At 45.2% G+C, this 121,896-nt stretch overlaps 2 protein-coding genes across 7 annotated transcripts; one reads left to right on the forward strand and one right to left on the reverse strand.

The window, feature by feature from the left end:
- Positions 1-18,061: 18,061 nt before the first annotated feature.
- LOC125011496 (zinc finger protein 521-like) lies at positions 18,062-106,771 on the forward strand. 6 transcript variants are annotated; one of them, XM_047590748.1, is made up of 10 exons: positions 18,062-18,184; positions 18,853-18,893; positions 25,843-25,899; positions 32,710-32,910; positions 57,881-61,389; positions 61,511-61,595; positions 61,911-61,943; positions 89,575-89,706; positions 95,051-95,166; positions 105,667-106,771. In XM_047590748.1, the coding sequence occupies exons 2-10, from the start codon at positions 18,854-18,856 to the stop codon at positions 105,694-105,696; spliced, it is 4,203 nt and encodes a 1,400-aa protein (XP_047446704.1). In that variant the 5' UTR covers positions 18,062-18,184; position 18,853; the 3' UTR covers positions 105,697-106,771. The 6 variants fall into 6 exon arrangements, with proteins under 6 accessions (XP_047446704.1, XP_047446705.1, XP_047446710.1 ...); XM_047590749.1 differs by having other exon boundaries at positions 25,846-25,899; XM_047590754.1 differs by lacking the exon at positions 25,843-25,899.
- A 9,113-nt stretch (positions 106,772-115,884) lies between these two features.
- On the reverse strand, positions 115,885-120,258 carry LOC125011104 (histamine H3 receptor-like). Its single transcript, XM_047590129.1, has 3 exons — positions 119,913-120,258; positions 119,242-119,408; positions 115,885-116,972 (listed from the first exon to the last, which is right to left on the reverse strand). Exons 1-3 carry the CDS (start codon positions 120,157-120,159, stop codon positions 116,220-116,222), a joined length of 1,167 nt encoding a protein of 388 aa, XP_047446085.1. The 5' UTR covers positions 120,160-120,258; the 3' UTR covers positions 115,885-116,219.
- Positions 120,259-121,896: the final 1,638 nt, after the last annotated feature.

The following is a 121,896-nucleotide window of genomic DNA, read 5'->3' on the forward strand; positions in this document are numbered from 1 at the left end:
TTTCTTTCTTTTGCCAGTTGAATGAATTAACATAACACAAAAAAGGAAATTATAGGAGGTGGGTCATAATTTGTAGCTGCGCGTATTTGACAAATGTCTTTATATTTTATTCAGTCCATATGCATTGTTTTTCCTTTTTTAGTAATTAATATGGATATTGGCCAAGAGCAAAGATAAAGATCCATTTTCTAATATTTTGTCCTTGGATTGTGCACTCAGGGAATTCACTCCCCTTCTTCTCTTTCGTTTCCCTGGCTAAGGCATGGGGAATTGGTGGGATGAGAGGCTATTCCCTAAATAGCCCATGGCAAGAGGTATCCTGATTAGCATGCTGCCTGCTCTCTGGCAGCAGTCCTCCAGGCCACCAGCGCTATCACTTATGTGCTGTTTGTATTTGTAGTTGATAGTGTGTGCTGTTATAATTGGAATGAGCTCAGGAACCTCGTTTGCTTTTGATCCGCTGCCAGCCACTCAGAGTGCTACTGGGCCACAGCTCTCACCTCAACACTCCCAGTGGATTATGGGAAACTGCAACGCTTATGTTCTAAAAAGCGCCTGACAGCATCTCACTCAAGGTCGAACAATACAATGGTAAGTGTGAGGAGCAGGACAAAATAATGTGGAGGGAAAAGTTGAGCAGATATTTGATGTAAAACTGGGTAGTGAGCCAGGGACTGTCAAAATTCAATGGAATTTCAGACGTGCGAAAGCGATACCTATAATGTAAGATTGTCTGCAATAATTTCAAGAATAAATCTGTATGAACAGCAAGTTGAACAAATGTTGGGCAGGATGAGTCTGTGTGATCAAACACACAAGCGCAACACAAGGCGTTTGCACAGGACAGGAGGCAAGTGAACTTGTCATATTTGGAAAAACTCCGTACTAATGCCATTATGACCATTGAGGTTTCTGTGTTGGCTGATTTGGCGACACCTGTGGTCATTGGCGGCAACAGCAAGTGCAATTCAAACGCAGCGGCTAAAACCTGCAGAGCATGCTACTTTTTAACCTGTAGCTTACCTTTCTGAGATGACTGGTCACATTACATTACTTGATACGTTCATATCATCCACTTTTTTCCCTCACCGCCAAAAAGAAAATATCCCTACTACACTGTTTAGATGTCTAATACGAATACATAGTCCACTAATAGTTCTGCAGCCATTCGCTCATTAGCAATCTTCTTCTTCAAAAGGTCAGGATGTAAGAAAGAGACTACATGTCCCAGAAACCTTTGCTTTATTGTTTTTGTTCGTTTCCTGTAGAACAAATCAACGAATCAATGTATTTGGTTGAGTAATGGTAACTCTCTCAAATCAGACGCGACTTTGCGGGTGGGACTCAAGTTGAAGCGAGTGAGAGCGGAGTTTTCGACTTTTCCCGAGTGGACTCACCTGTGGACTTACCTGTGTCCTGTTGGAAAGGTGTTGTAACGTCGCGTTGAAGCATTTTGCTGACTTAGATACTTTGACGCATTAGCCCAAGTGCTATTTTGTCATATTACCTTAGACCCCTCTTATCCTCCAGTCACGTGACGCTCGTTTGTTTATAGTTTCGAAAAGTAGACAAGTGTTTAATGGGCTTTTGAATGGGAACGTCTTGGCTAGGACAGTTGGAGGAATTGTTTAGTTGAACTTTAGCTCAACTTCACTGACGTTGATTGGAAATCTGGATTAGCATCACCTGTAAGGACCGACTCAGCGTGCTGGACCTGCGTGGTTGCGTGAGTAATTAAGAAAATACACTGAACTATTCCGAAGGAGTTATTTTCTTATGTGCACCGTCTTATGGGCCCCAACGGTACACTCCAACCCCTTGGTTGATTTATTTGAATTATTTATTTTTAATTATTTCCTTATATAATTTTAGACATTTTCCCCGTGTTACTTTGTTTCAATCCGGTATTAAATATGGAAATTAAAATTTCAGTTAATTTTTATACAGTTGAAGTACTTAAACTTGAAGTATTTGAAGTATTCAGTTTTAAGACACTTATTTATTTATTTTTCGGTATTTAAAGAAATTAACTTGATTTCTGTATTTATTTCACTGTTGAGACGTAAACCCATATTTTTTTTTATTTTATTTTGCAGTTGTTTGTGTGGTTGATCTAAATATTTTAATTTGTTACTGGGTCAGGTTTAAATACCTGAGGTAAATTGTTTGATTTTTTTTTCATTGTTGATATTTATAGGATTTGTTTGCACCAACAAAATATGTAGTGTTGAAGAAATTCCAAATGAAAAACACTAGTTAATATATATATATATATATATATTATAATATTCCTTTTAACTGTGGATTTATATATTTATTATATTAAGTTTACTCAAAAGTATGATTTACTCTACTAGGTCATCAACAGTTAAAACTCAGGATTCTGTTCAGTAATACAAGAAAATAGTTGAAATATTAACCTGCTACATTTTAACCAGCCCTTAGTTGGTGACAGATGTTCACATCAGCATCATATTTGAACATATCCAAAAACGTCTTAGTAGTCAAATGGAAAACGATTTAAAGTAGACATATTTCATATTTCTCAGATTTCTGACCATGAATGTGTGTTTCTTCTTCTGTGCATGGATGTCTGATGCAGTCCTGCAAACTGTTGACTAGTTGGTTTGTGTTGCAACCAAACCCGAGGCATATGCACGACATTGCGGGTAAGGCCTAATTTGGGATATCTAAACAGAAGTTGGTCTTTACATGACATGGTTTCAATTAGGACTACAGTCACACACAGGATAGAGAGTATTGCTTTGAAGTCTGTGGATTCGATATTTGTAATCTGAATCAAAATATGCAAAGGAAGGTTTAATTCACTACTTTCATTGGTGTCAGCCTTAGAGATAAACACACCTACCAGGCGTAACATTATGACCACTGACGGGAGAAGTGAATAACATAAAAGCATCTTGTGACAATACAATGTTCTGCTGGGAAACTTTTGGATTCATGTGTGGAGGTTACTTAGGCAAGTGCCACCCTCAGACGCCCTACTGACACAGACACACAAAAATGGTTTTGGAACAACTAAAAAGAACATGAAAAACAGCACTAAGTGTCGACCTGGACTCCAAAGTGAGCAACAGTGAGCAAGAATGCCGAGGCCCTGAAACTGAAGTAGCTAAATGGAGCTCAGCCATTACCAATGTTGTTATTCATACTTGTGTTTTTCTGTCACATTTTAATTGTCTCCAGAGAGAATTGCAACGAATCCTAAAAGTGTCCTTTTCCGGATAACCTATCATGCAGCACTAATAACGCATGTCCGCCTTCCTTTCCGCAGTATCACTCATCTGGATGTCTTCAAGCCCTGTAATGTCAGTTGTGTAGACGGCTCACCGCTGATTAATGCTTGTGGTTTACTTCCTTTCCCTCAATGACATTTCTGCAGTTTGATCTGCTGCCTCAGCACTTTTTCCAGAGTGGACCAACTCCAGGGACTTATAGGAGTTTGATGCTCCCTCGCTGCCAAATGCCAGCAGGCCGATGAAAAAAGATATGTGAAACTCCTAAGCTCAATATTTAATCAAGCGCTGGGTTACATTTGCTGTTTGATTAGGTAAGAGAATTCCACCTCCCAGAGTCTTTGATTGCTTTGAAAATATTTGGCCGGAAAAATTAATACTCCTTTTTGAACTGCTCTCAGCACCAACATCACAGCGCCGGTAACTGTTCATAATTGTCACGGTTGCATGGTGCCGACTGACTAGTTTTCTTTATCCTCAGTTTCTTCTTTTGTTTCATTTATTTATTATTATCGACATTAGTACTAATCTTGTTCTTGAGTCGTTGATGTCGTCCTACACAGGATCTTCATTACCGTCCATGTTTTTTGACCGCGGGTCCGTCTTGTCGCATCGTATTCACGCAGGACTGCGGAGATTCACCTGAGAATAACCCTGATGAGCTCGTTCCAGGAGGGCATTACCACCGGTTAAGTACAAACACCTGCTAAAATATTGGCAATTAGGACATAATTAGCTGCTAATGTATTTCTAATCCGAAGCGGGCCATAGATTTGTCTTTTTTTGCGCAGACTCCCTTTTTTTTAATGTTCTGCGTTGTTATTGTTTTCCTCAGGTATTTGTATCCCGAGAACATTGACTAAGTGCCCTAGTTCATCATATGCAAATGGCTTATTAATTACACATGCATTATGCCTGTATTCAGAAGACATCAAAGGGCCTGCGAGTCTTCAGATGGTCCCCCTCTGTACCGCACTCAGGTTACAAATGCCTGCGTGTGCACTTTCCTGCATGCCTTTTCGGGCCAAACAACTACATCCTCAATTAAAAATTTGCACAGGAACCTCTCTCCTCCTCGCCTCCTAACATTTGAGAAATACCTCCGGTGGTGTGCGGTTGCTCGGTGTAGTCGCGCATTGCAAATAATCGTTTGAGCCTAGATTACGGAGCATTATTAGAGAGCAGGGTAAGAAAGCTAACTCAATATTTGCTTTAAACAAAGCGGCAACCTAACCTCCCGTATTTGCACAGAATATTTCAGCTGATGAGCCCTTTGCTCTCCGCGATAACGACGTTCTGGTATAAGTGTCTCAGCCCGAGCTTCAGACGTTTTCCGTCCGGTGTGTCTGCATGTTTGTTCTGTCTATTCCTCCCTGGTGAGTTCCCTGTTAACGACCCATACAGCAGGTGTCAGAGTGTGATTTATACAACCTATAATGCCTCGCATTGATTAGCAATAGGACTCTAATGGGATGCCAGCTCTCAAACTCAGGTAGAGGAGAGAACAAAACAAAATAAACAAACAAAAAAAAAAATCACTGCGCACCACACCTTCGTCATTATGCATCCTATTACTGCGTGAATACGCGGCTCAACCTGTCCAATGAGATGCGATGAAGAGGGAGTTGCTGTGTGCAATCACTGTAACCCTGGGCAGTGCTCTGTTATCAGTCTCTTGTGGGCTCTGACTGGGTGCTACTAGCATAATTAGCACAGCACTCACTTTGATGATAAAATGAGTAATGGAGCATTCCTTCCCTCCCCTGCCTCCATGATTTTACCATCATTTATTGATCCAATTAGAATAATTCAGCTGTTAATTGTGTATTTTTTTTTTTAGGCTGCCGTCGCTGTTAGAGAAAGGAGGTTTGATTTTTTAACGGCGTCTGAGCTCATCCAATGTTTAATTTAAAGGTGCGTTCCTGCACCTGTCTCATGTTTAAATCTGGAGGCTTAAAGCTAAAAATGGATATTTTCTAAAGTGCGTCTGCAGCCGACGCATCGTATTCCACCCACCCAAGACTGCCCGATAAATAAATAAATAAATAAATGCACTGAAGACGCTGTAATACTGCGCACAAGTGAACTGAAACTGAAGCCCAGCACTTTGTTCTTCACCTTATAGGAATGTACATCAAAGCCACCAGGTGGGGCTGATACATTCACAAGTGAATCCCACTTTGGGTGTTTTTGTGGAGGATCACAGTGGAAAATGCTTAAGTGAGGCATTATTCTATGGCCTTTTGTGTTTGTTTGTGTTTTTGGTTGTTTTTTTGTTTTTTTTTTAGTATGGCACCTCCAAAAACATCATTTCTCATTAGGAGACCAAACTGTGTGCGGTTGTCCTCATTACTAAAAAGGTAGAGCTCTACCCCCAAAGGTAACTTCATCAACACCAGAGACAAATCTATCTTAGGTGCTCTATTTATATTTCTGACTCACTGCCACAAAGATTTATTCTGCAACTCCTGTCAATCCATCTCTCTAATGGGCAATGGCATCCTTTTTAGTTTAGATCGCCGCTGTGTGTTTATGTGTGCGCACACGCGCACGTGCACATCCTTTTGCGCCACTTTTTTTTTTGTCAGACATGCAGACAAAAATAAGCGCCTCGAAGTTACAGAGCCCGTCTCATCTCTAAAGAGAGTCATCTTTAGATAGAGAGCTCAGATGTCATGTAATTAAGATGATTAAAAAAAAAAAGCCCATTTGCACTTCTATGGGTTATTAATGTGGACTAATGATGCTCAGATCAACTATGAGATATTTGCTAGTGATGGGGTTAATCTCCTCATTCTCGCAAAAAGCCATAAAGATAAACATCTTCACGCAGAAATGGACTCGTTGCCGTCCCCAGAGAGTCGGATCCCAACTTCACAGGAAAAGTTTGAAGGACCAGAAATTAAACTGCTGGGAGGACTTGCATGGTCGTCGTTGCAGGATCTTGAAACAAAGCAAAGCGGCTTAAACAATATTCGTAAAATGAATAATTGTGCTGCATATTGCGTTCTTTGTGGGTTGCTTTCTACATCACTTTATGTGCCGTGTGTGCCGCAAAATAATGCACGAAATGGCAAATTCGCAGCGTGCCATTTGAAATCATTAGAAACACTGTCGAACAGTTAAATATATAGCATGAAAATAATAAATTAAACACATTTAAAAAACATTGAATATGTAATACATAGTAGAAATGCCATTTCACTTCACCAGAGCTGCAAAAATTGCTTTTATAAATGAGATTAAATTACTTTTTAGGAAATCAAATAATCTGCATTAGTTAATAGGGACTTTATAGTCTCATTAAAACTGAAAGTTTTCAGCCAAGAAGTGAAAATAAGTTGTTTTTCTGCCGGTAAGTGTCACTGTTATGGATTCAAATTTGTAATCACTTCTGAGTTTCTGAAATGTTTCACAAGGAGGACCCTTCACCTGAGTGTATGGGTGGTAGAGACCCGTCTAATACATCAAATGTGTAAGTGTCATGCCTTCTGATGGCTTTATCGTAAATGCTCTGATCATTACATTGTCATTAGCTGGCAGACTCGGTTGCACCTCGTTAATGCGCGCAAACAATCCGAGGAGCAGCAGATAATGTTGTGTGGTGGTGGTGGTGTTTAATGAGGGTCCGCATTTGCATACTGGCCTCCACCCCCACTTGCATTCCCACCCCACTCTCATTTATAAAAATAAATCACATTAGAACATCACCAGCTAATAAAGTCGACTCCGGCCCACATCCCACGTCCCAGTGATAGCCAAGTCTCAGTGCAGGAAATACACAAAGCAGTCTCTCAGGATTAGAGAAAACCCATTATAGAAAATTCTCATATGGCACTGGAACATTCTTCATATTAACACTGCGCCGCTCAAGTAAATTATGCCAGTTGTTGTGCATGATACAATCAAACAATCTATCACGAATCTCCTCTGGAAGTTGGAGCCAACGTTGAAAGTCGGCCTATCAAACTAATGCCGCCACTTAGAGAAGTCAGGTTTAATTACATATCCCATCACTGAAAATAGAAATAAAACAGGAGTGCATTTGATTTTGAAGTAGTTTGTAATCTTGATTGCGCATAATTGTACAGGATACCACCTGAGGCGAGCCAGTTTCACTGCCATTTCTGCATTATTGAAATGCTTTGATTTCGTGAAGAAAAAGATTGCGCTTTGATTATGAGACGAACGCGGCTAATGGCGACGCTTTCATTTTGAAGTCAAACGGCTAAACACGTTTAATATGCCTTTCGTCATTTCCCGATGTGGTGATTGCGTGAGTGATGGCACGTCGGAACGTCGCTGCCCGAACTGGAGAGGTCAGGATCCGCGCCCTCGTCAGGGTACTTTGTCTCGCGTCGGTGTGCCTGTTCAAGTGTGCGCGCGTTTGCGCCCCCCCCAAGTCATGCCCACTAAATAAACAGTGTGTTTCTTGATGCCTAACGGTGTGCACGGCCCATGCACAGCTGATGTCAATCCACCCAGGACTACCAGTGGCCCCACTTTGCTCACTTACTTACTCTTTGGCTCTCTCCATCCTTCCTTCATGCTCAAATTGACACTTGGTGCAGAGGCAGGCAGACAGGGGGCCTCTCCGCCCTGCGCCTCCAGAGATGTGGCCCAGCTGTCAGCCGTCTAATCCAGTCCAACCTCCCCCTGAGTCAGGCAGGAACTCCAGGCTGCTCCCCCTCATCCTCACGCCTAGAGGCACAGCAAACAACTCAGCCTTCTTCAACGCTAGGCGCAGCAGGCCAGGAGGGGAGCACTTTGCTAGTCAAATCAGTCCCGACTATTCTTCATAAATCAAGCGCAACCGTGTGACGGCGCACTCGGAAAGCCTCTTTAGCGCGCAGGGAAAGGGAAAGACAACAGGTTTTTGACGTTGGTTGCCGTCGTGTCGTACGGCGAGTCACTCGAATTAATTTAAAAGAGTCATTAGTTTGCCGCCTTTGAGCACAAGACACTAAAGACCTGTGGATTATTTTTATTTCCAGCTCTCATCGTCTAAACAAAAAAAAAATCCATCTTCATATCATTTTTTTTTTCTACAGTTGGCGTTGTTACTATGGAAACAACTGCACAGACGAAATGTCATATTGGCAAATTTAGATACTACCCAATGCAGCGTAGCGTTTTAGATGTATATCGTAATTTCATTTGCCACCCTATGAATGTTAAAAAAAAATAAAAAATATTTTTGTGTGGTTTGTGAGTTGTGGGCATGTGTGTTTTCAGGAGTATGTCTGTACCTTTCGCGTGGCTCCCCACGGCATTCCCAATATCAGTATTCTTGTAGATGTGTTTGATGTGTTTGAAGCCACGTAGCATACCTTGGAACATGACAGTAAACATGGCAGAGGCTCTCCCTCAGTGGAGCAGTGATGCACGTCACCCCTTCAGAAGTGTGTGACGGGTGTACAAACCAAACCCACCGGGCCACGCCGCCTCCTGGGATTCCCTCTTACTATGCTCCGCGCTGACTGGCTGCATGTTGCTCCATGTTACGCCGCTCAGAATAATTCTAACCTGCAAAACAAAAGAGCAAACAACAAAAAACAAAAAAACAAATAGAGAGAAATGCAAAACACGGACTCGTGACAAGTTATGGAGCCCATTTAACTGGTTATCTGACCCGGCAGCTGCAGATGCCATGATATATCGTGGTTCTAATGTTTTCCCTGTGTTTCAACCCTGGAAAATCACTAGTGTATGTTTCCTGCATGCATCCCTGGGGAAATTAAGAGGCGCACTATGTATCTCGGGAGGATTCCCCCAAGAATGAGAATAAAGCAGGCGGCATGAAAGAGTAGTGTTGGTGTGAGGGAGTTATTGGTCTGGCAAAGGAATTGCCAACACATCAAAATAGCATGGGTGTTGAACAAAACAGAAACTTGCACCATTTACACCTGCCAGAGAGAGACGAGGAGAGAGCTATTCTGACACGGGGAAATTTCCATAGGCACATACGCGCCGCTTGATGTGAAGTGCAAGAGTTGAAGCTTCACGTCAGGCTGAATTTCGTAAAGCGACGTGTACAACGTGTTCACATGACAGGGATGCTTTGAATGTTAGTTTTGGGCTTATAAGATAAGTCATTTGTATACAGTAGATGTTCTGTTACTGCCACGCAGGCAAAGCTTTGAAATAGGATCCTATGTTGCGGGACAAATAAAAAAAATTCTATCAAGCTTAGTCATAATGTATTCATAGTATTTTAAACATTCACTTACATTACATTACAGTTTTACATTACAGTACATTAAAGTCTTAATCAATTTAACTTTTAGACATTAGATTTTAAGTATTCACACGGTGGGTTGATGTATATATTCTATTCTATATCACAAATTACATGTCTCTACATATCTAGTTCTTCTCAATAAAAATGTTTAGTGTCCCCTCTCAGAGTGAATTTTTTTTTAATTTCATGATGACTTTAATTCCTTGTTGCCTGCTCAGTTTGCCAGCAGCCACCAATAAGTCTCAGCCAAACCAAAATCTCTGCAATGTATGTTGCATGCTATTAATAAATTCAGCGTACGCGTAATTGAGTCACTATCTCTGCTTGAGGTAAAACAACGGCGACTGCGTCCCACTGATTAAAGTATTATATTATTCATATTTTTGCATTATCGAGAACTTGTGGTGTTCACATTTTCTGGAAAACATTTTATGTTACATTACTGCTACCATAATATATTTTGCCACAGCTTCACATTATTTGGTGGAAGTAGTCACAGGAAATGGAGTATAGTTTGTATACTTTGTGTTTTTTTTTTTTTTTTTAACCAGTGGCTCAGTTTGACATATTACAAACTGCAATGGAACCAGTGCGAACAACCACAGTTGTCTGTTAGATGAAGAGCTGCAGCACACCTCCAGCTTCTTTCACCGTGCCCTGCAACAAGCCCTATGCAGCGTATAAGCAGATCACGTTCGCTCATAACGGTGAAAATAAGTCTGACTGACTTATTAAAACAACTATAGTTTGCTTCGCTGCCCCCATAATTCTGTTGCCACCAGTAACAAATGTGAGTGTCACAAAATCTGCCAAGAGTTAAACGCTATAGATTGACACCTTAAAGTTCCCAATGGTGCTGCAATGAAGTGTTGTTGGCGCAGGGTATTTACGTAAGCTCGGGGGCTCCCAAAGCTTACGTAAATAAGTGGCGTTAACAAAGGCCCGCACGGTACGAGCAGCGGTGAAGGAAAAACACAGGCGGTGTGAGGGACTTCAAAATTTAAACAAAGCTTTTCACTGGGCACAGAATGAGTGCCATCACCCCCAGTGCTAGATTAGTCATCAACATTTCCTAAGAAATGACAAATGGAATACACACAAAAACAACCTGTCGTGACGGATACCGCCACTTGAGTGACACAAAGCGGGAAATGATTAGATTTTGGTGAAACATTAACTGTTGTAATGTAATGTAGCTATAAAAAAACAACTAAACATACGTATTTAAGACTCAAAAGTCAAGGATTTTAGAAACGGTTTTGCTTCATATTATCAATTTCGTGCTATGAACACATTTTCAAAATCCGATTATTACATGTTAGCCTAGAGTTTTTTTTTTTTACTGTTTTAAAAAAACACATCTTTTTTGTCTGTTTACAAGATGAGATTAAAAGAAGGAAAAGTAAAAGCAAGAAAGGGAGCGCACAGGGAAGGGGATGGAGAGGAGGTGTTGGAGGAGGGCAGTTCATTGAGGGCAGGATGACAGTAAAGAACAGATGAGATGGAGCGGCTGAGGAGTGTTTTGTAGGTGGGATGTTGTAGGAGGGATGGTGGAGGGGAGCAGTGGAGGAGGGGATGGGGGTGGGGGAGTGGGGGGGGGAGGAAACTAGGCCAGTGTCCAGACTCAGAGCACCAAAGGCCCCGTGTCCCTGGATGCCCCGTGTCAGCCCTCTGACAGGAGAGATGGGACTTTACACAGAGTTTTTCACCACCAGTCTCCTCTGAAGAATACCCCTCCTCCTTGACACGCTCACCAGTCAGAGTTTGAGGAGAGAAATGCACTCGTTACAATAAGGAGGGCACATGGCATGGGACCTGAGGCTTTGAGTGCCGCCTACTCCACTCTCTCAGTAGAATTGGGATCTTTCCTGCAAGTACAGCGCATCCTTAAAGTTGATGTGCAGTAAATAGAATTTTTGAGGCAAGCTCACACTTGCTGAGGTGCGTGACCCATACAGCGTGTTTCTCTGCTCGCTGGCCATACAAACAACCTTACCGAGCATGAGCACACGGCCCTCCATAGCCACGTCTGAATATTCATCCGCAACCCCAAACTCGGCTCTATTCCACTCACTCCTACCCCACGGATAAAGCAGACTTATTGTCAGACTTAATCAGGTGGTCTGTTACCTTGGTAATTAAAGCCTTGTTAGAGATATAAAACCTTGAGACTCAAATGGAGAGTCCCTGGCGAGTCGAACCACTGAGCAAATCCTTAAACCAAACAACCTTCCAGTGGGAACGCTTCTTCTCTGAGGATAGATGTTTAATTATCTCTGCTTATTTGGGGGGGAAAGGAAGGAAAAACTGTTTCACTCCCTCTTGTTTGTCTTAAAAGCTCATGAGTATTTATTGGAATTAATTTAAGTGGCAATCAGTGTTTGAATGTCACAATGCACTGTATTGACCCAGGATGGCAAACACCAAGAACCATAATGATACAGACTGCATTGTTGTAGCAAAAAATGCACCAATATCCGAAATTGAATTGTTAATTTAAAGCGTTTTGTCTTATTTTAGGGATATTAAACAGATGTAGTGTGCCCCTAATTTAATTTAATGAATTAATCTTTAAAATATTGCTGCTAAATGTGATCCATTTATCATTAATTCCCAGTTGACACAAAACACCTATTTCTTTGTTAATGCTCCTAAAGTAGGCCAACTTTTTCCCTAATGAATGTTATTTAAAAAAAAAAAGAAAGAAAAAAGGTACATATTTGAGCAATATGAAGCGATAATTCATCATTATTTAATGATCTCCCTCAGACAGTACATCACGCGCAGCGCAGTCAGCGACAACAGCTGTGCAGGATGTTGATGGTCTAGTCTGAGAGACTCCACGTCTCTGCAAGTTCAGTCCCACGTAGCCCCCTGAAGCCGTCCTCCGCCGTCCGCCCCTCGCTTTCCCTTTTCCGTTCTGACGGGCTGCTTCTGCTCCTCTTTTCTGCCTCCCTTTCATTCCACCTTTGCGACTGTTTCTCCTCACCTCCCTGACTTACTCTCGTGAACGGGCCTGGCATGCATCCCACTGTCTAATGAAGGTATACGCGTGTGTGTGGGCGGTGTTGAGGGAGGGAGGTGAGGCCGTCTCTGGGATGCACTAATCAGCTCAAAGCCAAGGCCCGGGAAGAGAGGCTCTGGACAGGTGAGTCAAACCACTTGCTACACCCCACTGGCTGAGCTTTAGCGCGAGGGTCACGTCGGCTCCATCCTTTATGCCCCTTCCATCCTGGTGTCCCCGATCCCACGGCCTCCATCCTCCGGCTGCAGGTACCTTCCTCGGGGCCTCTGTGGGAGGAAACGGTGAGCAGCTGCTCTACCAAGGGAGCCTCTTGTACACACCTTCTGCCAGTCCCGTGTGTGTTAACCTTTCCTTTTAATTAACACTGTCCCGACTCCCAACTCCTGCCACCACGGTCCAGAGAGAGGTTGCCGCAACTGTCAGGGAAGCAAGGGAGCCATCGGGGAGCGGGAAAGGTGGTGGGCGGGTGGGAGTGGTGAAGGTGAGATGGGGTGAGAAAGGAGGAGGTGGGATGAATAATGCGTGCACGGCCTGGGAGTGAGGGTTCTTCTAATCCTTCGGAGCCTTCCTTATCCACATGCCTTCACACAGCTCCGACGCAGCAGTCACTCCGCGCGGCTGCCTATTTTCCAGGGACGGTCCTGAATTAAATTGGACATGCCGATGAGAAGATAGCTGCTCTTAATTTCCACTACAGCTCATTAGGCTGCACGAGAGTCAAAAGCCCTTCATTCGTGCTCCAGTCATTGACTATACAATTGTGGGCAAAAAAAAAACAAAACAAGCCTTGCCGAGTTACAAATGAGCCGTGCGCACACACATGTCAAAAAGCTTTTGTTTAATCCTCAGTATTAGCAAAAGTTGTAACCGTGTTCTAAAGCCCCGCTACATGATATACATGTATTTCTAATCTACTCTTAATACATAACATGCTTCAGTAAATGTTTAAATTCAGTGAACCTGTTAACCAAACTCCGATGCCACGCCTCTGCCGCGTCTGGCGCAGATTGCGCGAAATGTTCCGTATCATAAGAGGCTCGGTAGCACGGTTACATGCTGCATCTTGGTTAACTACCAGCACCCTGAGAGGTGAGCAGGCTTGATCTAATCTTTAAAGTGAAGATCTCCTAATGAGAGTGTGGTAATGAGCAAGAAAAAAGAAATTCACTCTCATTTCTGTTTAAAAAAAAAAAAAGAAGAAGTGTTGAAAGGTTTGCTATCTTTTCCTTTCATCTTGTGTGACAGTGCCAAGTGGAAAATGTCCATCTTTCACCGGGAGATTTTTATGTTCGTCTTGGCTCACGGTAATGTCCCCCGGGGATCCTCTTTCTTGGCATGTTCGTAGTGGTCACCATTTGCCGGAGATGGGCTGTGGAGGTCAAAGCCATTTGAGAAGGACATAAAACCCCTAGAATGATTTTTGATCACTCCGTGAAACCATCCCATTGTGATTAAATGATATTCTTAAAGCCAATAACGCATTGTGGTGAAGGTTATTGTCGGAGAAGTAATTTTAAGGTGGCGTGAGGGAATAAAGCTACGATCCGTAGGTTTACATTCTGGACCTCGAAGTCATTCCGCCACTCGATGAGTGTGGAGGCCAGAGCTTGTGCAGGAATTTTATACGGCTGATGAAATGTGCTCCACGCGCCGTCGCAGGTGATAATATTGTCGCTAAAGCCACGGCAACATCCTGCAGCTCGGGCCGCGATGTCGCGAGTGAGGGAGAGCAACATCTTGCGACCTCAGTTTTATGATGGAGTAAGGAAGGGGGAAACTGCCAGGACCTTCTTCTCATGAAGACCCAGAGCAAGGGCACTGTCTCCCCAGCCCCATAGATCAGCCAGCCCTGAATGTCAAACCGCACAGCAGCCGCTGCGGTGCCAGGAGTCCCCCTCACGCTCCCTCTCTGGCCCGTGATCTGCTGTCTGGTGACACCACTGTGCTAATGACCTGGTTTGGGATTTGCTCCATGGGGCTCCTTGGCTTGGGAAGATGGAAGTTGTGGATATCCAGCTGGAAGGTCACTGTTGACGGTGACCAGTCACTCCACATTTCCTCTATTTTGTTGACATCCTTCAGTCTGCAAGTACGCCACTGATCCTTCACATACTTTTCTGACTGAAAGTTTTTGTAATTGCATACACTACTTTTTTGGTAGAGAATGACACAGTGCCTATGTGAACTGCATAAATGCGATGATGTTTTTGCTCCGGTGTTTAATTTGCACGATGATTTGGATAACAGCGAAGCTGGAAAGCAGCACTCACACCTTACTTGCCAAGTCTGGAGCCTTGTGATTGTTGAGCTCTCTGTGTAGTTTTTAGTTCTTTTTGTTAATCAGTTTAGTGTGAGATAATGCCTCGGCGCTCAGAGAGGGCAACATTTTCAGTCACTCACCATCTTGGACTCTTTATTTTATTTATTTTTTTCCCTCAGCCTCAGGAGTTTGGCTTGTTGGCGCAGAGTGTGAAGTCCGCGGGGAGGGCTCCTCTGGTGTTGGGGGCACTGCCTCGACCTCACTCATGCCTCGTGTGGGTGGCATCCAACTAGGGAGACACACAATGGAGAGCAAGACGGAAGATGGTGATGCTTCTGGTGGACTCTCCCAGGACGCAGCCTTATTCTCAGGGTCATGCATTCCAGCAATCTCTGTAATTATAAGCAAGGAAGAAGAAGAAAAAAAAAGGAAAAAAAGTTGAGTCTTCTGCCTTTCTCAAAATGAACGTGCCCCACTCCTCAAGGGAAACATTCACATCTCTGAGTTCTAGTAGCTGGATGGGTTTTAATGAGGCAAGTCAAGTATGTGCGCGCGCGTGTGTGCGCGGCGCACATGCGTGTCTGTGTATCTGCCCTCTTCTAACGAGCGTAATTGACCGACTGTGCTTTTAAGCCTCCGTTTTTCACCATTTGCGAGAGCATTCTGCTAAATAGCCTTCAGTGATTATTATTTCTACAGGAGACACTTCATCGGGATTAAAACTTTCTCAGAGTTTTAAACTTCACTTGAACTTTTTTTTCGTTTATTTATTTTTTTTTTTTTGACAAAGCGCTGTTAGAACCAAATGGACAGAGGGCGTGCAAGGCCACAGGTCACGACGAGCCGCCGAAGGATCCCACCACCCGAGGCCCGCGGATTCCGCTGGGGAGCGGCTCGCCCCGCTGAGAGGCAGAGTGAAATCTCTGATGCCGCGGCACACACGGTCATGCTGTGGCGTCTCAATGTCTAACTAAAATCTATGGGTGGTGGGGGGGATATAAAAAAAAAAAAAAAAAAAAGCCCACGTAACTGCTCAGTTTTGCTACAAATAGTGTGGTAAGAAGGTGGAAGCAGACTGCGCCTTTGTGCGTTCGATAGTGCAATCAGGGAAGCGGGAATGACCAAATATGAAAATCCTGCGTAGGCTGTAGATAAATAAATGGTTTGTCCAGGAATGTGTGCTAAATCCAAGATGTTCAGCGTTCTGTGTTTGGCAAACATATTTGTACTTATCATAATGCCATTCTCTTTTCTTTCCCCCTCAGAGGTAAGACCTTAAACTATTTTGCTGATTTTTATTCGCTCCCCAAAATTGTATACGTGATTCTCCTTTCCATATTTATAAGGTGATCCCTGAGGGGAAAACCGTGTCAGACAGTTTTGGAGCATTAGGAGCAACGTCCCTCACATGAGGATTCCTTTACAACTTCTAAGCAGGAGTGCACTGTAACTTAGAGACTTAAAGTGTGCGAGCTCTGAGTCGAGTCAAGCCTTGCTTTGTCACTAATGAAAGTAGCAAAGAGCCCTGGAGGACTGAAGAGCACTGTTTGTTTGTGTTTGAGAGAGTATTCAAGGGGTACGGGGGGGTGGGTTCGGGGGTGCGCAAGGTGGTAAAACTTTGGGAGAGCCGCCTGACAGTGCGCCGAGACACCGAGGGGGAAACTTTGGAGCATTGTTAAGATTGAAGTCTTAAGGCAGCTGAGACCTCTTGACAGATTCCAAGCACCTACAAATAGATGTTTTTATACGTGTGTGTTTACCTGCTTTACTGTAGTTTTGCGAGGGCTTTGAATTTACCAAAGCGCATCGCGTCAATCTGTGTCATGCCTGGTTTTATTGATCTTTTGTGAACATTTTGTGGCAGCGTGTGGGTGGGGCGCTATCTGGGAAAAAAAGAAAAGAGAAGGGGGAAAAAAAAAAGGTGCGGGTACAATTACAGAATGAGTAAACCGGAGGAAAGCCTTGACACCATATGTAGGTCATAGCATGTTTAAGTCTCACATCTACCACTGATTAGGGACAAAAAGAAAGATGCAAAAAAAAAAAACAAGGGCTCTTTGAGTGTCAGCTAATGGAAGCAGCCCCTCTTTTCCTGTGGCTCCGAATTTTACATCGCATTTACATTACTTTGTGCTCGGTGATTACCTCAGATGTCTGTAACATTATAGTACCTCATTATGAACTCCAAAGGAGGAAAAAAAAAAAGGTGCCCCTATAGAATAAGAGCGGCCTTATTATGTACTCACATCATTAACTTTTATAGCTAACTTTTATAGTGTATTTTCTTTTACAAAGTTGGATTTGGCCACAGTAAAGGCTATCAGAAGGTTGCTGCTAATTTCCCTCTCCCTACACCAGCCCGTGTGTGAGGGAGTTGCCCTATCGACTGCTTCTCTCCATCCCTGCGAGTCTCTGCGGCGAGAAAAAGCCCCGCTTTCCCCTCGCATTCGGCTCTGTGAATCAGACAAAATGGAAAATGCATGTGAAGTAGGGGGGGAGAAGCTGTTGCGTGACTGTGATTTTTTTTTTAGACGGGAGGGGGTCCTGGTAGAGGCTACCTCCAGCCCTGCGAAGGGGGGAAGAGAGCGGAGTGAGAAGCCCACCGCGGGACTCCTTTCTGGATCTCATTTTCACATGGCAGGGGTAGTATATGGGGCCTGGGTGTCCACACGCAGGTGATGGTGTATTTTATAGAAAAGAAAGAGAGAAAGAAAAAAGAAAGAAAGAGGTAATATGACCTGCCAATTAACTACTGCAATTAACTTCACATATTCCCACCTTAAATTGATCTGTTTAATGTGTTTTTCACTGCAGAAACTACACCTGACATGAAATTATAAAGCAAGAAGGCAAAAAAAAGAAACGTAGTTGCAAAAAAAATAGAATTTATAATGTCATTTTAATCTGAAAAAAGAGCATTCCTCTTTTTAAACCGCGTTCAAACATCGAAGCACTCGCCATCCCACATTTCTACGCGTGGCACTGCATGTCATATATGTCAACAGCCGCACGGTAAAAAATGTCTTTCTGCTTAACCATTTCCACCAGAAGGGGGACCAGTCCGTCTGCCGTAGACTGAGAGTGGCCGACGGCGAGCTGAGGCAGAGGAGACGCCAGGGTGAGCAAGCCGACTTTGGGTTTAGAGTTCGACTCCGGATCCGGGGACCAGCAGATCCAGCAATCCGCATCTTGCCATGATCCCTAGGATTTTAATCATGCCTCTCTGTCTGTGTGTGAGTGCAGGCAGGCTGACAATGATTTCCTCAGTGATTACGTACAGAGCGAGTCCCTGCGGGGTAGGGGCCCCCTCTGGAGCCATCCTGATGGCTTTGGGGGCCTTGCTTCCATTTTCCATTATTATGTGGACTACCGGAGCGACAGCGCAGTCCAAGACCTTGCAGGTTTGTGATGAGGAGGGAGCTTCCATCTTCTCTCTGCTTCTTCATCCTCTTTTAAGAGCAATTTAGACGTAGACTTAGATCAGATTCCGAACCTAATTCATGATTAGCTGACTGGAGTGAGAAAAGGAAGAGTCTGCAATAGTTTGGATGCTGTTAGGTGGATATGAAGTGAAAAGTGTAATTACCATTTTTCCTCCTTTTTTTTTTGGTTTTGTTACATTTTTTTTGCACTCTCTCAGGAGGCGTTTGGCTGATGTCTTTCTCACGCGGATGCATTTGAGATGAGAAGCGAAAAGCAAATATTCCGCTTTTTATTTCTGAGCGAACATCATGCCTACACGCGTGTGTGTTTTCCCGGAGAATGGACGCGCATGACGGGATCACTATATTCTCGCACTTTTCCCGATACCCAGCTCAACTAAATAGAGTCGCCTATACCGATCGGGCTAATTGGATTTTATAACATCCACCTACTCATCACAAAATAACAGCTCTGAACTCGTGTTCAGACCGCGCGGCCAGGGCTAAGTTGCATATGTCTCTGTAATGGTAAAAAGGCATCCGCGATCTTGCCCAGTGAGATTTAGAGAGACTATACCTTTAGACTATCCCGTCCTACACAAATTGTCAGACAGAAACTGAGCAACTTCAGCGTTTTTTTTCTATAGGATGTCGCGCCGCAAGCAAGCTAAACCAAGATCACTGAAAGGTAAGTGATAAGCCTGTGTTTGATGGCCCTCAAAACATTTGCTTTTAAGGAGATGACAGGTCTAGACGAGCGCGGAGTGAACGCTCGTGTAATGTAACTGTCTTCCCCCCCTTTTATTTTTACGCATTTCGAAGTGTTCTTCCTGTTATGTTGCGCATGGACTGCATATGCGTCTACTTGGGCATCGGGGGGAGGAAGAAAAAAAAGAGAGAGAAGCTGATCGGCTTCAGTCCTGACTGCATTGTAATGATAGTTAAAGTGCAAGGGCAGGGCATGGATAATTTAGCGAGCAACAGTGCAGCGCGACGCTGGCAAACATCTGGATGTGTTAAAAGACGCTCCTGGTCGGAACTTAAGCCGTCTGATGGAATGGGGCGCAGAGTCACGTGACCCTCCCCAGTCTGAGAAACTAAAGGAGGAAACATTTTATATGTTGAGGAAAGGGAGGGCTGTGATGTGTCTGTGTGTGCATGTTTAGACATTCGAGGAAAAATGTTCAACACTAATTGGATTTTCACTAAAAAAAAAAAAAAAAAAAAAGTTGTAAACATCTGGATTCATCAGGCAGCTTTAAAAACAAATGTACACGTTTCTGCTTGATTAAAAAAAATCCCTGAGCACTATACCCACATGCACATTTGATAACTTGTATTATTTTTCGGACACTTTTTCCTCCTTTTTGAACAGTTGGATCGGTGGAAATTTGATCCACCGTTTGTCGCTGAGTGTGTGTGAGAAAGGGGGAGGGAGAGAGAAACAGAGACAGAAAGAGAGAGCCACATGCATGCACACACACTCACTGTCTCTCCCTCTCTCTCTCTCTCTCTCTCTCTCTCTCACACACACACACACACACACACACACATAGATATTTGCACATTACTTTTCTCCGTAGCATTTTAGCGGGGGGAGCTGCTGGGCTTTGGAGGTTGAGCTCCAGTTCATCTGGCAGGCATTGTATTTTGCTCAGCAAATAATTGTCCACAATTTCACATTCCCAGCTTGTGGTCTGTGGACCCCTTTCTCTCTCCCCTCTCGTTCTCGGAAGTCTTCATCTCAAAGGAAGATTACATGGTCTGCGGTAGTACATTCATGCAGCCACCATTTTAAATCAATACCCAGGAGAGGGTGGAAATGTGAGTGCATGCACATCTTAAAATTGTCACATTCTGTTTCCAGACTTGCGCTGCTGCTCTATTCACAGTAAACAGCTCTATACATAGATTTCCTATTTCCTCAGCCAAGATTGGCATTGACTGTTTTTCTTTTTTTTTTCTTGTTAGTTGGTGTGACATTTGCTATTCTCAAAAGACATATCACTTATATATAATTGTCTCCTGCCAGCATGCCTACATGCTACAAGTGTGTGTGTGTGTGTGAGCGCGCGCGTGTGTGTATTCGCGTTCAGAAGAACATCTGTTAAGGTTCGAGTTTGTCTATGTGTGCGACGGAGACGGATACAGAGTGAGCAAATCTTCATGCAAATTAAGTCAGAGTGATGACATTGTTTGTTTTGCGATTGCCACTAAAATTTAAATCAGAAAAAAAAAAAAAAAACGTGGCGCACGAAACACCGTGACTTTTATGTCTTCATTCCGACTGCTCAAGCGGAGCACAAATGCAGATACGTCATAGTTATTTCCCTGTTTTGGATCAGACCCAAGCAAGGCCAGGCAGATGTTATTTATTGTTCTTTGTCTATCTCTTTCCTCGGGGACAGAGATACACTTATACAGATGTCCATAATAACTTTGCTTGTCATTTTTTAAAACGGCTGCTTGACACCGCATTCCTCCCCTTTGTTTGTAAAAGGCAGGAATAGTCTTTTTATTTCTAGACTTTTTTTTATGTTTCGGAAAAGTGGCTAAATTTATGTCTATACATATATTTATTTTTTTTTTGCCCGTGTCTTCACACGTATGACATGAGCCTCCCTGTCCTGTTCGTTTCCACGAGCGTAATGGGCTTCCGAGTTCAAGTTTTACTTTCGGGTCGTCTTCTGCCGACTTGAGGCAGCTCGTGGTCAATGTAGACGGTCCATTTTTTTCTGCTTAGAAGGAACACTTTGTTCTGTGGAGGAGAGAATAAAGAGGAGAGGTGCCGATGGAGGGAAGGTGGAACGGGCGTCATGCGCGGGGTTTGAGGGGCTGGTGTGGCTAGCATGGACGTGGAGTGCATGCAGAGGAGATGAGAAAATAATGCTGTGACAGTTGGCACTCTTTTTTTTTTTCCTCCCCTTGTGTACCCCCCCACAACGCACACCCACTTCCTCAGTATTGTCTGCTTGTGGGAGTCAGAGGTTATGTTTTTGGTCCCATCGAGGAAAAGGGCAACATTACAAGTCCCGTTTCAATTAAGTCTGAGAGACAGATCCGGCTACGTTATTGCTTGGGGGAATAAATGGCACAGGACGAGACCATACATCATTCGCTTATATGCAAACACTTCACCCCAGCCACTGACATTTACTCAATCCCGAGCCTTCCACATTTCTCAACTGTAGGCACATTGTAATTTTGTTTTGATGTGCAGAGGCTTTGGGTCAGCACATTGCTTCAGTCAGTGAGTGGTGAGCAGCGAAGGAAGGAGGATCTCGCTCCAGATCCTGCGCGACGACTGCCACGTTGCCTGTCCTACAGTACTTCCTGAATAACGTTAGGCTGGGTTGATGTATTCATTTGGAGCACAAATGCCACTCTCAGATCTCGGCACTGACGTGTTCATTGGTCGAGGAGGAAGTTTCCGGGGCTGTCATTTGCATAGATTTTCTGCGCCATTTACTTTAAGCGCAGCGATTGTCATTAAATCAGAGCTGTGACACGTACACCTTAAATATTTGATGTTCCCGAGGAGCTGAAATTTGTCGCCACATGAGTGAACTCTTTTTATATACATAAAAGAAAATCTAATTTTACAGTTTGCGAGACAACACGGAATCTTTAGAGGAAAAATGAATGTTAAAATGTTAAACATTCTGCTCAGACTTAAACAAATCCAACTTTTAAATTTCGTATTTCCCTTTATGTCAGGTTTGTGGATAATTTACCGTTCAACAGATTTCAACAGATACCTATTTGCCTAATCAGAACTTTACCTCCGCCATGTGTGCGACGCATAACCACTCCCCTTTTCACTCCTCGCAAGCACAAAGCTATGTATCAGTGTGCGTTGGCAGCTTTAAGCTCTTAGTGTTTCACTCAGAAAAATGACTCGAAAACCCATTCGGCTGTGTGTTTTTAAATCAAAGCTACGCTGAGAATGTTTTATGTTAATGCCGTAAATGTCTTCCTTGTCGTTTAATCCATGAAAGCGCAGAAACAAACTATACCCCGCTCCATATTTTTTTTCCCCCCTCCCCTGTAAAAATGCCCGTGTTAACAGTTGCGTCACTCTTAGTTTATAGAAAGCTGCAGTATTCCAGCCTGTTCACAATTAATGATCTGTGGCATAACACCCATTAACACTTTTCTAACGTGACACAAAAATATGGTTAGTATTATCATTAAGGAAATTATGATGGAGCCATGGAAAAAAAATCCCATTAGCACGGCTGTCAGTGCTCTTGACATGCGGCTCAGCGTGTTGGACTGGGTGTCGCGGGAGCTGGCCGATATCTCTTCTTATTCCATGGCATGTGTCTCTCTTGTTGTCGTGGATTGTCTGGCACATGGGGAAGGAGTTCTGATTCGGAGACAATGACTGATTTCCAGTGCAGCTGCAAGCGCAACGATACGTCGCCGGGCTCCCTTTTTCCTCGTTTGCCTTTCTTTTGAAAGGCGTTAATAATTTTCTCGCAGTAATTCCATCATGAGATTATTGATTTGTGACGTTTCGCTTTGCTGCTAGCGGTGGCACATATATATATAAAAAAATTTTTTCTTTAGAATATGATTTGCTTGCACTACAAGGCAACGTACGAAGGATTACAAATATTATGCAACACGATTAACATGCTCCTCTATTGCAAATTATTTATGACACCAATCACCAGTTCAAATAATGCTCATTAAGAAAGTTATTCATGTGCAGTGTGTGTCCTCCTCCCTCCCTTCCCAGCCCTAATTGAGGAGAGTTGACCTCTTGACCCGAGCTAAATTGAGTTGTAGTCCCTGTGGCGAGCGTCTCCTTCCCGGTCAGTCAGGGCGGATTACACAGCCATTGTGTTCGGCGCTGTATCGTCCAAGCTGGCTGTAACCAAGCAGATGAGTCACGCATATCCAGGAACACACACTCAGGGCTTTTTTTTTTTTTTTTTATGTCTGAGGAGGGCTGCGAGACGGTCTCACACACACACACACACACACACACGAGCAGACGTGCGCAGATATGTGGCGTATAAAAGGCTTTCGAGCATTTAAACGCTCGCGTCTGCGCGCACTCTCTTCACCCGGTCACCTCACACAGCAGGGATTCATTTGATGGATTAGGAAAGCTGCTCGTCATCTCGGGCTTATATAAGTCGCGAGCGCACGTGAGCATCAGTCTGGTTTTTAAATTAACTCGAGCTCTGTGTTATTTTACGCGTTACTCCGTGTTTTGTTTTTTCGCTCCCTCGCCTGCAGAAAATGAATTCATTCTTAAAAAGCCAACGTCCCACCTTTGGGAGTGTCACTCACAATTTAACGACAGTTGCTTCATTTTTTTCTTTTTTTTTTTACTATTTGTTTATTTGATTTTCTTGCGTGTGGCCAGTGTGTTAATTAGCGGGCCTTTAATGCTCTGCCACTTGTTGCGGGATTATGTTTTTCCTGCTCCGCGTTCTGAAAATCAAAAGAGCCGTGCCGAAATGGTCCCACGTGTGTTCGGTATTGTATCAACAAAACCTAACAGCATGATTACAGTTTGTCACCAACTGAGTGATACACTGTACCTTGTCAAACATTAATTAACTGATAGCAGTGATGCATTTGCGACGGGGTGGGCTGAGTTCTATTCAGCTGGAGTCATTATGCGGTGATCACGAGCTTTGGAGTATATTAATTAAAATGGTACGGCTATTTATATTTGTACTGTTGATCAAATGTCCAGCTGCTACGAAACATCAGAGGAGTTTGCCCTTACTTGACAGCGTACCCTCTATGATTGCTCCTAGCCAGCCATTAATTATCTAGCAGACAGGTGCAAATGAGAAAAAGAATTTGCGCCGTGATGGAAGTTGTTTACTTTAAATGACAAAACTTTTAATAAGTTCACAGTGGTGACAAATCATCGCAAACTGCCGCAATGTTTAAGTTCTCATGGCATTGTGAAATAGAATTTTCTGCCTGAACTCCCTCATCTCACCAACAGGGACGGTAATCAAAACAAAAACTCCGGCTCCCACCACCAATCTCTGATGGAACCATGGGGGATTTATTAGGACCCCCTATCTCTAGCCCATTTAAATGATCCTGGATGCAAGGCGCTCAACAGCGCTAGAGAAACTCATTAAACTCTCAGGGCGTCAGTCACTGAGGCCTCCTTTAACAGGACAAGGTTTCTGTGTTGACTGATACATTCCTCCATGGCGGCTCTGAGGGGAAATACCTCCATGGTGTCCATCACTTTTAATTGATTTAGCTAATTAATTGCCGGACCCATGACATTTGTTTACCATATTTTCCGCCGACATCAAAATGACTCTTAGGGAAATATTTCGGATTAGAGACTTGTGATGTATTCAGCTTAATATTTACGTGTCTCCACAAGGTCGGCCGGGTAAAATCCTCTAATAGGAGTTCACCTTGAATTTCCGTTTTTCGGCCGGACGGCGCGGTCGCTTCCATTTGGCGTCTTCGTGAGAAACAGCCCCGACACTTTCCTCTTCATTTTTCACCGAGGCCTGACACCCTGCTTGACACTGACTCGCGCTCCCCGGAGAAAAAGGCTTCTGCCACCATAGGATACTGCCTTAATTATGCAAAGTACAGGATATTTTGTGCGATTTTAAAAGTGCGCCAGTTTCTGCTTTGGCAGTCATTGCCACACTCCCCTACTGGGAGGTCCTGTCAGACTCCCCCTTCCTCTTTGCCCAGGAAAATGAAAGGCTAGAAAGAAAAGCCATAATGGAGAATGCATTTCAACTGCAGGGGTGGAACACAGAGGCGTAAGAAGTCCTCAGTGAGGCCCTCATTTTACATGGAACAGGTGGGAGACTCTTTTGTTCTCTTCCCGCTGTTAAAATCCATTTCATTTCTTGTACTTGACATGCCACGAGGAAGTCTCACCACTTCCAAAAAGGCTCCAATGTAAAAGCTTCCTACCTTTTACTAAACACAAGTCATGTTTTTCCAGACTGGTGCAGTTGTCAAAAAGTCAAAAGCGGTTTAGTTGCCATGCGCCTAATGAGCAGATCTGAGTGCTGATCAAGCCGTCTCTATTTTGTCACCCGCCCTGTTAAAGAGCAAAAGCACTTTGCAGCTGCTTTGGCAGTTTTGACACATAGTGTGAATAACTATATCCTTTTTAGTGCATATTTTGCATTTATTTTTGGATCAATGTCAGCTTTAGAACAATCTATATTTATTCGACAAATCTTCCCTTTGATACTCGTTGAATTTAGTTAACCGACCTTCTTCCTAATGCAGTCATCAAGGTGTTTTTTCTTTTTTTCTTTTTTCTTTTTTTTTTCAACTTGGTCACTGTTGATGTTGGGAGGAAGTTTCACGGGAGACGTTCATAATTCATCGTGTCATTACCCAGTCCAATATGTTATTTACGTGGGTGGCTGTTTGCGTTGTTGCCAAACCTCATACATATGAAAGGCTTGCGTGGATTCCCAAACCACAGGTTGAGCTGTTGAAAGCCGCTGAAATCTCTTAGAGTTTCCATATAGAAAATCTCAGTAGTAAATAATAAAAAATAATAATAAAAAAAAGAAGGAAATCTCAACGCGTCCGATTTGTTTTTCACTGTTAACTGTTTCTTTCCCTCTATTCCTCCCTTTTCTCTTTTTTTTTTTTTCTGGCAGTAGAAGACAATGTGACAGAGGACCAGCACAGTCCTGGGCAGACTGCCATTGCAAGCGGTAATGCTCCATTTCATATTTCATCATTTTCGGCTGGAAAGTGGATCATGTGTCTGTGTGTGCGTGCGTGTGTTTGTCTGTCTGTCTGTCTGTCTGTCTCTCTCTAAAATCTTTGTCGGGACCGGGGTGATATAAAGTATCCAGCTTTCAGATTTTTTTTTTTCTTCATACTGTAAATTGCACGGTTGCATGTGTGTGTGTGTGTGCGCGCGTGTTCACGAGAGCGAGAGGCAGCGCGGTGCACTGCTCTTTTTTCTTTGTTTGCGTGCATGCGTGCAGGTGTTGCTTATGGCCGTCCTTGTGTTTCTGTGTGTTCTCGCCATTTTTTTTTTTTTTTTTTTTCTTTTCCACGGTCTTTGTTTCCCAGCCCTCTGTATGATGTAGAATAGAGCTACGCAGATGAATGTGTCCTGTCTCCACGCGTGCCATTCACAGTGGCCCTCCAGGAACAGAGCGGTAATTCAGGTCAGGCTAGCAGAGAGCCCCCTATGAATGAAGCCTGCTCCTGATGCACCACACTGTATATTTTCATTTCATTTGTCTCTGGTAAAGGTTAAGTCTCAGGTGTGGTTATTTTAAACCCGATATGGATGGTTTTGCCCAGCAGGCTGGGGACCCTGGGTACACCTAGGCTGCCACATTAGTCCAGCATTTACCCATAGCTTTTTGAGTGCTCCTGTGTGAAGTCGCAGGAGCTGCATGCGCCGCCGCTACACATTCCGCCTTTCCTCACCTGCCTATTAGGGTTGTGTTATTATTTTCCACGTTTAGGATCCTTGCAAACCGATGCTTTAGTGTTGAGCTGCATCCGAAAGTAGATTTGAAATTCCTGAGCGGTACCACATTTAGACAGAAGGAGGTCAGTGTCTGAGATATCTTGCCTCAGACGATTCTCAGTCGCCGCTCCCGTGTTTCTGATTGACCCTTCGGCCTTGATCAGAAACGCCAGTGAACTTTTCGTTAGCGGAGCAAAAACTCATCTGCCGCTGTGTTAATGTGTATCGATGGGTATTGGTGGGTGGCGCTGTGAAAAGAAACTGCCTCCTTAGCCTCTCTAACCCCAGCTCAAGGGATGAAGGACTGGGCATAAGAGGCAGACTTGCCTCGGAGACCTCCTGTCATCCAGAGCCAAAGCAGAGCTAATGAGTGTGCCTGATTACAACGACCCCCTCAGACACACGAATCTCTCCTCTCCCCATCCCCTCCGCCACCTCCATCTCCAGAGTGAGGGGAGACAGCCGCCACATGATCGATGTCTGCCTGTGGAGAAATCAGGAGGGCGCACAAATTAATTTCTCACTTTCCTCATTTGACTTCGTCTGACTGATTTATTTTTTAACCCCCTCTCAGGATGCCGCCTGACGGATGGTCAGCGAGCGAGAGGCTTGTTTGTGGGGCTGAACTTTTAGGGACGCGCGGAGGTTTCTCGCGCCAGTTTGCCTCCGACGACTTCCTCGTCCGATTCTTCCTTGGTGGTTAAATCGCTCCGCAAACAAGCCCCCTTCCAACGTCAAACTGAGAGGCGGTGGGGAAAAAAAAAAAAAACTTACCTGATTTTCATGCGTTCGCCGCGTTGACGGACAGCGCCACAATAGCCATTAGACTTCTGACAAGCTAAGGGCTTAATCAGACATGGTGTCAAGATCTGCCTCACAAGTAGACCCCCAGTTGTGCTCTTCTGTGACTCTGCAAGCGTTCCGCAGACCCCGCATCCTGTTTCGCATTCATGTTTGATACGTAGCAGAGGCAAAGGAGAAATGCTAACAAAAGAGGCCCTCTAAAAGATAGACAGTATTATGCATAGTATAGAGGGGCAGGAACAGTGTGATATCTGAGATTTAATGAGGCAGTGTGCTTTTTTACCCAGAGAGTCTGGAGCAGGCTTAAGATCTGCAGCTTGGCTTTACCACTGCGCTGCCTGTGTGTAATTATAACCACATGCTCAATGCTTTTTCTTCTCTTTTATATATACATCACTTTTTTTTTCTTTCTTTCTTTCTTTTTTCGCTCTCGGCTATGTCAGATCGAGGCTCTTTTTTTTTCTTTTTTCTTTTTTTTGGGAGGAGGAGTGTGTCAGCTCTGTCAGATCGGAGTGGACTGAGGCAAATAGAAGAGTTACAGAGATCTGAAGGGGTGTCTGGGTGGCTAGGTGCTGTAGTGGAGAGCGGTGTAGCGGCAGTGGGGTTGGTGGTGGTGGTGGTGCGGCGGCGGCGTCTGAGACTCAACTCGGCTCTGGCTGAGGTTGAGGCTGCCCGCGGATCAATGTACTGCAGGGCTCACTACAGCAGGAAGAGGAAAAGGACTCTTTCACTCCACCACTTCAGAAAATCATATTCTCTATTATTCATTTCCTTTGATGTTTTACTGCACTAATGGCATAGCAAGGCGCTCCGTTCAATATTATCACTCCCTGTGAGAGAGCGAGTAAGACGGGGAGAGAAAGAGCATTTGGTGTGTTCAAATGTTGTTTCTCATTCAGACGCTTTGATTTCCATTCTTCTCTGCACGCTTTTGTTTTTTTTTTTTTGTTTTTTTTTTGGTGCAGAGATTTTAATGGTGGGTGATGCCATCTGTACACCTGTGATTATATGTGCTGTTGCCTTCATGTTGTGCTCTCTGCATTGTCTCATTGTTTGTTCTTACTCCTCCTGTAATTGTTTGGCACCTCTTTCCCTTTCGCTCCCTTTCTCTGCTACTCTTATCTTTATCTCAGCATGCGTCATAAAATTTTCATAAATACACCACATGTTTATTTGCAGTATATAACAAGGTGGGAGACGTCTCTCCGTCAGAGCGTCACTTTGAGCCCGTGAAAGTGTTAAGCGGGCTTAAGAGAAAATGGCTTTTGACGAACACCCCTGCTAATCTACTTGGGAAAAAATTTCGAACGCGTCGGCTTGTTAAGCAGTAATTATGAATCCGGAGGCAGATAGATTGCACGCACCGACCATACGAATACACAGCCCCCTCCGCCGCCGCCTCCGCCGCCACTGCCACCCATGTAAATTCCTGACGATCGTTAACAATCTGGCAAGTGTCAAGCTCGCAGCCTCGTCGTTGGATCATGACATTCTTTAATGATGGGGGATCAGTGGATGTGACGGTTTAAGTGGAGAGCCCCAAATCCCATCCACACAGAGGGAGGATACACTCGGAGGCACACGTGGCATTAGAATGTAGTGTGACCTATATATGGTGGGTGCTCTGCAAAAGTTTCAGATTTTTAAATAATGAGGTGCCGGCGAGCGTGTGAAGGTTATTCAATCTTAATGTCCTCCCATTTCTGACAGCCTCCCTCACTCTGATAAAGGAGCGCGCTCACCTTTGATCAGGCCCGCCGACACGTGTCGACAGAAGCTGCTCGCTGGTTAAAATAAATTCTTAATTCGAACTTGGGGGTGGGTGGTTGGAGGGTGGGTTTGCCGGGGAGGGAGGGAGGGAGGGCAAAGGGAGGAGGGGGGTGGGGGGGGCATCATCAGATCAGGATCTCTGGAAAATGATGGGGAAATGAGGAGATGCACTAGTAATGATGTTTTCCGACGCCAAGTTTTCGCAAAGAAAGTTGGAGCTTGACGCCGCGTGTCTGCGGGCGAGTAAGAGCATGGCCCTCAGTGATTTCACACTTTTTTTTTTTTGAATTTGAATTTGACATCCATTGTATGTTGCGCTTCAGAATTTCATTGGCACCCCCAACAACTTTCCCAAGCCTCTTTCCTAAATATTTTATTTAATCTTTTAGTTCAGTATTAAAAAACTCTAGACATGCAGAGTTAACTTTTTAGATTTAAATTTGGGCTTTCCATCTTGGCCATGCTCTTCCCCCTTTGTCATATCTTCTTCCTCACTCCATGCCTGCGCGTTCATGCCCTTCCCTTCTCCCTGTGGTCAGTGCCTCCACCTGTCTCAGTGTGTGGGCCAGACGGTGGGGGGATGAGCGTAGGCTTCCCTGCTAGGGACCGAGGGTCCCCGGTGGGGCTAATGGAGCAGAGAAGAGAATATCAATTAAATGGTTATAAATATTTAAGAGCAGAAATATTCAATAATATAAGGGTGGGGGGTCCTGGAGACTCTTCAACTCACAAGATGAAAGTTGTGGCATGATAAATGTCACTAGGCGCCATAAGAGACCATAAGTGTGTGTATGATGGATGGATTTGGACTCAGACAGATATTACACGGCTCTTAAGATGTCACTATTCGCCGTTCAGATTCCCTCATTTTATTGGTACAGTATTAATGTGCTTTTAATGCCATAAAAATTGAAAATACATCCTTTAAGTAAGATCTTCATTACACACACACACCCCTCCCACCATGAATAATTTCTCAGTCATGGCTATGACCATCTTTACTTGGTGCTGCTCTTATCAGTGGTCAATGTGGCTTCCCTCTTGTCCTTCTATACACTCTACATCTACACTGTCAAACTGATTAGGAAAATTAACACGGATGTTGGGAGCGATAACAAAAAAAAAAAAAAAAATCTCAATATGCTGTGCGTCTTCGCCCAATATTGCAGATGTGATTGTCAGCCATTCCAAGCATGTTGATATTGATCGGCTGTCCAGCCTGTAGAGACTGGTAGGAGAGGATGTCCTGATCTGATGGATTACTGTATGAGGCCCAGAGGCGCAGGAACCTCAGTATTGATGTGGCTCTTTAATCCCATGGTTGGACGTGACCTTGGCCCCCCCCCCCCCCCCCCCAACCAAAACACACACACACGCAGCCAGCATTCCCTCCTCCCAGACCACCGCCGCCCCCCTCCCCAAAACCTGTTACAGTTTACACTTCCAGCGCTGCATCACAGTGGTGCACCGGAGGTCACTCAGCTCGACCGAGCGCGCTGACCCAGCTTGGACTCGCTGGAGTCATAGCTCAAACGTATCACCTTACACAAGAGCGACCCCGACGACGCGGTCATTATTGGGGGTCTACCACATTTGAAGTGATATCAGCGTGTTCTTTGAAAATAAAATCAAACCCTTCCTAAGTAACGCGTTTGTATTTGAGACAAAACATAATGTGCCTTAATGTAGTCATCAGTTGTTTTGTCTGACAAGACCACGCTGTAATATTAGACTAATTAATGATTCATGAAGGCCTTTGGAAAAAAAAAAAAATCAAAGTCTTAACCTCCTCCACAGGCGCTCAGTGAAAGAAAAAGACATGAAGTGTTCACATTTCAGTGCATATTGTGAATTCTGTGTCTCTCTCTGTGTGGATGAATCATAAGTCTATATTGTGTGGCTTTTGGCCTCAGTCAGAAGTGTTTCCCCCAGAGCAAGAAAGGCCTGCATCTGTGAGGATTGGGTTGGGATTTTCATTTTCTTGAAACACCTTCTGTTCTGTTCTGCATGGTCCCACCGGGGACCACAGTGCTGATATTTTTAGAGGGCATGTTCCGAGAGCCTCAGTCGCCAAGAGGGAAGGACAATGGAGGGTGTGATGTTACATCAATACTTGGCGCAAGTGGGGGAAAGAAAAATCCTGGGTGGCCTTGATGAGTTCTGGAACGACTTTCCTCAAGGAATTTTCACAGTTTAAGAGCACCCAAACAGGAGGAGGGCTTAAAATGGCCGCCCCACTTCTATATACACCCAATGTATGTGCGCCCGACACCTGTGCACGTCGGTGCCACACACTCATTCTCCTCGGGCTCTCTTAACAGTGTGCTAGGTGGAAAGGAGAAAAAAAACAAAAAAAACAGGCATTCTCCTAACGTTCCCCTCTGGAGTTTCCAGACAAGCTGAGGAACACTTGCTTCAGTGGGGCTTAAAATGGCTGCCAGTGAAGTGTAAAGCCCCCCCCCCCCTCTTCACAAAGCCTAACCGGGGTAACATGATTGTTTGATTGCAAGTATGGCTTTTTAATCAGCCTTATTGTTAAGTGTAATGGTCACAGCGGGGGTAAAAAGAGGGCTGCAGGCCATGCTGCCTATTTATAAGATGCTCTTCAAAGATGCATTGGCTTTACCGCGCCTCCGAATGAAGTCGTGTGTCGTGTATGCGCGCGGTTTGATTCTCTGTCAGAATATTTTAGCGTCACGTAACTTCAGATTAGACCGGTAATTTGAAAGATGGTTCCTAGTCCCAGTTCAGGGTAGTCAGGCGCCCACCCCTGGCACTGCTGCAGCACAAAGCCAACAAGAGACAAAACTGCAGATGGATTGAAGAATATTGATGTGCGCGACCCGCGGCTGCCTGCGAGCAAGGCTGAATAATTTAGGGAAGTGTGTCGTGACGACAGCCCAACACACACCAATCTCGGGTTTTGTGTGCTGCGCTCCATACATCTACGGTTCTGGTCTAGATGTCTGGATAATATGGCAAGGCCTGTCTCCTTTGATAGATGCTGACTGATGCAATTCAGCGCTCGCTGGCAGAATTTCATATTTCTTTGGTCCAGCCAAAACTGCAATCCAGGATTTATTAACTACACATATTCCCATCAGTCTAGTTTCATATACTGAAGTTTTGCTTGGGTGAAGCAGGGCAAACACAACGTAAAACCATTTCTAATAACAGCGGCGTGTGTGCGATTAGATTTGTGCGTTTGAGAGCGTTGTGCCACCTTTCTCCGCCTGTATATCTCTCACCCTCACCTGCCCAACAGTTCTGTTATGGCATGAGTGGTTGAGTTACAGAGGCCCAAATTGAACCTGCATTTTTATTACAGCTTTTATTATTGTTTTTATTAAATCCAGAGTCTAGAAATCCATTTTATTGTCACCCAGAGGAAGCTGTTGTACCTCACTGTGCGGGTCACCCCTCTGACTATGTGGTGCTGTCATTTCCTGTGGCTCCGCAGATCCAGAGTGTGCCCTCGAGAGGGCGGCGGAGGATGGTGAGACCGGGCGTCTGAGGAAGAGGCTGCTCTCTCCAGAGGAAGGAGAGGAGGGAGAGGAGGAGGACGAGGAGCCTGCACTGCACAGCTGCGACAGCTGCCGGCAGGTGTTCGAGTCGCTGAGCGATCTCACCGAACACAAGATTAATCAATGCCAGCTGACAGGTAAACAACGTTCAGCCCACCGAGCCTCCCCTCCACTCTGCCACTCAGCTCTTCTCCCACTCCCACTTTCGCTCTATGCCTTCACCAGAGAATATGCCACACTATGTGTGTTAGCACGCTGCACCAAGGGGAGCACAACAGCAGACTACCAGTTTTCTTGGTGGATATCCAGCAACACGGGCCTCACACACACACACACACACACACAACACATTATTTATATGTGCGGTACATCAATATCTACAGGCGGGACATACAAATAGACCTCCATGTGTCCTCACATGTATAAATAACAGCGCATGTATTTATAGCAGGAGCTCCACGTCCTTGCTGCTTCGGTGTAACAATTTTAAACACCACTATACTATTTCTAATGTTTCGCTGAGAGTGTGTGTTAGCAACATGCAGCTAGCAGGTCCCACAGTAACCAGACCACCAAGTGGAAACAGATTCTTGCTCCAGGAAAGTCCCTCAGCTGGTCCCAGCGCTAGCTAGCTGCAGTAGTAATACCTAATGGGACCGAAAGAGAAGGATGCCATTGGCAGACTGTGTCATTGACCTGTTGATGGATGAATAGGACTATAAATACCCTGACAAGGTGGCAGACAGAACTAATGATGTGAACTGAAGGTTTCCATGTGCTTCTCCTGGACTTGCTGTCCTCTTTTACACATCCTGGTGGGCCCATATTGAGAAAGACCATCTGACACACATTTCCCAGCGCTCTGGCGCAGACTTAGTCCCTCCTATCTTCACAAAAAAGGAAAAAGAAACTAAAATGCAGAAGCCTCTGTTTATCATATCAAAAGATTTTTTTTTTTTAAAGAGAACACTGGTTTTAGTCCCCATTCTGTTTACATTCAAGCGGAGTTGGATTTCATATTTTGCAACCCACAATCAGCAAGCCACAAATTATAGGTTAGATATCCCATGAGTTCTACAAAGATTTTCCATTAACCATAAGACGATCTCATGAACCAAGACTTTTGTTTGTTTGTGCGGGTGCAGTATTTATGTGTGTGTGCATAAGCACGCACTCTGTGTGGAGCTCCCATTAGTGTTCATTTAAGCAGAAATGCACGCGTGTTCATCATAGGGCTGTCTCGTTCCTTGGGTGTGCTCATGTGTGTCCGAATTAAAAAGTGACAGTCGACCGAAGGTGTGAAAATCAATGCGCTGCTCGCTCCTACGTTACTGTCGTCCAACAAAAGCGTTCACTGGTTTGAGGGAGGCTAAGTGCAAGACCTCCTGCTTCCCTTTTCAATGTAACACCCACTTCTGTCAAGACAAACAGATGTGTTAGCAGTCTGTCTGGGGAAGCTTGAAAATAAAAACACAAAGGGCATTATTTAAGCCTGCTTGAATTACAATTCTCTTTTATTTTATTTTATTTTTTTTTTTTACTAATTTGCTTGTGTAACATGTTGGGATGATGTATAAAAAGTTGTGTATTTGATCCAGGAGTGAGTCTTTAATGTTCGGCCACCTCTCGGCGCAGTCACGCCCGACTCTGCCGTATTATTATTATTTTTTTCTATAATTAAGCCTGTCTCTCATAAATGTCAGTCTTACGGACAAATAACTCTTAATTGCTCAATGATGAAAAAAAAACGTAGTTTGGATAAGAGCCCCCGTGGAAACCAAACAAAAGAATCTAATTGCCATTAGGGCATTGTGATTGTGCAGAAACAGTCTATTAGTATTCAAACACAGTGGGAGAAAAGAAACTTCTAGATGGCATACTAAGTGCTTTGAATGTGTGTGCGTGTTTGCGGATTCTCTGTAATATGGGAGGAGATTTCCTATGTGGCATTATGTAGACATCCATGACCAATTAATCTACCTTACATCAAGTCTCTACTCACAGATGGATCCTTTATTAGAACCATTTTCTAATCAAGCACCAGCACCTGCTAAACTCCCCATTTTTACAATTTCAAATGTTTTATTTTTGGTAAACTAATTGCGGAGCTTGACTGGAACCAATCCACATATGGAGATTTGCTTGCCGACAGAACTCGGCTCCTTCTCCGCCTGCTAACAGCCCATAAACATGTACAGCGCATTACCAGAACCAGACATGCCCGTACACACCCACTACCTCACGTGTTGTTGTTTTTTTTTTTGCTTTCTGTTCTCTGTTACACTTTGAGTCTGTGTTGTACAGTTTCATGAGACAAAAACAGACTAAATAAAGTCTAAACAGATTTTAACTGCATGTCGACCACGCCCGATGGACGGGGAGAATGAGAAAGATGTTACATGTCACCACGATCAATGGCCGCCATTGTCTTCCCCCCGTCTGGCAGAGGTATAACACCTTTCCATGCACTTAAGCCGTGACCACTGCAGTGCGCTAAGGGAGCGCATGGGTATGGATTGCCTCGTGTCCCCGATGCGATCGGTGCTATTGATCGCGCTAATGCTGGACTGCGGAGGAAGGCGAGAGCCTGAGAAAGGGAGCAAGGGAGAAGGAGGGAGATGAGGAGAGCATAAGACAGAGGGAGAGAGAGAGAGAGAGAGAGTGCTGCAGGAATGTGTCCCCAGGGAGCCCGTCTTGGGCTGGGGCAGGGCTTCAGGAATGCTCCCCAGGAGATCCCAGTGAAGGCTAGGGCAGGGCTGGAAGAATGCTCCTCTAGAGAGTTGAGAGTGGAGGCTGGCTGGGGCAGGGCTAGAAGAATGTTCCCCCAGAGCACCCCTTTAACTCTGGGGCAGAAGTGGAGGGGCTCTGTGGGGGGAGAGCGCTCCTCCACCCCCCCCTCCGGCTCCAGGATGGCTGCGGATCAGGTTTCCGTGTGGGGATCAGCATCCTGCCGACAGGGCTTTAGGCTGCCCTGGGGAGGAGACAGGAGACTGGAGGCATAGCTATTCCATAGGCCTTTCCAAAAACACTTCACAAATGCTTTGTCTCACTATCTCGCTGCCTCACTGTATTGTCTGCGCACCCTTGCGTTGTTACTCTTACGGAGAAAGAGAAACGGCGTCTGTAGTTTGACTTTTGTTCTCAGTTGGCACAAGACATGATCATATGCTGGATATGAAATTTCACTGGCAGGCAGGGAAACATGCCTTCGGACCTGCTCGCCAAAGAAATACCTTGCTCCTCAGTTCAATTCCGCTTGTGTTTGCTAGCTAGCCCACACTGTAAATAAAAATAACGCCTCCAGCTCAGTTTAATTCGAAAGATTGCATTTTCAGAGGGCCTTTCACTGTCAATTCTTCAATTCCACGCCTCTAAAGGTATTTGAATAGCCTAGTGCACACATGGGCTGTCAGCCTGGTGGCCATTCTTTCATTACGGGTCCAGCTCCCTTGAGCAACACCTTTTCTTGTGTCCTTCACTAGAGGAGGGGCATGGCTGCTCCCCCCAGAGAGATCCGTGCCCTGCTATTTTAACCCTCTGTGAGATGACCTTTTTAATAAGTGTCTTTCTCTGTTTTCCTGCCGGCCACTGTGCGAGCAAACAGAGCATGTCTTCTGCTTCCCTCAGATAAAGGAATCAATCAGAGAGGGTGCAACAGAGAAAGAGAGAGAGAGGGAGATAACTGGGCCATATATGGATTTATATTATGTAGATTTCCCCTTTCTTCGTCCCCGTAGACGTTGCAAAATGCACTCAGCTTCAATAAAATACATTTCAGATTTATGAGAAAAATACCAATGAAATACTAATACTCAGTGAAAAACAATAATATTCCCCCCACAATGCAGAGGATGCTAATATGATTGAAAAAGTTTAAGCAAATTTCTAATATGAAGTCTGCGATGGGGAGCCCGACACATTTTTTTTTTCTTTTTTTTTGTAAGCCTACTGAAATACATTTTCCTCCTCCTATTCACTAACCACAGCATGTTTGTTTGAAATGTTTGAATTCATTTACATCAAGTCTTTGGGTCAGCAGCATGGAAACATTCAGTAATACCCTCAACTATGAACAGGCTCCTGGCAGTCCATGTTTTGTACTAACTGTTTCCAACAGGCTCCTATTGGATGTGCTGTATTTTTTTTATTTTTTTTTTCCCCCAACTAACTTTGTGTATTGATCCAACAGCTGCTTTGTGGCTGCCAAGAAGAATGTGCCAAACTGCAAAGACTTTATTTGCTTCAAAAGGACTCACATAAGAGGAAAGCGACACGAGCAAGACCTGATTAGCCGAACTCTGAGCCACTGCCGTTCATCAGAAATTCTGCTGTGTTTTTTGCCGGGGTGTCTTGCGACATCCTGGTACAAAGAGCAGCACACTGATTACAAGGCTTTGAAAGGAGGAGAGGCGGTCAGGGGAGAATAGCTACTTCTGGCACAACGCAGTCACTGAAAAGAGACCTCATGCTAGAGTGAGCTCTCACAATTGGGCTCGAGTCTTTCCTGTGTATGTGTTTGTGTGTGGGGGGGACATGTTCTGCGCGAGTGTCTGCGGGAGAAAGGAAAATAGCTATGGAGTGAAAGAGAGGCAGAGAAAGAAAATGAGAGTGAGGTACTTTTAAAGTAGATGTTTGACTCCCCGGCTTAGCATCCCCGTGCGTTTCCTCCTTGTGCAACAGTGCCAATAACGTTAACAGGAGTGTCATTAGGAATTCAAAGCGTATGCCCTCGTGAGGACGCCCTCTTTCTCTCTCCCCCGTGCTTCACACTGCACACATTATGCACTGTATAAAGTATTTATTGGTCTTTGTTAGATGAGGGCTGCAGAAAAACAATCAAAATGAGAATAGAGGAGCTTTTGTATTTGTTTGCTTAGGGCATAAATGACAATGGCTAGCGCTGCAACTCTTTAGTTTCCTCGTATATTCACCCCAACCCTCCCCCCCTCCCCATCTAACGCTCTCCGTCTCTCACGTGTACGCTTGCTCAATCAGTCATCTGCTTAGGCATGCAAATACACACGCATGCACCCTCAGGTATTAGCGAGCACGCAGGCAGGCACGCACGCGCGCGCGCTCCCCTCGCAGCACCTGCGCGCTTGCACTTTGCATTTTCGACAAAACATAATTTCGACGCCCCGGAGGCAAAACTCACGCTGCGACTTCATCCAGCTGACCTCTTTCTTAAGCAGGTAGCCACAATGGCGGGGATGGAATGCCGACAAAGCAGGGACAATCTCGTGTACTCACACACTGAGCGAAAAACATCATATTAACGCCACCGTTGGTATTTACCCCTCCGCTATGTAGCGTCCCTTTGAAACCACTGACATCAGTCGTGTGACAATGGCCGGCCCGTGGAGCAGTTGTCTCGGTTTCTCTTACGCTCTCTTCATCTCTCCTTGGCCCTGGCTCTGCCTGCTCTTTGTTCACTCTCTTCCTTTGCCTGCAAGTCTTTTTCAGCGGCACAAGCAGAAGAATGGCACATTAAATCTTAATAGGACTGCGTCTGGCCGTGTTGAATTGCAGAGCGTGTTAAGCCGGCGCTTTCCTCCCCCTTGGCACACGCTCGTGGAAGTGGAAAACAATTGAATAAAAGAAACCGCTCCCTCTCTCTGTAACACAAGTGACTTCGGTTGCTCTGCTGAAGCTATGAGATTGAACTGACTCCAGCTCGCAAATGACTTAAGTCCATACAGAGGAACTGTAACATAAATGACATTAGTCCTTTTCAAGGTTCATAAGCGTACGTGGAAGGGTTTATCTGACCACCCACAAAGAAGCCGGAGCAATATTCCCTTCCGACCGACAAAATAGTGCTACTTACTGGATATTGTTCAAAATAGCTGTTTGGCTCAGACAAATGAATTAGAGTGAACAAAACTGAGACAACGACATCGAAAGAAAGGGAAAGTTTAGATGGCGAAGGGGGTGGGTAGCAAAAGACAAAGAACTAGAGAGTCAAGGTAGGAGAGAGCCGATCTTAGCAGCAGCGATGTGAGTCCAGGCCTGTTTTGTAAGGCAGTCAGAGGTGGTAATTAGCCAGTGATGAGTTGACTGGTTGTGTGTCCAGTGCTCGGCACTGCTGGGTGGGGCTGTGGGAGGTAGATAAGGCCAGCAGTGGGCTTATCTCTGAGAAGGACAGGCACCAGGCCTGCCAGGCAAATCCACCCACAGACCAGCCGCATTTTATTAACAACATCATTAATGCCAGACAGGTTATGTGCGGTGGCTCGGAAGAGAGACAGGAAAAGTAAAAAACAAATAAAGTCTCAATTCCTGCTTGGCCGGCCAGTCTAAAGTACATAGGCACCGGTTGACGTGTTTTGAAAGCAAGGAGCTTGTGGAGATGTTTACCAGGTAGGCAGCCAACGGAAGGGCACGGAGAGCGAGCTTGGATCTTACCTCTGGGTTTTGCTCGCTCTCCTCTGGGTCTCACAGAATTCAAATGATTTTCTTTTTTCTCTTTCAAACGTGTGACTGCGCACCGGAATAATGATGAAGCAGATACGGAGAAACATAACTAGACACACGGAAAGGGCAAAAAAAAAAAAAAAAAATTGCATTTTAAAAAACTTTACGGACATTCTGCTCTGTGAAGGTTATTTTCTCTTTCTTCTTGGAATCAGCAGAGGTCAGTCAGGTTGGGCAAGGTTGTAGTTGATCTGAGGTGTTTTAATTAAAACAATTCTTACCTTTCTTTTGTTCTCATATATTTCTGATAAAAGTCCAGACCAATAATTATATTCGGTCTGAATAAAATGGTTTGCTGAGCTTCCTGGCTGTCATACCACTGTCACCTCTCTGGCAGAGACAGAGTGTATTACTTTGTGACTATATAAGGTAAAGTTAAAAGAAAAAACATAATGCCGAAGCTAAATGTTCGGAAGGGGACTAAAGTTGGCTACTGCTGCAAGGAGGAGGGGAGTGTCAAAGGTCAGGCAGGTGGGAGGGAGGCGGTGTTGTTCATGTTCAAATTATTACTAACATGCCAGAAAGGTAGAAGCACAGGAACCCAGGGAGTGAGACTCGAGGTGTAAGGAAGCTTTGGCACCTTGGCCCCTGGTAAGGGTGGAGGTTGAGAACTCAGAGGGAGAGGGTTAAGCCACGCCTTTATAGGTAAGTGTGGGAAATAGAACTTAGGTCCTGAACTGAAGTTACAATAACTTAATGAATTTTTGATCATCTGAACCAGGATCCAACAGCGTTTGAGACGAAGAGGGCTTCATCTCATTCACAGACACCTAAAGGAAACATTTACGGCCTTTTTAATGCTGTTCGTCAATACTCCCTAATGAAAAGGTCATAGAATTTTGTCTGTGTGGAAATGTACTGCACATTGATCCCCATAGGGCTTTTTCCTTAGATGGCTTTTGCCAAACTCACCAGTAATGGGAGGAAAGGAAGGCGGGAGATGGAGGGCGGTGGAAAGAGTGACCAGTCCGACAGGTTTATGTCTCCCTGCAGGCTGAGCTCTGTGGAGCGGGCCCACAGGAAGGAGCAGAGCCAGCTGTGACGGCATCCTGCTAGCCACAGTGGTTTAGGAGCTTTGGGGCTACACTATCACCGACTCAACATTTCCCCGTCTCCTCTACCCCTCCCAGGGGTTGTTTTTGTTGGCCAGGGGGTAGTGTTTGGGTGGGGGCTGCAAAGGGTTGCAGTGTGGAACAGCCACTCCTGTACTTCAGGATATGGGGAGTTAAGCCACCCACAAGGCCAGGGATTCTCAAATATCACGTGAAGTAACACATTTGTTCCTTAGTGCTAATTGCCATTTTCAGACTGGAAGGTGGGTTCATAAATTTAGTTTTATGGGCAGGATGGGTGTCGTTTAAGGTCTCTGAGGCCACCAGCTGGACTGTGCTTTGGCAGCGGGAGCAGCGTGTGTCGGTACAGGACGTAATGGTTCCAAAGTAAAACTGTGCTGTCAGGTAATACTGAGACGTCCTCTTAACACCGAGTGCAGTCAACGGTAGTAGGGGGTGCGACGACACTGAGAACGCTAAAGGACATCTAATCTATTCCACCTCCAACCTGTCTGACCGATCAATCATACTGGAGGAGTCAATCGATTTGATCAGAGAGCCTCTCCTCAGAGATGGCCTCCCAACGAGTGGCGGGGACCCTGCGAAGCGGTGCAGTGTGTGCCAGCTTGATACATGCCTCTGTGATAAACCCAAACATTAAAATCCCTGATTAAATAGTAACTCACCACCTGTGGCAACCGTTCTCCAAATGAGCCACTGATTTAAGGCGGCGAGGAACAGCTACTGTCGCTATCACTTCATGGCGTTGGGAGGCTCGTTCTATATGCGACGCGTGTACACTAAAATCAGATCAACAAAAGTCCTGCAAGACTGACTGACAGCCAAGAGAGATCTGGCCGTAGTAAACAGAGTGGTAATCTTTATATTAGAACATTATGTGCCCCCAGTCAAAGCATGATGCATCTTTCTCATCATGAACTTGGTTTGTAGAACATACCCCACAAACAAAGTCAACAGACAAAACCATCTTGTGATTGGATTTTAATCCAATTGCATTATTATTCAGGCCTCCCATTGGCCATTCATTACTCTCACATGGAGCCTGTGTGGGTTGTTATCACCCAATCAGGCTCAAGACTGTATTCTTGAGCGCATGCTTTCGTTTGCATCCTTTAAACCCTGTGAGCCTTTCCTCTCTCTGGGCCCGCCAACGGAATACCTAATTCCAAAGTAAACTGATTGCTCTCTCCAACAAGATTACGCTGTGATGATGTTAGCCAAATGAGACTGCTATTCAGATGCAACCAGGGCAGGCACGGATGCTTACTGCAAGATGACTGATCAGCATGTTAAGAGAAACAAGGTTGTAAAAAAAAAAAAAAAAAAAAAGGAGGAGAAAACGAGGGATAGAAATCGAAAGAGTGCAAGAGAGTCGTGTGCGTGGGGGTAAGCAGAAATGTAATTTGCTTCTCACCTCAGGCGACTGGGCTCTGAGGCCAGTAAATATGCAAACAAGCTGAGCCTGGCCATCAATATGAAGACCCTAGATGATTACTAATCTCCACTGCAGAAGTAGATTGAGCTCTGTTCAGCGATGCCATGCAACATGAGGGGGAAAATACGGAGGTTAGAGTCCAAACTGCGGCTCCGCGTTGGCCCCCAAACGTTATGCGCAATTCAAAGTTGTGGGTATTGCTGACCTTCGTTTTGAGAAGTAATATTCTGTTTATGACGCATACAAATCAGCAATGCCGCCGCAATGAAAGCATATGTTGTTTTAAAACTATACGCCTAATATTTTGAGAAGATCCGCTCGCGATGCACGTGATACAGTGAATAGAAATTCTAGCGCCGCAACTTCTTAGTGAGTTTGAACCTTGATCTCGACTCACCCCGGCCTGTTCATCACAGAGAGTTCCTTGTCTGATACGAGCCCTTAGACGTGCGGCACCGCACTTTACCGGCCCATTGTCATTCCCCATCCGTAATCCGGGATAAAAAAAATAAAAAAGAACCTGTGGGACGTGGGCCAGTCTGGAGTCATTAGGTGTGTGCGTGGCTTACCCAGACAGCCAGATAAACCAGATGCCTCGGGATGGCCAGGGGTCATCTCTCTGTGAGAACACGTTGTTGATGTCCTTGTTTCTCTCTACCTCGTCTTCGCCCGCGTTCCCCCTCTCGCCCTTCTTCATTGTACCTTCTCTTCTTGTTTTCTTTCTTTCTTTCGCCTCTCCCTTGATTGCTCAGCACAGTCATCACAAACACAGAGGTCCGCGTTGGAGCTTAGCAGTCGAAGAACCTGTCAGCTAAAGGCAAGGAGGAAAGACAGACAGGGGAGCTGTCTGTGGCCCTAGGTTGAATGCCTGAGGGTGTACTACGTGTGGAGGATAGTTAGTGCAGAAGGACACACCGCAGTCTGCAGGTGAATCCTTTCATTTTGGGAGACTTAATGCACTGGAATCATCACCTCTAGGGGGAAGTGTTATGACTTTCTGTTACCAAAAGATCCTTGGTATGAAATGAAGCAAACAGAGTGTTATATTATTTAATTTAATGATTTTTTTAAAGCGCAGCAGGAGGGCCACATAAGAGGAATCTATATTCTAAGAATGTCTTCTCAGTCCTAAACATAATTGACTATCCCTTGTATTTTAGAGTGAGTTTCCAGCGTTGAGTTTTACCCTCTGCAGCGAGTGCACAAGGCTTGAGGATGTTTACCTGGCATGGTGCCTGTTGTAGCTGCCCTCCTGTTGAGGAAAAGCAGGTCAGGCCATAGCTTTGTTTGTTTGTTTGTGCATGTGAGCATTTTTTCTTTTTTTTTTTTTTTTTGCGGGTGTGTATTAGATTGTGAATGTGTATATAAATATATATGTGTGTGCGTGTGTGAGAGGAGGGGGAGCGGGGGGAGAAGGGGGGGAGATCATTAGGGTGGAAAGAGTCAGAGAGTGCATTACATTCAGCCAGGGGAAAAAAGCCAGATGTATTTCAAATGTAAGCATTTATTTTTCAGGAGATGGTAAGATGGTGGACAGTGGGTAACTGGACTCGCAATTTCGCCGAACCATCCATCTGCTCAGCCATCAATCTTCCTCTTTTTCCATCCCTCTGTTCATTTACTCATCCGTCCATTTATCCACCCTCGCCTGTGGCCAAAGGGCCATGTCTCTTTGTGGCCCTGATAATCTGGACCAATTTCCTCTGCAATTTATTTCCCAGCCAACCACCCACCTGGTCAAGCAGCATCAGGCTTCTCAAGGTAGAGCCACTCATCCCAGCAAGACCTTTCCCACCAATCACATCCTGTTTTTTTTCCTCCTCGAGCCTCAGATCTTTTGTCTTTTGTGTTTTGAAGTTTCGGTTCGGTGCTGGAGTAACGCAGGAACCTTCCCTCCCGTCCCCGCTATAATCTCGAACGCCGCTCAACATCCGCCGCTTAACGTGCCGACCCTTCACCATCTTTGTTTCCTATCACCGTCTTTCATTTCTACCCATGGCTCCCTCTCTCTCTCTCTCCTACCTCCCCTCTTCCTCTCTCCTACTTTCTCCCTCCCTCCCTCCATCCTGTCATGGCTCCTCAGTATTCTGCTGCTGTCTTGTGTGGAGTGATTTTGCCCAGACACGTCTGGCTCTGGGTAAAGTGCAGTCCCCAGAGAGCGTGCTCCGCAGCCCCCAGGTCGCCAGCACCATGAATACATTATGATCCCCATTTCCATCCTGTTGCCACGGCAGCACTTTTTGAGCCGCAGGGCGATTAAGACGTGTGCTGTCGATACCCTGATAGGAGCAGAAGTTGGATCTGGAAGCTGGCCTTTGATCAGATTTCATCCTGCCGCCTTCCATTGGTGGCTTTAGTGCAGGAAGACAAAGAGGAGGTCTTGCGAGTTTCTTTTCATTGGTTTAACAAGCTCACCTGCTGTACATAAGTATACCATGCCCCCATCCCCGAGCGCTCTTTTTTTTTCTCCCACCTTTCTGCTTTATCTCCGTCTTTCCTGCCTGAAACCATTTCCCTCCCTTATGCTCATTTCCGTTGCTCCTCCCCATCACCGCAGTTCAGCTAAGGCAGCATTATACGCAGTCTCTCTCTGCTCTATGATATTCTGCTATCCTCACAAAGGAAGCAACTCCCTTACCTTTTATTGTTTCCTTTTTTTCTTTGGGGGATGATGTATAAAACATGGTGCCTCAGGTAGAGGATGTTGGGTAGGAAGCCATGTCCCCCTAAATGGCCAGCCGTGTGCATGCGCCTAACACTTCACTGAGCAATCTGTCAACATGTCAGCAACACATGTTTTGTAAAAAGCCTCTGGTGGGAGCCAGGGGAAAAAGGCACTCCTGCCAGACCAGAGAGGAAATGCTTTTTTCTCCTCTATGCAGTGGATTTTCTATTGCTGGTGCTCAGTCCCACGGGCCCCCCACCACCACCCTCTCCTCCCCCACACATACACCCGTTGTCTGCACTTCAGAAATTTGAACTGGGGACCCTCGAGGGGGTTTACTGGGAGGGTGAGGGGAGGCGGGGAGGGAGGGGCTCCCTCTTTTTCAGAGCGTATGAAATTGTGAAGGTATATTGTGGCAGGTCCCCAAGCGGTCTTTTCTAATACCTGAGTTTCTGGCGAAGCTGGAAATTACCAGCGGCTCCCCCGAGGGACGGCTTTATCCACACCAGGAAGGGGAGCAGAACTCAGTGGGGAGGTTACTTAATGCATGGCTGAAATAAAAGAATTTCTGAGAGACAGAGGCTGAAAAGCTAGCTTTTTTTTTTTTCTTTTCCAACCACCCCCCCCCCCCCTGCACCTCCTCTACTCCCATTCCCCTCTCGCTCTCTCTTTTCCTCCCCAGTAGTATAGTTTACTACTCTCTGCCTTCTCTTGAAGGGTTCTAGTTTAATAAACTTTCAGAGGATCCTGCTGGTGCAGACAGCTAGACAAATACCCTTGTGTGTTCTCTTTTGTCGGAGATACAGCTTTTTGTTATGTTCTTGCAAATTTGATTTCTCCCTCTGTCTTTCGTTTTCTCTGCCGCCCTCTGTCTCTCTCCCTTTCTGCATTTGTCTTCATCTCCCTTGTCCTCCTCTTGCTTTCTGTCTCCCTCTCTCATACACACACACACACACACACACATACGCACGCACGCACACACACATATAAGCGCGCACACACAAAGTCAAACTCTGTCTCTTGTGGTTGAGTTTATTGTTTGGTCTGTCTCTTCGTTCTCCCCCTCTGTGCTCCCTTTTGTTTTCTGTATGTTTTGTTGTATTGTGCACAGAGACCGAGATGCAGATAGAATGCAGAGAGTTTGCCCTGGGTGAAGAGTGTGCACAAGCACCCTTGGTATCTTTTTAACAAAACACATTCATCTATTTACTCAAAGACCAAACGTATAAAACTCCGCCTACTGCCGAAGCGCAAGGTATTTTTCATCAAACAGATTTAAAAGTGTAATGTTTTGGGGGCGATTTGTTCGTCCGTCCCAGTAGATATATATATATATATTTTTTTTACTCTCTATATGCCACGGTGCCCTTTTATTTGGCAATCAGCACTTGCATCTAATGTGCACGGATCATTAACCTTGCCACGTTCATAACCTCAGAAAAACAAAATAAAAATCTCGTCCGTGTACGAAATGCCTCGCTCCCTTTTTCGTACTCCATCCGTCTTCCTCCCCCTCTGCTGTTGGTAAATAATTCAACCTTTTCCCTGTAACAAGTGCTGGCCTTAATAGGGAGCAGTACCTGTAGTTGGGATAAACAAGGCAGCCGGCCTCACCAGTGAAACAGAGGGATTTGGGCTTCATGAGGGCAGAGGAATAAGTCGTTTCCTTCTGAAAGGCAGAGTAGACTGGCTGACATTAATTAAACCCTATAGGATAAAGGTTATCTGAGGCCTAGCGAAAGCAGAGACCGTGTATGCGGGATGTTATGTCTGCCGAATCCTAATCAAGACTTCTTATTAAAGCGACACGCGTGAATTCGGCCATGTCTAAAACGCTTGGCATGTTTGTGAAATGATTTTTTTTTTTCGCAAAACGCGGGCGTCTCAGGGAGCTGGTGATGCAAAAGAATGACAACATTTCGTCCAAAGCCACGGAGATATTTGACCTTTCTGCGAGCTTTAAAAAAAGATGAGGAACAATCCAACCGCATTTTCACTGTTCAGCGCATTCCTTAAAATAGACACAGAGGCAACGTTCTAGAGACTTCCATGTTTGGAAAACATTGTGTTGCCCGCCATGTTTTTCGTTGTGGGAGATGTGCCTCCTCACCAAACATCCTACCATGATGCACCTGTGACTGAGTCACCTGACCCAAGCGTCGGCGTGGCACTCAGGTGCCAAGGCTCATGTTTTACAAATTACCCAGGGGGCCGCACGGCACCTCTGTGCCCATATTTCCTCCCTGCTGTATGCGTAGTGCGCGGGATTATATTCTCCAACTCCTCCTTCAGACAATGAACAGGCGCAGACACGACGGTCACCTCGCTCACCCAAGAATGCCAAGGAAAATACAAATTAAGGATGGGAGAAAGCACCGCTCTGACCTCTTGACTCCCTGTGTTTGTGTTGGATGTATGCTAGTTACATCTTGGGTCCTGTTGCCAGACGGTGCATTGGCTCTGTGTCATGTGCGTTACCTCGCGCTAACCTTAGGACATCTTTCATTCTTTCACTCTCTTCCTGACTCGTCGACTTATTTGCATGGCAAATTTAATTAAAGGTCACCTCATTGATGATATTCTCTTGATATTTTAAATACCCAGGCAGGCCGCAAGACGAGCGATCACTGTAGGCTGTGTCTGTATTAGCGACTGGTGCACAGGCGCTAATAGTAAAATAGACTTCTGCGTTCATGTAGCGATAACAGCTGATGACATCTGCAACGGTCCCCGTGAAAAGTAATTAGCTGATATGGATGTCGCTGCCAGTGATCACTGATATTGGGGGGGGGGCTGTTACAGTACGTTCACTCACCTGAGTGCGGAGCCTTGAAATTAGCCCGTCAGAGTAAGATCTGCCTTCAGATAGGTGTAAGATTACATTGTAAGAAGGGAAAACCCTTATTACGACAGCAGAGGGTCAGGTTTATGACACTGTAGTAGTTTTGTTTTTTATTATAACACATAGTGAGTTACATACTTGATATTACTTCCACTCCATTTTTTAAAGAAAATAAAAGTAGCACTACTGCTCAGTAAAAATACTTGTACAATACACATAAAATTTCTGAATACATACACTCTACTGGGGATGAAGCTCTTCATTCATTTATTCAAAAAAATCTATATCATTTTTTGTTAAATTCAACAAATATTACCTCAAGGTGCCGGTGGGCTAGCTACGAGCAACCGTCTCCTCCTTACTACAAGTCAAGCGCTGGTGCTGCTGCCATGGCAATTGATGAATTTGGGAGGCCCAGCTTCTGATGGAGCCCTGTTGATCGGGGAAAGATTCAGATTCAATTCAAATATCATCCGCTTTCAGTGTTGCCAGACGCAGCTTATGGTTTCCAGCCCGGAAGCCGTTCGGAAACTACCAAAAGTGACACAAAACCACCCAGAGTATTAGAATGATTTTGCGTTTAGCACATAAACCACACAGACCTGGTGATGGCTGTCATAAAAAGCAACAATCCAGCAACAAACCGCAGCAGCCAACCACCGCATCCACTCGTATCTAGTTACCATGAAGCCATGTGATGAACGTCATGTCGCCCACCGATCTTTATTCTTTTAAAAAGTGGCAGCTCGAACAACAGCAGCAAACGTGTCAACAGGCATTGCCCTCGAGTAATTTGATTAATTGGGCTAAATCAAATTTTGTTCAACCACCCAACCTTTTTTTTTTTTTTTTAACAAATCCAAAATCGCAAAACTGGGCTTTAAACCTCCAGATATGTCAACACCCAAAGTAAAAGTGAAGAATGGCACTAAACAGAATCAGATGTGCTGAATTTTAATTACTGATGAATCAATGTGTTCATCTCTGTTGCTGCAGCTGACAACGGCGAGCCTAATTTTACCCACTGTATTCTCATGGGAAGCTTTATGCATAAATATACTTTATTAGTTGACCTTTAAACAAAGGTGCTAAAGTCAGCAAATAAGTGTAGTGGATATTTACCTCAAAATGTAGTGAAGTATGAGCAGCAGTGAATAAAAAAAAAAAAACGAATAAGTGTCTTATTATTACATTTTGCTAAGTGTACTCTGTTACATTCCACCAGTGATCGCTTCTAATGCACAAATCTGATGTAAAGTCACACTGAGCATCTGAGATCTTCCCTCTAGGTTTCTTGTGCTAAATTGATGATAATTCATATTGGGGGTTTGTCTGGCAGTCATACCAAGTTCCTCTCCTGAGAGAGACATAAATAGCCATCCCAGGTGGTGGTGTGTAACTAAGTAAATCGTTACTAAGCCAGGAAGTGCTGGGCCTCTGTAAATAGGGAGAGAATTATTTGTTGAGGTGTTGAAGTGAAGGAGAATATTCAAGGGAAAGATGAACCTCAGTCATCTCTTTTAGGGATTTTTCTACAGTGACCCTGAAAGTTTTCCACTAAGTACGTCAGTGCGCAAACTTCTAGCCAAACAATTCAGGGGAAATGTTTTTTTTTTTTTTCTTTTTTTTTGGGGGGCTGATAAATAGATAAACAGGAATAAATCAATGTGAAGTGATGGATGAATAAGTAAAATGCCCTGTAGTCATTTGTCTGGTTGCATTCAGGCCTCAGATTCCATCCCTGCTCTGCAAATGAAGATGAGGGAGAGGGCAGCGAAGAAGCTGCATCATCTCGTGAGGTGCCTGCGTGTTTGTTTTTTTTCGCGTGGATCAGTGTGTTCGTGCGTTCTTATTGTACTTTCAGTATTAAGAGGCGATGATGAGCTGCCTAGATACCAGCGGAAAACAATAGAAAAAGAGTCGGGAAAGGGGGGGGGGGCAAAGCAAACCCCTAAATCTGTCTGCCATTTGCGCTCACATACTGTACACACATGTCATGAGTATTCTGGCACAGTTACTGGGCCAGGGAAGTGCTGGTCTGGGGCCTGGCCCATTCTCCAGAGACTGCCCCCCCCACACACCACACACCCCCCCATCCTCACCCCCACACCACTTGCCTCCACCATCTCCACCCCCTTCCCCCTTCCTGTGCAGTCTGTGGACACAGTCTGAGGCGACAAGGTTGCACAACAGCTCTCAAAACCTTCACTTTGCAATCACGATCTTAAAAAAAAACAAAAAAAAAAAACACAGTCCGCCGTTAGAAATCTGTTTAAGAAGAAAAAATAATTAGAAGGACTGTGATAATTGTGTCAAGGGGGAAATAGATCAGACGAATTATGGGAAGAACCAGAAAATCTTGCCACGGCTTTGTTACTTTGCTGTTGGTTCATTTCGACATTGATCCACCCTTCCATCTGTCATCCTTTTCCTGTGCTCCATCGCCGTCTCTCCATTTCTTTCCCTCTTTCATTCCCCCTTTCTTGGATTCGACAGTGGAGGAGCCTTCTGGCTTTAACTGAGAGGGGATGAAGATGTTTATTCATCTGGAGGGTATTAGAGCCATGATTAAGGAGGGGAGGGAGTCGTACGGCTGATGCGACGTCTGCATTGCTCGTTCGCCGGCCGCCCGCGGGACTCTGGCCAACCGACGAGGAAAACAAGAAATGAAGAAGAATGAAAAAAAAAAGAAAAAACTTACAGTGAAATTTGATTCTCTCGGGAAAGGACAGAAGTTTGGATTTTAGCTGTCTCCCTCGCTCGCTCTCTTGTTCTCACTCTCGCTCCCTGTCCTCGCAGCTATAAGCTAATTATTAATGAATGCGGTTTCTGTTGAACCTTGGAGAGGTGTCAGCGCTGCAGCCACTGAGGGTTAAGAAATCTTGACATTTAAGACAGGGATGCATGAAAATACACCGTCTTGCTTGAGTTGATGCTTGTTTTTCTTCCCCTCCCGCTCTCCTCTCCACGATGCATGTTTTCTTCTCCCTCCTGGGCTGTCTCCAGTTGTTTTACCACTGACAAGGCAGACTGGTATTGAGGAGATATCAAATGAAGCCACAGTGTATTAATCAGGGGAACCAGAGGGTCATGGGTCAAGAGGCAGGGTCGGGGGGGGAGGGCTTCTGACACATGCTAATGCTAAAGCTAACGCAAGAGTTCGTCGCTACGGTTGTTTGCCTTTCTCCCTCTGCAGCGAAAAAACTCCATAGAAACATACTCGATGATTTAAGGCTTTTTATGGGTGTTTGGCAAATTAACGGGCCTTTTTAAAAATATTCCCAGCGTGCTGAGACATAGATCCAAGTGTCTGAAGTTACACTTAAATAAAAGTGAGATCATTCTCACTTGAAGTCTAGCCCAAGTTTTATGGGTCACACTGTGGTAGTTTGATTAAAAAGAATTAGGCCCTGTGTTCCGAATTCACTCAGTGCTGTGTTGGGTTTTAAGTAATGGATAGCTTCGCCTGAAACTTGCAGAGCAAACCCTATTTTAATGAAGCAACCGTACAGTAACTCAGCATATTTCTGTATGCACAACAGTTTTTTCTTTTCCGAGCCGATCACATAAATCACGCGACGAAGAGCGGGGAAAAATAAAAGAGCGTCCAAGTAAACTCCCGTGCTCGTAACAGCGTAGCACAGGACTGTGCTGCAGCATCTCTCGCAGCGGCTGACTGGCTGACTAGCTAGCTGACTGTCCACAGGGTCCTGTGCCTGGTCTGCCGCAGTGTTGAGGGAACAGCCTACACACACACACACATATGCACACACAAACAAACACACAGGCACCCCTGCCTATTGAAGCCCAGCCCAGTCCAGTCCCGCCTGGCCCAGCTCTCCCTTAGAGCCAGTGCAGTGAGGCAGGCGGTGAAGGGCCATGCTGGGGGACAGATTGTCATCCTTCTTTCTCCCCCTGGGAGGCTCACTGTGGCTGCTGGTCCAGCCAAGACCTGAGGAACAGCCTCCTTCCTGTTTTTGCTGGAGTGCACCTGAAGTGGTCAACTGTCCTCTCTCTCCGCGCGCCATCGGCCACTCGATTGTATGCGCGTGCGGAAGTGGGGGTCAACCCATGCGCGCGGGGCTACATCCTAAACACCTCCTGACCACCTTGCTTTGCAGCTCCTAGTTCTTGCCAAAACAAAACCCTCATAATGGCTACCTGTGTAATTATATCCTGTATGATTGCGACGCTTCAAATCAAGTCCAATTTAACGGAAACAATGAACCACATTAGCCATCAGGCCCACCCACTGCACTCTGACTAATGACCTGTTGTGAAATCCAAATTCACCTTTTTTTGAAAAATGTTGTAATTAAATGTCTCCCTTATTCTCGTCCTCTCATTAGTTTAATTTTTTCTCTTGTTTGAAAAGCGGACTTGGCGGAAGTACTCCTGAGAGTTTCATTTCTTGTTAACCCTGCATCCACCGCGTCGCTCGGCCCTGTTCTGGCGTCAGACGCCAGGCCGAGTCATATAATGTTCTAAAATTCTCTAAATGAGCAATTTCAGCCTGTGTTCAGATTGAAATAAATTAAATATGACATTAAAATAGTAAACTCTTTAATTTAATATGCTGTGTTTATGAGATTCGTACGTGACCTCGATAGTTGTTATGGCGGATTAGAAATGTGTTACCTGGCAGTGAATTATACGCTGCAGTTACGAATTGTCTCCTTCGCTTCGTCAAGCGCTATCGTAGATTATTATGATCCGAATGGATATCAGTTTGTCCATTTTGGCGGGATCTGCGTTGCCGGGACTGTATTTGCAACAGGGAGCTCCTCCACTCTTCACTATCGCGGAAAGGAAAAGCAGAGTAAAGGATGACTGGCCGCCCTACTTTTCTTCCTCTGGCCTTCCATTTGTCTAACTTTCCTGGGATGCCACTGGGGCACTGTGATTTCTGGGACAGTGACCAAGTGCTCCTGTCTGAGCTGGGGGACGTGGGTAATGTGGACAAAGTAGTTGACAGTTTGCCGCTTCCCCATGGTTGAGAGACAGAGCCATGAGGGCCAGAATAATGGACACCCAGACCACAGAGTCAGGACAGCGCTTGATGTTCCAGCTCTTTGTGTCAGGCCCTGCATGAAAAAGTCCCTGTTGACTGCAGATTGGGGGCTGCATACGCGCAATTCTCCCTCGCGTTATGTGTGCGGTTCTGTGTTGTGCTGCGCATGTACGCGGTGTTGGGCCGCGGTAACTTGCTGCCACGGCACTGATGAAACCGCAGGAAGCGAATCCTTATTTCATCTAATGTTTTCCTACCTTGCCCAGTAAAAGACAGCATCCTTGTTCGCTGATCCTCCAGTCGTCTCACACCACCCCTCCTTCTTATCCTGTAGCATAGTAGATTTGATTGATCTGTAGCGAGGGGGGAGAGGGACCTGACATTTCTCAGTGATGTGTAAAAACATATTGTGTTTGCTCAGAAAAAAAAGAGAGGAAAAGAGAGAGACAGGCAGAGTATACACACAACACCCACACACACACACACACACACACACATAGCCAGAACAATATCTGAGGCTGGGATGTAATGGTAAATAGCAGGTCCTCTAAGTACTTCGGCTTGTGCGTTTTTGTGTGCATTAATCAGCTGCATGGCGCAGGAAGCCTCATCTTGCCACCTGGTACATTTGTGGACAGCTACTGGGAATTATCAGTGTTTCATTTTGACTGGATTTGATGTCTTAAAACGGGGATGAAGCAGGGCTACTGTGAGTAAAGCCCAGCACTGGGCCTCTTCCAACAGCTCTGTGTCCTCTGAGCTCTCGGTCCTGAATCAACTGTGATTTGTTCATCAGACTGGAATTAGTCCTTTAAAGGGGAAAAAAAGAAGAAGAAGAAGAAGAAAAAAAAAAACATACACCCCACCCCTCTGCCACGGAGAATAGAGTTTTAGCTAATGTAAAATAGGCCTTTCACCACCTCCTCCATTAGATCTTAAGCGATTGTGTCACAAACGGGGCCGAACACGATAACGTGTTGTTCAGACACGCGCCGCTATTTGGGCATCAGAACGGGAAAAGTGTCGAGATGACACATGCATTGTCTCGTGGGAAAGCCTCACTACTTTTCCCAGTAACTGTAAAAAGATCCCTTCTCTGAATACGAAGTGGGGTCACGGTGTTACATCAGACAAGTTGTCAGCTTTTTGTTTATTCAATGAATCCCCAATTCCCAATGTGCCACAAATACACTCGCACAAACACATCTCTTATGACAACCACTACTGCACAGATCTCCGGTGCACCACACAGGAAGATAAGGCTTTGGCGGCTGAAAGCGCGGCCGCGCTTTGCTTCACTAGAATGGCTTTTCAACAAAGTCTTGCTCGCTATAGAAGTGGCAGATGATAGCAAAAAAAAAAAAAAAAACACTTTTTTGCTGATAAGATAAGGTCCTGGACCTGGATAAGAGTTTGGCTTCCTAAATAGAAGGGATGTACTCTGTTGCTGTCAGGCAGTGATAAGACATCATGAGCAGCTTCCAGCACCTCAGACACGAAGGTCTGGGCACCAGCAGTGAGTTACTCCCAAACCATGGTCCCTGACAGATTTCAGGAAGCCATGCAGTATTACCCTACCCTATATATATATCTATAAATCTTATCAGATTTTTTTAAATGTAGGTTTCTCGGTGCTTTATAATACATAAAAATTGTTTTAGCTGTCTGAAAAAGGATTGTAAAAACATCTAATAGCTTTGCACCAAGCCTGCTACGGTACTTATTTTTTCTGTGTTTGTAAAAAAGGACACAATCTCATAAAATTGCAAAATATGTATCTAGTTTTGAGACTAACAGACCACCCGTACGGAATTCCTCAACAGTACAGGCCGCGTCTGAACCATCCATGCCTTAGCCCTTCTGCGTTTAACGCGAAAATTAATATTTGCTTTTTCTTATGCCTTACATTTTTTGGCATAAATACATAATAAGCATGTATCAAAACAACGCTTAATCTGCTAATCAAACTTAAATAAACAATATACTTTTGTTGCACACCTCTGCAGCCTGGTCTCGGCTGGAAGGGGATTTTATTGGATTTGAATATGAATAACTCAAACATTTTATTTATTATGTCGGCGCTCGGCGCAGCAGCCATTAATACGTTTGAGATGTCGGTAATCTCGCCGTCTCCTTCTGATCTTGACATCAAATCCTGCTACGGCAGACTGACAGCTGACCGCAAAGAAATTAATTGCAAAGATTATTTTTAAAAGCTTTTTAAAAAAAAAAAAAAAAAACAGGGAAAACATTTGCCGCCATATGCATTGTAGCCTAAAGGGAAACAGTGTCATCACTGAAAATTAATTACTTTCTGTGTTAAAAAATATTTGTATCTTGCTCACTTTCAAATGCATTTATTGCATAAATAAAAACTTTCTCTTTGGGGACTCTCTTTGGGAAGCTCTGCTTGCCGCTGTGTACAGAAACGGCAAACCTACACTACCTGTCCTCAGCATTAAGGATCTTATTTGAACAGGGGTATTTACTCTGGGATAGGGTGCTATAAATGAACGCAGAGGAAGTGGTGCACAAAGAGTAGTTCAGACTGCCTTAAAGGAAACGGAGAGCTGCGTGTGAATGGGGAATTTTTCGTGGTGACTTTTTTTGCAGTACGAGAAAAGAAATGTGTAAAACATTAGATATCTTTATTAAGCTTACATATTTGGAGTCCTTGACAAGCAAATATAATTTTGTTTTAAGGTTTTTATGTACTGTAGCGTAGGGACATTTTTATCTCTCCAGTAAATACGGCTGTGGCTCATTTTATGCCATCCTCTATAGGGGCACTCCAGTTTCTTTCTTTTTTTTTGTTGTTGTTGTTCCATATAGGAGACATTTAAAAAAGAAAGAGGGAGGAGGTAGGGACAGAACTCCCCAAGAGGGACAGGCCTTAAGATGGAGGTCTTCCTCCCAGGACGTGACAGGCTGTTGGCTGGAGGATGCTCAGGAAGGCCTTGGCAGACCAACAAAGACAGCCCTTCAGCTGCAGGGTGTAGTTTTTCAGGCCCCAGCATCCCCTTTGGCAGCAGCACAGAGAGTGCTGGCGTGCACAGGCCCCCGGCCCGAGAGACAGGGAAGTAAGGCCCGTTCTTTTATTTACTCAGGCTGCTGCTGAGGCCTGGGCATTTCTTGTCTGGGTGAAGAAGGAAAAAAACAAGTCTCTCTCTTTCTTTCCTCTTGAGGTCTCCCGAGGAAGATTGCTCTTTCATCTACAGTTGTTCACACACTTGTTTCGGCCATTGCTCTTGTATCTGTGTTTTCTGTGTGTACATGCTATGTGTGCACATGCCAGTGTGCAGTGTGTGCTCTCCCGTGTGCACCGCGAAGTTTGAGTCTGTGCGTAGGGAGACGGGGGGTGGGGGTCAGCAACATACAGTAACGCCTTATTATTTATAGAGTTGTGTCTAAAATGTTCACCTCAAACATATTTGTTTTTTCGTTTTTTTTTAGAACAAAAAGTGTCAATTGAATTATCACATTATCACATTATTCTACTTCAGTGTTTATATTTTTCAATTTTTTTTTATCATGCAGCAACTTCTGAAATTTTCAACAAACCTAATATTAACACAGCTATTTATCCATCTAAACTGATTCTGCTAATTTAAGACGATATGCGACTCCCACACGTCCCCCACAGACATGATTTTATCTATGTGTTTTATTAGAGCAAGACAGTGAATGAAAAAATATACATGAAATAAACGAACAGCAAAAATGGAATGAGGTCGTCCTGACAGCTTAGTGATGTCTCAAGGCTAAGACATCCTCATTTAAGGCAGTAGAATTTCATTTAGCCTTGTATGCAGGCCCATTTATTTGTTTGTTTTATACTATTGTCTCGAAGCCAATATGTTTGACTGTAAGGCATTGGCTGGGGTCATTCTTCTTGCACTGTCTTCTTCTCCTACAGCCTGAGAGGCAGTATGAGATAGGGCAGATCCGCCCCCTCTGTGGAGGAGGGCATCGCACTGAGTCACCCATCCTCCCTCAAACCAGGGAGAGAGAGAGAGAGAGAGGAGAGAGAGAGAACATTGAGACACGTATGAGAGATAAAGCAAGTAAATCAGGCGAGGTTTGCTCCTTGAGTGAGATGTGTGTGTGCAGAGTGGGCGCCTTGCCAGGGGTGGGAGGTTTCCGGGAGGGCCACGGTGTGGAGGTGGGCTCTCAATGTGCCGCTTTCAGCAGTTTGGAGGGGCAAGGGAATGGCCTCCGACCCCATCTGTTTCCTGAAGATAGGCCCTGATGGGGGTAAGTGCTCAGAGAGGGCATGATATCCTGACAAAGGGCAGATCTCCCAGCAAAAACAACAGAAAGGGGGAGCGAGAGAGAGACTTAGATTTGTCAGCTGAAGGAGAGTACAGAGGTTTGGATCCTGGAAAGAGCTCGTGCTTTTCCTTCGTCCCTCTCATAAATCTTTGCAGTTTCCTCTTGTTTTTCCCATTCCAAGTAATGGCCTTTTGACACAGTTTTTTTCTGAAGGGGTTGGGATTACGTTGTTTTATTTAGGTAAGGAAGTTCACAGCACTTAGAATTCGGCAGCGGGAAGAAGTGGTCTGTAACCTTTTGAACCTGTGGAAAGTGGTGTTCTGTGTTTTCCATTCATATCACCGTACAGTGAACCAGTGGATAGGAATGTCGGCAAAGAAGCTATTTGGACAGGGACACATTAAAGCACTTGTAAAAAGAATGGGAGACGTATTATCAGCTGGCGTTCCCTGGTCATTCTCTGCACCTGCTTGTCCTTGAGCGATAGTTAGCCACTCGGTTGTCTTTCCCTATCCGTTTTCCTGTCCCCTCCTAGCCCCCCACCCCCACTTTACATCAGCACATGGCACGTTCATCCATCCAGGATCATTGCCTCACAGCCTAAGACCACACAGACAAATATGGTAATAATGCATATTCTATAATCTCATATCAATTGACTGATGTTGCAAAGGGCCTATGTTTCATGAAAATGGTCCGTTTTGCAGTGCTTGGTTCCCAAAGGCTATGCATAGTTGTGCTCCAAATTGTGCATTTAATCTTTCCTTTTTCTTTCCTGAAATCTGCTTTGCCTGTTTTTCTCTTGTCTTAAGGTCATTTCAAGGGCTCTTGTTTTTTTAAAATATTCTCGTAATTGTTCAGGAATAATAGAAGTGTTCTAATTTACCTCACGCGGGGCTTACATCCTAAAGTACACCCATTGTCTTGTGTTGGCTTTAAATGTCAGAGAGATTGTGTTTTGAGTCACAGTGGGCTAAGCCATTACATGGCCACATACAAGGTTAATTGTAGTAAAAGTATTTCCACTTATTCTCTTCTCTAATTATACTTCAAATTGCATATTTAAATGTAACTTTTCAGATAACACCTAAGGAGAGGTATTGTTTCCACTGAAGAAAAACTGGTCTACATTGCAAAGAACTCTAAATTCATACACCACAACCTTATAATTACTGACAAATAACGCTGCGGTAGCCCACCTTTGTCAAAGACTGAGACAAATGAGTTCCTAATACAGCCTTACAGCACATCTCTAACTCACCTTCTCCTTCTCCTCTTTCTGTTGCCCTTGATACCTACATTTCTCCATTCCCCCCTCTCTGTCTTCTTCTCCAGACGGTGCTGATCTCGAGGATGACCCATCTTGTTCTTGGCCAGCATCATCTCCTTCCAGTAAAGATCAGACATCTCCAGGACACTGCGAGGACTATGACTTCGGTGAGGAGGAAGGAGGCCCTGGCCTGCCATATCCATGCCAGTTCTGCGACAAGTCCTTCAGTCGCTTAAGCTTCCTCAAGCGTCACGAACAAAGCCACGGCGATAAACTGCCTTTTAGCTGTACATTTTGCAGCCGCCTGTTTAAACACAAGCGCAGCCGAGATCGACACGTGAAGCTACACACCGGTGATAAGAAGTACCACTGTGGAGAGTGTGATTCTGCCTTCTCCCGCAGCGATCACCTAAAAATCCACATGAAAACTCACGCCTCCAACAAACCCCATAAGTGCCCTGTGTGCCGTCGAGGCTTCCTTTCCTCCAGCTCGCTCCATGGTCACATGCAAGTACACGAAAGGGGCAAAGATGGCAGCAGCTCAAGCCTCTCCAGAGCTGATGAATGGAAGCTGAAGGAAACACGCAAGTGCAGCCGTTGTGAGGAAGGCTTTGATGTTCCAGAGGAGCTCCAGAGGCACATCGCAGAGTGCCACCCTGAGTGCTCACCGTCAGAGGACGGAGGTCTGGGTGCCACACTGCAGTGCATCTACTGCCACGAGCCCTTCAGTGATGAGGGCACCCTGCTAACCCACATCGACCAGGCCCACAGCAGAGATAGAAAGGGCCACACCTGTGCTATCTGCTCCGAACACTTTCTCTCTGTTGAAGACCTCTATGCTCATATGGACATCCACCAACTCCCTGAATCAAGTAACCATAGTAACAGCCCTTCCTTGCTGACTGTGGGCTACACCTCTGTCTCCAGCACCACTCCTGACTCCAACCTCTCTGTCGACAGCTCCACAATGGTAGAGACGGCTCCGCCTGTGCCCAAGACGAGGGGGAGGAGAAAGAGGGCTGCTCAGAACACATCCGACATGGGAGGACGTTCGTCTAAACAGCCTAAAGTCTCCTATAGTTGCATTTACTGCAACAAGCAAGTATTCTCCAGTTTGGCTGTGCTTCAGATTCACTTAAGAACCATGCACCTGGATAAGCCAGAACAGGCTCATACTTGCCAATTTTGTTTAGAGGTCCTCCCCTCTTTACTAAATCTAAATGAGCATCTTAAACAGGTCCACAATGCTGAAGATCATGCTGCCCTGTTAGCCAGCTTGCCTGATGCCCTTCTTCAGTGTAACTTCTGCCCTGAAGTGTTGAGTGACCTAAACGCCCTCCAGGAACACATTCGCTGCTCCCATGGTTTTCCAAGTCCTGTTGCCAAGGAGAGCAATGCCTTCTTCTGCCCCCAGTGCTTCATGGGGTTCTTGACAGAGGCCACCTTGGAGGAGCATGTTCGTCAAACTCACTGTGACGGGGGAAGCTTGCGCTTTGACTCCCCCCTGGCTGTAACTCCCAAGGAGCCTATAGTAGAGGTCTACTCCTGTTCATATTGCACCAATTCCCCCATATTCAACAGTGTTCTGAAGCTTAACAAGCACATCAAGGAGAATCACAAGAACATTCCACTGGCACTAAACTATATCAACAATGGAAAGAAATCTCTGCGCACTCTAAGCCCCTCTTCGCCAATATCTGTGGAACAAACTACCATCCTGAAGCAAGGCAGCTCGGCCTCACGCACTACTAATGAGTTCATATGTAACCAGTGTGGGGCCAAGTATACAAGCTTAGACCTTTTCCAGACTCACCTCAAAACACATCTGGATGGTCTGCAGCCACAACTCACCTGTCCACAGTGCAACAAAGAGTTTCCCAACCAGGAATCCCTGCTGAAGCATGTGACAATTCATTTTACTATTACCTCCACTTATTACATCTGTGAGAGTTGTGACAAGCAATTCACTTCTGTAGATGATCTGCAGAAGCACCTACTCGACATGCATACTTTTGTGTTCTTTCGTTGCACTTTGTGCCAGGAGGTGTTTGACTCAAAGGTATCGACCCAGCTCCACCTGGCTGTAAAACACAGCAACGAGAAGAAGGTGTATCGCTGCACCTCATGCAACTGGGATTTCAGACATGAGACTGACCTACAGCTGCATGTCAAACACAGCCATCTGGAAAACCAGGGCCGTGCACATCGCTGTATTTTTTGCGGCGAGTCCTTTGGCACGGAGGTGGAGCTGCAGTGCCACATTACCACACACAGCAAGAAGTATAATTGTCGCTTCTGCAGTAAGGCCTTCCACGCCATTGTCCTTTTGGAGAAACATTTGAGGGAGAAACACTGTGTGTTTGAGGGAAAGACCCAAAACTGTGGTGCTAATGGCTCCACTATAAGTGGGGGGGATGGCCAGCCTAAAGAAGATGCTGAGCTACAAGGTCTCTTAACTAACAGCCATGGTCCAGGCGCCACAGTAGGATCCGTGGTGGAATCCCAGAACAGCCACGATGGAAGTGAGGAAGAGGTGGACACTGCAGATCCCATGTATGGGTGTGACATTTGTGGGGCATCTTACACCATGGAGTCACTCCTCACCAACCACCAGTTGAGAGATCACAACATACGGCCTGGTGAGAGTGCCATGATGAAAAGGAAAGCCGAAATGATCAAGGGCAACCACAAGTGCAATGTCTGCTCCCGTACCTTCTTCTCTGAGGCTGGGCTGAGGGAACATATGCAGACCCACCTTGGGCCTGTCAAACACTACATGTGTCCCATCTGCGGGGAGCGCTTCCCTTCCTTGCTCACCCTGACTGAGCACAAGGTCACTCATAGCAAGAGTCTGGACACAGGCAGCTGCCGCATTTGTAAGATGCCACTGCAGAGTGAGGAGGACTTCCTGGAGCATTGCCAGATGCACCCTGACCTGAGGAACTCCCTGACAGGTTTCCGCTGTGTGGTGTGCATGCAGACAGTCACCTCCACTTTGGAGCTCAAGATCCATGGTACGTTCCACATGCAGAAGACAGGCACTATGTCTGGCAACCAACCCATGGGCCGCAGCCATGTCATCTCTCAAAACCAGCAGCAACATCAAGTCCAAAAACCTTTTAAGTGTGCCTCTTGCCTGAAAGATTTCCGGTCCAGACAAGACCTAGTGAAGCTGGACATCAACGGACTGCCTTACGGACTGTGTGCATCCTGCGTGGCAGCTGCTGGCTCCAAGAGCTCCAGCCCAACAGTGAATGGAGGAAGGCAACAGCAGCAGGGAGGAGCCAACACTCCAGCAACGACCACAGTCGCATGGATCCAAGGGGAGCGTCTCAGTCCCGGAGATGGTAAAGGCAAAGCTGTCTCTTCATCTTCTTCATCTTCTTCCACATCCTCTTCATCCGCAGCCAAGACACGATGTTCCAGCTGCAATGTGAAGTTTGAGTCCGAAGCAGAGTTACAAAACCACGTCCAGACGGTGCATCGGGAACAGGCTGGAGATAGCAACAGTGGGCAACTCAAGACGCCCCAGGTGTCCCCCATGCCCCGAGCCAGCCCTTCACAGACTGAAGAGGTATTGTTAATTGTACTGAATTAGGTAAAATGATGAATGAAAATGAGCTGAGATTCACCTAATTTATGAATCATTATTTTTTATTCAGACGTGACTGTAATCCCTTTCCTCTTGTTTACAGAAGAAGACATACCAGTGCATCAAATGTCAGATGGTGTTTTACAGTGAATGGGACATCCAAGTTCATGTGGCCAACCATATGCTGGGTAGGACATCATTCTTTCTGTTTTATATGTTATGTTTTCTTTTTCACTGCTGCATCAAAGTCATTAAAGATGCATGTGTAATATTCCATACAATTTATAGATATAAATATGTTTTTCCACATTTCCCAGAGTATTTGTTGCATAACTGTAGTCAACATGGCTTATAGGTTTGCGATTTCACTGAATCACCCAATTTCATATTTGAAATTAGTTTCAGACAAAGTCTTTTCATACTTTTTTTTTTAATAAGATGCATCACATACAAAGGATTGATGTGATTATATGTAATGAAATATTTGACCCTGTCTCACTCAGGCTCACAAGTATCTGGATCACAACACCAAATAGGTGGAATTATTTTATTATTTTGACCATCAACTGCATCCCCAGTGTTGTGTATTCATAAATCTTCTCCATGCATGTGAATGGCATAATATAGTACGTGTGCATGTTTGTGAAGCAGAATCTCTCCACTTCAAACCACTCTGTAATGAAGGTAGTTTGAAGTAGTGGAAACTACTCACTGATAATTGAATTATTTAAGGATCAAACAAACGTTTAAAATTACAAATATAATCAACAATTTAAAAAAAAAAATCTCCACACTGCTACCATTTTTTGTCTGTTTGTTTACTGTGGCTTTTTACATAAGTACTCTGTTCAGATGACTGAGATCTGAATACAATATTTGGAAGTATATTTTCATTTTCTCTGCATTTAATGACGTCAAATCAACTGAAAAAATGGATATCTGCCTTTATGACAGTGCGTATGACAAAATTCATCCAAATTTTGCTTTTCATTTCACAAGATTACCAAAGTAAGAGTGCAGGTGTAAGACTAACCTCCACATTTTCAAAATGTCTTCACTTTCGGTTGTCATTTGTATGCAGGCAGAATAATTTATAGAGAACAGACAATTGGAAAACAGGTTTTCTTGCCTGCAGTAAGTAGGCGTCTGAATTCCAGTCTCACGTTCCTTTATTCATTCATTTATTCAGCTCGTTTGGCGGCTCTTTCATTACACTGCATTATCTGTTGTCTTCAGTGGGAGAGAGACTCATTGATCTGGAACCAAACCGCCTCTCTGTTTGGGACACGCTTCTAGGCGCAGGTGAATTTAAACACGGTGGGCAATTCTATCAGGACCGGTAGGCAATTCTATCAGGGACCCACTGTTTGTGCATAAACAATCAGAAGCATGTGATTTGTGATTTTGATGCTGCGGTGTATTTGCAAAAGAGAGAGACGAGCTGAGAGTGTGTAGGTGTGTATTTTGTATTCATCTTTGCGATCTGCTCACCCACTAGTCTACTGGGGGTGCCTAATACAGTACCATGCCAGCATTAGTCCTTTCTCTCGCAAAGGCAGGCACGGAGCACACTGGGAGGGTAGAAAACAAACCCCCCTACTGGTTATTTTATGTCTTTCAGACGCACCAACACACTGTTACCCCATAATAGTGGAATTCAGACAGCTTAAGATAACAGGAGGATAGGTGATTGGGTTATTGTCTGATGTCTTACTTCTCTGATATGCCATTGCTTTGTATTCAAAATGATCACGGGTTTCATCTGACTTCTCAAAAGGGTTTCTGTTAGATGCATTTGTTTTGTGATCTCTAAAATATGGAAAAAACTAAAGTATTGGGAAGTTGTCGAACAAACAAAGAGGAAAGTGAGCAGAGCAGAGTAAAGAAAACGCGTCTAACTGACGATGCACAAAGAGGAACCTATGCATCACGGTAGCTTTGCGACAAATGCGGTTTCTTGTGGTTTTCGTATAATTTAGGACGAATTGCTCACTTTTAATGTAGGATGTGGTTAAATCCAGGCTGTAATCACCCGAAATCCAATTTGGGCCAAAAAACACAGACAAAAAATGTTAATTTGGAAAAGCTCTAAATACCTTCTCTCCAGAAAAAAGGGACACTTTCTCCTTTTAATGGCCATCTGCACAGGAGAGGGGAAACAGGGGGCTGGGGTCATCTCCGCTCAGCTGTCAGCGTTATTAGCGTAGGTAATGGAGCAGACGCTGGATTCATAGGGGTGTTGTTTTCATCCATGCCCCGCTCCATGGTGTCAGTTCACACTGATAACTCTATATATAGTGATGTGCCGTGACATAACCATAGTGCTAAGTGTATGGAACAACAAAACCTGAGCCTGTCTCGGTCAGACGAGTCCATACTAGCTGCCTTTGTAATACAATAGTCTCCCCAAACCAAGTGCAATGAGCCTCCATCCTCACCTCCACCCATCAGGCCGAAGTGGTCATGTGCTGTTTCTTCTGTACCACTGCCAGCACATTTTGATGCATGGGTATCTCAGACGATGACAGTCCTGGTCAAGACATAAAGGGTATCTCGGGTGCTCAGCTACTCCACATTTAATAAGATAATGGAAGTTAACGAAAGGAAAAGGAGGTGGCCTTAGGTGCAGGAGGGTGTGTTACAGACCAGCCCCAGCCAAGCCCGTGAACGGCCCCACGTGTCTTAAGATGGAGGCTGCAGCCTGCTAGGGCCCAGATGGATCAGTACACATTTGCTGTACAGCTGGTCGCTCTGTTTGGGGACCTGGTGTGATACTCCTATGGAGAAAAAAATGATATCGCCACCATCCAAGGAGCAATTTAATAGCAGGCCAGAAGACAGCTGGCCACTCTTTAGTTTAGAGTTTTTTTGGCATGGCACACTTACAGAATTGAGGGTGTCCGATTTTTCTCCAGAGACACACAGATTTATACGGCTTTCAGCTGTTGCAGTCACTATCAATCCTTTCATTTTTTATTTGTCTTTGAGTTAGGAAAACAGATGAGTCCATCACCACTTTTTGATCTGTAGGAACCGCATTGGAAAACATGCTTAAAATTACAGTGCTTTCTCAAAGTGGCCTTTTTTTTTTCAGAGGCCCTTTGAAGGTCTTTCACTGACACAAAAGCCTGTTTGGTTTTATCAGCATGCCATCATGCCACCCCATTGCTTCACTTTGACCCCAGTGTAAACTATGACATTTGGAGCCTCATGGGGGGCACGTTTGGCCCATTTATCGCTCTGTTTCAAATGTCCCTGTGTGGACTTTCAGAGCCCCGACATGTTTTGAAGCATGGACTCCGTCTTAAAGGGTTCTGAAGGTGAAAAGGGGCTTTGCTTTTTGAAATATCTGCTTTCAGTCGCGCTCTCGTCTCACTATCCTGTCTATTCCAAAGCTGCCACTGCCAAGGTGGCAGTGCTCAGAAGGACGACTGTAAACAAACAAACCAAACCACATCCCAGAAAAGTGTTTTTGGGGTCACCTCTACAGATTTTTTGGGCTGGTGACAGCACTGAGCTTGAAGCCAAGTCAGGGAGGAGCCTTCTCTCGCAGAGAGAAGCCGGTGGCCTGGTCGGCCCAGGCAAAGGGGGGCACTGGAGGGGTGGAAAGGTTCGGGGGCGGAGAGGGAAAGGCACATTTGCTGTACAGCTGGCCGCTCTGTGTGAAGCAGGCACTGTGGGCCGTTACAGAGCTGGAGAGGAGAGCGAGTGAGAGGCCTTTAGCTCTCCTCTAGTTCCTCCTCCTCCTCCTCCTCCTCCTCCTCCTCCTCCTCCTCCTCCTCCTCCTTTCTGTTCTCTATTTCTCATTTCCCCTCTCCCTGTCCACTATCTTCCCATTTTCCTCTGTCTCAATAACACGATCCCACATTTTCACATTAACTGAGCTCCATCCTGGCAAAACATACTGTGTTGGCTGTTAGCGGGGGGAACCGACAGGAGGCACACTGTAACAGTATTTGAAGCTGAAAGCCTGGTTTTGTTTCTTGCTAAGGGCCGCAAATTATCCTTGACACATATCCTCTTGTCTTTGGCCCCAGGAGCAACTTGGCCGGTGTATGTTGATTATATGGTCTCCATCACTGTCTCTGCCCTGGTGGCAATACATTCATTACCCCATTAACTGCTTTTTTTTTCTCCCGGTACACAAACAGAATGGGGTGTTTTCATTCTTTGTTTCCTTTCCTATAATCCCCTTTGATTAGGTATGTCTTCTTGATGTTCCCTCCGGTTTCTAGGATTCACTCATAGAGCACATACACATGTAATCTGTTAACAGACATGACCAAACACTCCTCATTTGATTCCTAGGGGGGCTGGATCAGCGTCAGAACTCAATAAACAACACAGCACAAGAACGGGATCAATCTTATGAAATAAATAAGAGAACAGGTTTGGACCAGCCACTGGAAACAAAGGAAACCATGCGTGCCATATACCGAGTGTGATATCTGCCTGCTTTTATTAATTGGTGATTAATAACGCCTCTCTCTTCGTTAGCATAGTCACCTCCCGTGCAGTGAAGTGTGTTGCTGCTAATATGCAATTATGCGCACCTTACTACTCGTTACATTGTACCTCTCCCCGACTAATGTGGGGTCCATGAGGAGAATAGAAATCAGAGTGAGCTGTAAAAAAAAAAAAAAAAAAAAAAAAAAAAGGAAGCTATCAATAAGATTCTCACATCCACTGTGTTACTTACCTCTCTGGATGGGAAACAAAAAGAAAAGAAAAAAAAAAGAAGTCTCTTACAAATTCCTCAATTCCTGTAACCAGGAGACTGCATTAAAAGTTTTACAGCATTGCAGAGACTGTTCTGCTCTTCCTGGTGTTTTTGTTGTAAAGCAGAGGTAATTGACATCACCATGGGGATGCTCTGTTGCTAGGCCAGACAAGCTCAGTCTGATGTGGTCCTTATCTATTGATTTTCCTGACATTTCCCCACACCTCACAGACTAGGCCAACATGTGAGAAAATATCTGATGCTCTCAGTTCATACAGCCTGTTTGTACAAACTCCGAGCGAGCACTTGCTGCCCCTCGCTGCATTGCAATTGGTAGGTTGATGTCACCATGGTGACTCTGGGCAAATCCCTTCCGGTGATTGGTTGAACTGTGCTCATCCAAGTTATAACCGTTATACAACGTGAAATGCACTCTTAGTGATATTACTTCGATTTTAACGGCTCGTGCACATTTGGGTTCAATTTAAAGATAATGTTTAATGAGCGATTCACCGCTGTGCTTTTAGAATCCTCCCATGCAAGTCTAGTTGGGGACCTGAATAAAGGTGTAGGCTCTTCCTGTCCTTTTGCTATGTTTTATTGATATACTGGAGAGATGTCTCCTTTAGAGTGTTAATGCCAACCCTTGTTCTGAAGTGAAGCCCATAAATACTGGATGATCAGAATTAACCTCTGCATTACTCCACCTCCCCTTGGTCTCTGAGGTGTCACCAAGGCCGGGGGTGCATGCGCACCCCTGGTCTGATGGGGTTGCTTAGCAGTCTGACTGGAGGGGGGCTTATGGGAGAAGTGCAAACAGACAGTCCTGCCTTAGTAAAGGTCAGAGCTGCAACCTACACCTCTCAAATCCCAGTCTGCCCTGGTGGGACCGGGGTTCCAAGCGTGCCTAGAGATGCTTGTGGTAAGGGAAACTGACATTGAGAGCGAAGAGTTGCGCTACCGCTGCACTGCATTGCTTTTAGAGGTTGTCAGCACCAATCCTGGTGTGACAGATCTGATCTAACTTTGTGTAGCGGCTCTTGCCTGGTGTGCTTTTGGAATGACGTGCACGCTGCGACACCGGCAGCTATCATGTGCCGCCGGACAGGAGAGCGTTTCAGGGTTGGCCTCAGACCTGTTGTTAAGTACACTTCATAGGTGTAAAGAGGTTTGTTTCAGAATGCAAACTGTCTCCAAAAGAGTGGCGCGAAAAGTTTTAGCTCTCTTTATAGAGCACAATGGTGGTTTTCCAAAGTACCATGTAACGAATGACTATCCTCATCAAAGTTTGGCTGCGTGAATGGCAGACAGGGGAGGAGAGGGGAGGGGAATAGGGTTCTGAAAGGCCCCCCAGCGTCAAAGCCTTAATAATCATGTGAGCAGCGCTGGACTTCATTACCCTCCTGTTCGACAGGCCGAGTGCCAGCCTGGATTGCTGGCTGGCTGTGGCAAGGTCAACGGCGGAGGAAAAACCAGTTACTGTGTTACTCTGGAGCGGAATGGAGAGGGGCGGCCATCTGTCAGCTCAGGCCTGCCATACCCGCAGAGCAAATGGACACGGGCGGCCAGAGGAGAGGCCACAGACACCCATAGAGCTAAACCCAGTGAGCATAACACTGAGGCATGGACGCGGATCCAGCCAAAGAGATGGGCCTTGGTGCCACTAAAACACATATATATACACACGCACACACATAGAGAAGATAAGGCAATCTCCAAGAAATTTGGCAGCAGGTTGAGTCTGTGTTTATGCATGTTTGTTTTTAGTGTCAGCACACCATTGGGCCCCTACTGTTATAAGTCCAGATGGCAAACTATTTGATAAAAAGTTGACAAAAGTTTTGCTTCGCTTGCCAACAGTAAATGTGTCTAATCATTGTGTTGCTTTATGTAGACAAATTACTTGCGATATAAAAATAAAGGAAATGTAGGCTCGACTATTTATTTTTTTCCTAAAGACAACGTAAAGAACGACTTCTGCTTCATCGTAAGATGTCACGCTCTTCCGTATCAAATGTTCGTCGGCCTCGGCCCTCTCTGTGGGGACCTTTACGATGCCCTCTGGCCAAAGTGGAAGAACCCTGTGGAATGTTCCAAAGCTCTCTAATAGGTTTCAGGTGCTGTGGGCCACCGGCCAGCCCCCCACCATCACCCCACTCTGTGTCTTGTGCGATAGGACTCCCTGTTCAACAGTCAAAGCACCTCTATTTCTCCTCTAAAAGAGAGAGGCTACAAAATGGATCGCCGTGTACCGTGAAACTCTTTGCTTGTCTTTAAAAAAAAATGCATGCTCCGCGCCGTCCTGTCCTCCGACGGACACGTTTCAGTGCCCGTCAAATAAAAGTAAAACTAAATCTGGTTGTAGTTCAGGCAGAAATTTGCAATTTGCATCTCCACCATCCCGCAACTCAGCACAGCTGAAGTTCCTTGTTGTTTTCCCCCGTGCACCGAGAGCACCGACCCCCCGGCTCGAGCATCAACATACTCCGGAAAAACAGGGGAGATGGTCCTGGGCGATTCCCCTCGCATTAATGGAAATCACACAGGAACTCCCTGGATGAAAGCTTTACTAGTTATTAAGGTTTAATGTTGATATCGGTGCTTATATGTTTACTGGAGTGCACGGCGTTGCTGATGTGGAATTGTCAGAGAGGTGCAGATTTGGTGAGGAATTAGTGTACACTCAGGATTTAATTAAGGGGGATCTATTTCCATCTTGTTAGAAAGAGATAATGCGAGTACTGCATGCATCATAGGTTTACCATATTAAATGCCGCTTCCTGTAAAAATACAGTATAGATTATACTGTAGGACAGAAACAACTAGCTATTTATGCCTGCAATAACTGAAGCTAAAAGGCAGCTCAAAGCTCTCTCCGTGCACCGTTTAAAATAGATACTTCCAAAATACTATTTTGCGAGGCGCAACACTGACTGAAAAAAAAAAGAGGCAGTAATTACAGGTAGAATGGTCACACTTCCACTCTTTTCACATGTCTTGTTCCATTTCTAGCATGACGGTGGAGTGTGAACACCGCGGCGACATGCCCTCTTTGTCTCTCCATTTGTCCCGCCGCTGCCTAGAGACGTAAACCTTAAGCCACTCACTCTCTGATTAATCTTTTAACATTTATAATTACTAATTAAGTTAGTAAGAGACTTTTAATGTAGTCCTCCTTCAATGGGGAGCAGAGAGGACAACAGATCATTAGCTTCAATAATGAACGCGGATGAGACAGATAATGGCCTATGATAGGTGAATACTGACAGTTATATTAAATGAGGCGAGTATATGGGAAATGCCGTACGCGCGGAGCACTTTGCGGATTCAAAGGCGCAGGGAGACGAGGCGGTGAAGTGAACTCCAAAAGAAGCCGTGAGGCATGAGGAAATTTATCTCTGAGATGGCTTGTAGTAATTAAAGCATACACGCCGACCGGTGATGTATCAAATCTATATTAGCGCACAGCTTCGTAGCGTGCAGACTGTATCTGCGTCGGTATTTGTGTCAAAGCTAGTTTCGGGGACAGATTTTATTTATTAATTCTCCCGGTTTTCATTGAGTTTTTGGCCTCCCTAATGCCGCCGGTGCATCTCATTATCACGTTATTGCATTAGCGGCTGCATTATCCTGGTGGCTGTAAGTTGCTGCCCATTAAAAGAGTCATTTCATGTCGGCTTTTTTTTTTTTTTTTTTTTGTCTTAACGACGATGCTACTCTGGCACATTTCGTGAGTCTTCCCACTTTGGGGAAGGTGCTTATGCCATAATGATTATTATCATTAAGAAGATATTAATGTGCTTAGTGTTTGCGACCCAGCTGCTCATCATGGCCTGAGCTACCTGCCGGGGAGGGAAGAGAGCCGCTGCCAAGACGGACAGTGCGTGCAGGCCACCGCCCACCTGTCCAGAGGTTTCAGGGTCAGTGGAGGTCACACCTACCTTCTTTCCTGCCCTCTGCTGCACAGGGAGGGCTCAGAACATAAAATTGGAGGAGATGAATTGTGTTATGTGGGATGATGGCGAAAAAGCGCTACTCTGCGAGCCGATTTCTAAAACTCCGCCACGATTGTGGGCATCTCCCCCTTACACAATAGCAGAACACATTAATTATAGTTATGTTACTCTGCTGTGTGTGGGGGAATGTATGTTTTCCCCGCAGAGATTCGTACCGCGTAATTATTCATTGGATTTTATCTTGCCATTATTTCAGGTCATTCCGACGGCGCAGCGCTAATGCTGATCATAAATTAAAGCCCCACAAATAAGTTGTTTCGGTTCCTTAATTGTGTTAATGAGACAAAAACGGACTTCGAGAAACGCCGTGCTCTTGCAGAGGCACGGTGGCTGCGCTTTTGAAGCCTCCTGCACTCACGGAGAGACGTTGTTGCGGGGCTGAAGGCAGCCTGGCTCAACCTCCGCCAGTCTCTGAGTTTCAAATTGCTGCTTCATTAGGGCTTGGAAAAGGAACCCATGGTTACATTTAATCAAACGAATCGGTATGGCAGACCAACATAATCAATCACAATCCTTATCCAATATGCTACATTCTGTAACTACCAAGCTGGCTTGGAGAAAAGTCAATTATGGCCCCTCTCTCTGCTCCTCTGCCGGGGTTGCTGTGGTATTATACTGTTTCTGCAGTTATTTTCATTATGCAAATATAGACTCACACATGAAACCTTTTCCTATTCGTGCAGCTATTTCCTATTTTTTTTTTTTTCCTTTTTATACTGCGAGCTCTTGTATGATACATGGGCTGGGGGTTTGTTGGTGAGTGTGATGTGCCATATCTGGAATAATCAAATTAAGTATTAATGATTTTTGCTCTCAAACTAACACTTGTGTTACACAGTGGGCCGCAGCCAGTGATGTTGTTCATATTTCATATGTTTTGCGTCCGTGCGGATCCGTTCTCGCTGTCTGTCTCTGTGTGAAATCGTCCACGGTTTGTTTTCTACACAATATCTACCTTTTCACATCCCTGACTGCGTTCGCGTGGACGCAAGGCGCGCGCAGGTTCACGCGCAAGCGCCGCGCTCAGACACTGTGGAGGCACTCATCACTTAATCTATCAATCCTTTTTTCCTCATCTTGTGTGTTCTCCCCACCTTTTTTTTTTTTTTTTTTCTTTTCTCCGCCTCGCACACAATCAACGCACTCCACGCAGCACACACGAGCGAGGAAACGCATACGGGCACGCACACACAAGGTAGCTTGGTTGGTGGGGGCCATGGCTGCAGCTCTTGTGCGCAGTCCCAGAGTGGCTCCCGGGGCTCGGCTGCCAGTTGTTTGCCAGCGTCTCCGGGTGGAATTCATTCAAATTAAAGCGGTGGAATGAGGCCCGAGTCCCAGAATGCCTCGTCCCTCTCCTTCATCAGCATTCCGCCGATGAGAGTAATTAAAGCAGAAATTAATTCTGCTGTAAGCAGAGGAGCCACAGAATAACTGATATTAGAGGCTGGATGATGAATGCTTGGCATCAAGGGAGGTCTCTGGGGAGGAAGGAGAAATTCACAGATCTCCTTTTCTTTCTTTCTTTCTTTCTTTCTTTCTTTCTTTCTTCTTCACAATCACCTCCTCCTCTCTTTTCCTTCCCTCCCCGACTACCTAGTCCTTTGGTCAACGTTGTCTTCCTCTCGTCAACCTATTTCCTTTATCCTCCGTGGCAACATTTGTCCTTACGTGCCGTCCTGAAGATTGCCACAAAGAACTGCAGCGACTGGCTTTAAGCATGACTGAAGACAGTGCCACTAAGCCTCCCCTGCTCCGTAACAGTATTTCACATTCTGTCAGCGCTGGTGTTCGCATTTTCAGTCAACAGGCATATTAGAGTGTACTGATGCTGCAAATGCTAGCGCTTTGTTGTTTGTCAACAGAAGCCAAAATGGAGCGTGCTTCCAGATGAATTCTTTAATACCAGGGGCATAGTATCACAGTGTAACAACAACAACAACAACAAAAAATCGATGTAATTGTTAATAAGACTGTGAGCGGCAACAGAAATATTATTATGAAATTAGTCTGCGTATTTAGAGTGGCTCGGCGCTAAGCGTTTTGTATTATTTTCTGCTGCTATTTTTTATTTTTTTTCTAAGGCATACTCTGAACTTTGAAGCTCTCCAGATGATGTGATATTCTACCCAGGATGATTCAGAAATCCCCCCCCCCCACCACCACCACCAACCACCACCTCACCCGTGTCCCCTGATGCTTTATTTTTGGAATAGCACATCTTTAGCAAGCGCAAGTCACAAGACTGAAAGACAAACAACTGAACTCCTGAAACACTGAGGCTAGATGAGTGTGTCAGTGTTTTCTTCTCTTAGAATCAAATGGAATTGAACAAAGGTTAGCTCTTTGGGGCTTTATGGTAATGTGATATACGATGCTGCCATGGAATTTGCCAATGCATGTCTTAGCTCTGTCTGACTCTAAGGAAGGAGTGAATGGTAATTACGCTGACCTCTGCCCCTCCCCTCTCTTATTCTGCCCTCTGGGTAAAAAGCCCGAGGAGGTAATAAACAATAGATAGATTTGTCTTGTTTGTATTGCGGCTGCTGCACTCTTAATGACACGCGGAATTGGTCTGCATTTTGAAAATCATGCATGCCAAGTTCTGCAGGTACTTATATTGCATTTTTAATTGGTTTTGGGCAGGAATATCTCAATCACATGTAAATGAATGTACGCTCAACCTGAGAGTTACTGGCTGTTATTAAGAATTTAGAAGGCTGGCATGGAGTTGAAACGCTGAATGAATGATTAGAAAGCATAAAAAGACCCAAATGCAGAAGAGATGCAAACTGGCTACGAACCTGTTGATGAGGCCAGGTTGGTTTGTGCCTCTACGGGACGTAGACGGCGGAAGCTACGCACGTAGCCTATACCGGTGCGAGCCATTTGAACTTGTGTGCTTATCAGTCAGGCTCATTGTGTAAAAACACCACCCAAACACTAGTCGGCGCTGTGTCCTTTTCCCCCAATCGGGTTCATTATTGTTTCTTACGTCCTGCTTGATAGGCAACTGAAACCATTGCCGAAATTTTGCCGAAGATGAGTCGTACAAATGTTTGTATCTCTGGACCTCCTCAGTTAACCGTTCCTCAATGCTTTCCATCTTTAATGGTCAAAAACAATCAGTTCAAAAATTGAGAAGCAGCTGGAAACACTAAAGCAGAAGTCCAAGCACAGCTCTTGTGGTCTGTGTCACCGCGTAGTTGCATTTCTGGGGAGGTGCCTTACTCCCTTATACCTGTACTATAGATACTCCTGCAAAGATCCACCATACATTTAGCAAGGAATGTTCACACAACAAAATGATGCTTTAATTATGACATAGATACTTTATTTGGAAGGTGTTATATTCGGAAATACTTTAAAATAAGCAGCCACATGTATATTACACTAATACAGTGAAGAAAATTGGCAGAGTTTCATGATACTCTTGCAAACCTACAGTATGAAAGCACAGTATTACTCCACTGCCAGTCTTGCTTTTCCGTTTCCAGTCAGATTTTTTCATTCCTCTGTTGGAAAGATGATATGAAGCGTGAAGCAGAAATAGTAATGATACAGTAAAGGCATTTCCTCTAAATTATTTAGAAGTGGCGTCTTTTTATAGACACGAGGTTTACCTATGGACTTCGCTAAAAGCTTCGTACTTAGTTGCAGTTTTCTCCGCAGTCTCTCTATCATTCAAATTGCTCTTATGAACGGTGAGGGCACAATCCTAATGTCTGCCATCCTGGAAATGGCGGCAGCATTGTTTGTTTGTCTGCTGCGTTCCGTACACCAATAAAAATACACTCAAAATGAAACCTTGGTGTAACGATGACCTTAAACGCAATGACACTCTTTCCCATAACATTGTCCTGTCCAATAGTCCAGAACTCCCCTAAGAGGCCTTACAGCAAGTCTAGGAGGAACCAAATGAGAGAGAAATCGATTACTTTCCTCTCTCCACTGTCTCTGCCCTGGCTGAATTACTGAAACAAGATGCTGCACTTAGAGGAGTCTTTGGAGAGGGAGAGGGAGAGGGAGAGAAAGAGAGGTGAGGGAGAGAGAAACACTTTTAGGGACATGGGTGCCATTTAGACTCGGACCATCTTCTCACAGAAAGCCACTAAAAGCAGTGAATGATCCTCTTCCTGTCCCTGGCTGGGAGATGGTTAGCCTCCTGTGGTTAAGTGAATACGGAACGTACACTCAGGTTTGAGGTCAAAGTGAGATCCTTAAAAAGAATATTCATTTCTGAAATCGAAGCTTGACAATCATACGCATATCGAGTCATCCTTAACCTGACCTGACCATATGTTGTGTCCAGAAGCGTGGGGCTAGGACGCACGGACCCAACCGGATGTTGTTTTCAGACTCCACAATGTCAGATGGGTGTTGTTTAACATCCACACCAGGTTTTATTGTCTGAACTATGAAGATGAAATTGAAGCCCGCTCGTTTGGTAGACAGAACGCGGTGCTTAAGGGACCCAATCCCTGTAAGTGCCATTAAGTGGAAATTGCCGTTCACATATTCCAGTGGTTTGATTAATTACTCTCTCTCATGTGCTTTCATAAAGGCCCAATGAAATATGGGGAGCAAATTGCATTGTGTTCCTGTATCCTGTTATGTAAAAGCAGTTTAATTATTGACACATGTTTTGCCACCTGGCAGGGGAAGGGATGGTTGGACATGAATAGAAATCGTACAATAGATATTATGGAAGGGTAGAGCTAGCATTTGAGATGCCATGTGTTTCCGTATCTGTGACTCAATTTATGTCCCCGTCTTCACCTCGCCTCAGGTTCTCCTGCTGAATCCGAGGCAGAGTGCGCTCGCAGTCAGCTGGATATGTCATGGTTGTAAGGGAAGCGTTTTGTGCAAGTGACTGCACTTTGAAACCTGTTTAACTTTGTGAGGCGGGGCCCGCTATTTGAAAGGTCTCGTCTAATAAATATGTAGTTAAAGCGATATTTTGTGAAGGCTGCACAGTCTCTCCGGGGGATTAAAAGATCACTGCTGGCTTTGTGTGATATCTTAAGATAGCTCTTTGTGATCAGAGTAAAGGCTTAGACGCTGCTTAGTTACTGACACGTAGCTGCTTTGAACTCAAGGAAGCGGTGGAAGGAGACAACAAGCAAATTTGCAGTTTTAACGTAAACGTCTTTGTCTTTGTTCCTGGAGGGAGATTTCTGAAGTGCGGCGCCCTCTGCTGCGACGGAGACTGAATAACGTCGGGGTGCCGGGACAGTGCTTGCCTTCTGGTGTAGCCAGTTAGTGCTTAGGCGCCACTCTATTCTGTATTCTACACTGTATGTGGAGGTATTAGCTCATAAAACCCTCCTACTGTCATATGAACCCACTGCTGTCCCTGAGCTCTATATGAACAGCATGGCTCTGATACTTAGTCCCAAGCTGTTCCTGTTTGCCCAAAACGATCAGGCCCGGCCTTGTGCTCTCTACCTGATCTAGTTGACTGGGCTGTGTAAGTTAGGTAGGCAGTCCCTGTCTCTATCCCCCTCCTCCCTTCCAATATGCACTTGGACCCGGGCTCAGGCTGCACCTTTTGTGTTCCACAGGGATAGGGGGGCCAGATGGAGGAATTTGATTAACCAGCAGTGGAGGACCAAATGTTCAATTGGATACAGAACCAGTTGGAAGACGGGAGGGAGCGAGGGATGAGGCGGGGTAGAGGGAGAAATCTAAAATGGCTGGTCATGTGCGCCGGCCAACACTTTCCAAAGGGGAGCCCAAACAGACACTGAGGTGTAGTAATGCAGAAGCCCTTTTCCAAGTACCAGCTGGGCCTTTTAGGAGCCTCTATCCCCACAGCAGACACTCGGCAGCCTCCGAGCAGCTTGACTTTACCATATGTGGAACTTTTTTATGCTCCACCTGGTTTCCCCAGGGGACCTGTGCCGCTGGGACGCCGGAGGCAGGTGAATTGCTCTTAATGCAAGGCACTGAATCACTGGGCCAACAACATGAGGGAAGTGCCTAGGGAGAGGAAATGGATCTGCAGAAAGACTGGCGCGGACTGGCGCGACCTTGGAGCTAGTGCCCGCTGAGGAACAGAAAACCATGTGATGTGTCATTGTGCCTCCACACACACTTCCACTTTAGCGGTATTGCATTTCTTACGTAACATTATGTATTATTTTATTTTAAAAAAGCCTTTTAAAAATTGACGCCTTTCCATTCGTAAACTGGCTGTTTCAGCTTTGACTTAGGGCTTCAGTGCCACTACCTTAGTTCCTTAGTCTCACTCTAATTTATACATTTATTTTTTGTTTCTGTTTCACATATTACTCGATTAATTACTTTAGATTTAGCCAAGTCTGCTCTTTGCATTCTTCTTGTTTGCATATTCCTAGCATTGCTTGGTAACGCCCGTTGTTGTCCGGACCATCAGGACAGGTAGCGCAGGTCAGATAAGTGAGATTTTGGCCAAGACAGTGGGGGTGTGGTCACTCTCCTGCCTGCACCTGTCTTACTGAGTCTGTGGCACACATCCAGAGGTCAGGGGTCACCACAGGGGGCTGTCAAGGTCAAAGGTTTATCACTCTCCGAGGGGTCCTGGAGCCATCACTCAGACCCTACAGCACACACGATCTGCCCGGTTGAGTTTTTTTTTTCTTCCCCCACTTTTTCTAATCCTTCCAAATGGCTCAGGCAGAACTCCTGACAGCAGCAAGTGAAACAAACTGTGGGGTGCGGAGCTCTAAGCCATCAGCTGGAGATTTCACTTTGAAAAGATTCCCTTTTACTCGCTGCCCTTTCCACCAATCACAGGGCTCGCCAGAGTCCAGGCACCCAGAGCAGCTGCCCTCTGACCCTGCCAGCGGTTGTTGGTTTGTTTTGTTTGGGCATTTTTTTTTTAGAGCGGACGGGGCTGCTTTTTGACAGGTCAGGCAGCGGGACTTGGATGAGGTCTTTAGCACAGGCATCCAGAGAGGGAGGATTTCGCAGCTCGAGAAAAGAGGCACAAGCCGTACCCCGAGCTGGTTCTGCGTTTCCGGCGCTGTGCTTGTACTGCTGGAGAAGTTGTCATATTCATTGGGACATGTGGAAAATGGCCCATTTTTTGGCGGGGAGGGGGAAGCCATTCATGTAAAGTCAATTCCATCAAGCAGTGAGAAATTCCTCGATACCCCTGTTTATGCAGCTGTGCCCGGCGATCAAATTACACCACCCCTCTTGTAACACCCACACCTCCCTCTGCCCCCTATTCCTGACCCCCCTCCCCGCCCTCCTCCTCCTCCTCCTTCTCCTGCGCCTCTTCTGAATGTGCCAGCAACCTCAGATGGGGCTCCCGCTCGCTGAGGAACATGGGAGAGGTGCAGACACATAAAGGGGTACGTAACCCAAAGTTCTACCTACCCGCGGAGGTAATTGGGGTAAGGCCGCGGAGCTTCCACGGGTCAGTGGCGGGACCTGTCATGTGAGGGGGCACGTAGGGGCAGGCGCAGGAGGCACGTCCCCAGAGAAGAAGTACTAACCGTCATGCTGTAGCACCAACTCTGACAGACCGCAGGGATTGGACCCGCCGCATCGAGCCTGTCAGCTGTTCCAGCAGCGCAGAGCGATCGCGGAGCCCACTGGGACTGTATTACTGAAGGCTTTTCTTCTCTGTCTCTGTTTTATTTTTTTGGGTGGGGAGGGCAGGGTTGCAAGTCTGCGTGCAAGAGGGGGTGTTGAGGGGTATAATTTAGAGCACAGAGGGAGCTTCGTCTCTCCATCTTATGATTTGGAGGTGAAGACAAGCGCCCTCGGGGGCCCCCTGTCAGAGGTTTTGGGCGCGCTCAATGCAGACTTCAATAAAAACACACAAAAAGAATTCCCCCACAAGGGCGCCTGGCTGAATTGCTGACGCCAATGTAAAAGATTCAGTTTTCTGTGAATCATTTAGTACACGACCCTGAGCTCTCTGCACAATGTGACAATAACAGGAAACCCCCCTCTGTCCTCCCCATCGCAGAAAAACGAGAATCGCAGCAAACCCCGAGAACGCCGAATTATGTTTTTTCACACATCCAATTTCACACATCGATCACCCTCTGCCACTCCTCCATTTTCCTCCTTTCCCCTCCCACCTCTCACTCCTCTTCTCTTCCCCTTCTCTCACTGTATTCCTGTCATGACAAATGTCAAACACAGTCAGTTAGGAGGGAGTTTTTTTCTTTTCGGTAACCAAGAGCTTGCCAAGTCGACTGTGCGCTGGGACAAGACTGCTGCAGAAGCATCACATTGGAGCATCAGCATCAGATATTTCTGTGAAAGTAACAGAAATGTTTGAAGGTGTTGTCACAAGCTCACAGGTTCCTGCTGTTTGTGTGCACCGGAGGGAAATGGCGCCTTCTCAGCCCTTTTGTCTCCTCCCTCCCTATTGTTGTTTTTAAACTTATTTCTCTGTTTAGTTGTTATCACTTTTATTGTGGTTAAGAATCTCAGTGTGGCTGTTTTTTTTGTGGATTTTGACAGAGGGGGTCGGTGTTATAGTCAGAGTTAAAATTAGAGGAGTTGCTTTTCTGTGTGACTTGGAGACATGTCATCTTCTAGAAGCAGTGGGGAGTCTGTCAGTCACAGCCATGGTGTGTTTTAATCATCTCTGTCCCACTTGGTGCAGCGCTGACGGTTAGAGTGAGGGTTCCCTCCCCTGGACAATACCAGTATGCTAGAAACTCATACACTCTGATGTCAGACGTAGCAACCAGTTAAGAAATATGAGACGTTTCTTCCTCAGCTTAATCCAGCAAATTCAACGGGGGAATCAGGCAACGTCTGGTGAATCTGAAGACTTATCACGAGCGCGTTTGAAGGGTTTTATGATCTTTCGAAAGATGTGACAGCTGGAAGGAGATTGGCAACAAAATAGCAGGAGTTTGTCACTATAATAAGAGAACGAAGCTGATAGAATAATCAAAACCCACGACATCTGAGAAGCTTAATGAGCGGGGGCTCCCCCCAAGCGTGCTGTAATAATAGTGTTTTGTAATTCTATAGCCATTTTAATAATACTCCGAGGAATTTTAAATAGACATTTCTTTGTAAAGCAAAGTAGGTTACACTGCAAATTATATTTTCCATAATGATGGGAAGTGCATCTTCGCCGCGCGCCGCTCTTAGAGGATGCATATCCCGAAAGCCAAGAAGCTCTTGCAGAACCAGGCCGTAGATTCCCCTAACCGGGTGCCGAATTGGCCGCCACTCTTCGCTCACCCTCCTTTAACCCCGGGCTCCGTCTGAGCATGCTCCCTGCAGCCCTCTCCAGAGATACGGCCTCTCATTTCTGAGAGCATCCTCTGACAGTCTTAATGGACAAGTAGTCTCTCTACAAGACCAGGAGAGCTCTCACCGAAAAGACCGCTCTTGGCATGTTTGGAATAAGCACTGCTTTCTCCTCTCCTCCTCATCTCGAACCCATCTGAGGTTGCGTTCACGGGACGAAATTAAACGGAGCCGCTGGACGGCAGAAGGGCCCGGAAGGAAAGGAAGGAGGGGAGAAGAGGTTACGCAACGCGGTGCTAATGTGATTAGGACTTAGGAAATGTGTAATTACAGACAAAAAAAAATAGATATTAAAAGATAAATTACAAATAAAGTTGGGAAATATGCTTCCTAAATATCTTGTCTAATTGCTGTTGGCGTTTGGAGATTTACATTTCAGACATTTAATGTCCACCAGAGTCAGGTATGCCTGTAAATTGAGCTTTAAACAGAAGTACTTAGAAAAATATTCCTGCAAGCCCCCAAGCAATTAGTCCAGCTGCCTGCCTTTGTCCACCTACCCATTGTGTTCTTTGTAAAAACCATTCTCTTACACCTCCACTTACTCCATCCTTTGAGACGCCACTGGAAATCCAGGGCTCTGAGTTGAACCCACAGTTGGTTTAAGTGTAATGAAATGTATGTCATGTCTCTGGCTCTCTCCCTCCGGCTTCCCCTCACCCCTGGCCCCCTGAAAGCACTGCCTTTGACAGGAAGGCCTCTGTGGCTTCTGCTGCAGTGATCTTTAGCCCCTTTTGGTCCCACTGACTATTTAGGACGTCCCTGCGATTTGAGAGCGGACTGGACCATTCACGCGTGCTTCACAGCGTCCACTGTGGGGAAAAAAAAAAAAAAGGCCGATAGATGGAGTGGAAGGCTCGGACAGCTAAACCGGCCCTCTGGGAAATCCTGCCCCGATTCCTGCTGCAATTTAAAATAATAATAACCGTTATAATAATAATAATAATAGTAATACTGTTAGTATTTATTAACGTTTTACAGTATGCTTGTTGCAAAACACCAAGTTGGCAGTGCTCGTCATACGCACTGGGGGCCTAGCAATGTGCGCATTTACTCGGTGGTTCATCTGTTACGTGTCCTCTGTCCTACATCTGTACACATAATAGAAACCATGGCAACAGAAGTCAGGTGCTGTATCTGCAAAAGGACCCAAGCTGAGCCATTTGAGATGATGCACATTTAAATTTGAACGCGTATTGACTCAGTTCCGAGTATCTGTTTATCCATCATATATTCAATCTTTATGGAGATGAGGGCGAGCACATCATGCATGGAACACTTGCATCCGTATATGCGTTTGTTTACGGGGGACGTGGTTTACCTGGGTCTCTTGTGAGCGTGCAACTGCGCCCGGGCGCACAAGCGTGTGTGTGTGTTCGCTCCCCTGCGCACATCTGCGCACGGACGTGTGTCTGTGCATGGATATTGCAGCTTGGAGAGAGTGTGCATGTCCACTATATTAGACAGAGCGTGCGAGGGGGCGCCTCAGCATGTGTGTGCTGCTGTCTGTTCGGAGCTCTCGGCGCCAGCAGGGTGCGCCATTCCAATTTACCCATCAGCCGCGGAGGTGGGGGGTAAAAACGCGGGGCATCGCTGTCGGAGATTTCACATTCGAGGGACGAGATTACCAGTCAGGGGACCCCTGCGTGGAGGTGATGAGGGAGGGCGACTGCGGGGCACAGTGTGGTGGAGTTGGGACTGTGGGGGGACATGGGAGTGGTGAAAGGATGGTGGTGGGGGTGGGGGGGCAGCAACTCAACGCCACACTGGAATCCGTGGGCTCTCTGTTTTCTGGGGAGCGTAGCTGCCAAGCTGCACATCTGTTTGACACCAGGCGCTGTGGTATGGCAGTCAGGGGCTGTCTGTCCTCATTCACATCTCTCTGCGCTCTAGTTTGTTGTAAAGATGTGGACAAACTTTTTCTCTTTCTTTGCAAAACTTGCACCAAAAAAAGAAAAAAAGAAAAAAAAAAACACTCAAAAACACATGTCCGACTTTCAAAGTAGTAAATTATTTGTCCCTGTTTGCTCAGATCATTCACCGGACTTACTGTATATGCACAAAACAAAGACATGTATATCCTAAAAGTCTATAACATAATCTTGGCGTTATAACATTAGCTTGAGTAGTTACCTCAGGCCCGCAGACCCAGCCTGCTGCCGGCCGTGCTCACTCAGCCTGTGCTTGAGCGGCAGCCAAGTCAGCTACGACTGCTCCAGGGACCCAGAAGTCTGTTGGGGAGACGGGACATTCCAAACAGCATAACTCATTCTTTGCACCATCTCTTCTGCCATTAGTTAATTATATGCAGGTGTTTTCCTTTCTCCTCTGTTTTCTTTTTTTTTTTTTTAAATTTGTTTTTTTTGTCATAGATCTAATAAAAATGTAGCCATAAGTACATAAAGCCAGAAAGACGGCGGAGAGGAAGGGGGAGACGGTGTGGAGGAAGTGGCTGAATGTGCTGTGTGAAGCAAATTATTGCCCCCATGTAGATTCATCAGTTCTCCCTGCTGGATTAAGGAAGGGCCTTTCTAATGAAGTTCGCCCCGTCAAAATGAAGGGACTAATTCTGATTTAGCTGAGGTAATGAACTTCCCCTCTCCTAGTGAGAGCAGCACCGTGGGGTGAGGAAAGAGGGGTGGTTGTGAAGGGGGATGGGGGCAAAGGAGAGTGGCAGCAGGAGAGGTGGGGGGGGTGGAGAGGAGGAGGAGGCAGGTCGAAAGACAGTGGAGAGACACAAGTCGAGCACGGATAGAGCTGCAAGGAAGAGAGGGGAGGCAAGGTGGAGAATGGGAAAAAAATTATGCAAAACGGCTGTCTCGTATTTGCTGAGATGTATTAAATTTCCAGTGCGGGTGCCTGTGTTATATAAAATTATGTTAATGTCTTGTGGCCCGCTGCGAATGGCGGCTTGCTGGTCCTGAGCATGCGTGGCTGGCCGCTACACGGAGCGCACTCAGTGGGACTCAGCTTTTCTATTAAGGAAAACCTCTAGACACCTGATGATGAATTCTCTCTCACCAAATGTTCCCCCTTTTTTTTGTGTCGAAAATATGAGCGCTTTTCTAAATGACTTTGGAGAGCCTGGCGTGGCGCTTGGCGGCCTGCATCGAGCTGGGGAGAAAGGAGTATGAAGGAGGGGGGGTCCCTCTGCAGCAGGCTAAGGGAGTCAATTAAGGCAAGCACTGATAATTATAAGCCGGCAGAACGCCGGGGCTGGCTAATTGTACAGTGTTCCATGCCGCGAGCCCAGCCAAGGGGCCTCTCCTCAACGCTCTCCTTCCCTGCTCCTTTGTGTGGACCACAAACCCCACCGAGCCACATACCTCTGCCTGACAATGCCACAGTGAGGCTAGCAAAAAAAGAAAAAAAAAAAAAAAAAAGCCGGGCATGTGCCCATAATTAACTTTTTACATTCAGGCCACTCACTCTTTTGAGACCTGAAACAGAGTCTGTTGTATAGCCACACCTCACTTCTGTTCTCCTCCTCACTCGCCACAGAGTTTTTACCTCGCACCGCTTCTTTGCTTGCTTGTGATTTTTCCTCACTTTAGGCGCCAACTTTCATTGAGCTCAACAATCTTAGAAAGTCAGGGCATAGTCACTTGACCTTTATTTCCCTCTAACAAGAAAAAAAAAAGCCCAGCAGTTTAGAATAGGCATGTATAGAGTAAATTAGAGCGTTTCTGCAAAGAAATGTGTTTGTGTGGCTGCAGGGGGTCCGGCACTCCACGCAATCCATCTCGACAGCCTGCACTGTTTGTCCCCACCGGACCCTCATACCTGCCTGCAGCTGCGGCGCCTACATATCATTCGTTAACAAGTATTCGCCTCTTGCCTTTGTTGTTGTGGATTTCTGCCTTCTCCTTTTTCTTTTTTTTTTCCTTTTTCCCATCTCCTCAGTCTCTGTGACCTATGCACCGCTCACTTGACCGAGTTTTAGCCGTCGTGGGTTTCTGTGCGCAAGAGTAGCAGGTGATGTGGACACACAAAATGACGGCGAATCCTGTTAAAACCGCCAGCATCGTTTTTTTGTGTTTTTTTACGAGTTAGCTTCTCTTTGACAGGTTGGAGGTCGATACCACTCGGATATTTAAGGATACTTGCCTCAAAAATAATACATTTGTAGAATGTAGAATTTAAAAGTAGAATTTCCTTCTAACGTCCTCTTTTATTTAACGTAGCCAAGACACAAAGGAGAAACATAAGAGCGACACATTGACTCATCATAATCGGAACCCATCTCTTACATATCACACTGCCATTTGAAATGATTGAGCTATTATTCATTCATTCTTACCAACTACTTTTGTCGTCCGTCGTCTTTATTTTGTGCTCACTTTATTTCGCACGGCAGCAAAACAGCAAAATCAGAGCGTTGCCAAGCACATGCAAAGGGGCTCTTGGCAAATAACTCAACTAGAAATGTCTGCTCGGAGTGCTCATAGAGAACGAAGAAGTGGCCTTATGTTTTTGTCCCTCATGTTTTGTTGAAATCCAAAAGGTGTTCTAGTCGGCTAAACCTTTTGTAATGTCCATTCAAGCGTCACGCATGTTTATCTCGACACAAAAACCTGTCAGGTCGGTGTTTCTACCGCTGGCCCAGTAGCCAGGGGAGCTGTGAAGCGGTTAATGTAGGCGCAGAGTGGCTGATCCTAGCAGGAGCCTAGCCCTGCTCTGATTAGCACCTCCAACGAGCTGCCATGCATCAGAGCTGACATTCTCTCGGAGTCATGTTCCCCCAGAATCCTTTGCTCTTGCTGTGCGAGGGCGTCACCGCTACTGACATGTCACAGCCAACAATCTCACCTCACCCCACACACCCCTCCCTCCCTCCCTTTCTCTCTCCCTCTGGAGGCTGGAAAACAGCATCAGACGTGCTCCGAAAGTTGGGACCCTGACATGAGGGCTTCGCTGCCGCGCTTACACTTTTTCGTCTCTGAGACGCGGAGTGTGTGTTTTACATGCTCACTTGCCTGCAGGAGTTGAGTTTTTCTTTGAGTTCATTAGCTAGCACTCAGCCACGTATCCATCACGGTTTGTGTAATATATTAACTCTACATTTTTTTCTTTTTTTTTTCTTACCATGCTAGGATTAAATCTTGTACTTCAATTTCAACATTCTGCACTTGATTCACTCTCTTCTTCTCCAACTGTGGAGGCAGGAAATAGATATTAGTAATGTTCCCCCCAGGCACCGGTTCTCCAATCAGCTTTGGTCCAGGGGGAGTCCATCCCTTTGCGCTCCCACCTACCACCTTCCAACCCCCATCCGCTGCATTCTCCCAGGCCTTAATGGGCCCTCGTAGTACTTCTGAAATGAGTTTGTTCCTTATGAGCAGAGCTTCCACCTCAAGAGAGCACACCACACGGAGGTGGAGTCAATTTGTATTCACCCATAATTCCCTGGGCCTTAATCACTCTGATTTTCCCCCCATTATCTGTTAATGGATAGTTCCCGCGGAGAGAAGAGAGAAGTAAACCCACCTACTGTTTACAGGCCTGAAGCTGTCTGCTCTGCTACCATCCACAGCCCCGTACTGAGGTGCACATATGCGGCAGTGAGTCCACTGAAAACCGACTCTTCTTTCTTTAGTAACGTACAACTCCAACATTGGACGGAGCAGCGCAAGGCAGGTGTACAAGTAGAAAGCAAAACCTCCAAAGCAGGTATTTCTGCTTTAATGGCAGTGCCTTCTAAAGATCTATGGTTTCGAAACGTCGCATTGACCCGTGAGTTTGAGCTTTGATTGCCGTGGTTATTGTGTCTGTGGCCTCTCCAGAATAGCCCATTCCTGACTACTAAATATTCTCAATTTGTTCTCCCAGCTGTTTACTTATTACTCCCGGCAAAGAAGTGCCTTGATTGATGTCCTTAATATCGCCTGCTTTGGCGACACAAGCAACATGGGTCCCTGTAAGAGTGAGCGCGAGAGAGCCCTTCACTATGCCCCAGAGATGAGTGTAAATCTAAGTATCAGATTTTTCTTGTGCAAAGCGAAACGCTAAAGTTACCCTAACTTCCCCTACAGTTCAAACGGCTCCTTGGCAGGACTGTTTAAATAGAGAAAGGGGCAGCGGTGGTGGTGGTGGTGGAAAAGAATAAGCTGAGGGAGGGTTTTTAATTAAGCAATGCTCTGCGTTACACTTAATTGCACACTATTATCAGAAAGTTAGACTACTTCAGTTTCGGTCTTTTCCCACTCTCTGTCAGTTGGCGGCTAGACACTTACACTCAAAATAAAAACCCGTTCCCTCAAACTTACAGAGCTCAATATGCTGCAGCTGTGTCGTCGTTACATAAAGAGTTCACTAAACTATGCAAGCCAGACCTGCAAGCCCCAGCGTCCCAAACAACCTTCAACAGCACATGAACTTCAGCCTGGATTTAAAAAAAAAAAAAAAAAAAAAAAAAGAAAGTATCCAGCATGAAGAAATAAAGACCATTCTTTTTGAGAGTAGTTTTTCCTCTCTCCTTCTCCCTCTCCTGTCCTCCACATGGGAGAGATATTAGGCGTTTGTGTTTTAAGGAGCTGTGAAATACATAAACCATGAGCCACAGGAACGCGAGGCCCTGTGGATATGCAGATGGGCTTACTTTGCTGGTGTCAGGGATGCTTAGAGGGAGCAGACACGGGAGCAGTTCTCATCTAAAGGATTTTCTTAGGAGTGCAGAGGGACAGGGTGGTGGCAGTGGAGAACACTCGGGAGACTCGGAAACAGAGAGTGGGAGGAGGGAGAGAGAGGGAGAGGGAGATGAGGATAGAAAGAGAGAGGGAGAGAGCTGACAGTCCCCTGTGGCCCTGTAACTATATCCAGAGCCTGCTCAGTGCATACAGAGGGGTGGGGGCTCACGCAGGGCCGTGCTGATTGGGCAGCCCAGGAGAAGGACTGGGGGAGCAACAGGAAGTGACCTCAGCCCAGTGAGGCAGCTATAGGGGCGAACAAGCTGACTTCCTCCCTTGGCTCTCACTAAGAAACAGGCTGCCAGCCTGATTCAACCCCTGTTACACTGCTGAATAAAAGCCCAGCCCTAAACAGGCTGCATTACAGGGGCTAACAGAGCGCAACTCACTCGAGATAGACTTGCAGTCAGACCTCTTTTTCTCTCTTGTATCTTTCTCTCAGTTTGAATGTTGAAACGCTGGCATTGTTGGGGTCGTAAGCGCAGATTAAATATATTCCAAGTGTTTCTTAACCCTTAGATTCATTTTTTTTTTTTTTTTTTGCAATATCTTTGGAAATTTTTATCATTTCATCTTCCATGTATTCCTCAAATAAGTTGTCCATGACATGTGGCCATTTGGATTTGTATCTATTTGTTATGTTTTTTAAGTAATTGCATTTTTTTGTGTCAGTACACAGGGTCAAAAATTACCCTAAGCATTTTCTATGGAATAGCAAAGGTTAACCCTAGGAACCTTTGTCACAGTCAACTGTGACTGTCAGGTATAGATTTACTGTCGATCCACACATCTAATGCCAGCAGTCTCACCACCTGGAAGATTATTTTTACACAGCAACATACAACATGCCATACCTCATACTATATGCACTGTTATAAAATATGAACTTATTTTCCACATCCATGAATTTTGTGTGTGATAGTGTTGTTTTATCATCAAATTACTACTTTGTAGACTACTAAGGTAGTTTACCACTACCACCAGGGCAGCTGTGACTAGTGAAAAGTGTGATATTAAATTGATTATTATTATCATGTAAAATATTAAATCATTCTCGTGTTGGGATCATTATTGGATGTTGGACCTTTTTTACCTTTCTAAAAGCTGTTTTGTGGTAACACTTGAATACAAAGTGGTGAATGAAAATGTCAAACATGAAATAATTCTTTCGTCGACCATAATAAAAAACATGATCTTTAACCAGTTATTATAGAAATCATAGCATAAATTTCATAGAAACGCATTGATTCTCAATTTTTGACCACACTCGTTGCAGGTGTAGGTATTGGCAGGTCATGCACCTAAGGGTTAATGTCAACAAATCACATGAAAAGACAATAAATTCACTGGGGAGGGGAAAAAATTTATGGCAATATATCGCAGTACTTTTTCTTCCAATACAGCATGGATTTTGAATCTCTTAATATCGATTTTGAAAGAAACAGACAAAGTCATGTTTTGGGACGATCGTGAATAACGCAATAATGTATCATATCGTGACTCAGGTATTGTGATACGAGGCATCTGCACAGCTAACTCCCGACAGAAGTTTTAAGAGTCGAGAGCTGGTTCTGTTGACGGTAAAAAAAAAAAAAACTTAAAAAATCAGAATAGAACACAGATAAACAGAGTGAACAGCAGCCACAGTCTTTAAATTGAACGATTCCTGATTTTATTTCTCGTCGCCATTTTCCCCTGACGCACCTGCTCCCAGACACAAACACACACACACACATGCACGCACGCAAGGTCAGTCAGGCAGGTGCAGAGTTATCTGCATAATGAAGCAGGCCGGGTCTCCGAAGGGACAGGATTGTGCACTGGGGTCAAATGAGGGCTGCGCATATGGTAGAGGAGCGGATCTGTGGATGCTGCAGCAAGCTTGACCTCAGTGTACACCCTTACACAGATAAGCAAAATGAACGCTGATCAAAGAGGACAGCGATCCTCTGGCACGGCTGCGCGGACGCACCCCGTGCCACCTACCGCCCCTCTCCCCTCCCTCCCCCTCCCCCTTCCCCTCCTCCTCCTCCTCCTCTTTCGCTGATGCCTGCTGCTACACTCAGATGCACATGTAGGTTACAGAGCATCTCATCTGTCAAATGCATGATTGCAGAACACAACATCGACTATTTCCCTTTCGAGCCGCTTTGATCGGCTCTTACCTTTGAGGAGACGGTCACGCAGGAGCGCGGTGCGTGGTTTTGTTTCTGTGCCGCAGTGATATTCGTGCCATATGTCTATGTTATTGGGGAAAGATTAAGAAGGGGGAAAAAAAACTGGCAGAAACGTGTTGAAACGGTAAAAAGTTCAATACACTCCCGCTGTTTCTTTTGGCGTCACGGGAGATGTTTCCATTCCCCTTCTTTTCCTAGAATATCAGAGGTCACAGGGTTTAAGTTGTCACTATTACTCAATATCAATCCATAGGTGCAGAAGCTGAGATGCAACCAATTTTTTATTTTTTTAATAAGACAAACAAGGATTACACAAGGCTAACTCTTAGCAAAGTGTAAAGCTCAGGTGTATTGGTTTCGTGGAAATTAAAAATTACAAATCACAGGGTGCATGGTTCATTCAAGGTCGCAGTCTTGTTGTAGAGCTCTGGTTTCCGCTGACTTGTTTTCCAGGTTTGCTTAAAGCGCTTTCAATTAACCCTCTACTCGGATCCTCCAGGACTCGAGCTGTGCGCAGCTGGCTAGGTGGATTGTGTGTACATATTTCTGGCACCCAGGGCCCATGTTGCGGGCACTGGGCTGTAGAGACCTGGGGATAAACCCTTAGATGAGTCCCCCGAGGCATCCACCCCACCCGCTTGGTGTAGCAGGCCTAATGTCAGGCTTGGCAGGAGTTTGATAGAGCACTAGTCTGGCCCCCGTAGCAGAGTGTATGGGCCTTTTTTATTGACGCACTGGAGATGGGCAGCTCTCTGCAAGTTTGAGTCAGCAGTTTGCTGTGCTGCAAATAAGCGTGCAAGTCTACAGTCGTGACATTTATTTAAGCTATCAGTGAGGTAGTCTAGCGCTTGAGATAGACGCGCGGGGACTTCTAATGCCGAGCACAATATCTGCGTGATGCATGTTCGCGTGGCGCGCCAGAGTCACATGTGGCAGCCTGTGACAGCCGGTACACGAGATTTGAGAACAGCGCCGCGAGAGGAAGGTTTGAGGAACTCGTCAAAATAAAAGTAAATACCATCTGCGCTGCTCTGCATTTTATATTGTGCCCAATTCATGCCTGACGGGAGCAGATCGCACGTTATAATGTTTCCTGTCTGTGTCAGAAAAAAAAAAAAAAAAAAAAAACCATCAGAGTCTTTGCTGCAAATTTGATGAATTTCAATTTCATGTGAAAAGGGGGGAGAAGGAAAGAATAAAAATGAACAAGACATTTGCTGCTCCCCTGCAATTCGTGCCTATTTGCCGTCTTACGTTTTTTTTTTTTGCCTCGTGTTTTTGTTGTCTCTTCTCTGCAGAGGAAGGCCTGAACCACGAGTGCAAGCTCTGCAGTCAGTCGTTCGACTCGCCGGCGAAGCTTCAATGCCACCTGATCGAGCACAGCTTCGAGGGCATGGGTGGAACCTTCAAGTGCCCGGTCTGCTTTACAGGTGTGTACCGTGCATGCCAGAATGTGCCCATTGTGGATTTGCAACCCGTACGAACTGACAGAGGGGTATTTTATGTGTACGCCTTAACTCCTTCTTCTTCTTCTTCTTTTTTTTTTGAGAGGCATTTACATTTTCAACAAAGCTTTTCCGCGTGTCTTTGTTCAGCGCGAAAAGCCAAATGGGTTCTAAATGAGTTGGGAAAGGTCAGGAGAGCGGGCCAGCTCAAAGCTGAAAGCAGTTTGCTGCATGTGGCTTTTTTATTTAGTCAAATTGCCTTCAAATCAAGGCCAAAGAAGTGTCATGAGGTGAGAGGGGGGAGAAAGAAAGAGAGCAGGGGGGGGAAGACAGTGTGAGCTGAGGGGGGGTTGGGGGGACAGGGTAGAAAAGGAGATGTGCTAATTGTGGATGGCAGTGGTGCTGATAGCTGTAATGATCTCATCTGTCTCTGTGCGTGGAAGTGGAAGGACCGGACTCCTCCTGAGAGGATAGCGCCCTCCTTCAGTGTCAACAGGGTTAACTATCTCTATAATGAAATCTGCAAAGTCGTTAACTTCAGCTCTTCACTCTTTCTCCCTTCTCAGCTCTTTACTCTTCCTAACACTTTTTGGGTCCTCAGCTCATTTCCCCCTCTTGTTCTTCCTGCAACCACACATCCCACAAAAGAAAAAAAACAATAATAATTTGCCCCTCCCCACTTGTTACATCATTTGTCCACATTTTGCATTTCCTCTCATCATTTACCTCGGCGCTCACCTCATTTCTCAGCTCCTCATTTCTCTCCCTCCACTCCCCTCCCTCAGTGCCGTTTTGGCCTTATCTCTCTTTTAGGAGAAACCTTATTGATATTTCCCCACCCTGAACCCCCCCCCACCCCCCTCCCGCCGCCATCCCTCACAGGGGTACTGGGCATTTAATATACAGAGCATGCCTCCTTCATCTGAGCCTTCATTTTCCACCGCCGGCTTTGACAGACAGGTCCCCCCTCTCCCTCTGCGTCCATATCGATCACGGCGCATGAGAGAGAGGGATGCTGGGAGGGAGGAGGGGAGGAGGGGGAGACAGAGTGCACCCTCAGGACAGCGGTCGCAGAGCAGACAGACAGATGGGCGAAGGCCTGTGCTGGTGGGGAAGGCGGGCTGTGGAGAGTGCGGGTTGAACCGAAAGGCCTCCCTCTGTTGGGGATGCGAGGGACAGGCAGACTGAAGTCAGGGCTCTTGGAGGCAAAGGAGCGATTGAGAGATTGGCTGACAGCTGTCCTTGAACATAATCCGTTAAGGCAGGCCCAGCACCGTCACACACACCAACGTAACACAACATTTTCTGCCTTTAAATCAAATTCAGTTGCGGTATGTAGAACTTTTTTTCTTTTTTTTTTTTAACAGAAAAACATGTAGGAAGGTTATAATGCATCTGTAAATGACATTAACAATCTTGAAATAGCATGAATATTTTGTTGCGGGAAAGCAAATCCGTCAACATGGAGCTATTTCTAAAAACCGAGAAATGTTCAGTAACCGATCTGACAAATCACAAAAGTGTACAATATAGTATAGCACAATATAAACACACATTTTCCAATAGGAGAATGTGTTTGAGCCAAGCAAAGAAATCTACAGCTATAATGCATCGTATTCTGTGCTGTTCTATGCAAATGGTGGAGCAAAGGTACAATGTTTCTGCCTGAACTGTACAAGAACAGGGGTGTAAAGTAGCTGTAACAGTACAGCATTAAATGTATCTTCAGACTTGAAGACTCAATATCACCACGAGGTTCTCAGTGCTCCCACCGCATGCACTATTCAAAAGTACTCCAAAAATGGATTCCTAGTTGTAACACAGTCCAAACATGAAAGCAAAACTTTGATCAAACTAGGCGGCGGTGCTGTTAGCGGCCGGGCTCTCGCGTTCGCTCGGTTAACAAGGTTACCCTTTGTTTAAAAAGATCGTCCCCCCTCGGTGCCCGTGTTTTATTTTGATCCTACCCCCATGTGACCCAAACCGCGGTGGGAGGTAGAGAATGGCTGTCATTCATTGACACACCTGATTATCCTCAATCCGCACCCGAAGGGAACGGCGAGAGGACGAATCCTGCCTGGGAAAAGAAAAAAAAAAACAAAAAAAAACAACAAACCGGAGGAAAAGTATGGGGAAAAGTAAGTTGTAGACAGTAGATGAGGAGAGGCAAAATAGAGGAGAAAAGGAGACAAAACTTAGAGGAAGCCGGGAAGGTTGCAACTGGCAAGTTTGTATGTGAGATGAAAGGAGGGAAGTGGAGGAGGAAAAGAGAACTGTGTAGGGGAGGGAGGGTAAATGGAGAGAGGTCCATAAGCCCCTGGATGATGAGAGAGAGGCTGACTCTCCCAGGACAGATTTGACAGGTTTCAGAAGTGGGGGAGCCTGCAGCTAGAAGTGTCTGCCTGCACCCTTAGGAGCAGTAGTGAGGGCTGGTGTGGAAATTGTGATTGGGAATATGTGCTTAAGACAAACAAAACAGAAGAAAGTGCGCCTGATGAAAGTCCTGCGTGTGTGTGCGTGCGTGCACGCGCTTTTTGCAGCGCGTGCGCTTTTCTTTTACTTATGTCACAGCGTGAAGTACAAACTTGAGGAACGACAGGATGCACTGCTTTCAGATCCACATGAGTCTGACAACTAACGTGGTTTAATTAGTTTTTGTTTAGTTGCTGCAGACGTTCTGCAGGTACGTGGTGTTACGATCGCGACATCTTTCACACACACACACACAGACACAACAAAAAACAACAAAAAAAAACTTAAGATTTGACTAAAATGAGTAGTAGTTGTCATCTTCTCGCTACAACTTGCACCGCTGACTTCTGTTGCGCTGCCCTGCGTCGCGAACTCTCGGGTTAAACCCAAACAAACACACGTAGGCTATGGGCGAATAAATAAATGAAAAGGAGAAAGAGGGAGAAAAGCATGAACTTATTTTTCCTCCCCGCACAAACAGCTTAGTATTGGTGCAGTGCAGCCTGCAGAGAGCACCACCCTGCCAAAATAAAGATGAGCTGGGGCCTGTAGTAAAGGAGACGTCTGCCACGGGCGGCCCCTGAGATCTAATCAGAGGGCTTAATATCCCCCACAGCGAGGAGACCTTGGCCCCTCAGCCCCCTCAGCCCTGACACCCCTGACGCCCAACCCGGCTCAGCGCTCTGTTCAGCTCGGCTCTGGCTCCACGGCCAACAAACTCCACAAAGTTCTCCCCCTCTCTCTCTCGTTCTCAGCAGGGAGAGACACAATGGCCAGCCACTGATCCTGTTTGGATGTGGTTTTGGATTATTCCTTCCCCGTTTCTCGATGTCCTCATTTTAACCCTCCAGAAAGACGGGCCTCTGTTCCTCCTCTAAATGGGCAATGTAGTGGCATATTTTATTTGTGAATGAAGCTGCCAAATGCCAATGCATTGTCCTCTCATAGCCTATTTCGACTAATCCCTTTATTGCTCGTTGCGCGCTAATTAAAAAAAAACCCAACAACAATGGAGGCCATGAAAGAACCTAAATTTGGACTCTGCTTTAATTAATTAGTAGCAAAGGGTGAATATTGCGATCATCTCCAGAGAACCTACAGTAAATATAACAATTCCAGGTGTCTCTAAGGCATTTCAGGCCATGGTACATGAAATCGGCTGTCACTGTCCACTCGTCTTTACATATATATATAAATTACTGCCAAGCTACAAACTGATAAATGCGTAGCTGATTAAATGTGTCTCCTGCTGGAGCCGGACCAGAAACGCATGTAAACAGCGAGAAAACAACTAGCTTGACATCTCAGTTGTGTTTGGCCCTATTGTACAGTATTTGAAGGCCCCCCCAAGTCTCAAATCCATTTTTATTTTTGCTGTATTGACTTTTTCCTCCTCTAGCCAAAGACATAATGAAGGCTTCCTGCAGCTGCTGTGACCTGCTTCTGTACAGTATATGCAGACAAAACACAGCTAAAGAAAGAGGCTATTGTTTATCTGTGTTTTTTTTTTTTTTTTCTTCCTTTCTGAGCGCGTATTCCCCCACGAAGAATATTGTCATCGGTTTTGGAGCGCAGCGGCGGGACAAATGTGCACGACAGCAGAGGTCTTAACCTTGAAATGTTTTGTAACCAACTGCAAAACCCAGCCATGTATCCGCAGTTATGTTAATCTCCATGCTGCCGTGGTCATTAGTCTCAGAAATGGACCATGGAGTTGTTGTTTGTTCATTAGAGGAGGTTTGTTCATTCCTGGTTAACATGCTGCCATGTTCCAGAGACAGCTGTCACCCAGACATTAGCAGTCTGAAGGCGTCGCCGCAGTGTGTCTGCTTCGGATCTAAACTTTATTTCCCAGGTCAGGAGTGTGACATTCAATGAAGCCGAATGTGTCTCAAGTCTGCGCAGCTCAATAATTAATAACCGCTCTCCCAGGTGAGCTCAAATTGGGACGCGTTAAAGTTGCAGAGCAGCGCCACGGGGCTGCGAGCGACCCCAAAGCCGTCTCCGGCAGACACCTCACCTTTTGTGGCTGTGCTCTTTTCCTCCCCTTCTCCTCGTGGCCCTCGGTGCACGCATTAGAAGGAAAGTTATTTTGAGCCGTAAGAAATTCAAATGAAGGCCCCACATGCTAACTTTTCCAGAGCATCCAGACCTCTGAGATTAGACAGCCATCCTTAAAGCACAAGGGTCTGGGATAACAAACGGCATGTTTGAAGTGCTCCTTGGAGAATGCACACACACACAGACACACGCAAAAGACACACTCCAGTTGCGCACAATTGCATCCCCCTTAGCTTTTCACCGTGGACCGTGGCTTAATTAAAGCACAAATGTATGGTATATGTTTTAGGTGCCAGCGAGTTGTGTGTTTATATGATGGCGAACGTAGCCTGAGTGTGCATGAATAACTAGTGCAACAACATGAATATTTATATTGTCAATATAATTAGCGATGTAGACTAATGGAGGCCATGTTTTGCACTTGAAGCCATGCCAATTTTTGTGGTTGTTTATTTTCCGGCTTGTTGTCCCCACAGTAGCGCTAAATAAAGAGCATCATTATTCCCAAAACATTATGCATTCGCTAGCTCTGGTGCCACGAGTATGACCATTCTAGTTTTTACATCTAAATTGTTCTCTGTTTTCCTTTTTTAAGAATTTTTTTTCGTTGTTGTGTTTTTGTGCATTGGTACTTTGTAATTGTCTTGCGCTCCTGGTGTTGCCTTGGTCCTATTTTAATTTAGCAAAATCAATAATATAAAAAAAAATCTTGGAACGATGCTTTTCGTAACAGAAAATGTACGCTAACAGTTCATGTGTTGTGTCCTCTTCTTTGTTCTCCGTGCTCTCCGAGCAGTGTTTGTCCAGGCCAACAAGCTCCAGCAGCACATCTTCTCTGCTCACGGACAAGAGGATAAGATCTACGACTGCTCGCAGTGCCCGCAGAAGTTCTTCTTCCAGACCGAGTTACAGGTGAGCCCCGGGCCGGGGGAGTGGGGGTTCGAGGTGGGGAGGAAGAGGGAGCTAAAGGGCCACTAGCAGAAACCAAGGCCGCTAATCACACATGACAGCTTAACAAACACTAAACACCGCGCTCCGGCTATCCCCTCCATCCCAGCCGGGATGAGAGACTCAGAAGGAATTATTTCAGTCCGTTTCCAAAACTCATTTGTGATGTGCAGATATGATTTGATTTGCTTATTAGACCAGCAGAGCACTAAAATATCTGGAATTAGAGGATTAGTGGAATGTTCGTTTTTGAAGAGGTAATTACATACAGTGCAGAGGCAAAAACACAGTTGAGTCAATATGCTTGCATCTCCCTTCCTAATCACAGAGGAGGCCTCGTGGCTAAATATGAGCTCCGTCCTGTGGGAGACCGTATCTGCCCTTCAACAAAGTTAGTAGTTGGACTTATGAACTCGCAATGTTAGAGAGATAATCCATTTTCTAGCAATCTTTTCCTCCGGTCCTTGGAGAACCTGAAAAAATGAAACAGACCTTATTATATTATTTCACTGCGGTGGTGTTTTCAAGCAGCTCTGTTTTGTTTGGGGGATACTCTATCGTACACATGGCATGCTTCTCATATCCTGATCTCTTTCTATTACCTTTTGAAACTATATCATTAAAATGTGAGTAGTCCATAACCACCGTGTTCAACCTAATCACTGGAATTAGCCCTGAAAGTGCTGCGAGAAACCGGCAGCTCCTGACCACATCCTCCATATGTATACATCCACCTGAAACTTGGATTAGCATCACTATGTATTAGCCGGTAGCCAGAGGAGGTATCCAGGGCTTGGCCGCCCATCGATCGGCAATGATTTTCATATTGAGATTCAGGTTGTAAACACAGAGGCGTGTGTCTGCCAGGAGGAAGGTGAATGTGATCATTATCTGCTGGTCATTTGAGCACCGCACACATGAATAAAACAAGTCCTGATCCGCCAACATGCAACTCCACTGCAGAGAAGGTTATTTAACAAGGCTCGCACTCCAGCAAACTGCCAATGTGGAGGCCCTTTCATTCATTCCGAGCTCCCCTATTTATCACATTTTCATCTCTCATTGGTACAAGTGTTCTCTATATAGCGAGCGCTGTTGCGGGTACCTGTAAACAATCTCAAATAACCTGGGGATGTTTTCCCACTTTTCTTTTGTTTGACATTTTTTGGAAAGAAGTGATCTCCACCTCCCGGAGGTGATGTTTCATGCATGATTATATTGTTTTACTCTCCGTGTGAAGAGACAAGAGCAGAACATGAAAGACCTATGGCACTGTGCTGTGAAACGAGGGTTATGAAAGGAGAGCGGGGAGGATCTCGGGGAGGATGAGACGATCATGATGCTCATCCCGTGCCGCGCTCTGAAGGAAGTCCCACGTGACCTCGCGCTCGCGCTCATATGCGCTGCTTATGGATACGTGCTATTTGTTTCGCATTGCGTAAAGGCAGAAAAATCCACCGCATTTGTGACGCCGTGGTCGGCTCAGAGCTCCCGAAGTTAGTCATGTTAGATTTGCTTCCTCCGTCTATAGTTAAAACCTGGCAAACAGTGCAGGTTGGAGGCTTGTTTTTAAGCTGTTGTTTGTTTGCCGTTGCCATTTCCCATGCATCACACTTCAAAATATCTTACTGACACGGGGCAGTCGTTTGTCAGTCTGTCTGAAGTGGAGCTGTCTTCCAGCAGCGAGAGCGCTCTCTCTTTGCCAGGTCTTAAGTTTGGAGTTTCTCCCTATTTCTCCCTGACACTCTGGCCCACTCGCCGGCTGCCTGGGCTCCTCATCTCTCACAGTAGTCGGAAGGGTCAAAGGGCCAGAGCAAGCTGGGAGAAGGAGCGGCGAGAGGGAGAGCTGCCACGGCAGGTAAAGGGAAGCAGGAAAGATATTTTATTAATTTGCTGCTGAGATCCTGAAACAGACCAAAGGCTGTGACAGGTATCCAGCGCACCACTCGGCGTCCTCCCCCACCGCCTCCCCCCGTGAACTCTACCCTGCGAGGGGCTAGCCAATTTTCGCCAGCCTGTCGAGATGGATGATGGGAGAGCATCCGTCTAATCAGCCCTCCCAGGACCCCCCGCCCGGCCGCCCCCCTCAGACCAGCCAGATTGACTGACTCCTGGGCCTGTGTGCCCCAGAATCCAGATTCCAATGGAGAATAATCTCTCTCGCTCTACCCTCCTTTCCCTCTGTTTCTCTTTTTCCGCTTTCTTTCACAGCCAAAAAAAAAAGGAGAAAAAAAAGGAGGAAAAAAAAACAAGCAGAGAGATGCATAGACCACCATTCCCTTCAAAACCCTCCAGAGGACTCCCCTCCACCATCACACACTTTCACACAGCATACACCCTGCGCATCCCTTTCCCTCACCCCATTAAAATATGGAGCAGAGTCTAGATATTTCATGAGGTGCTGATAGGGAGGGCAAGCGAGCTGGCTGCTCAGAGCTCTCTCTGACCCTCAACTACTGACCACCCCTTGAGCATCTCGCCAACACAGCTTCGCTATGCACACACCCGAAGAAGAGAAGAGAAGAGCCAATGTCCTCTTGTCATAGCTGTCCCCATATGAGAAAAAAAAAAAAGAAGTAAAGGCCTCATTGCAATGTGAAACTTGATAATAAACTTCCCTTTTCCCCCTTTGAGTTGGCTTCAAGATACAGTAGCTTCTCGCTCCACGGAAGGAACTGAGACGCTGACAATGCCGCTCGGCTGGATTAATTAGCCAGATTCATTAACTGATGGATGTGCAGCATTAGCCACAGCTTAAATCTGACATTTCTCTGAGTGCGCGTCGTTTGCGAAAGGCACCAAGTTCAGCAGCAGCAGCCGCAGCAGCAGCATTGCGGCATACCGGAGGGCTGCGATCAGAGGGCTCTCTCTCCCAACGATCCCAATTCCTCCGAAGACAAGACAATGAGACTGAAGTTGCACAACAGCGAAGATGACATTTCCTGCGCGAGATTCCCTCGTTCCTTTTAAGCTGGGGCTGTCTTTCATTCCCTCCGTCCTCCAATTTCATTATCATTCCTTGGAAGTGACACGAGATTGTAAGTCGCGTGTTAAGCCGCGCCGTGATCGGCGGAGGAGAGGAGGAAGGACTGGGGTGCTGTACGACTTCTCCCTTTCCTCAGAAGCCCGCAGGACACGTACCTTAATTGGAGTGTGTTTTAAAAGGATTCCTTCAAAGACAATCCAAAGCTCCCCGGCCTTAATGAGTGCTGAAAGTGACAAGAGCACATCTGCATCTTGTTCTACTTCCCCACACAAATGAGATTCTTTTCTCCCCGTGTGATAGCCATTATTGCCAAGCTGTGACCAATTCCACTCTTTTAATTAAGGATATTTATAGGCTTTACGGTCACCGGGTCAGTGTAAACAGCTATGCATGTTGTAACGTCTGTCCAAGGCAGAAACTAGTCGGGGGGGGGGGGGGGGGGGGGGGGTGACAGACACGGATACTTAGAGAGGGGGAAAAAGTGCCAAAGAAGGCATTGTAGTGCATTTGTTTTAATGCAATACACAGAAATACTAAAGTCTGTTTCTTTCTCCACTTCCCTTGCTGTTAAATCTTAATAAATGAAGCACAAAGTCCCCAGAAGTTTTTTTTTTTTTTATTTTTTTTTATTTGCTCCGTTAATGAATTCTAAATGTGCCCGCACGAAATGCCCTAACTGCCCCGAGTCCCAAAAGTGTCGCGGAAAAAGCAAAGCTTCCCGTGTTTGTCCCTGAGTGGCTCTCAAATACCAAAATTTCCCTGAATGTCTTGATCTGCCAAGTGTGACAGCTCTTCACGCTTTTGAAAGTTGCGTGTGTGTGTGTGTGTGTATATATATATATATATATTTCCTTTTATATGACAACTTGTTTTCTTCTTCATCACCCCAGGTGCTTGGAATTCTGTCACCGTTTCAAAAAGTTGCTCTGCGGTATGAAAAGGATTAGGAAAAAAATGAAATAAATAAACAAAACGGCGGCTTGTGAGGTGCCATCGTTAATATTTAAGCTTATTTATAATTACGTGCGACACTGTACAAACACCGCTATGCACTGTAAATGGGGACGTAAACACCCTTAGATGACTAGTGATGTTATCACAATAGTGGTGTTCTAGTTTTGTAGGTGGATCAGAATTAGACAGCATGACAGACCTAATGATCCTGGGAGGATATCGTTTCTCGGCGCGTGTGTTTGTGTGTATACATCTGTGTGCGTGTTGTATGTATTTTTCTTTGTCTGCGTCTCTCCCAGGGTCTGATATGTGCATGCAAACACATTGTCTGGAGGGAGACATGACAAAAACTCCCAGAAGCCTTTGAGCTGTTCTTTTTTTTTTTTTTTCTTTTCCTCTGTTGCACCACTGGGGAAAGTTAAATCCAAACAAAGAGGAGATGCTCGGTGTACTGTGCTCGAATCCGTCACCGGATCTCTCCCTCAGACATGTCTCCTTTACTTTTCTTAGTTGACTTTTTCAGCAACTTTGATAAAATAAAAAAAAAATAAATAAAAAAAAAAAAAAACGAAATACAATTTAACCGCTATTCGGGAAATTCACTGCAGGTTTAATTTACCCTCTGTAGTGATTTGATTTTCAAGTGTCTGTTATGCTGTTGATGTTAACAAAATGCAGCTGAGGCCAGAATAAACAGCATTAGAGCAATTATTCCCAGTCGAATGCCCTACTCGCACATCGTAATACCGAAGTAATTTAACTCTTCAGATGTGGAGAAGCGCGTTGAACGGCGCCAGTTATGGGTCAATTAAAAGTGGATTTTCTGGCTTTTTGGTGGGCGAGAGTGAAGATCCGCTCTTGGATGAAGTGCGCGAGAAAATGTAGTCTCTGTATTTGTGAAGTACCGGTGCTGAAGAGGCAGACGATGGGGCTGGAGGGGAGGGGAGAGGGGAGGGGGGGCACTCTGTAGTATCCCTAGTCAAAGTCTGTCCCCGACTGAAGTGGTTAAATGTGAGAGTAATTGTGTTTTGTTTCTGGGACTGACATGTGGAACCCCACGGACCCCATCTCCCTCCCAGTGACAGGCAGAGATCCTCCCCCCTCGCTCTGTCTAATTAGAGGATGTAGCCCAGGGCTCATGTCCCAGGAAGACCCATCCCCCTCCCAAGATGGCTCCCCTAAGAAAGCCCTTAATTGGGTTCTTTAGTCATAGTCTTCATTTTGGCTGGAAAGGCATCTGTGTGTTGCTATCACCTCAGAATACAGTTTGTATCGCTCTCTTGTGTTTCTTTTTTTTTCTCTCTCCGTTCTCTCTTCTTCTTTTTTTTTCACCCTCGCTCCCTCTCGCTGGTCCTCTTTCTATTGCTTTTCCTCTCTCCCTCTCCCCTTCTCCCACTCTCTCCTCACTTAATGAGGCCCCATAATAACACAGCAGTTGTGCAGTTGTTTTGCTACCTCAGTCAAACAGCGGGATCACTGCATAGTGTGTTTCTAGTACCATTCACTTGTCTACTTAGACAGGGTAATGAGTATCATTTGGAGCTACAAAGCACCAGCCCACAAAAAAGGTGGTCCGTCATCTCCGGTTACACCTCAGAAGTATTTGGCCGGGGTAGTTAGACATCTAATCAAAGCGATTCAAACATTATGGATTTATTATATATTTTTTTTACTGTAACTGTGCCGCTACTGTACGGCTATGACTCCCCGGGCACCCCACTTCAAACAAGACAGTCTGTTACCAAGGAGACCAGGCCCGGTTGTGGCACAACAGTTTGGGGTCAGCCTTCCCCACGGCCTGATAAGTGATGACTGTGGAGAATGCCAACTGGTTGTATTATTTATTTATTTGATTGTGTTCTTCATTGGCTAAACTAGCCAGCAGTAAGCCTGGCCTGAGGTCAGAGCAGGGAAGGATTACTCCCTCAGTGGACTGGTCAACGGTAGGGAAAGCACAAAGGGAGGGCCGAGTCAATACTGGACCAAGTTCAGCACACCATTAAAGATCAAGACAGAATGCAGCACTCCTGTCTCCCCCCCACCCCCTCCCTCCCGAGTTCGAATAACAAGAAACCCCTTCGCACAGAGGCCAAATTTTCACAAAATTACCCAAGACATAGTGGAATCATTACTGATCGAAGTCCACTGTTCATCTTCTGGTCGTCACGCCAACATAAATGAGCTTAAACATCCCGGTGATTTCATGTCTTGAAATCACCCCGCAGCGTGGAGCCTGGGAAAAAAAGAAAAAAAGAAGAAAAAAAAAAGATCGCCGGTGCTTTGTTTTAGTATCATTTGGTGACATTCTCTTATGCCTTAATTAAATTCCTGAGTGATGACTACTGGTATGCACAGGTCTCAGCGGTTTAGTGCACTCTCCCCGTGCTCCAGATGCAGCCATGCAGACCTGCTGCACGTCGGGCATGCGACGCCGGAGAGGAGCAGCCTTCTAATCAGGGCTTCGAGGGGGATGTTTACAGTTTTTGACTTGTCTGAAGATTTCTGATCATAGAATAAATAAGACACTTTAGCTGCGGGTGCTAAATGGTTGCTCCGAACTCTCATAATTAAATGATTTCTTTAATGAGTAAATTTTTTTTTTTTTTTTTTTACCATGCGTAACATCTGAGTCACGAGATCTGATTTACAGTTTTGATTTTGAGCTGATATTAAAAAGAAATGTAATTTACTAATGCAAAATGTGATTTATTCAGTTTTTTTTATATATCCTTTCATTCATTTTCTTAACTAAAATATTAAGAATTGCAACGTTCGCAGAAAACACCCCAAGCTGGTAAACTTAGACTTTTAATGTTCATTATTTAATTTATATACCATTGCATTCACTCAAAGGAGGTTTTAATTCAAGCTCTGTTCATGTTCAAAGCCACAAAATAATACTATAATCAGTTTTGTAGCGGCTGTAATTTGTGTATTTATAATATAGAAAATGCAGCACTTAGAACGTGAGAGCTACATTTTGCGATAGATTCTGGTCGGCTCCGCACTTGTGCAAAGTGCACTGCACACCGCTTTATTTGTTTAGAAATCCTTAAAAAGGCCATGGCTTAAAAAGTCATTATTGCTCACTCAGCTCTCTAACCACTCGATAAAGTCTGGGTTTAATGTTACATGCTGGATAACACCAGGTATGGAGAAGCAGACACGATGTACTTAACATGCGCCCAGCAGGTATTAACATTATGTTAATCAAACATTGTTAGCATTGCGATTAAGCTTTACATCTTCTCCGTCTTTGATGTTGGACAATCTGAAGATCGTCTCTAATGCGGAGCGATCGGACGAAAAAAAAAAAAGAGAAGCCGGCCTTTTTCCTCTGCAGAGCTGATGTAAGAGATGCACCTCTGTTGCCTCACTGGAGACTATCGATGGAGACCGGAGCAATGGGGAACGACATAAAGAATGATTAGTTAATAAATCAGCTCCCCAGCCTACTTGCTCTTTCCCAGTCTGTGCTCTTCCCCAGTCGTTCCCCATTTTTTTTTCTCACCTTCTCCCTCTCTGCAGCAGTGTTAAATTCCTAAGACATGTTGCACCTGTTTGCATGGGTACACAAGACCCCTGCCGGGTGTTCTCCCTCCTCTTCCACTACCCCTGAGGGCGTTGCAGTAGGGTGATGTAATCAGATGAAAGTGGTGGTTTAACGGTGGCACAGAGTCGGTGAGAGAATAGGAGAGGAGAGGAGGAGGAGGAGGAGGAGGAGGAGGAAGAGGCTCGCTCCGAGCCAGTGCAGCCAGTCTTCATAAGGGAGAAGCGGGTGCGCATTATTGATCAGTGCAAAATTTAATTTAGTGGAGAATTGACTGCTATGGTTTACCTGAACACTGCTGGTAACTGGGCCCTGCAGCAGGCCTGTGTGGCCAGCAGGTGGTTGAAAGGATCGAGGAGGAGATTAAGGGTTGGATATAAGGGAAGGAAATGGATGATAAGAGGAATGGCAGAGTTTCAGGGGGAATAGGACGGCATTGAAGGAGGGAGTTAGGATGAGAGCTAAAAGGCTTAATGGAGGGCATCTAATCCTAAATTGCAGCGGTTCTAGTGTGACACCATTAGTGACATCCTCCTTTGCCGGGGCAGTGGACATTTCTGTAATTTTCTTGCGCAAGGTGTGAATCGCGCGTTTCGGATCTAATTTGACATTCGCGCGCTGTAGGTACTTTACTCATCCAACACTTGTGCGGAGGCACTTGAAGAACTTGACAAGGATGAAGATTGGAAAGTGAATTTCCTCCCTCCCTACCTCCCTCCCTCCCTTCCACCACCCGCACTCCATACACAGAGCAGTTTATAGCTCCTCTGCAGAGTTCAGCATCCACAGAGATAAAGGTATCAGTTTCATTTTCTTTTAAAGTCCTCCCTTTTTCTCCCTCTTTTCCAACTATTTCCCTTTAGTCTGCATGGCTGCCACAGCCACTGAAGTCGTTTAACACCGTCCTTGAGAAAGCCCTCAGTGAGAAAACTCCTGGCATGTTTAAGGAAAAGGTAGAATGCAGTGTGTGTCAGACAGAGCTGGGACATGCAGAGGGGGGAGCCATTCCCCAGAGGGGTTATTTTCCCCTCTAATAGCTGTTACGAGCCCTACATTATATCCAAGGAGCTACATTCCTTTGGGGTCCACACACACACGTACACACCTAGACGCACTGCCACACTCACACAAAGGCGTGCACACTCAGTTGAGCACAAATTTTCTCTCTGTGTTTCTCCCCCCCGTCCACACACACACACACACACACACACACACACACACACACACACACACACACACATACATACACACACACTCTCACGGGCACACACACACACTCAGTTCTAGCCGCTTTGCTCTCCCCGTGTCAATATCCTGCCATTTGAAGTCACGTACTGCAGGGGCTTCTGGGAGTCGCCGAGGAGCCGGGCTGACGGGTAATGGGCCGCATTCATTAATAAGGTTGCCGTGCTCCTGTCCCTCCTCAGCAACGCCAAGGATGTCTTCACCGGGGGGTAGGGGGTTGGTGGAGTGTGAGGAGGGGGAGGAGGAGGAGAGGTGAGGAGAGACAGAGAGAGAGAGAGAGAGAGAGAGAGAGAGAGAGAGCATCCCGTGGGGAGTCTCCTCCCAGACTCACTTAAAGGAGCTTTATTTCAGCAAGAGAGGAGAGAGGGGAGGGAAAGCAGAGGAGCTGTCCGGAGCCGCCTCTTTAAAAAAAAAAAAAAAAAAGGGAGAGCGGGGCCCAGGCGAGCCTCGCTAACCCGTACAGGGGTCACAATCCTGCTCCCCGTCAAACAGCTTATTACCCCACCTGTCGGGAAGTAATCGCCCTAGCTGAAAGGAAAGCTGTCGAGGTGTTTAAATGCTTTATATGGAGGCAGCTGAAAGGGTAAAGAGGGAAGGAATGAATGCGAGGGGGGCTAATAGTCGTCTCCCGGCACTGCCCGAGGGATTCTGCACCAACAAGGTGACTTGCTTCGGTAAACCCTCTCGCCGAGGTTGCCGCAATCGCTTCCGATCGTTCCTTTTACACTGCTCCGTCTCAAAGGCGAGTCACGCGGCGTAAATGTGATTCCGCACACTTTGAGCGGCTCAGTCCCGCGGCCTTTGTGCGGCTGCGGGACGCGCGGCCGGGCCTCGCGCTCGCTTCTGTGCATGCATGCGTGCCGACGACTCTGTGACAGGTGTGTCTAGTCCATGCCAGTTTAGAGAGTCCAAGGCCGTGTTTTAAACAGAGCGCAGCAAGTGGGGCATGTAGTTTGCATTAAAGGGATTAGCAGTCACTTCAAAAGATGACCTGGATTCAGCCCACCAGGGACACCAGTTACACACCCCCTGGTCCACACTCCCTTTAAAGAACCTGGCACAGCTGCCCCACTACAACCACTCTCGACGGTCTGTGTGTGTGCCTGCATAAATTTGGGAGATGCAGCACAACAGAGCGATATTGTCAGCTTGTTATCCTGTCATAGTGAATTGGGCACCGTTACATACTTAAAGAAGTGTGGAGGATCAAATCATCACTGGCCTCACCTGCACCTCAAGCATTTCTCAGCTTTTCCTTTTTTCCGTACGTTTGTAGCGCAGATACATTACATGTGCCGCAGACACAAAATAAACAGGACTCCTAGGATGATATTCCGTCAGGTTTGTCAGCACCTTGTTACGGATTTGTTGCCATGGACACAGCCTTTGATCAGGAGACAGGATTTCTGAGGAATGGGATGTTATCTGGCAGTGGTCTTGCGCCTTTGTGTTAGACCAGGCTTTAACTACGCTTAATCCGGAAGCCAGCAGCTATCGATCCACACCAATTTGACTCCTACGCAAGCTAATTGGATCTGGATAATTGAAAGCCTAATGATGATGATGTTCAAATGTCAAGATAATCAAAAACACAGGCCTTGTCAGCCGCATCAATCAACCGCGGGGCGCGAGGAGTAACGTGTGTTCGGTGAGATGGAAGGCAAATGAAAGCCCTGTCCGCCTTATGTGATCATAATGTTTTCCCCCTTTTCTTTTTGTGTCCTCGCAGAACCACACGTTGACTCAGCACAGCAGCTAACGTGGCAAAGCTCAGCGCCGTGGCCGAGAACAAGGATCACATGACGCACGGAATAATGTCTGGCCGCCAATTACCGTCAGTGCAGTTTCCCACTGGCTGTCTCGCACTGAACCTCCGATTCAGTCACACCACAAGAAACCATGCCACAGCAAGAAAAAAGAAAAGCAAAGAAAATAAAAGAAGGGGAAAGAACATAAAAGAAAAACCTCTCCGTTCTTTACTAACCATTATTTCGAAAAATAAAGAAAACTTGTTTGTACATAGACCTCTTCATGTGTTGCTTAACTACAGCTATATTGCAATCTTATACAGTATTTGCCAATGTACAGTTCGAAATGTTTGTCCAAAAAATAAAAAAAAAAAAAACAAAAGAGAAGGGAGGGGGGGAAAAAAAGATCAATGACATTGTCAGTCAGACCAGATGGGACCCAACCAGTTGTGTAAAGGAGAAACAGGGTGCCACTGAGAGCATAGGAAACTGTAGGAACTGGCAAGTGTTGTCAGGAGGACTCTTTTCATCAGTGCCACTCCTACTGTGCAGTACATCACTCTGTATCCTGACATGGTCAATCATTACGGGGTAGAAAAGCTCAATTCACCAGCATAGGCTGAAATCTTGTCCGTGAGTTCCTCATAATATGGCTGCCAGAGGACCAGCTGCGAACGGCGGTGCGACTAATCTGCGCTGCCTGTGCTGGAGTTCAGGAGAGAGGTGAAAAAAAAAATACAGAGAGAAAGAGAGGGAGAATGAAAAAAAAAACAACGGAGAGAAGAGAAAAACAGGACAGGGGACGGGATGCTGATATATGCAAACGCAGTGACACAGATTTGGAAAAGGCTAGTTCCTCTGGTTGGCTCGTGAACAGAGGCGTGAAGCTCCCATGTGGCTCTCAGAGCATGGGGAAATCTCCAGCCCACTGACTCAACCTGTACATTTCTGTTATTAATGTTTACTGCTCGTTGAAGCCTGGAGATTACTGGAATAATTTTTTTAATGTTTTTGTTATCTCAACATTATTTTTATTTTATTTTAATGTTTTTTTTTTGTTTGTTTGTTTTTTTTCACAATGGGGGAGTACATCTATTTGAATTTGGGGTCATGAAGACTGAACACAGTTTCAGTCCGTCTCGGGGATATGTCGTAGTTACAAAACTCCGTCCCTGGCTCTCCTGGAGAGTGCCCAAGTACCCCCCCGCCTCGTTTCGTTGCAGTGTCCCATTGCTCTCTGCTCAAGCTGGAAGCCACTGTGGCATCATATGAAACTTTATTCCATTCTGTTAATGTAAATGTTTTGCATTCATTGAACCTGAGATGCACTTTTGTATGAAACTTTAATGTTTTGACATTTTGATTGAGAATTGTTCGTACACAGTTTACAGGAAATCACCATCTCCTGCAGCAAATGGACAGTTATCTCCGATGTTATTAAAAATGTATTGTACAAATATGGAGTTCTGTATTTGACAGACCTCGTTTTTTGTGTTGCACATGTGATGGAAATATTAAAAAAAAAAAAAAAAAAATGTATGAGGAAATGGCTTCCATGTCCCTTTCGTCTGTAAAGGCCTGTGTGGATCTTAATGTTGATGCATGTGTGCGTGTTGCCGCGTGTGAAAGGCACACAATTAACCCATCAGACAAGACCTACGACAGCATAAACACAATCATCATCAAAAGCTTACACTGCCTTTTTTTTTTTTTCTCCTTCATTGTATCAAATTGCATCCTATTTTTCCCCACTCCCTAGTGGCTCTCGCTAACGAACATCTGAGCATCTTAAGGGAGGTCTGTGTTATTAATGACTCCATTACCCATCACCCTGTGCGGTCCCATTCCACACACCCTTGCGCTAGGTCTATTTAGGGAGCCTCCAGCACTCCGGGGGACCTGGGAAGAGGTTCTTCTGCCTTTGCCGAATGGGACAAAACCCGCGCAACAACATCTGTCTGTCCCGGCAAATGATTCATCAGCGGTGACATACGAGCAACATAACATTTGTTGAAGCTTTTCGGGTTATGTTTTGAAAAGGCTCGGTCGCCGCAGCTCTTGTGGTGAGTCCGGAGACCATACGTAACGCCTCGTGCGCAGATTCTGCATTTATATTGTGCACCAAGTTAAGTAAGAGCTGCGAATATCTTCAGCTGTTTTAGTCAGTTTCGCACGAAACTTAACAAAAAGAACCGAGAATTGCTCAAGTTCCGCCCCTGCCACCAAAACAGCTTTGAATCTCAGAGATCTGCACTCTACGAGACATCTGAAGGTGTCAGCATCAGCTTCAGATACTTTACATTTTGTAAATAGCGAGGTGGGCCTCTGTGGATCAGACTTGTATATCTCATGCTCGACTGAAGTCGACACTTTAAACCAGGGGTCTTCAACGTTTTTCAGGACAAGGACCCCAAACTGATGGAGAGATTAAGTAGGGACACTTTAACTACTATATGTGTTTTATATTAAACTCGGCATAATGCTATTTATAATTTTACATTATTGCATTCAATATTGAGCTATCCATTATCCCTTTACTAAAATATGATTCATATTAATGTATATTTAAAGAAATTTGTGGAGGAAAATTAATATAATAAATAATATATATTAAAAAAAATCAAACAAAGACTTTGTGGAGAAATGTCCACATTAATGTTAAAAGAAATCTCCATATTAACACTTTACCCGGTACTTTTATTAGCCAAAATTAAAACCTAATAGTTGCTGCATATCAATCATTTATTCTCATTTTCGTTGTCTATTTATTTTAATGATTAAAACAGAAACCACAAAACTGCAGAGACTGCTCTTCCCAAAATGCACTACTCGATCATTGTTTTAACAAAATACAGCCACGCCGACAACACGAAGTCAGATGAGTTTGACCCGACACAGAATAAACACTGAACTTCCACTTCCATTACTTTCGGAAAGTTCAAAGTTGCGAAAGGGGGGGAGATGTTCTGGGAAGAAATGTGAATAACCAACAAATGTTTCCTCTCACCACTTAAATCATCATTAGCCTGGTTACAAAAGTAGCTCTGGCAATTGTCCAGCAAATGGTAATTTGATCAGACGAGAGCACGCTGACAAACAAATCAACCAGCTGACATACAGACAACATTACTGAACAATATTTGCTCAAGTTTTTCCGTTAGAATATCACAATCTATCAAGAGAAACCAAACTCAATAATAATAATAATAATAATAATAATAAAAGAATAATAGTCACTGTTATTCATTCATGTGTAAGTGGTCTGGAGGCTGATGTGTGCACATAAACAAACATATAAGTCCCTTTAGATGCAAAATATTAATATTCTATCTGTGCACACCCAGTCTAAGATGTCATTTTAAGACATCGCATCCAACGTTCATTCGGTCTGTCCTTTATTAGCTTTTATTTCATTTCCATAATGCAGATTGGATGAGGAATGAACTGGGTTTCTTACAGTGACACACTTCCGCAATGAAGATGCGACCCCTCACCCAGCCCGGAGATGGTACAACCCGGCATTAACTGTCATACCAAATGCAAGCTGGGCATCCATTAAACAACTTTGCTAGCATCTCCCTGTGCCAGGCACTTTTAATAAGCTTCAAGGGCATTTGAACGGGTCCAGAACTTTGCTTTGCCAGAGATGGACTGGCCCACATCATCCATTACATTAAATTGGGTGGCGGCCTCCAGCTCATATTTATGATTTAATTAAATTCACTTGTGAGGCGTATCAGAACCACCGCGGCCTCCCTTTTAACGCCAGCCTAAGCAGCAAAACACACACACACACATGCAGCTACACACAGGGGCGCACGCACAAGCATTGCATTTCTGACACTCGCCCAAGTGTGAGACTTTGTGGGCGCTTTGGCAGGGGGTTCTCAGGGGTTCATTTAAAGCAATATAATTACACAGCCCCCCAAGTATTCTTCCATCAGAAAGCAGCAGAATGGATGGCTTGTTCAGAGATAACTTAGCCTGGCTGATTCTCTGTGGTGTCATCGCATCGAACATAACCTCAATGCAAGTGGCACTCACTGCTGCTAAGAGCCCAGCCGGTCCTTAGTGGAAGTGGACAGTCGGGCCAGATGTTTGGGAGAAGCTGAAATGGCATTGTTCCTGTCCAGAATGTGTGTGTGTGAAATGGCATTTTGTTTTTTTTGTTTTTGTTTTTTTGTAACTTGACATGGTCCTCAGGAGTAAAAGTGGGAGCCTGTGTTAAGACTCTATTAAATAATTATGAGATCTCGCTGAACCTGTGCTGTGTGTTGCCATCCAGAAGGCTAAGAATGTGGCATTTCATCTGCTAACTAGCGCGCGTATATGTACGCTTTCGGACGCTCGCAGCGTCCTTGCTATTGCTCTTCTTTGGTGCAAAATTTAGTTTGGTGAAAACTCCACATTGTTAGGCTGCGCATTCCTCCCACTGAAGGAGACCTCAGAGACCTCTTATGGCATTCAATATGTGCGCCCAAGCGTGAGATCCAGCTCCATTTGGCCGGCAGATCCGCTGGGATTGTCTGAGGTAACCCAATCTCTCACACCGGCACTTCACATCCAGACAGCCATCTTTTCACTTCGGAACTGTGTCAGCAAAATGGACGCCTCAACCTCAGCCTGCAGCCCTGCTGGGGCGTCTTTGTGTCGAGCACAAGGGGCCTTTGCCATTGTCTTTTGGGTATTTCCTCCGCACTTTTAATAAAGCATGAGGACTGACTAACATATTGCGTTCCTCAGAGTAAATGCTCTTTGGAGACATTTCTTCTCTAAGCGTATGGAGGACAACGGTAGTTGTCAGGTAATAATCAGAGGGGCTGGAGGTGTGAATATCACCTAAAGGATGACCGCAATCACCTTCATCCTACACTTCAAAGTACAAGGTGCAGAACGACGGAGTGCAAATGAATGTTTTTTTCTAAATAACTTTCTTCAGAATTGGATAAAAAAAAAGATGCATCTCCCATGCGGGGTCATGAGGGACTTTGGCCTATCTCATCACACAAAAAAATAAATAAACTAGAAATAAAAAATAAAGCAGTTTGCCAGTCAGTCAACCCATCACCAAGCTAATACATATATGGACAAACAAACACTTTTTCCTCCTCTGTAGCCCGCTCTAATGATCCCCCTGTCTCCTGTACTGGGAGAACTGAAGGTGAGTATCCCCCTCCAGTCATCTCCCTCAGCCTCACCAAGACAGACACCTGAAATAGACAAGGCATTGAGTTCTTTTTTTTTCTTTTTTTTTATGGGGTGGGGGGAAGATTTTCAAAAATGTATTAAACACCAGGCAATAAAATATAGACCAGGTGGGGTCAAATTTGCTGCAACTCTCCAGGCTCCGTAGCCAGTGTGGCTGGTGTGATGAGTTGAGGACAAGGGGAGAGTATAACAAGAGGAGAGAAAAGGGGAAGGAACTATCAATAATGCAGCGTACACTGTATACAGCTGACAGTAAAAATGGAAAACACACTGGCAGAGAGAAGGGGAGGAGGGCACGCTGGATTCTGGGATGCCTGGAAGTTTCGCAACTGTGAAGTCATTGGTTAAATTATTTGGATTTTATTTTATTTTTTTTTAGCTAAACTTCAGATGTGTGATTTCTGTGCTGAGCGTGTTTTGTGATGAGCAGAGGAGGTGATGCACAAAAAGGGACATCTTTAAATTGTTATATTTTTTCTGACACATTGTTTTACACTTAAAAGTTTCAAAGTATTCCATAATGTTTCCCCATGATTGTACTCTGGTTTCACTATTTTGGAATTTGTTCCTATCTTCATATCTTTTTTTTTTTTTTTTTAATTTTCTTTAGTATTATTATCATATTTTTTTTAAATTCAGGATTTCCCTTTCAATATTTTCCCGCCGTTCTCATCTTTAACTATCCCCCCTCTCTTGCTAATGCCTTCCTTGCCGTTTCCCTTCCACCACTCCTCCTCTCCCCTTGCATCTTTTGTATTGTAAACAGCTCACAAAAGCATGACAAGGTCTCTGCTCATGTTCCCCCTGCCTCCCTCTTTCTGTTCTCCCAGCTATTTGTTATTGTCTCCCCGCTATCGTGCGTGTTTGTCTCTATCACGCGTTCTTTCTTCTGTTTTTTCCTCTGCGTCAGAAAAGAAAAAGTTAATTAAATATGGAACGAGATGGAGCAGCATCTCTTTAAACCATCATGTCATTAAAATGGCATCCCTGGGAGATCAGCTTAAAAGGAGTTGGAGAACAATGTCGTCTCAGTCAGATATTTATGGGCCTGGTTATGTAAACATGCTCCCTTTATTCTCTATGTATATTTCATGTAATTATCACTTTTTGTAGCTCGTTCCCCCTGAGATTTGTAGAGGCAAGAAGTTACTGGGGGAATGTCATTAGAAGAGACTATTGTTACAGCTCTGCTGTGATACTGCACCAGGAAAAAGGCTACATACCCATCCTGGTGAAACCTTTTATCTATATTTGACTTCATCATATAAAAATCATCAGTGTCTCGTTACAGTGTGTCTGCGGCTGAGATGAAAACTCCTGGTCCGCTCTCTGCAGTTGCCTATCTTTAATAAAAACCAAAAAAAAAAAAAAAACACACACCGAGCAAAGCGTTCGACAGTATTTTCGACTCCTCTCAGCGAGTATTTGATCTAGATACCAGGAAATTTACAGATGAATTAGGGGTTTACTAAAGCCTTGAAGCCTCCCGCCCTACCCGCCCATGTTTTCATGTGTTCTGAAAGCTGAAGATCTGGAGAGAACCAGATTCATTGAGGAGCAGAGGCCAGTGACTGGTGCTCGGAGGCCTGGGTGCCAGCTGACGGAAGCCGCTAATTAAGAGGGCTGGAGAGCCGGTGGGGTGCCTTATGAAACAGGGGCACCTGGGTTTCACATGAGGGGGCCGGGTATCCATCACAACTCATCTGTGTTGCGCGGGGAAGAATGTAGTCTTGCTCCTGCGCTATGCCACGTAGCGCTCTTTCGCTCGAGCATAATGTCATATATACGGCTGGTGTGAAGCCCCCCACCCCCTCGTCCCTCCCTTCCCTCCTTCTCCTCCTCCTCCTCCTCCTCCTCCTCCTGTGCCCTCTCACAGCTTGTTTGCCATCACAGAGGGAGATGTTATTGCATGGCATGATGAAATTGTACATGTCAGTGTGCATTTCGTTCAAGGCAAATGCGCTTAAATGCAGATGCACAAAGAGGCAGCTGAGTGTGGACACGGTCGAGCACATATATAATATAAAAAATGTCCCACATGCATAACTTAATGCCCCTCTCCTTTCCATTGTTCATTGAGACTTCTTTGCTGTCGGGTCAAAATGTCTCGAAGTAATCTAACTAGCTCTGGCTTAAGGGACAATATAAGGCCTGCCATGAGCTCTGTCATCACAGTTTTACACACCAGAGGCAGATACAGCTCTTGACCACCACTGAACCAGCCATATTGCTATCCGGCCTGACCCCACAGATACAGTAAATCTAAGTGAACCGCAGTTTCGAAAGTCGACAGCAATAACCACTGCAGAATTGCTTTTAATCAACGTCTGAAATGAGGGTGACTTGAAGCGTCGCCCCATGCTGATTAAATGTAATTGTTTAATTGCCAAGTGCTGGGAACCCATCCTAAGAGGATTCCAATGGAATTATTTAATCTCTAGTCAGGAAGTACACAGCAGGAAAAAAGTGCAGGGTAAACGGAAGAAGAGAAAAGACAAGAATCAAGCAGAAGTAGTCATTTTTTTCTCATAAAATGCCCCTCATGAAATACTCACCACGCTTTACCATGCGTTTAGTTTGGATGCAAAAGTGAATATCCTGCAAGAGGGCGGTGGGGGGGAAATGTACGCTAAGTGAAGCTACAATTTCTAGTCAGGTCACACTGTTGATCTCTATCTGCACAAAGTGGTGCAATCTTGTCTGGCATGCTCACTTTTTTTTTTTACGTTTCGGCTTCACTCCGTAATAAGAGTGTAAAATGCTGCGCTTTGCTGTAAAGAATCCTAGTTCGTGAAAACACTCCTGTAGCTTAGCTGAACTGAACGTGGCTTCATACCTGCGCTAATTACAGGTCTAGCATCTACATCTGCCATATTTCTTTGTCTTTTGTGCGGACATGAGGTATTATCCAATTTGAAAAGAAGAGACTTCAGCATTAAAACACGGCAACAAAGTGCTAAAAGAGAACCTCTAAGAGTTTACTATTCCCAGATCCTCATGGGGAAGTTATAAAGTCCCTCTCCCTCCTCTGATCACAGACCTTCTCTGCTAATGGGGCTCTATAAACTTAAGGGGCACAGGTGCGCTCCATTTGGGGTCATATCTTTTAGATACATTGCTTGTGGTCACAAACATCCGCCGTAAACACATAGACACGCAGAATGGGATTAATAAACACACATTTCTGTGTTCATAATTATTATCCCTCATCAGTATTTCCCCTGGTGTTACCTTTCCTAGACTAATTTAAGCTGGCATAATCCCCGGCGCAGCATCAGTCAGTAGCCAATCAGTTTGGCACACATGTCATGGCATAGTAATCTATCAACAAAATCAATAACACTGCTCCCCCTAATATAACTGCACACGGTGCAAGCGATTCCACAGCGAAATGGCTCTTGCTGTCGCGTTTAGATATACAAAGAGTAAACCCAGCCTCGCCATTCTGCTGATAAATGCAGTTCTGCCGTCCCGAGGGAAATGCGCCTGCATCCCTCTGGTCAGAAGTGTGCTTCTGTCCCCCCACCACGCCACGGGGCAGAAAGGGAGCGGGGAGGGGGTGGGGGGGTAGCAGAGGCCTGTTCCCTGCAGCTGTGCCCTTATTCCCAGCACCTGACCAAGAGCCCAGATGTGCACACAGGCAACAGCAACAATTTGAGCAATGTTCGTCCCCTGTGGGACCCAGGCACCTGCAAATGTAACCTCACTATCTAACATGATGGCGTAATTACAGGTCTAACATCTACATCTGGAAAGAACTCATTTCATCAATCAAATCAAACTACCTAGACTGGGGAACAATACGAAAAAATGCAGATGCATTCTCAGCATTTCATCTGCACATCAAACAGAAGCCACTTCAGCGTTTGGCACTGACCCAATTAGCCATCCGGTAGACAGCAACTACACAACACATTGCTGTCATTTACAATACAGCACAGAAATAATTTTTATTCATTACATTTTTTTTTCTTTTTTTTACTGTGCATAAATATCTTCAACGTGTTACAGATATGCACACAATCGTATCTTGAATACAGTTCTCTTCTTTTGAGCCGGCAGACAAGACTGGACTTATTATTGATAATGGTAACATTCCAGCTGCACAGATTCATAGCAGATGCCAATACCGATACCAATGCCATTCAAGTTATTAAAAAAAAAAGTTATTAAAACGATTAAGTGATAACAGTGAATGTAAACTGAGCACCATCCAATCGTATGTATTAATCAGGTTACATTCTTAAGTTACGATTTGGAGCATTCAGAGGTTCTGGCACAAAAATAAAGCAGGCATTCAAAATAATATCAGCACAAAAGCCATGGAGCAAAACAGTTGATGTAGACCTTAAAATATCTCAAAGGCTGACTTGTCTCTGTGAAGCACGACGCACACGGGAAACTGTGAAGGTAAATGGTGACATCTAGTGGCAGGTGAGGGCACATGCACCCCTTCTTCACAGTATATTTTGGTTCGTTTACTTTTTTATTTTTATTTTTTTTACATAAAGCCAAATACTCTGTAAAATCAATAATACATAGCATTACCCGTTATCCTGGGAGTGGCTTGGGGGTGAACAGACTGAAAAGCAGCAGCAATGACTTTTAAAATGAATGCACATTTTTAGATTACAGTGAAGAAATGATTTCTGAGCTACAAGACATGACTAATATATAGCAATGTGCCTCCAAAGAGGCGAGGCTGAGACAGCCATCTCATTTCACACTCTGTACATGATAATTTAAATGTAATGGCACTTTGTGTTTTTACCACTGGGCTTCTGGTATGGTGAGAGCGGTTAACTTTCTGACAGCAGAGGGTGACAGTGTTCTGCTTTACTCAAGGACGCCACAGTGAGGACAACACGTCTTATGAACGTTTACAGTTAACAATGCAAGGAAATGTAAAACATTCTCCACATTAAGAACTAGCCTGCGTGGCACAACATCCGTCACGTGAACAAGAAGACAATAAACACACATTTCTTGACGATGTCTTCTTCCTGACGCATGCTGTTAATCGTTGATGCATTGTCTCAGCGATGTCTGAAGCGGACACACAACTGCCAAACTTGGTCAGTTTTTCAAGTACGCTCGGTTATGTTATTGATCATTTCATGATTAAAGGCTGAAATATACTTCACCTGGATACAATAATCTGATAGACGGTAAATTTCATTATGCCGTGCTGCACACACCTTACACACTCAAACACTGAAGAACACAACTGTTTATTAGGGTCTACATGACAAATCATGCTATGATTAGTTCCAGCTCCTCCACCCATAGCTTTGGCACGTTGTTAATCCCGATCAATCTATACTAGTCACTGGCCAGTACGTAAAACGGAGGATGGAGGTGTAGTGTGCTGCTTTGGGCACAGAATCTTGCTGAAGGCCCTGCGGAAGCTACTGTGGCACAGCGGGTACAGGAACGGGTTAATGGCAGAGTTGAGCCACAGGAGCCAGAAGGTGACCTCGTACCAGTGATGCTGGATGCACCGCCCTCTGCAGGCGGCACGGATGATCATCAGTAGGGTGTATGGTGCCCAGCAGATGGCAAACACACACACTATTATAGCCAGAGACTTAGCAATTTTCTTATCCCTGGACAGACGGCTGGGCTGGGCAGCCCTGCTGGTCGAGGGATCCAGCTTACCCAAACTAGGCGAGGACGGCTGGGAGTGGATCGAGCCTTTTGCAGCCAGCTTTATCCCGAGCCCCCAGTTGTGGGACAGAGGGACACTCTCCCCCTGGGCAGAGGCTGGTTCACTCGCTTGAAGATGGAGCTGTGCCTCCCTGCTGTGGCGCCTCCTCCTGCGTATACTGAGGTAAATGCTGAGGTTGAAGAAAGCCACCGAGATGAAAGGAGAGAAAAACTCCAGCATAGAAGCACTCAGCAGGAAGTACCAAGAGTAATAGAACTCTGCGAAGCACTCATCCTTGGGCACACGGCTTCTTCCCACCACCAGCTCCCAGAATATGATGGCCGGGCCATATAGGACGAAGGCTAGCACCCAGACGGCAATCATCTTCATTATGGCTTGATGAGTCAAGCTCTGCCTGGCACGGTAACTTACCTGTAATGTAAAACAACTTTATTATGCAGATAGATTGACACCTGTCCCTATTATTATTTGATAAACTGTTTGTCATGTGTTCATATTTACAAATATAATAGGGATGGGTATAATTTGAACTTTACATACTGGTAAAAAGTTAATCTATATTCATTTCTTATTTATGCACTAATGACATGTTCCTATGTAAATTGAGTAACGTTGCAATGATTGTCAAATAAATGCAGTGGACTGAACAAAACTTGTCCCTTAAATGTACTGAGGTGGAGGTAGCTTAAAAATGTACACCAGTCAGCCACAACATCATGACCACTGACAGGAGAAGTGAATGACGCTAACCATCTTGTGACAATTTAAAGTTCTGTTGGGAAACTTTTGGACCTGGCATTCGTGTGGATGTTACGTGGACATGCACCACCCAGCAATGCCCAGTAGGATGCAGCCTGACACTGGCTCTCAAACAAAGAAACGTTTTAGGAACAACTAAAAAACAAACAAACAAACAAACAAAAAAAGCACAAGGTATTTGCCTGGCCTCTAAATTCCCTAGATCCCAAACTGATTAAGTATCTGTAGGATGACCTACTGAGGCCACTCTCCTCTACCTATAGGACCCAAGGGCCCTCACCAACAACATCCTGACACCACAGGATGCCCTCAGAAGACTCATGTCCACTCTCTGATGAGTCACAACTGTTGTAGAGGCACAAGGGAGACCTACACAACTTTAGGAATGTGGTCATAATGTTATGTCGGATCAGTGTGCATAAAGAGAGGAAAAATGCTATTGTAATTCAACCATTATTCTACCACTATTTCACAGAACACTGCTTTTCTTGTATTAATCATGAGATATAATGGAGGTCAGTACTCAACAAGACCAACCATTTTTTCTTTTATATATATACACACACATATATATATAATCAACACATCATGCAGTACAGACCAGTGTGTATGTGAGTGTCAAGTCAATGAAGCACCACTCATGACCACTTGTCTCAATTAGTGTCACATCCTATGTCCCTGTCCACACGCCTGTTCAGCGGGCAGCGTACTTTACAACCTCTCCAGCTGCTCTGAATGTATGTCCAATTACCTGTAATTAACTGTGGTTCTTTTACAACAAGGCGTAACATGGCTCTACTTATGTTTGTGTAAATGAATTGCTACATAGTAATTCTGGTCCCTTCTACGAGTCAGTCAGGGGTTCAAAGCCGCAATTTTTAACCAATTTAAATTACATTTAACCACTGAAACAAACAAGTGCGAGATTCCAAATACTGTGCCGTAAGCGTTTGGTCTGTGCTCCGTCATCTGTTAAATGTATGCATGCAATCGTAACTCCATCCTTTTCTTTGCAAAAACAAACTTGCTCCGTGACTGCTGACGGCCCTTTGTCTGTCAGTGTTCAGAGAGAAATGCTTTTAGGAAAACGTTGCATGGTTGCTGGTGTCCTGTTTCTGTTGTGATTGATCTCTCCAGTTTGGAAGGAGGTGGATCGCCATGATCAAAGCTAGCTAATTAAAGAAGAGGCTCTTTCTCTCTCTCGCTGGTGTTATTTGTATTCACTGCTCTGATGTTAAGTGTTTGCTTCTGAAAGGAAACAGAGCGCTCCCTTTGTCTGCTATGCCAAGCCTCATCCCACCTTTGAGTTAACACACACAGGATACTGTCAGCTGAGTAACGCTAAGGCCAAACTAACACGGCTAACAGCTGTAGAGGTTTGGAAACATATGCTAACTACCAAATATGTGCCAGGAAATGAATCTGACATGGATGCTTCAGTACAACTGGATATCAGAAAGCAATCTAACGTCTAACACTCCAACAAACAGTCTAATTTCTCTCCTCCACATTTTCTGAAACCCAGTCTGTTCCAAAGTCAAGTGTGTTTGTCATGGGGAAAAACTATAATTAGGGGTGGCACTGGGCCTGAAAGGGTCAGGAATGATTAACCTCTGCAGATGGGCACATTTGGGAGAATGAGGAGACTCTGCCCCCACCAGTGACCTGGGACATTCATCAGAAATAAAGCCACGGACCATGAGGAGAGAACACAATGGAATTTGGACTTAAAACTTTTTACATTAAACTATAAAAACCTCATTCTATCGACTGAAGTGGACACTAAGTAAGTGGACAGTAATCAAGGCGAGAATGAACTTACTCTGGTTTATTTAGTATAATTTGTATCCTAATACATTCCTCACTGTAGCCCTAATTTCCCTTGGTGACTATATGCATTGAGGTGGTATGTTCCACTCACTGCTCTGGTGACTGACAGGAAGCGGTCGTAGCTAATGAGAACGATGTTGAAGACGGATGCGGAACAAAGCAGGTAGTCCATGACCAGCCACAGCTTGCACAGTCCTCGACCCAGCGTCCACCTGCCTGTGAGGATATAGGGGATGTAGACCGGGATACAGAATGCACCTAGAGAAATAATTATGATGTAGCATGGTCAGAAACTGGGGCCTATGAAAAAATCGATATACGGTGCATTTTCAGTGCTCATTGACATTGAGGAGCTAGTGTTTAAACAGACCATTAACAATAGTGTACAACATGCATAGAAAAGGATATAGAGATGAAAGTGTATACTTATACTTTACAAAATCACTGAATAAAATCTGATATTTTATATAGTGCTTTGTGTAGTGTTAGCGTATAGTGTTTCTAAAATGTCTATAGGATGTAAAGGAGAAGCAAAGTCATTCCTAAAATAAATAAAATCTTTCTTTGTAGCTCTATTCAGTCACTACACATTCATCTATAATACACGGAGACTGACTTGCTCACAAGCATCCTTATTTCTTATTCTTATGCAAGCACACACATATGATATAGGGAATATCACACATGACATAGCATATCCAAATTGCCATTAATCTTTAGTCATTAAATAGTCTGTTAAACTATAAACAAGGGTGGACTTACCTACAAGAAAATCTGATATTGCCAAATTCAAGAAGTAGTAATTGCACTGTTTTCTCAAACTCTTGTCCACTCTAAATGCCAAAATGACCAGTGCGTTGCCCAAAACTATGACAATGACCAAGGTCACCATCATCACCATCAAAATGACAAACATGGGTCCTGAGAACACGAAGCTGCTCTGAACTGTAGTTGAAGCATTGTCAAAATAGTAGCCGCTGGAGTTGGAGTCAGTTTGTCCCTCCGACATGGTCCTGGCGGGAGGTGAATCCTGCGCTCGTTAAATCCTCAATAGGCCAGCGCTGAGAATAATAAGCCAGCAACAGGTGTCAGGCGAGCGGACGCTGCATTCAACAACCCCATGTGTGCTCGGAAAAAGCTTCGGCTTTTGTGATGGGAGAGAGCGCACAATGTCCAAAAATAACCGCCAGAGAGCGCACGACGCTCTTGGACGCCCGGTGATTTGTGCCTGATTGGCAGCGGAGTGTCGGACGCCGTGTTATACTTTAGTGCGATGAGATTACTTCAGAAAATAACTATAGCAGTAAACCTGCATATTTGTTTGTTTGATTGGCAACGCGCCTGCTTATTTCTTTCTTTTTCTACAGTCACAATGGTTTAATTCGGCACCATTCTTACTCAGACTCGGGAAGAACCTCATCTCTGATTTGCAGTCATGCGTCCCCTCACCACTGGAAATGCACGCGAGGCGCGCACCAGCGCAGTGGAAGCTCATCTCATTTCCATCACCGTTTTTTTTTCTCATGACGATAAACAGGATATTGCAGGAAGTTGCACGGACAGCATGCACAATCAGGGCTCGACGCACTCAAACTGTGATGGCCCCACCTCGCAATAAATGATAGGAGCATTTCCTTCCCAGCCTTAATGAAACATGTCAGAGTTTTTGCATCTCACTACTAAACTAGAGTGTGTATTTGACATGTGAAATCAACGATACGTAATAAATTGTCATTCGTCTTTCCATACAGGTCACTGTTTGTTTGTATTTTTGCATTTAAACTGAATGTTTATTCCGGTGTCTCATGTGGCTGAGGGAGGACAATTAGTTACCACTTTGACACCTGAGCTTTGCTCCCAATGTTTTTGTTGACGCTCCCCCCATTGGCATTTAGTGAATGAAGCCGGAGGCCTTATTGGCATTCACGCATTGTGTTGTCTTGCCAGGGGCACAGCTGTGGTGCAAGAAAAAATGAGAAACACTACAGGAAAGAAGAAGTGACCAAAGGAGCCCAGCCTAAATTACTGTTATTTTCTCCCAAATAGAACCGCCACCATCTCTCAGGGCTCCTCATGTCACAGTGGCAGCACAGGGAGCAGTTTAATGCAAGCAAGGCCATTTCATTCAAATTCCTTATCAGCGCTAAATCGAAAAGAAAAGATCAAACAAATTGTTTTACAACATAAATTACTAATACATGTATAATAATTGTAACGTGTAACAGCTTTTTATTTAAAGCTATTAACAAAAATAAGGAGAGTTGACATCCGTGTATATTTACATGAGGATAACATGGGGGATTTTATTCTAATATTACACATGAGCTGCTTTCAGTTATGTCAGGTCATGTGCATTATAATTAACTACACTCCTTTTACTAGAGAGTGGATGATGGATAACGTCTTTATATTTTAATGGTCCCAACCCCTATTGAATTCTAACTGGTCATATTCATAAACTTGTTCTTGATAATGCAGACTGCAAGTTGAATATCCGTGTGGTTTCTGGGTGGCAGCATGCATTTTAAAAAGAAATGGCAGGCCATAGTGAAATACCCATTAGTCACAAATGTCACTTATTCAAATATGACACAAAGGCAAGGCAGCGTAATAGAAACTGGCGTTAACGGCGTCATGGAAACTAATGCACATAAAGATTTACACCAGCGCTGTGCTAGTGCCGTAGCTACTCAAGAGAAAGCTTTTACAGGACAGCATTTGTGTTCTTGTTTGCCATGAGACGGTG

This window comes from Mugil cephalus, chromosome 7 (assembly GCF_022458985.1).
Source record: "Mugil cephalus isolate CIBA_MC_2020 chromosome 7, CIBA_Mcephalus_1.1, whole genome shotgun sequence".
Taxonomy (NCBI): Eukaryota; Metazoa; Chordata; class Actinopteri; order Mugiliformes; family Mugilidae; genus Mugil; species Mugil cephalus.

Bases quoted from the DNA above. Each gene is read 5' to 3' on its own strand.
- LOC125011496 (XM_047590748.1), top strand. From the start codon at position 18,854: ATGTCGCGCCGCAAGCAAGCTAAACCAAGATCACTGAAAG. The intron at 89,707-95,050 runs GTGTGTACCGTG...CTCTCCGAGCAG, and splicing joins GTGCCCGGTCTGCTTTACAG to TGTTTGTCCAGGCCAACAAG. The intron at 95,167-105,666 runs GTGAGCCCCGGG...GTGTCCTCGCAG, and splicing joins TCTTCCAGACCGAGTTACAG to AACCACACGTTGACTCAGCA.
- LOC125011104 (XM_047590129.1), bottom strand. From the start codon at position 120,159: ATGTCGGAGGGACAAACTGACTCCAACTCCAGCGGCTACTATTTTGAC. The intron at 119,409-119,912 runs GTAAGTCCACCC...TTATTTCTCTAG, and splicing joins AATATCAGATTTTCTTGTAG to GTGCATTCTGTATCCCGGTC. The intron at 116,973-119,241 runs GTGAGTGGAACA...TTTACATTACAG, and splicing joins TCCTGTCAGTCACCAGAGCA to GTAAGTTACCGTGCCAGGCA.